This window comes from Trachemys scripta, chromosome 2 (assembly GCF_013100865.1).
Source record: "Trachemys scripta elegans isolate TJP31775 chromosome 2, CAS_Tse_1.0, whole genome shotgun sequence".
Classification (NCBI taxonomy): Eukaryota; Metazoa; Chordata; order Testudines; family Emydidae; genus Trachemys; species Trachemys scripta.
The window spans coordinates 264,988,316-265,132,494 of record NC_048299.1 but is presented as its reverse complement, the minus strand read 5'-3'; the positions used below and the strand labels follow the sequence as shown (position 1 = coordinate 265,132,494).

Below are 144,179 nucleotides of genomic sequence, written 5' to 3'. Positions count from 1 at the left end.
ACCTCTGCATTCTCCACATCCCTTCTTTGTCCCCCAGCATCAGGTACATGCTGCAGAGGGCATGTGTCTCATTCTGTGGGACAAGGAAGGGATTCGAGTAATGCAGAGGTTCAAATAATAGGGTTTTTGGAATATACTGTATGTGCCTTCTAAGGGGAAAAATTGTATGCAGCTTTTGTCAGTCTAAAATCATCCTTTGATTCTCTTGATAGGGACCGTATGTGGGGCAAATTGGAGATGGCAGGAATAGATCCCTGGTTATTTTGTATGTGAAGAGCTTTTCACAGAGACACAGTGCCCAAGATTAGGATAGTCTTGAATGGGGAACTGACTGATTCTATCCCAATGACAAAGGGGGTTGAATAGAGCTGTCTCTTTTTTTTTTTTTTTTCCTTTTTAACTTTTGTATTATGTTTTAGCATTAAAAGGGGATCAGTATTTTCCCATAAAATCAAGAATCACCCTGTGTCTGTCTGGTTATATGCGGGTGATATGGTTCTGCTGTCACAAACACCTTTTGAGATCGAAGCATTTATTAAACACATTTGGTATATACTGTCAACTGGAGGGTCTTTCAATAAATTATTCCACAGCTAAAGTAATTGTTTTTAGTCTGAGACAGAGGTTGCATAAATGGAGGATTAATGGACAATATAGCGAACAAGTTAGCTCTTTCTCCTACCTGGGGAAAATGGTTTGTGGGGTAAGCATATTCAGGTAACACAAGAGAGGGCTTCACAGTCATTGCAAACAATGTTATGTTTTACTGGATTCATGGGGACAACTTAATTGCACTAGCCCTTAGAGTGTTTGAGGCTAAGGTATGGATTCAAGTTTGTATGGAGCAGAAATACAGGGATGGAATGATACCATGGGACTGGAAGTGATTCAAAACAGATCTCTTAAGAAGATCCTTGGTCTCCCAAATAATGTTTCAGACGCTCTTCTTAGATCTGAGACAGGTAGGAATTCTGTCCTGTCCAAAATGCAACACTGATATTAATTTTTGGCTTTGTAGTCATAGCATATACCCACAGTGTTTGGCAAGGCTATGCTTAGACAAACAGCTTAGCAGGACTTGGTCACATGCATTTCCTTTGTCAGAGTATAGTAAAAATTGTGTGTGTACTCTAGGCCTTTCAGAATTGGAAATTATTAGATTTGAACTTTAAAAATGTGAAATCCCTAATGAAGTCAAGAATAGAAGATACACCTCTACCCCGATATAACGCGACCCGATATAACATGATTTCGGATATAACACGGTAAAGCAGCGCTCCGGAGGGGCGGGGCTGCGCACTCCTGTGGATCAAAGCAAGTTCGATATAATGCGGTTTCTCCTATAATGCGGTAAGATTTTTTTGGCTCCCGAGGACAGCGTTGTATCTGGGTAGAGGTGTAGTAATAAGCAACTGGGATATGGCAATTGTGTCTAGTTCAAATGTCACCTTGGTTCCACCTGTTAAAAAGACTGACGGGTATGCCAGATAGTTAGTTAGTTTGTATAATAACATGCTTAGTAGGACCTTTACAGCTCTCCATTTTCAATCCATGGAGACAACTTACTTACAAGGCTGATATACTAGCGTAATGAAATGCAACCGCCTCTATCCATGTGGTTTAGGGCAGGTGGAAGAGCTATTCCATTCGTTATTACATTGTAATTTGTATTGTCATTTGAGGTCAAAATGGCTTTCTGTGGGTTTTGTCCTGGATACTTTATTATCTGAGAGGTCGTAGAAAAAGGTATTTGTTAGGAACCGAAACTGTATCTGTGATTCGAGTAGATACCCTATTTTAGGGTTACTATCCGTCCGTATTTCCCCGGACATCTCCGGCTTTTGCGTCTCTAAATAGCCGTCTGGGAGGAATTGGTAACAAGGTTAAAATGTCCCGGGTTTTTTTCTCCCTCGCCTCCCTCCCTCCCTTCCATGCAGAGTGCAGCTGCTGATTGAGCGGCTGGGCTAATTGAGCTGCTCCCATTGGCCTCCAGGAGCCAGAGCCCTCCCCTGCTCCCCCCTCCCTCTTCTGCAGCCCTGTGTAACACACAAACCGACCCACCCGGCAGCGTGTTTTACAAACATGTGGAGCCAGAATGGTAAGGGGAGTCCGGGGGGGATGACAGTCAGGGAGCGGGAGAGTGTTGGATGGGTCCCCGGCCTCCACCTGCCACCTCCCCTCCGCGCGGGCCCCCCCCACCTGTCTCTCCCTTGCCTGCTTGTATTGCCAGAGCCAACTGTTGTCTGCTGCCCCCGGGTCCTAGCGTCCCCCATCCACTAATGGGAAGACAGGCTGCTCTTACCCTGCCCTTCCACCCTAGCCCTGATCTCCAACGCCCCAAACCCCTCAGCCCCCGCCCTCATCCCCCGCATCCTAATCCTCTGCCCCAGCCCTGAGCCGCCTCCTGCATCATGAACCCCTCATCCTCAGCTCCACAGCTCTCACCCCTTTATCCCCTCCTATCCCCAAACTTCCTCCTAAACCCCTCCCCCTTCCCACACACCCCTTCCTGCCCTCAAACTCCTTCCCTTTGCACTGCCTCCCACCCCCAAACTCCATCCCAGAGCCTGCACCCCTCATCCCCTCCTGCACACCCACCCCCTGCCCCAGCCCGGAGCTGGCATCCAGCACCCAAACTCTATCCCAGAGCCTGCACCCTGCACCGCTCCTGTACCCTAATCCCCAGCCCAGGACCTGCACCCCAGACCTCCTCCCCCCCACCCAACCCCCCTCCCAGAGGCTTAGGCAGGTGGGGGCGGGTTCTGGGCACCACCAAAATTTCTACAACCCTGCCACCTATGCGAGTGGATAAGGGTCGGGGCAGTCAGGGGACAGGTAGGGTCTAGGGGTGGGGGGTTCTCAGCAGGGGGCAGTCAGGGGACAAGAAGCAGGGGGGGGGGTGGGGTTCTGAGGGGGGCAGTCGGGGGGGGGGGGGGTGGGGGGGGGGGGGGGGGGGGCAGGGCGGGGGCGGGGCCTCCCCCCCCCCCCCGTGTCCTCTTTTTTTGATTGTGGAAATATGGTACCCCTACCCTATTTACATGGTCAGTGTCACATTCTGGGGTGCAGTCCAGACCAGTGAGGGTTGTGTCACTGCCTGCCCTGGAACTCTGGGTGCCTGAAATTGCACTGCTGCTGGATCTCCCTTGTCTGGATGCTCTCAGCCAGCATACGAGCATATATTGAGTTGTGTCTTTGATAAGCAGCCATGGACCAGCAACTCTGATTCCAGCATCCTGCTTGTTATGCCCCAGCCACACTCTGGTATCCACCATCTTTTTGGTTACTCCTGGCAAGTTGACCCCAGCATCTTCCTACTCCTGAATTTTCCTACTCTGCCCTTTCCTGGATCATTCAGTGAAATAATAAGATTCATATGCTCCTCTAAAGACACCGAATGCACAATTTATCATTTTATCCAGAGTTAACAATCACTTCAATTCAAGCCCAGCTTAAATTAAAAGTACAACAAGTTTATTATCAAAAGGAGATAGGATTTTAAGTGATGCCAAGTAAAAGAAATAAAGGTACAGATGGTTACAAGAAAATAAAAGTGAAAAACACTCATTTAAAAGTCTAAAACTTAATCTAGCAAGGTACAGCCTCCGTTTTGTGCAGCATGACTGACACTCAGTCAGAACCTTTCACAGAAGTACAGAGTGCTGGTTCCCCTTGTCTTTCTAGGTGAAAGATAACTTGAGGTTTTTTTGCCCCTCACTTTTCCCTCCAGTGAACCTTTGGAATGGATCTTTCTGAAGGTTACACCACAAAATAAAGTTCATTTGAGTTGTGAGGAAGGAAACATGGAGTCTGCTGGGGAAAGAAGTTCCATGCTGGTTTCTTCTAGTGCTGGTGTTTGCAAAATTGCAAATCAATCTATTCCTGCCCTCTTCGGTGCAAATGAATGGCTACTTGATGTGTAATTACTAATTGACTCTGTCACCTGGCTGGAGGCATTGGCTTGTCCTTTGTCTAGGAGAAATCTTTTTACTCACTCACCAGACTTATCTGGTTAACAAAACATATTTTAGTTCCATGTTTCCTTCATATTTGTATAGTCCCTTGGGCGTTTACCGTACAGAAACCATCCAAGAATACTAATGATCATTGTGGTGTTAGTTTTCTAATGATACCTTACATGAGGAGGTTAGTTAAACATTGAGGAGGTTAGATAAACAGAAATTAAATGGTATAGTGCCAAAAGTGGAATCTCTGCAAGCTCCGTGGAAACTTTTTAAAGATACCATAATAGAGACTCAACTTAAACGTAAACCCCAAATTAAAAAACATAGTAAGAGAACCAAAACAGAGCCACCGTAGTTAAACAACAAAATAAAAGAAGCAGTGAGAGGCAAAAAGGCATCCTTTAAAAAGTGTAAGTTAAATCCTAGTGAGGAAAATAGAAAGGAACATTAACACTGGCATATGAAGTGTAAAAATACAATTAGGGAAGGCCAAAAAAGAATTTGAGGAACAGTTAGCCAAATACTCAAAAAGTAATAGCAATTTTTTTTTTTTTAAAGTACATCAGAAGCAGGAAGCCTGCTAAACAACCAGTGGGGCCACTGGACGATCGAGGTGCTTAAGGTTCACTCGAGGACGATAAGGCCATTGTGGAGAAACTAAATTAATTCTTTGCATCGGTCTTCACAGCTGAGGATGTGAGGGTGATTCCGAAACCTGAGCCATTCTTTTTAGGTGACAATTCTGAGGAACTGTCCCAGATTGAGGTATCATTAGAGGTGGTTTTGAAACAAACTGATAAATTTAACAGCAATAAGTCACCAGGACCAGAGGGTATTCACCCAAGAGTTCTGAAGGAACTTGTATGTGAAATTGCAGAACTACTAACTGTAGCCTGTAACCTTTCATTTAAATCGGCTTCTGTACCAAATGACTGGAGAATAGCTAATGTGATGCCAATTTTTTAAAAGGGCTCCAGAGGAGACCCCAGCAATTAGAGACTGGTAAGCCTGACTTCAGTACTGGGCAAACTGGTTGAAACTATAATAAAGAACAATATTGTCAGACATATAGATGAACATAATTTGTTGATGAAGAGTCAACATGGTTTTAGTAAAGGGAAATCATGCCTCACCAATCTACTAGAATTCTTTGAGGGGGTCAACAGGCATGTAGCCCATGGTGATTCAGTGGATATAGTGTACTTAGATTTTCAGAAAGATGTTGACAAGGTCGCTCACCGAAGGTTCTTACGCAAAGTAAGCTGTCACGGGATAAGAGGGAAGGTGCTCTCATGGATTGGTAGCTGGTTAAAAGGTAGGAAACAAAGGGTAGTATGAATGGAGAGAGGTAAATAGTGGTGTCCCCCAGGGGTCTGTTCTGGGACCAGTCCTATTCAACATATTCATAAATGATCTGGAAAAAGGGGTAAACAGTGAGGTGGCAAAATTTGCAGATGATACAAAATTACTTAAGATAGTTAAGACCCAGGCACACTGAAGAGTTACAAAAGTATCTCTCAAAACTGTGTGACTGGACAACAAAATGGCAGATGAAATTTAATGTTGATAAATGCAAAGAAATGCACATTGGAAAGCATAATCCCAACTATACATATAAAATGATGGGGTCTAAATTAGCTGTTATCACTCAAGAAAGAGATCTTGGAGTCATTGTGGATAGTTCTCTGAAAACATCCACTCAATGTTGAGTGGCAGTCAAAAAAGCGAACAAAATGCTGGGAATAATTAAGGAAGGGATAGATAATAGGACAGAAAATATTGTGTTGCCTCTATATAAATCCATGGTATGCCCACATCTTCAATACTGTGTGCAGATGTGGTCACCCGATCTCAAAAAAGATATATTGGAATTGGAAAAGATTCAGAAAAGGGCAACAAAAATGATTAGGGTTATGGAACGGCTTCTGTATGAGAAGCAATAAATAAGACTGGGACTTTTCAGCTTGGAAAAGAGACGGCCAAGGGGAGATATGATTGAGGTCTAGAAAATCATGACTGGTGTAGAGAAAGTAGATAAGGAAGTGTTATTTACTCCTTCTCATAACACAAGAACTAGGGGTCACCAAATGAAATTAATAGGCAGCAGGTTTAAAAAAAATAAAAGGAAGTATTTCTTCACACAATGCACAGTCAACCTGTGAGACTCCTTGCCAGAGGATGTTGTGAAGGCCAAGACCATAACAGGGTTCAAAAAAGAACTAGATAATTTCATGGAGGCTAGGTCCATCAAATGGCTATTATCCCGGATGGTCAGGAATGGTGTCCCTAGTCTCTGTTTGCCAGAAGCTGGGAATGAGCGACGGGATGGATCACTCGAGGATTACTTGTTCTGTTCATTCCCTCTGGGGCACATGGCACTGGCCACTGTTGGAAGACAGGGTACTGGGCTAGATGGATTGGTCTGACCCAGTAGGGCCATTCTTATTTTCTTATGACACACATCAGTTTGACATTTATGAATTAGGGCACACTGAACTGGTCAGGCCAGCTGAAACTCACTATCACATACTAATAAGCCCCTTGTCCTCTTGCATTAGGATACTGTTAGTCACAGCCAGCTGCTAAAAGGCAAGTGGCAAGATGCTTATACACAGAATAATGGTTTGTCTTTTTTAATCTGAATGTATTTTAATATTTTATAATTGTTTTAAAGATTTATTATTATGTTTTGTTTTCTGTGCATTGGCCCAAGGCTAAGTTGCTGTTAATTTAAAAAAAACAAACAAATCATGTTTGTCAATGGGAATAGTTTTGAAAATCCATCCTGTCTTTTGCTCTTTAATTGTCCTAAACTTTTTAAATTTGAGGAGAACTTGCTCTTGGTTTCTTGGGCTTTGGTTCTTTTAGTCCCCTGTCTACCTCTAAGATGTGGTAAGACAACCTGCTGCAGATTTTAAAACACCGTGTAGGCAAATCCTCCATGTCCTCACATTCTAGACCAGCACCTCAGCAGTTAATTCTCTCGCCACTCTTACACTCTTTTGGAATAAAGATAATCCTGCTCCTTGTATTTACTGAATCTGTACCTTGCAAAACAGAAGACATTTAATCACTCAATAGAATGAGAAGTTTATTGGTACACCTGTACCTCAATATAACACTGTCCTCAGGAGCCAAAAAATCTTACCGCGTTGTAGGTGAAACCGCGTTATATTGAACTGCTTTGATCCACTGGTGTGCGCAGCCCCGCCCCCCTGGAGCACTGCTTTACCTCGTTATATCCGAATTTGTGTTATATCGGGTTGTTTTATATCGAGGTAGCGGTGTATAATAGTAATAAAAATAACTTGTATAAATGCCCAGTGTTATGTTCAATCAGATTCTGAATGGTTTCGGCTAACTCGTGTAAATTGTGTTTGCTAGTACATATCTTGTGTGCTGTTCAGTGTTTGTGCAGGAAACCAGGGGAGCCATCAAGTATTAGGTTAGCTGCTGGAGTCAAGAGCAGAGGACTGTAGGTGTCTTTGAACTGTACAGTGCACTTCAGGGTGTCTTTCTGCACTGGTCCAGAGGATTTAGAATAACGTAATCTACATGCCCAAACACAATTAGGCAGTCCGGTTGATGCAGCAGATCAGCATTTGGAATCTTATTGTTCTTGTGAGCAGCTATGTAGCATGGATAGGAGTCATATGTGAATCATGTCATGTGTGGAGTCAGCAATGTCACTACATGGTTTAAAAAAAATCTGTAATGTAGATGAGTGTAAATCTGTTTATGGTGTCAAAACTGCCTTGTTCCATTTACAGCACCACTAGAACACAGGTCAGCTGTCTTTCTGGGGAGGGGACTAATCCATGTTTTAACTATGTGCCTAATGATTCTTCCAGTGCCTACAATTCTGTTGATTTGGACTTGTCAGAGTCCCTCAGATCTTCACCATAGTGATGGTAATTCTGGCGGAGTTGATGCAAAGTGAGACTCTGTTAATCTAGCTTCACTGTCTGCCATTGAAATTCCAAAGCGATTGGAAAAACCTTTTACAAATATGTGTAAGCTTTAATATTTTAGAAAGAGTGTCTAGAAACAAGAGATCTGTTTTGTTGAGTTCAGCTCATATAGTACTGTTGTGATCTCTGTGAAGGACAGTAATTATTTTGCGTAGCCCATAAAAAAGAATTCTTTGATCGTTGTAATGAAGCTTCCTGCCATATAGATTTTTATTTTTTTAAAGCAACGTCTACACTACAAACTTTGGTCGATGCAAGTTATGTCTGTGTACAGCTGCCAGAGTTCATATATCACTTGTATGCTGGCATAATTGACTGCTGGCATTGGTGTTGCATGTACTTGCCAGGAGTGCTTATGTTGATGCAAACTACAGTGCACCAGTGGGTAGGTATCCCAGTGTGCCATGTGCCATTGTCGGCACAATTCCTTTTTGCAAATTTTTGTAATGTGTTGAGATATAAATGATTCACCTAGGGATCTCTGGGAGCTAGGGGTAAAGATCTCAGCATGCGACTTTCTCCATCCCATAAAGCCATACGTATCGTCTATTTTAGATGCCTTTTTAAAAAAATCTCTCAAACCCATGCATCACTTTTCGGTGTCTGCCTGCGGAGCTATGCACTATTCTCGTGAACATGTAAATATAGGACATGCAATTCTCCTGTATTTGCAGACCCACAAGAAGTATTGCCACAATGGGGGACATGAAGATTCCTTTGAGGACAGTTTGCTAAGGCAGTGGCTCTCAACCTTTCCAGACTACTGTACCCTTGCAGGAGTCTGATTTGTCTTGCGTACTCCCAAGTTTAATCTATATGGCAGAAAGCTCCATTTCATCTCAACTACTTGCCTACACAATCAGACGTAAAAATACAAAAGTGTCACAGCACACTATTACTGAAAAAATTGCTTACTTTCTCATTTTTACATATAATTATAAAATCAGTTGGAATATAAATATTGTACTTACTTTTCAATATATAGTATATAATACAGTATAAACAAATCATTGTATGAAATTTTAGTTTGTACTGACTTCACTAGTGCTTTTTAAGTAGCCTGTTGTAAAACTAGGCAAATATCTAGACGAGTTGATGTACCCCTTGGAAGACCTCTGTGTACCTCAGGGGCACGTGTACCCCTGGTTGAGAACACTGTGCTAAGGGATATAGCGAAAAACAATTCAAGGTTGCTAGTGGTGTTCATGGAGTAGCTGCAGACAGTGGAGTGCCACTTTTGGACCTGAGAAATGAGCACTAACTAGTGGAATCGTATCGTAATGTAGATTTGGAATGACGAGCAGTAGCTAAAGAACTTTCAGATGTAAAAGGCCATATTCCTCGTAGTGCTGTGTGATCTCTAGAACACCAGAATGTCTCATTACAGATTACTTGTTTTCCTTGTAATATAGTTTGTGTTAGCTTTCTAAAAAGGAAACAGACTTAAGGATATGACTCTTTCTTGTAGAAGGAAGGAAATGTGAAACTGAACTTCTGGCAAACTGTTGCAGAGTGCTTTCAACAATGGCACTATTACTGAATAGAACTAATATCACTGTAACTAATTTCTCCAAGTAAAAGTTAAATTATAGTTTTGTGTATGGATTTCCTTAGTTTTATGGATTTGTCATCTGTAAGGTCACTAATTGCAGCACTAGAAATCTAAACATGAACTCCTCCAATTGCAGTAGTTTAAATGGCGCGTAAGACTGCAAAATTACACAACTTCCACTTTAAAGAATGTGAGGAACAAATCCACAAATGGGCCTAATCCATGGCATATGCTTCAGTATACGACATCTTTCCCAGCAGTTGTGGTTTGAGACTGGTTAGAATAGTGAATTCTCATCAGCTTAAATTTTTGCTAACACCATCTGGAAAGGAATGTTGGGGGCATTGGGCAAGGGGGAGTGTTATTACTAAGTTCCTTAATAAAACTCAGTTTCACCTCTGTACCAATACTTGTCATTCTTCCATTTAAGTATAGGGACAAATTATTTCCTTCCATCCTCTGAAGCAGAATGAAACTGAAGTCCCCTACTTCCTGTGTGCAGATTACGAAACTTGAACTGTGAGCAACAAAATAGAGGAACTCTTCTCTCTGTTGGTAGAATGCTATTCTGCCTACAGCTAGCTGGCTAGCTAAAGAATAATGGGTACAGTGGCTAAGCAACTTTCCTAAATCCTTCCTTGTTTGTTAATCTGTTGTACAAATAGCACTAGTGTTGGATTAGCCTCCTTTCATCCCAAAAATAAATTGACCACCTTTTCAATGTGTCAGCACAAGACTTTTTCTAGACTGTGCCATCTGGCAGTATTCCAAAATACTGGATGTTGTTTCAATTAGTGGTTTACTATTTGAAGTTCTTATCTCTTTGTGTAAACTTTCTCAGTCAAAATTCTACTGTGAAAGTACTCTCTACTCAGATGTGAATGAGTCCAAGGCTGACACCATGTGCAGGATATAAGAGATTCTTATACTCCGTGTGTCTGCCAAGAATTGACTGAGCTGCTGTTGTGCTTTTGAAATACAGAAAGCTCTGCACTTTACTGCCCTGCAGGGTTTGAGTGAATTTTAACTGTTCCTCATATCATATTCAGGTATGTAAAATATCACCTTTTGAAACATATTTTTGAAATGTGTCCAATAATTTTATACTGAATTTGGCAGGCGTAAAACTCAAAATTCAGAAAGTAGATTAGATCAAGATAATACTCTCTTTGCGTACATCTTCTTTTCCTTCCTTTTTGGGGGCGGGGGGTCTTTTTTGATCAGTAGCCAATATTTAGGTGTGAAAAGAAAAAAAAAAATCTAGATGTACCAAGAATAAGGCCCTTAACTGAAATTAAAAACACATTAGAATAGTCATGCAATGACATGTTCATGTACAAATCTCACATGTTCAACAGGACTCTGTCTGAAGTGCTGCAGTTCTCACTCCATGTTGGTTTTGTTCTTATCTCTAAGTAGGACATGCACTCACTCTTGGAATCCATTCTGCTCAGTGCTACAGATCAATTTGTTCAAGTTTGGAGTGAGTTTTTAATTTTTTTTTACCTTGCTTAATATGTCAGGCAAAACAGTGTATGGAGCCAGTAGGCTCATGAGCTTGCATACTATTGACAAGATAACTGAAGCATACTAGATGTAAAGTTGAATCGTTCTCTCTTTTCATGTAGGAACACTTGGGAAGAAGTTCATTTTCCACCTAATCAGTTCAGTGGCAGTTGTTGCTATTTTGTCACTAAGGATGCCAAATGATTGATTGTCATTTTAATGTGTGCTGTTTGATTTTGAAGGATGATTTTGTATAAATGGTAGTGTGGTGCTCCATGTTGGTTTAATTGATTTCCATATCAGATCTACTAAACATGGTTTGTTTTGCTGCCAGTCCTGCAAACCCATACAGGGATCTACAAGTCAAACTGAGTGTCTCTTGCCCCACATCAGCAATAAAAATTCTGCAACCAAATCTAGCAATTCTGTTGACATGCTCATGCCCTATTATGTTTGGCTTTGTAAGGCCAACAGGGTTAAAAAAACAATAACATATTGTTTTAATGATTAGTCAGAAGATAACTCTGAATACAACTGCACTAAAAATACCAGACAAAGCTGTTAATTTAAATCCTGAATAGCTCTATTAGATGGAAGAAAAGTGAACATTTACTTCCCATTCCCTTAAATAAAACAACAAACCAATTCACAACAGTGGCGCCATGTCAGATATTTATTGGGGGCGGGGAGGAGGGAGTGGGAAATTCCAGTCCCTGCCACCATCCCTGGCAGGAACCCATTCCAGGCCCTGCTCATTTCCCTCCCGCTGCACCTCCTGCAGGGATGCTGGGTCTTCCTGGGCTCAGGGAGTCTCCCAGCTCTCTTATCCTTGTAGTGTGTGAGCAGTGCTGCCATGAGTCAAGTTGTCAGCAGACTCCCCTGCGCCCTGCTGTACAGGAACAGATTCCCCATGCGCCAGGTTGCAACACCATTTGGCCTGGTTACTCTATCTGGAGAGATGGGCTAGGTCAAATTTCAGTGGTGTTACAACCACAAAGCTGGAGCAATGCTCTGGACTGCTCCGGCAGCAGACGGATTGATTTAGTATGGGACTGTTGCTTAAAAGTGGTCAGGCTATGCCATGCCCCCCCACCCCAGGGCTCTGTGATCTATGGAACTTTGAGCAAGTGCAAAAACCTTTGGGGACGAGGGGGGGCATATGTCCTCACCAGGCCTCCTAATTGGCGCCACTGCCACATCACCAAATTTGATGTGGTGTTACTTATGATCACACTAAAGATCCAAATCAAGATTGGAACTTCAATATACTAGTCACTGGACAATGGATTGCCTGCTCACTTTCAAACAAATGATTACGTTCTAAAGATGGCAGCATTCCACTCAACTGTACGAGTACTTTTTAGTACCACCATTTTAGTTGCTGCTCTTTACATGGATGATATAAAGCCTGGCTATTGACACTGTCTGTTGCATGAAGTTTAACTTGAAATCCTGACCACTTACAGTTAGAAATACCACTTTCTGCAGCCAGAGATGGGCTACACTTGATTTGGTTGAAGTGATTCCTATTTAAGTTTTTCAAGTAGTGTGAAAACTTAAATCTTATGTTTATATAACTATCAAAATTTCAGTGTATTTATCTTGATCTTGATCTTCCTCTTTCCAAAGTTACTAGTCATATTTATGCTTCATAAAAGAGAGACCAAATACAGTTGTTTTCTCCAGCAGTAAATATTGCTTGGAATGTTTGTTTTTAGCTGTCCAAGAGGTTTAATTTTTTAAGTTTTGAGTTGGCATTTGTTGGTTCTGAGTCTGACTTTACACAAACTCCAATCTTGTAAGTTTTGCTTTCGATAAGCAGTCCTTCAGTAATGGAGGGGCAACTTGTGAAATAATATCATTGGGTTAAATTCTTTAACTTCTTAATCTTTGGTGTCAGTCCTTGCCCTTTCCATCAAATATTGCTTATGCCCTGTTGGATTATTAACAAAGTAGTGTTCAATTTGATGTTTATAGTAGGGGCCCTCAACCTTTTTCTTTTTGAGGGCCCCCCCCCCTCCCCCCCATCATGCTATAAAAACTCCCTGGCCCACCTGTGACACAACTACTATTTTTCTGCATATAAAAGCCATGGCCAGCATTAGGGGGTAGAAAGCAGGGTAGTTGCCTAGGGCCCCACATCACAGGGGGCCCCACAAAGCTAAGTTGCTCAGACTTCAGGTGGAGGGGCTACGGGTGGTGGGGCTTCATCTTTCTTCCCTGGGCCTCAGTGAGTCTAATACCTTCCTGCTTGGCAGACCCCCTGAAACTAGTTTGTGGCCCCCCTGGACCCCTGATTGAGAACTGCTGATTTCTAGAACCCATTTAATTAGTTCAATCTTATTCTGTTACTTTAAAGTAATCAAGATATAGTGTTAAAAAACAGTTTTTTTATGAAAGTAATCTTTCTTATACTCTCCCTTGAATAATGACAGGTTTCAGAGTAGCAGCCGTGTTAGTCTGTATCCGCAAAAAGAACAGGAGTACTTGTGGCACCTTAGAGACTAACAAATTTATTAGAGCATAAGCTTTCATGAACTACAGCCCACTTCGGTATGCATCTGAAGAACTGGGCTGTTCTTTCTCCCTTGAATGATAGTTTTGACTGTGCTACTTTGTCATTCTGCCCCAAGTTTGTTACTGTAATATTTAAAAGTAGCCATAGAAATTGTTGTTATCCTCATTCTATACTGTTTTGCTAACTAGTAAGAGCTTCTCAAGTTAAGCTGACTCATGCATTTTGGCTCAAGCAGTAATGTCAATTTATACATTGTTTCAGATTTGTACCAGTTTCAACATGAAATGTTTTGGGTAGGAAAGTTAGTGTAATTCTGACTTCTTTCAGGAGTTTGGCTTGTGAAAGAGACTGTTTTGCATCCTAATGATGTGGTAGGTATCAAGTACACCTCTACCCCGATATAACGCTGTTCTCGTGAGCCAAAAAATCTTACCGCATTATAGGTGAAACCGCGTTATATCGAACTTGTTTTGATCTGCCGGAGTGCGCAGCCCCGTCCCACCCCCCGAGCATTGCTTCACCGTGCTATATCAGAATTCATGTTATATCGGGTCGCATTATATCGGGGTAGAGGTGTATTTGTACTGACCCGTTGAGTTGTCTCAATGAAGCTCAAGGTGTATGCGCTGGCCTGCCTTCTTTAGTCTCTGCAGACCGTGCTCTGTTTAATGAGATAACCAATAGGAAAATGGACAGTTTGCCTCTGCAGTGGTTCCCTATTCATATGAAAATAAAGCTATTTGCTGTATCTCTTTGAGATTACAAATTATTGACACAATGTGTAGTGCATAATCTTCATTGAAACATTAAAGTGATTTGGTAGAGGGAACATTATTAATATGATAGCTTGATTTCTTTTTTTAAATTCAATCTTGGTGCATACTCAGCTCTTCCTATACATATATACAAAGACAGTACAACATGAAATAATTGCACTCTTAAACTGTACCGCAGAATATTGTGATAGCTACCATTGAGTAATTGGTATAGTTTTGTGTTCAGTGCTGTGTGGGATTGAAAAAATGTACACATTGTTCTAGCACGTTCTTTTAGCCCGTTGAGTTGTGCACTGACAAAACCTCTTTTTCTTATGTGGTTTAATCTTAATTCATTCATCATCTCTTCAGTAGATCTGACACCAAATAGATATATTCAAATGATTATTCTATAAGAAAAGAGAATATTTTCTCTCCTCCATTGTAAATTGGGCCTGCTTCTTGAACTGTAAGTTATTTTAAATGTTTTATAACAAAATGATTTTATGTTTAAATTTAGAATTAGATTTGACCGTCTTGTTTAAATAACTGAGGACTGCAAATTTAGAGATCTTGTGATAAGAACAGAAGATAAGAACAAGATAAGGATGGCCATACTGGGTCAGACCAATGGTCCATCTAGCCCAGTATCCTGTCTTCTGACACTGATCAGTGCCAGGTGCTTCAGAGGGAATGAACAGAACAGAGCAATTTTGAGCAATCCATCCTCTGTCATTATTTTTATTATTGTCCTGATTTTTCACACTTGCTATCTGATCACCCTATCTGTCATCCAGTTCCACCTTCTGGCAGTTGAAGGATTGGGAACACCTGGAGGATTGGGTTGCATCACTGACCGTATTGGCTAATAGTCATCAATGGACTATCTTTTGTGAACTTATTTAATTCTCTTTTTAATCTTATACTTTTGGCCTTCACAATATCTCCTGGCAACAGTTTGATTGGGTTGTTGTGTGAAGAAGTACTTATTTCCTTTAAATCTGTTGTCAGTTTCACTGGGTGACCCCTTGTTCTTGTGTTATGTGAAAGGGTGAATAACACTTCCCTATTCACTTTCTCCACACTATTCATGAATATGTAGGCTTCTATCATAGCCCCCCTTAGTCATGTCTTTTCTAAGATGAACAGTACCAGTCTTTTTAATTTCTCCCCATACGGAATGCGTTCCATACTCTAATCATTTTTGTTGCCCTTCGTAACCCTAATCATTTTGTTGATCATGTAACAAAAGACTACATACTAAATCATGTGCCCAGGTTGAAGAATTAAGGTTGCATGTACAGTTTTAACTCTGGCATTTTCTAACTTTTGAGTGTTTTTCAAACTTAAGACTCATAACATTTTTTGTATGTAATAAAGCAAATAAACTAAAGGATTTTTCTCTAATCTTTTACAGTTACATTCAAGTAACACAAGTGTTCATCGTATTTCATTTCTTCCATAAGTTTGCGTTAAAGGCTGGTTTGTTTGTTGGGAATTGTTCATGCAACATTCAGAGATGTTAGCATAACAGCTTTAATTTCTGAATTCCCTAGGTTTTGCAATTTGAACCTGAACCCTCAATATTATGTTAAATCATATTTATATGTTAGCTTTAAAAATAGCTTTTAGCTTGCGGTTTCATAAATATATGAGAATTTCATGAGTATTAAAAAAAAGCCAAAAAAACCAAAACCCTCCTAAAACAGGTGTTGACGGAAGCCAGACTGATGTTAGTAGAAATGTGTAAGTTTAAGGCTTGTCCCTAGATCTCACTCAGGGATTTTTTATTTTTCATGTCACCTCTCACTAATAGGTGTGTGATAAATCTGAAGCTCCATCACAGTTCCCTCTCATTGCTGGATGGGAGGAGAACTGAGGTGTTGCTTTTTCTAATCCCATATCCTCATAGTTGTTGTGATGGGCATGTGTCTCTGCTACTTCACCCCCACCTTCTTTATTTCCTCTCCAGTGAATAGCTCCAGTTCATGCTTCAGAATGAAGTTTTCATTTTGCTGGAACTTGGAGAAAGCTATGAGCAGTTGGAGATATACTCTTAATGTCCATCTACTGACATAAGAAATTGTCACTAAATCAATTTATACTCCATGTGTGGAAGGTTACCTTTGCAACTGTAAGGGCTAGAAACTTACTTTGTCTTAAAAAAAAAAAATCCATTGAAATTGATAGAATTGGGTCCACGGATCTCCAGGTGTGTGAAGATAGACTTCTGTAGAGTGGTTTTACATACTTCAATCTGGATTTAGATAAGTTTACTTTTTCAGGTGACTTTTAAAAGATGCATTCCTATGAGGAAGAACTTCAACAGAAGACAGCATTTTAAAGTAATGCTTTGTGATGGATATAAGGCCGGATCTGTAAACAGTTACGTTTAATGTGAGTGGCAATACTTGCATGAATGGGGGCCTTAGTGCCCAACTTTTTAAGTGTGTTACATTTCTAGATAGTGCTTTAGGATATCAAAACAGTGAAATTCTTTCTTCATGTTTAGGAATCTTTTCAGCTGAATGCTCACTTTTTAGTTAATCAAAGCTTATTCTTTCACAGATGGCAAGGCAGCCTTTCCATGTTAAGATGGTGTACTAACTTTCAAGGTCTGTACAGAAATGACATGTCTAGGTTTTCATCCTTATACTTCTCTGCTTGAAGGTAATGTTTGATGGATAGTTTCTCCTCAGATTACTCTTCTTTGTGGGTATCTCTGGTGTATTAAAACCAGACTAAGATTTTAAGGATTACCTTTCCCTTTTACTCAAAGATAATTGCAGGCAGACTTTTTAGCCTACTATAGTTTCCTTAATCTGGCTCAGTTTAACAAATTAATAAATATTTTGTTCTGACACTGCTTCTAGAAATATCAAAGATCCTAGCTGCCAGTGCACAAAACAAAAAGCCAAGTGTTATGGCCCCCATCCTGTAATCCCTTCTCTGCTTGAAAGACCATAAACAGCCACTTCCTCCTTCTTCAGATTTTATGGTGTTCAGGAGGGATAGCTCAGTGGCTTGAGCATTGACCTGCTAAACCCAGGGTTGTGAGTTCAATCCTTGAGGGGGCCATTTAGGGATCTGAGGCAAAAATCTGTTTGGGGATTGGCCCTGCTTTGAGCAGGGGGTTGGACTAGATGACCTCCTGAGGTCCCTTCCAACCCAGACATTCTATGAGTCTATGACTTAGATTTTTTTTATATATTTTTAAACAGACTACTAGCTACAGGTTAATGTTAAAGACTGAGAAGAGGGCTGGAAAGCTTGCCAGTGAGAACCTGGGGCTGTGTCCTGGTGAAGTCAAGCTACACAAGGTGCTGGGATTCCTTCAAGGGATCTGCTAATTTTTTTTTTTTTTCCCCCCAGCCTAGTTACTCCTCCTGTGAATAGTTCCAATGCTGCCTGCTGCTCTCTTTCCTAGCTTTCCCAAGCACTAGTGGTAATAACTGACATTCTTAATACAGTAAAAGCTGTGTTATTTAGCACTTTACCAACCGGAAAGCTCTATAAACTGGCATTTCTGATCTTCATTGAATGTCCGGTTCTGATCTTCATTGAATGTCCGGCAGGCTCCTTACCTGGCTCTGTGTGGCTCCCTGGAAGCGGCGACATGTCCCTGCTGCTCCTAGGTGGAGGAACGGCCACAAGGGGTTCGGAGTGCAGGAGGGTGTATGGGGCGTGGGCTCTGGGAAGGAGTTTTGGTGTAGGAGGGGGTGCCGGGTGTCGGATCCGGGCGATGCTCACCTTGGGCAGCTCCCCGCAAGTGTTGAAATATCCCTGCTGCTCCTAGGCAGTGGTGCGGCTAGGCGGTTCTGTGTGCTGCTCCCACCCCAACCTGAGTGCTGGCTCCGCAGCTCCCATTGGCAGGGAACCGCGGCCAATGGGAACTGCGGGGGTGGCACCTGCAGATGGAGACACAGTAGGCAGCTTTGCGTGCTGCCTCTGCCCGCAGGTGCTGCCCTTGCAGCTCCCATTGGCCAATGGGAGCTGTGAAGCCAGTGCTCAGGGTGGGGGCAGCACATAGAGCCGCCTAGCCGCACTTCCATCAAGGAGCAGCAGGGACATGTTGCCACTTGTGGGGAGCCACCCAGTTCCAGTGCCCCAATCCCCAGCCCTGAGCCCCCTGCCACACGAAAACTCATTCCCTCTTAGTTAACTGGAATTTTTTACTTATTGGCACCCCTCCCACCCCCCATTCCTCCAACATGCCAGATAACAAAGCTTTTACTGTAGTTTTTACTTTTGCCCACGGCTTTTTTAATGACAGGAGTGAAACTGACCAGGTCTTGTTACCTTAACTCTGTAGCTGGTTAGCAAAGCTATGAGCAGCAGTTTTTTAATCACTCAATCAGTTTGCCCCAGGAAACTAGCAATGTATTGATGCACATGTGGAAAGTTATCTTCTTAATCTTATATAAAAGTTAGAATCTCCCTACTTGCCAGGAACATTAGTCTTCACTACAGAACATTGAACATATACTTCTCTGAGCTACTACTGTTCAGGAATAAAGTCAAAGCCCTGTGAGACTGCGGTGGCAAGAGAATAGCTAAAATTTGCAACAAGCCATGAGGAGAAGATGATATAATTCCAAGGGTTCTGGAGGAAGTTAAGAATAAAGGGCTTCCTTTCAAATATCTGGGTATTGGCCACTGTCAGCAAGTTGGACTTGATCCTGTATGGGAATTCCTGTGTTCCCATTACAGGTTTCTGTTGTTCGGGTAAAATTGTAGTCAGTTATGTGGAAGCAGTTAAATGTTCACACATCTGCCACTATATGTAGGTCAGAAGGATAAAAAAGAAAGATGGATTAAAATTATCAAAAAGGGGTTGGAACTGAAATGAGGTAAGGTAAATTTTCCTCTCTCTCCCTGCCCCTCCCCTAGAATTCTGAAACTGGATGATAAAAATGGGTGTTGGTTAGTGGTATTTTGAACTTAGCAATCTTATTAAATGTACTCTCAGGATTTTGTTTGTGTTTAATGTCTGTCTTCTGGTGCTGAATAGTTATGCCTTTTTTTTTTTTCCATCTGACTATTGGATGGAGTGGGCGAATGAAGCCCCAACCTACCTTAGTTCTGATACCATTCTGCCAGAGAGAAATTTTCATGCAAACTTTTAAATTTGACACCATGCTCAAAATCTGAAATTAGAGACTACATTTAAAACTTCTTCCTACAGATCAGTGCTCCTTAAGCAGTAAGGTTTAACCTGAAGGTAAGTGACAAGGGCTCGCCACTAGATTGCACTCCTCTAGTTGAGAAACAAGCTGAATCCAGTAAAATTCACACAGGTGGTAGGTTTCAGTGGAAGTGAAGAATGGGAGGAAAGGAGAAGCTTACTCTCTCCTTCCCTGCTGCTTTGCCAAACTCCAATGTGTGACACTCCACCTCTTAAAGTAACTTGAAGGGTAACCTTCTTGGGAGCACAACACCACAGGCAGTGGAGGAGGGAGAAGCAGATCTTCTCCCAGCACCTCAAACAAGCTGTGCTTAGTTGCCATGACCCTGACCCACAATCTCTTCTGGCCACAGACATATGGGATTTTGAATTGTGGCAAGAAAGTGCATCTCCACTTTTTTTTTTTTAGTCCGGGTGGAAAAAGGTTCATAACTACTGCCATAGATAACATAGTTGTTCTGTAAGTAGACATAAGTTGGACTAATTATTTTAGGAAATCCATGTAAACTAGTCCCCCAGTGGTCTTTTTTTCCTTCTTCTATACACAAGTACACTTTTTTCCAGAAGGATGTTTGAGTAGTAAAGGTAGTGTCTGAAGCACTAGCACTTGTAATATTTTAGGTGGAGCAGGCTGCTTCAGCAGCTATTGCATGCATATAAAACTGCCACTTGCATATCAGATAAAGGAATTGCCCAACATTGTAACTGTATCTGCTTTTGTCATGGGGTTATTCAGAACTTGCTTCCTGTACCACATGTAGTCCAACTACCTTCCATGCATTTCTTTGCTAGTTCGAAGCAGATGTGTAAAAGGAACTAATAAGATTAGATAAATTGAGTTACTAATATGGTGTTTCCTCAGTGTGAATGCTAGTTTTCCCCGAATTGGCTTCCTGTTTTGCTGTGAGTTCTCTCCTAATAATATAATTAGGATATGATATAATCTAGGTAAAAAAATCTCTGTGCTTCTTCAAATATTGCCATTGCAGCATCACCTTAGGAACAGTGCATCATCCTTGCAAGACACAGAACTGTCAATAACAGTACAGTAACTCCTCGCTTAATGTTGTACTTATGTTCCTGGAAAATGCTACTTTAAGCGAAACGATGTTACGCGAATTCATTTTCCCCATAAGAATTAATGTAAATAGGGGCGGTTAGGTTCCAGAGAATTTTTTTTCGCCAGACAAAAGTGTGTGTGTGTGTGTGTGTGTGTACACCCTGACATTAGCACCCCTCTTCCCCACACTCCCCTGCACAGCAAGTGGGCAGGAGCAGCACACGGCTGTAGGGGGACAGCTGAATTGTGCCCGGCAATTGATAGCCTGCTGGGCGGCTGCCGCACAGGGAACTTAAGGGGGCTGGTAGTGGGGCTGCCGGTCCACCCTGCTTCCAAGCCCCCACCAGCCAGCTCCAACGGGCTGCTCTTCCTGCAAGCAGTGGACAAAGCAGGCGGCTGCCAAACAACGTTATAAGGGAGCATTGCGCAACTTTAAACCAGCATGTTCTCTAATAGATCAGCAACGTAACAACAAAACAATGTTAACCGGGATGACGGTAAGTGAGGAGTTACTGTACCACACCTAGTTAGGATCTGATGGCTACGAACTCTAGCTTATAGAAGGCCCACTTGACACATCCGCGGTTCCCTACTTTTCTGCCTGTGAGAATAGTCATGGAACTAGACTACTTTTACAGTTAGTAGTGTTTAGTTTAAAATTTAGCTACCTTTGTATTAGTTTATGCAGCAAATTAACGATGGCTTTGGGTGGTTAGTCCATAATGTAAGGGTGGGTTTAGTGTGTTTATAGTATCAAAGTGTCTGTCCAGTACAGATCAGCATGGCCAGTAGTTGGAAGCACTCCCTGAAGGATTGTTTGGTTTGTGGGCTGTTGCCATATGTGACAGAGTAGAGACTGGAGATCCTTCGAATAGATGAGGCCTTGACTCCATGCCCAGGCGTTAAGGCTACTGATGGATCTTTTACCTTAGTCCTCAGATCTGAGCCTATCGTGTCAAGTGGGAATTGCTCCCAGAGATGGGTGCTATAGTTAGGGTTCCAGCAAAGTTTTCAAACAAAAGTTTTTATTCCAATATATATATTTTTTTCTCTCCCTACCCACTCCTACCCAAAAAAAAAAAAAAAAAAAGGTTTCATCACATTTTTGATCTCTTAAGTTTGTCCAACTTTCTAAGTTTCCCATGGTGCATTAGCAAAGTATTTTCTTCTATTACTGCCTCGGATTGTTTGGTGCTCTGTCTCAGATGCTTATATTTGTATAAGAAAAAGGCAGAGGCAATTTGTTTTCAGCAGTGCAAAAACCATTTCCACCATTGAGTGCTAACTTTCAGATGGTCTGCAGGTCCAGGTCCAGAGTTTCCAACAAGCGTCTGATTGTTTTTACTACTCCTTAGCAAAGGTTTGGTTTTTTGGTTTATCTGTACCTAGGTGACTAAGAGTAGCATGGGATATGAAGGTAATTTGTGATATATTGGTCTAATAAACTGAGTTTAGAGAAATCTGAGATGGAGTCTATCTTTAAAGTTCTGTTGTTTCTCCAACGGAATTAGTACTTGTAGTCAGATCAATTGAGTGTACTAGCTACAAGCTTGAACCAGTCCTGTTTTTAGTCAGCACCATCATTATTTATTAATATGTAATATAGAGATTCCACCAAGATTGGGGTCCCATTATGCTGGATATTGTATGGACACCTAATAAGAGGCAATTCCTACCCCAAAGAGATTGTGATCTAAATAAACAAGACAAGAAAGGAAGTGGCATTGGTCCCACTAAAGATGAGGAGCTGAGACACAAAACTGAAGTGATTTGCCAGAGATCATACAGGAAGGTTGTGGTATTAGTCTCCAGAGTCCCAGTTCAGTGCTTTTACCATAAAACCATCATTTGTATTGCTAGCAATATGGCAGTAGTCAAGTCTCTCTGGTAACAGAGAGGCCTGAATGAAAACTGTTGTGTAAGGCATTGCGACTGTTGTGTAAGGCGTTGCGACTGCAGCTTTCTTTTAGAGACGCTGCAATTAATCTCTCTGTGTCTGGAAGCACTTTTTCAGTCAGCGATTCTCGGCTTTGGAACATGCTCCCTCCAGCGTTCTCCAAGATCGAGAATGACTTGGATAAACTTTTGGAAAATTTTTAGGCTTGATAAATGTTGGGGATAGGACTGTAGTTCCCTTATTGGTAGCCTGTCTTTTTTTTTTTTTTAATCTTTTGTTGATGTAAGATATCTAAGTGCTTGGTAAAAGGTACAAATACCAATTTCTAAGTGCTTTTATTTATATTACTGTATATCTAAACGCACAATGAGGTACTGGATAGATGAATCGTCACTGTGTAGGCAAATACTCATTGAAGAAGGGAGGACTTGATTTCTTTATAAAGAGGCAAGGTATAAATAATTTCAGAAAGGTATTCTATAGCAGAAGAACATTTGCATTAAATTACTGTGTAAAGTAACCCTTCTGTTCATTGTAACTGGTGACTTGTCATTCCTCCATTTGACATTTGTGTTGCTGCAATCATGTACACCACGGAAATACCTTGTGAAACAGATATAGTACAGTAGTATCTCAAGATGAAATTTGAGTTAGTTCTGTACGACTCGAAAGCTTGTTTCTCTTTCTCCACCAGCAGTTGGTCCAATAAAAGATATTACCTCGCCCACCTTGTCTATCTAATATCCTGAGACCAACTCCGCTTACAACTACAATGAATGTAAACTAACCTGATATTTGCCATGCTCTTAAGCAGACAATATTACCAGAGATGATAGAAAATTAAAATGTTCATGATTGGTGTGGGCCCGACATATGGACTCAATTCCTCTTGTTGACTTCCAAGTGCCAGACTGTCCTATGTCTTAAGCTGTAGTACATGTAAAATATAAGTTTCTTATTATTTAGTTACCTTTAATTTAAATAAAAAGTGCATCTGTTCTATTTTTGTTTTTTTTTTTTAAATGATCCTGCTTTGTCATTCTCCTCAGCTTGGCCTGTTCAGTGATGGTTGTATTAGCCACGAATTGGTAATGTTCCAGTTTACCGAGAGTCATGAGACTATACTTACATTGGTGAGGAGCTGATCCAAGGTCATGTAACTTTATCCACATCCACTGTTTTCTTCTGCCCCTTATCAATAGGCCAAGGCACCTCAAGAGTGCCCCTCATGTAGAAGAAAATCTATTAGGAGTTTTGCTTACCGTATATTTGTTTATAAATCATTCTATATTTTGCAATGCTTTTGCCATATGACATGTCTATGATAAATTGCAAAAGTTCATGAATGGCAGTGAAAAGAAAATAGTTCCCTAGTAGGCAGTGCTTGTTTTGGCTCATGCTAGCAATGATCTAGTTAAGGGCTTGTAATGTTAGATATTCAGGATTGCCCATTTCAGCTGTTGCATAGGAGATCTCAGAACAGTTAATTATCTAAGATTACCTCTCTAATCATTGGTCAGATAAAATTGATGCCAAGGATATTTTCTATTCATTTGTGGAATTCCAGTGCTCTAAATCTAGAAACAAACTCTACACTCTGATATTGAGAAGGCTGGAATAAACATGCTCTAGAAATAGAAAGTAACAAGGCATCTTCTGAACCAGCTACAACAGGGATCAGCAACCTTTGGCACACGGCCCATCAGAAATCGGCTGGCAGGCCGGGACAGTTTGTTTACCTGCAGCATCCGCAGGTTCAGTTGATCACAGCTCCCACTGGCCGCGGTTCGTCGTTCCAGGCCAGTGGTGGCTGCGGGAAGTGGTGTGGGCCGAGGGATGTGCTGGCCGCCGCATCCCGCAGCCCCCATTGGCCTAGAATGGCGAACCGCAACCAGTGGGAGCTGCGATCAGCCAAACCTGCGGATGCTGCAGGTAAACAAACCAGCCTGGCCCGCCAGCAGATATCCCTGATGGGCTGTGTGCCAAAGGTTGCCGATCTCTGAACTACAACATCCTCCCAAAAATAGAAACAAACATTGGCTTTCAACAGAAAAACCAAAACCCAAACACAGTTTCCTGACCTAAAGAACCTCTTCCTAATTGAAGAAGTTTTTTTCTTTTACTCTTTTCAGATTTGCATGTTTCCTAAAAATGCAAAATTTGGGGTCTCCCATTCAAAGGATACTTCTTGTTTTTAATTTAGTTTCTCACATTTTTCTGTGCTATAAAGAAGTTCTTGCTTGTTGTATTTGGCCTTCCTAATAGAGGGAGTATAGGTGCACAGTTTAAGGCATGTGAACTTTTGGTTTGTTCCTGGGTACTCAGGTAGTTGCTATGGACAACAGCGATTTTCTACCTGTCAGGTGTAGTTGCAAGTGCAACCTAGTCTCTCTGTTGCAGAACCTGCTATGTGTAGCTATGCCTTTGGCACCTCAAGATTAGATCATTATAATGCCCTGTAAATGGGGCTACGCACTGAGACCAAAAATGAATTAAACCTGGTGCAGAATTCAGCACATCACTTACTAAGTGGTGCACATTGGAAAACATAATCCCAACTATACATATAAAATGATGGGGTCTAAATTAGCTGTTATCACTCAAGAAAGAGATCTTGGAGTCATTGTGGATAGTTCTCTGAAAACATCCACTCAGTGTGCAGCAGCAGTCAAAAAAGCTAACAATGTTGGGAATCATTAAGAAATGGATCGATAATAAGACAGAAAATATCATGTTGTCTCTATATAAATCCATGGTACACCCACATCTTGAATACTGTGCAGATGTGGTCGCCTGATCTCAAAAAAGGTACATTGGAATTGGAAAATGTTCAGAAAAGGGCAACAAAAATAATTTGCAGGTATGGAACAGCTTCCGTATGAGGAGAGATTAATAAGACTGGGACTTTTCAGCTTGGAAACAGATGTCTAAGGGGGATATGATAGAGGTCTATAAAATCATGATTGCTGTGGAGAAAGTAAATAAGGAGATGTTATTTACTCCTTCTCATAACACAAGAACTTGGGGTCACCAAATGAAATTAATAGGCAGCAGGTTTAAAATAAATGAAGTTTTTTTTTCACACAGTGCACAGTCAACCTGTGGAACTCCTTGCCCCAGAGGATGTGGTGAAGGCCAAGACTATAACACGGTTCAAAAAAGAACTTTAGAAAATTTAATGGTTTTGCCTGAAGCTGGGAATGGGTGATAAGGAATGGATCACTTGATGATTGCCTGTTTTGTTCATTCCCTCTCGGGCACCTGGAACTGGCCACTGTTGGAAAACAGGATACTGGGCTAGATGGACCTTTGGTCTGACCCAGTATGGCTGTTCTTATGTTTTTCCTGGAGCGTTAGTTCCCTCTTAGTCACATGGTATCAATGCTCAGTACTGGGGTATGCCTCAGTTTCCGGGTTTTAAGCCTTGTGCCAGCTAAAAGAAATCTATGCCGTTGAGTGATCCTCATTCCACCTGACTGAAGGCTCAGATCTGAGGATTAAGGTAAAAGATCCATCAGTAGCCTTAAAACATGAGCATGGAGCCAAGGCCTCATCTATTAGAAGGATCTCCAGTCTCTGGTCTGTGGGCTGTTGCCATATGTGACAGAGTAAACAATCCTTCTTCTTCGAGTGCTTGCTCATATCCATTCCATTAGGTGTGCGCGCGCCGCGTGCACGATCGTCGGAAGATTTTTACCCTAGCAACACCGGCGGGTCGGCTGTGGAGCCCCCTAGAGTGGCGCCTCCATGGCGCTGAATATATACCCCAGCCGACCCGGCGCCCCCTCAGTTCCTTCTTACCGCCCCTGACGGTCGTTGGAACTGTGGAGCGCGGCATAGCTGATCTCCACTCTCCCTAGCTTCGTTCGTTATTAGCAGTTATAGTTAGTTACAGTTTAGTGTTAAATAGTTAAATAGTTAAAACAGTTCTTAGAAGTCGTTTAGTTGTTATACTAGTTTAGGGGATTAAGGGGGTCGTCTCCCCCTTTCTCCCCCGGCTGCGGGTCCGGGCTCATGCCCAAAGCTCCCGGCTTCAAGCAGTGCGCCTCCTGCGCTAAACATATGCCCACGAGCGACCCGCACGACTCCTGTCTGAAGTGCCTGGGAGAGTCCCATCAAACAGATAAGTGCAAGATCTGTAAGGCCTTCAGACCAAGGACCAAGAAGGAGCGGGACTTTCGGCTCCGGCAACTTCTGATGGAGGCGGCACTTAGTCCTGACGCTCCATCTACAAGTCAGGCCCCGGCACCTAGCGCCTCGGTGCGCAGCGCCGCGGCGGCACCGGCCACGACGACCACGCGAGTGGCGTCGGACAAGCCTCCCCGGCACCGGACCTTGTCGGCACCGCAAGCACAGCAAGTGCCTAGGCGCCGTTCATTATCCCCAGGGCATAAAAAAGCCCATAAGACGGGGGCCTCCGTGCCGAAGACGCCGGCTCCCCCAGTGCCGGGGGTAGAGCCGCGTCCGCCGGTGGAGCACCGGAAACAGGTGCCTCCAGCACCGTCGACTCCGGCGCCGAAGCCGTTGAGTCCGGTGCAGATAGCGTCTCCACCGAGACCGGCGGTTATTCAGTGCCTCCCGTCGACTCCGGAGACCTTCGAGGCGGCGAGAGACTTAATAGCTCTCACAGAGCCGGCACCGCCCCAACCACCGGCACCGAAGGCACCATTGACTCGCCCGGTCCAGTCGAGGGGGAAACCTGCCCTAATGCGCCCTCCATCGCAAGGGCTGGAACCTCGGCACCGATCCAGGTCCCGAAGCAGGTCCCCACGCCGCTCGCAGTCCCGGCACCGAATATCGCCTCGGCACCGGTCGTACTCGCGGCCAAGATCTTCTTCGCGGCACCACTCTACGTCTCGGCACCGCTATGATCGTCGGCACCGATCAACGTCGAGACGTAGTTCTCGGCACCGCTACGGTCGACGCTCGACGTCGAGGGGCCGCTCCCGGCACCGGGCATACTCCAGGTCCTCGTCGAGGTCCAGATCCGGCTCCCGGCACCGACGAGATCATCGGCACCGGTCGCGGTCCCGGCACCGATCGCCGGCACCGCACAGAGATAGATCATCTCCGGACCGGCACCGTGCGGCACCGCAGACCACGGGGATCGTTTCATCCTTCTCGGCACCGCCATGGCCGTCAAGATCGGTGTCTCGCTCCTCGGAGGACCTGTCGAGATCGGCATACCCCCCTCAAGGGCAGGCCGAGGAACGAGACTTGGGCCATTGGCAGGAGAGGGCAGAGGACCACTCTCATGGACCATCTCACTGGTCGTTTTGGACCCCGTGGGCGTACCACCAGGAGCAAGGGGCTTCAATACAATCGACCTCTCGCTCGGGTCACTCGGTCAGAAGGGCCCCAGAATCCACCATCTCTCGGCCTCCGCCTGGAGGTGTGGAGGCTTCTGTGTCCACGCCACCCGACACCATGGACCCAAGTGTAGGTGACGCTCCAACCCAAGAGCAGGGGGATCGGGACCCCCCCCTTGGATCCAGTACAACCGGAGGCATCCTCCTCCTCCTCTCCGGATGAGGCAGTGGCGGGCACTTCATGTACGGGTCCCCCTCCGATAGATCTTCGGGCTCACCAGGATCTCCTGCGTAGGATGGCCCGTAATATGGACCTGCAGGCGGAGGAGATAGTGGAGGTGCACGACCCGATCGTGAATATCCTTGGAGCGGATGCCCCATCGAGGGTGGCGTTACCCTTGATCCGCACGATCCAAACGAATGCGGATACGATATGGCAAACTCCTGCCTCCATTCCGCCCACAGCGAGAGGGGTGGAAAGGAAATACTTTGTCCCGTCCAAGGACTATGGGTACTTGTATACCCACCCCCAACCGTGTTCACTGGTGGTGGAATCAGTGAATGCACGAGAGCGCCACGGCCAGCAGGCTGCAGCGCCTAAATCAAAAGAGGCTAAGCGGCTTGATCTGTTTGGCCGTAAGGTTTACTCAGCCGGAGGGCTACAACTTAGAGCGGCAAATCAACAGGCGCTACTGAGCCGCTACAATTTCAACTCCTGGAACTCTATGGGGAAGTTTAAGGAGTTGATTCCCCAAGAGTCCAGGGAAGAGTTTGGAGCCATGGTGGAGGAGGGCAAGAAGGTGGCTCGGACCTCCTTGCAGGCCTCCTTGGACATTGCAGACTCAGCTGCGAGGACCCTGGCCTCGGGTATCGCTATGCGCAGGATCTCCTGGCTTCAGGTTTCGGGTTTGCCTCCGGAGCTGCAGCAAACCCTACAGGATCTGCCCTTTGAGGGACATGGATTGTTCTCGGACAAGACGGACTCTCGCCTGCAGAGCCTCAAGGACTCGAGAACAATCATGCGCTCCCTCGGGATGCATGTTGTGGGCCCTCAGCGCAGGCCATTTAGGCCGCAGCCTCAGCGCTTCTACCCCCCCCCGCCTCGGCAGAGACAAGACTCGGCCCGGAGGCGAGGGCGAGGTGGTAGGAGAAGGTGGACCGGCCCTCAACCCGGCCAGAACCAAGGACCGCCTAGACCACCTTCAGGCCCCAGGCAGAACTTTTGAAGGTGCGGTCGAGGACGGCGCCCCAGTCATCCCCCAGGATCCAGCCCCCTCCTTTCGGGATCGCCTCTCCCACTTCCACCGTGCTTGGTCCCTTATAACTTCGGACCGTTGGGTCCTCCGCACGGTGGAGAGGGGATACGCTATCCAGTTTTCTTCTATCCCCCCCTCCTCCCCCCCTTCCCCGTCCCTCTTCAGGGACCCTTCTCACGAGCAACTTCTTATACAGGAGGTTTCTACGCTCCTGGCCATGGGGGCCATAGAGGAGGTTCCAATAGAGTTAAGGGGCAGGGGATTTTATTCCCGTTACTTCCTGATCCCCAAGTCCAAAGGAGGTCTGCGACCCATCTTGGACTTGCGCGGACTCAACAAATTCGTAGTAAAGTTGAAGTTCCGCATGGTCTCTTTGGGGGCCATTATCCCTTCCCTCGATCCTGGAGACTGGTTCGCCGCCCTCGACATGAAAGACGCATACTTTCACGTTGCAATTTACCCGCCTCACAGACGCTTCCTGCGATTCGTGGTAAACACGGTGCACTACCAATTTGCTGTCCTTCCCTTCGGCCTATCCTCGGCCCCAAGAGTGTTCACGAAATGTATGGCTGTCGTGGCAGCGTACCTTCGTCGGCAAGGGGTACAGGTGTTCCCGTACCTAGACGACTGGCTGGTGCGCGGTCGCACCAAGGAGCAAGTTCAAGCTCACGTCCACAGAATAGTGCACGCATTCAACGAGTTGGGCATCCTACTCAACAAGGACAAATCCACTCTAGAACCTACCCAGAGAATAGAATTCATCGGCGCAGTTCTAGACTCCAGACGTGCACAAGCCATCCTGCCAGACAACCGCTTTGGCACCATCACGAACCTCATTCAAGGGCTCAAGGCCTTCCCAACTACCACGGTGAGGTCGTGCCTTACCCTGCTGGGTCACATGGCTTCCTGCACGTACGTAACCAGGCATGCCAGACTTCGGCTCCGCCCGCTTCAAACCTGGGTGTCATCAATATACCGTCCACATCGGGACAGCCTGAACATGGTGGTCACGGTCCCGAACTCGGTCCTGGCCTCCCTCACCTGGTGGCTAGATCACAATGTGGTCTGCGAGGGGATGCCATTTCACGCCCCACAACCCTCTCTGCACCTGGTCACAGACGCGTCATCTCTGGGTTGGGGCGCCCATCTCAACGAACACCATACCCAGGGCCTGTGGACTGCATCCCAGTTAGCCCTGCACATCAATGTTCGGGAACTGATGGCGGTACGCCTGGCGTGCCAGGCATTCCTCAATCTCCTACGTGGCCGCTGTGTGTTAGTTCTCATCGACAACACCACGGCCATGTTTTACATCAACAAGCAAGGAGGAGCACGTTCGTCAATTCTATGCCAAGAGGCCATTCGCCTGTGGGACTTCTGCATCGCCCACTCGATCCATCTCACGGCATCGTTCCTCCCTGGAGTCCAGAACACTCTAGCGGACCGACTCAGCAGGTCCTTCCAAACGCACGAGTGGTCTATCCGTCCGGACATCATACATTCCGTCTTCCAGAAGTGGGGGTTTCCCCAGATAGACCTGTTTGCATCCCGAGACAACAGGAAGTGCCACATGTTCTGCTCCCTACAAGGTCGAGCTCCGGGCTCCCTCTCGGATGCGTTTCTCCTTCCCTGGAAAGACCACCTGTTTTATGCCTTCCCTCCGTTTCCTCTGGTCCACAAGGTACTGCTCAAATTGCGCAGAGACCAGGCACAGGTAATTCTGGTCGCTCCAGCGTGGCCGAGACAACATTGGTACACCACACTGTTGGAACTCTCGGTTCAGACACCGATCCCGCTTCCATTATGTCCGGATCTCATATCTCAGGACCACGGTCGGCTGCGTCACCCCGACCTGCAATCACTCCACCTCACGGCGTGGCTGCTCCATGGTTCACCCAGGCAGAGCGGCAATGCTCGCACTCTGTCCAACAGATCCTGCTGAGCAGTAGGAAGCCCTCAACACGGACCACGTACCTGGCCAAGTGGAAACGGTTCTCCTGTTGGTGCGAACAACGAGCCACGTCCCCGTTGCAGGCACCCATTCCTCTCATATTGGAATATCTCCTCTCCCTAAAACAACAAGGGTTGGCGATATCTTCAATTAGAGTTCACCTGGCCGCTATATCGGCCTTTCACCCAGGGGAACTCGCGTCCTCGGTATTCTCTAACCCGATGGTTGTTAGATTCCTCAAGGGCTTAGACCGGACGTACCCACAACAGCGTCATCCCGTCCCGACGTGGGATCTCAATCTGGTTCTCTCCAAACTCACAAGTCCTCCATTCGAGCCACTGGCCACCTGTTCACTTCTGTACCTATCCTGGAAGACGTAGCCATCACCTCAGCAAGGCGCGTTTCTGAACTCAGGGCGCTTACATCTGAGCCCCCTTACACAGTTTTTCATAAGGATAAAGTGCAGCTTCGTCCACATCCTGCCTTTCTCCCTAAGGTGGTTTCTACATTTCATATCAACCAGGACATATTTCTCCCGGTCTTTTATCCCAAACCACATGCCACTCGCCAGGATCAACGTTTGCATTCCCTGGACGTACGAAGGGCCCTGGCCTTCTATATTGACCGCACAAAGCACTTTAGAAAGACGTCGCAACTCTTCGTTGCAGTGGCCGACCGAATGAAAGGCTTACCGGTCTCCTCACAACGCCTATCCTCCTGGATTACGTCTTGCATCCGGACTTGCTATGACCTGGCAGGTGTCTCAGCACCGCACCTCACCGCTCACTCCACGAGGGCCCAAGCTTCCTCGACTGCTTTCCTGGCACATGTTCCGATACAGGACATTTGTAGAGCGGCGGTTTGGTCATCAGTCCATACGTTTACAGCTCACTATGCACTAGTGCAGCAGTCCAGGGACGATGCTGCATTCGGGTCAGCGGTTTTGCACACAGCAATGTCTCACTCCGACCCCACCACCTAAGTTGGGCTTGGGAGTCACCTAATGGAATGGATATGAGCAAGCACTCGAAGAAGAAAAGACGGTTACTCACCGTTGTAACTGTTGTTCTTCGAGATGTGTTGCTCATATCCATTCCAAACCCGCCCCCCGTCCCCACTGTCGGAGTAGCCGGCAAGAAGGAACTGAGGGGGCGCCGGGTCGGCTGGGGTATATATTCAGCGCCATGGAGGCGCCACTCTAGGGGGCTCCACAGCCGACCCGCCGGTGTTGCTAGGGTAAAAATCTTCCGACGATCGTGCACGCGGCGCGCGCACACCTAATGGAATGGATATGAGCAACACATCTCGAAGAACAACAGTTACAACGGTGAGTAACCGTCTTTTCAGGGAGTGCTTCCAACTACTGACCATGCTGATCTGTACTGGACAGACACTTTGATACTACAAACACACTAAACATGAAACATGACCGATCACGAAGAATGAGAATTAGGGAGACTTACGTTACTACACTATATATAAGCTATGCAAAACTGCAGTTGTGATATCTTGCTTTGAAAAGATGAAACCGCCTGCAAACATCCACTTTTGTAATCTACATACATCTTTTTAGTGAAGCTCATTCGGAAGCAAGAATCTAGAGTACGTGACTAGCTGACTTTTGAATTGTTAAAACGGGATGAACTTGCAGTAACAAAATAATTAGCCTGAGCTTTACTACTTCAAATTAATCTAAGAAATTAAAATAAGTAAATGCAATATTGTAGGTGTAGTTTTAATTTATTAAGAAATTAGTAACTGGTTTACCAATTTAAAAAAAGTTAATTAAAACATAATTATAGTTCTGACCTTTTGTGGTCTAAGTAATTCATTCTGACTCCCACCAGGTCCATGTTAGCTGCTTCAGAAAAGTGTAAAAACACCATATATCAACTAGCTATGTGTTGCTATACAACTGGGTTTTTGGGGGAGGGTGGATGGTGATTTCTTCTGGGCATCAATTTATTATAATAAGCCTATGCCCTGGAATACAGCATTGATAATCTTTGACCTACAGTTAATATGAAGTTGCTGTTTTAATTAGTATAAATGTCTAATCTTTTTGTGACATTTACAAAACAGTTTCTTGATTTACTGAATGAATGCCATGTTAACTATATTTTTTAAAAATTCCTTCTGTTCACTTAAATATTGATTTGAAGAGATACTATCAGGTTAACAGATTTTCCTTAAATATGTTATCAAAAGTACAGTAGACTTTTTTGCAATTAACTCAGCCTGGACAATCAAAACAGTCTATTCAGTTTGACTTCTTCCTTTGTTACATTGTGTTCCTAATTGCAGGAGAATGTTTAGATTGAACACTGATTTTTTTTTTTTAATTAAGGTTTATTTTGCATGAAACCTCCAGTGTCATTTTTAAAATATCTAAATAGCAATACACTAATCTTATCAGAGCTAAGGTAAATGAAGTAATGTTAGAAAAAATTGGCAGTAGGGTAAAAATGAGTTCCTTGTTCCAATTTAAATTCAAAACAGAAGTGTTCTAGTTTCTAAAGGGATATATTCAAGCAAAACCTGAAAAATCCATTCTCCAGTAGTCAGTAAGATGCTTTTCCTGGTTAGCATAAAGGGATCTAAGCCATGTGTTTCTGCAGGAATTTAGGTTTTATTAGAAGAAAAATTCTAGCTTTTAAGGCTGTGCAAATAACCAGTCATACATGACCTAATTGCAAATTGATGCCATGTCATCTTCTGAGTCTGCAGACTGTTACAGTACCTCTGCTGCTCAGAGCTTTGTCAACATGCAACTGAGCGTTATAACAGATAATTTTCAGGGCTGCTATTCAGAACTCTTTAGACACCAAAATTCCTTAAAGTATCTTAGCTCACTCTGTTAGATCATCAGTTTCTTGGGCAGCAACAATCAATGCTTCAGACAACAAAATATTCAGAACAGCAAATTGTGTTTATTTGTCATACAGTGTGTTCGTTTTCGTTCTGTGCAGATTGTGTTTTTGCTGATGGAAGTTGTTGAGGCCACCCAAATCTAATACCTGATTTTTCTCTGTCTCTGCCTTTCTTGTACTATTGCCTGCTACATCTCAATGTGCCTCCTATATATTGGTGAAAATTGGATAACTTTGTCCAGGGGTGGCTCTGTTTTTTGCCGCCCTAAGCACGGCAGTCAGGGAGCCTTTGGCGGCGTTTCTGCGGGAGGTCCACCGTTCATGTGGATTCGGCAGCGTTTCTGCGGGTTATCTGTTGGTCCCGCGCTTTCGGCATACCCGCCGTGGGACTGGCGGACCTCCCGCAGAAACATTGCCGAAGGCTCCCTGACTGCTGCTCATGCAAAGACCGGCATGCCTCCCCACCTCCCCCCTCGGCCTTGCCGCCCCAGGCACGCACTTGCTGCGCTGGTGCCTGGAGCCGCCCCTAACTTTGTCTTGTCTGTAATTGGCTTTTCCGTAACATGCACAATAAATCCATTAATCTAGAAAATCCCTTCCCCAAACTTTTTTGATGATTAGAATTGGTAATTTTAATCTTCAGGTTGAAAAATTATTTAATGTGAAATTTGGTGCATGAGTTCCTATTTCTGAGAGAGAGAGAACCAAAATTAAAAAATAAAGCTGTTCTTTGGCTGAGAGAGCCCAGTAGTACTATGGACTAGTGCCTGTAATATACTGAGGGAATTTTGTGCACAGTATTTTAAAATTCTGCATATTTTATTTGTCAAAGCAACACAATATAATCACACCATTTTCAATTACATATCTACGTCGATATAACGCTGTCCTCGGGAGCCAAAAAATCTTACCGTGTTATAGGTGAAACCGCGTTATATCGAACTCGCCTTGATCCGCCAGAGTGCGCAGCCCCGCCCCCGGAGTGCTGCTTTACCGCGTTATATCTGAATTTGTGTTATATCGGGTCGCGTTATACTGGCGTAGCAGTGTATTTTGGTAATTTATTTCAAAATACCGGTCAGCAACTATGTCTGTAACATATAACAAAAAGGATTCAGGAAATTATTTTTGACAAATAGAATCCTTACTAATATATTAGCACATCTATATGGCTCCACATGCACCCCCACCCTTCCCCAATCCAGGTGTTGGGAAAGCAGGCTTAGCCTGACATGAATCATAGAAGATTAGCGTTGGAAGAGACTCAGGAGGTCATCTAGTCCAACCCCAGGACCAACCCCAACTAAATCATCGCAGCCAGGGGTTTGTCAAGCTGGGCCTTAAAAACTTCTAAGGATGGAAATTCCACCATCTCCTTAGGTAACCCATTTCAGTGCTTCACCACCCTTCTAATGAAATAGTTTTTCCTAATATCCAACCTAAACCTCCCCCACTGCAACTTGAGACCATTACTCCTTATTCTGTCATCTGCCACCACTGGGAACAGCCTAGCTCCATCCTCTTTGGAGCCCCCTTTCGGGTAGTTGAAGGCTGATATCAAATACCCCTCACTCTTCTCTTTTGCAGACTCAGCTCAGTTTCCTCAGCCTCTCCTCGTAAGCCATGTGCCCCAGCCCCTAATCATTTCCGTTTTCCTCTGCTGGACTCTCTCCAATTTGTCCACATCCTTTCTGTAGTGGGGGGCCCAAAACTGGGCACAACGCTCCAGATATGGCCTCACCAGTACCGAATAGAGGGGAATAATCACTTCCCTTGCTCTGCTGGCAATGCTCCTACTAATGCAGCCCAATATACCGTTAGCCTTCTTGGCAGCAAGGGCACACTGTTGACTTGTATCCAGCTTCTCGTTCACTGTAATCCCCAGGTCCTTTTCTGCAGAACTGCCACTTAGCCAGTCGGTTCCCAGCCTGTAGCAGTGCATGGGATTCTTCCGTCCTATGTGCAGGACTTTGCACTTGTCCTTGTTGAACCTCATCTGATTTCTTTTGGCCCAATCCTCCAATTTGTCTAGGTCACTCTGGACCCTATCTGTACCCTCCAGCGTATCTACCTCTCCCCCAAGCTTAGTGTCATCCGTGAACTTGTTGAGGGTGAAATCCATCCCATCATCCAGATCATTAATGAAGATGTTGAAGAAAACCGACCTTAGGACAGACCACTGGGGTACTCCGCTTGATACCGGCTGCCAACTAGACATTGAGCCATTGATCACTACCCAGTGAGCGTGACGATCTAACCAGCTTTCTATCACCTTATAGTCCATTCATCCAATCCATACTTTTTTAACTTGCTGGCAAGAATACTGTGGGAGACCGCATCAGAAGCTTTGCTAAAGTCAAGATATATCACATCCACTGCTTTCCCCATATCCACAGAGCCAATTATCTCATCATACAAGGCAATCAGGTTGGTCAGGCATGACTTGTTCTTGGAGAATTCATGTAGACTGTTCCTGATCACCTTCCTCTCCTCCAAGTGCTTCAAAATGGATTCCTTGAGGACCTGCTCCATGATTTTTCCAGGGACTGAGGTGAGGCTGACCGGTCAGTGGTTCCCCAGTTCTCCTTCTTCCCTTTTTTAAAGATTTATATTTAGATTTGTCTTTTTTCCGGGACCTCCCCGATCGCCACGAGTTTTCAAAGATAATGGCCAATGCCTCTGCAATCACATCAGCCAACTCCCTCAACACCTTCGGATGCATTAGATCTGGACCCAGGGACTCATGCATGTCCAGTTTTTAACCTGTTCTTTCACCACTGATAGATGCAGGAATCAATTTTTCTGTGGGGAAAGAGTAAAATCTGCTGGGGACATTAATTCTGTGCTTGCGCAGTGGCACAGAATTCCCCCAGGAGTATGTAATAAATCGTATTTTACATGTAAAACAAAATGTTTTTGTTCTGTGTTGAGTACTTGATGATACAGGTTGTCCAGGTTTACTAATGTAGAAAACATTTGTCATGTAGCTGATCTCATACAATGTAATATTGAACGTAGTTTTATGCCTACGCAATGAACCAAAAGCATGTTGATGATAACTTGGATTAATGAGTGAAGCTGAACTTGGTCACATAATAGAATATTCGGACTTGTTTAACTTCTGCTTTTTAAAATGCATTTTTCTGATGTTAGCACAAAGAATTCTTCATTGTGGCACATAAATGCCTTTACTACAGGGGCATAAAAGCATAACATTTTATTTCACTGGCTGAATACAACAACGAGGGGGGGCAGGGAGGGAGAGATTTTAAAAAATAGGAAAATGTGATTTTTTTTTTTTTTTTTTTTAAACTCCAGCAAATGGCAGGGTTATTCTGAGGTTAGATGTTGTGCCTGAAACTATGAACTTTCTCTTTTAATTGTGTTTCTTTAACTATTTCAGTTGCCCTGAGGTGTCTGCTATGCATGACTAAACTAAATGTCCAGGATATTTTTTTTAGACTCTTAAGATCATAACAAAGGTGAAAAGGCCTACTAAATCTGCAAGAGCGAGAGATAAATCTGTTGCCAATCCATTGTCCATTATCTAATTGCTATGCCAAAAAGTGTGTGTGTGTGTGTATTTGTCATTATTTTGAGTGCTTTCAAGTGGTCTGTATAAAGAGTCCCTATATAAAACCAGATTTGAAACTTAAGGCCTGTATAATCTGAATATAAACTTGAAACTTCAGTGTTTCAAAGAGGGGAGTATTAGAGTAATTTTGAGAGTGTCTTCATGAAGAAAAAGTCAATATAAAAACGTATGTGTTAATGTGTTTGTCATTCTTACTGCTGTAAAATCAGCCTTATCAGTAAAATAGCACATATTAAAAAATCTGTTTAATGGAAAGATATACTACATTGTAAATGAGATTTGATAACCAGGAGTACTACACTTTATTGTATGATGGTGTTTGTTAAACTGTCAGATGTCTTGTATTGATAGTAACTTCACTGGGTAATGCTCAGATTTAATGCCACAGGTTGCTTTGTTTCATGCTGCTGGTACTGTAGTGGTTCACCAGCTGCCTGTGGTGACTCATGGAACTAATTAGTAAAAATTCTTTTCTTGAATTTTTTTGATTCTCTTTTTATTTTGGTGAGCGAGAGTTCCCATTATCAAACATCCTGTGCTAAATCATGAGTCAGAGACTTGTGAGTTTACCTGTAGCTACTGCAATAGTCTAGTGTACTGGCAATTGAAATCTCTTGAGCAAGATCATTTACAAGATACAGTAGTTTTCTGACTTACAAATGGAGTAATTATTGTAAAAAGAAGTTGTCAGTTCACTGAAACTGATAGTCATCTCACAGGTGCATAACTTGTAGCTGGTATTTCAAAATCAGTTTTCTGATATCACTTAAATGGTTCTCAGTACTGTACAATTTTATTACCAATCCAACTTGAAATAACATAGGACTCCTCAATGTGTTTGTCCTATAGTTTTATTCCTGAGGCAACTGAAGATAGCTGGAATTGTGGTCTTGTGTCACACTCAAGTTATATGTATTTGTAGGATAAGGATTTCACGATGTTGCTCCACTTCCATGAACAACTTTAAAATATCATGATTCTTATTTGCATTTCTTCTGAGTCAGAATTCTTCCCTTGCTGTTAGACGTTGCTTAGGGCAGGAACAAGGTTCTTCCATACCTCACTATCCCTCTTTGCATGTCGTCTGTGTTTTATTTTTAAGATGGAATAATTATATTGGTTCCTTGACATGAAAATAGTTGACAACCTGTAATTAATTTAATTTTGTTACTGTACATTACAGTTTATAAAAATTAATTTTGGTATTTTTATTTAATTAGACCACGTGCCATTTATTTTTAATTTTGTTTCTCTCTTCAGGTTCTGAAGACAAGCTGCTACATCAACTCCATAAGGAGTTGGAATTTTCCATTAAGACATCAAGAAGATCTCATCAACTGGTAAATATTTATTCAGGTGTCCTTGCTTGTACACTGTTAATTATTTTCCTTTTAGTGAAAGAATAGCATTTTACACTTCATTGAATCCAAATTAAATTTAAAGATCAATGTGTTATCCACTGACACTCAACCCTTTATACTGGGAACTATTAGGTGGTGGTGGATTTTCTAAATAATAGTAACTATTCCTTTATTGTTTTTAGAGTTTGCCTGATAAGTTTAATTTTTACATTCCCTAGACCCCTGACATCTCTCATCTCTCTGAACATCTATTATACAAAACGCATTGCACAAAGATTGCATAGTTGAAGTAGTAACATAAAACTAATGCTGGAATATGAAATCTGTAAGGCATTTTCAGAGGTGGAGAATAAAATAGCTATATTTAAGAAGATAAACAGTTCAGGTTTTTTTAGGTATTCTATTGTTCTGATATGTGGCCTCAAACCTCACATGTCTACTGGTATGTGGCAAAATATTACCCTTCCTGTAGTGTAGATATAAATCACATACAAAAAACTACATTAAAAAAAGTTATTTAGTCAAACACTCGTAAGTTAGAAATAAGGTTGCACAGGCAAATGTATTTTCTGTCTGTTTGTGTCTCCACCCTGTGTACTGAATGAGCCACTGTGGCAAAAATAGTATATGATCATGTAATTAAAGAGTATATGATAATGCATAGGCATGAGGGGGCAGAATTATGATTGCACAAGCAACTGTAAAGCTGACATTTCCTAACTTTTCAGTGTCTTGTCTTTGCAATCTAAATAACATTCTTTAACTGTAGTGTTTTATATGCAATTTCCTGAGGCTTTTTAAAGAAAAAATGGTAAAAACAAATTCTTTTATATATAAAACTGTAACAACCCCTCACTGTGATCCAGCACCGGAGTTTGAATCCTGAACCTTCAGCATGTCAGCACAGATTGCTACTGCTTGAGCTACGGGACAAAGTAAACTAGCTGATTGGGGGAGTCTTTTAATCCAGAGGGAGAGTGGACAACTGGGCCTAGGATTAGGGTGGAGGAGAAACAGAGAGAAAGGGGCTTGGCCTAGCATAGAAGCTCTAAAGCGTCTCACTGGAACACTTATAAGAATTAGAGGTCGACCACCAACTACATGGTGGGACATCATGTGCAGGAAGGTGACCAGTCTGGATTTATTGGAGGAGCAAGCCATGGACAGGAATGAATGGTGACACTGTACTGCAAAGATCTCCAGGATGAAAGAGAGGGCAAAACAACTTTTTTCCCTGAACTCATTCTGACAGATGGATGAACCATTTTAGCTGAAACTTAAATAAATCAGCCTGGGGCAGACACTTGGCATGGAAAATTTCTGCTCAAAGATTTTGTTTGGCAAAATTATAAGCAACTGAAAAGAGTTTTATAATGGGAAGTGGTTCGGTAACTTTTACTATAGGTGGGATGGAGAGGAAGAATGGTGATTGTTTAAATACTTTGCCATACTTAGTAGTTTGCTAAATTTGTAAGAAGAAAGTTTCACCAAGGGTCTGGAAAAACACAGTAGTCAACGATGTCTAGCCATTTGAAATGGAGACGCCAAATTTTATGAATTTTGGTGTTGTATAGTATCTCCTATATACAAAGTTTAACATAACGCTTGATTTGTAATCTTATAGTTCAGCAATTTGTGAAGGTAACTGAAAGCTTGAACAGCTTTGGATATAGGCACCTGGCTTCCTGAGCTGGTGGCTATTGACATTAGGACATGCAGGTGGGGGATGGTTCCCTGCTAGTTTTGAAAAACACCATGGGACCCTTAACTTCTATCTGGGCAAGCAGAAGGGACTTCTCATCTGTACTATGGCACGCTTGATGATATACCCAAATTCTGCATTCACAACATTGGTTTTGAACCACAGTCCTATTGTGGGTCAAGAACTAGAATCAACTGAACCATGCTATCTTTTTAGTACAAATACTGTATGTGCTTAAGTCACTGCATGACTGACAAGCCTGCCCTGTTCTTGTGCACGCAAACAAAGTTAGAGAGCTAATAGCAATAATTAATAGGAAATACAAGGGGAAGAAATCCATTGGAGTAAAGTAGCTGGTTCCAGGTAGGCTATTTCCTTTGTTTAAAGCAGGGGTTCCCAAACTTGGTTCATGGCTTGTTCAGGGTAAGCCCCTTCGGGCCGCGAGACGCTTTGTTTACCTGAGAGTCTGCAGGTATGGCCACTCACAGCTCCCAGTGGCCGTGGTTCACCATTCCCGGCCAATGGGAACTGCAGGAAGCGGTGGCCCGGCCCAGGCCGCTTCCCACAGCTCTCATTGGCCAGGAACGGCGAACCTCAGCCACTGGGAACTGTGAGCGGCCGTACCTGCAGACGCTCAGGTAAACAAAGCGTCTCGCGGCCCGAAGGGGCTTACCCTGGACAAGTCGCGAATCAAGCTTTTATTGAGTATGGAGTCTGTCAAAACCCCACCTTTCCTTAAAAAGGATAACATATCTTGCATTTTGAAGGCAATGGAAAATAAATATTGTGCTCTAGAGCAAAAAGATAATCTTAAGATCAGTGGTTCCCAAACTCTAACAACCTGTGAACCCCTTTCACTAAAATGTCTTGTCTCACGAACCCACTCCTAAAAATGAATATTTCCAGGGATTTTCTCCTTTACTTGAGTATAAATTATAAAAGCTGTGATCTTGGAAATATAAAATTTGTTTTTATGACATGGTTATTACACACTAGTTGTTAATTATTATTTATCATTACAGTATTTTTATTAATTTTTGAAAACGGCCACACTCTTCCAACATTTCACCTTCATAGCTTGTATCACTTTGAATAAGCCTGTTATTAGAGAAGGCTCCTATGTTTCATTAAGGAGTATCCGATGTGAAACAGCATGAAGATATTTAAGAAGCCAACTCAGAGGTCCTCCTACACAAGCATTCAGGTCTTGAACAGTTGAGGCAAACAACGCATGTTACAACAAAGCTTAAACTTGTTCTTCATAATAATTTTAAAAACAATACTAGCTGCCTATTTAATTTTAAAAACAGCAAAAAATATCCACCTCCCTTTCCATTTTTTATAAGGAGTCCTGAAGTTTAAATCTCATCAGTGTGATAGATATGCTTGCTTTGATCTGCTTAGCTCTTGGGAGTCCAGGGGCTCTGGGCTGCTGGCCCCATGCTGCCCGGAGTCCCTAGGGACAGCTCTGTCCGCCATTAGGGAATTTTTTCCCCGAGAACCCCCATAACATTTCACAAACCCCCAGAGGTTCACAAACCCCAGTTTGGGAACCACTGCTTAAGATTAATTTTCTGCAAAATTATACATGAATCTTAAATATGTTTGTTCCTTGTTTACTTGATGTAGTAGCTGATACTTATGTAGAATATAAAAGGTTGAATTTTATGGACATTAATTGGGGGAAAAGATGCTCCCTCCTCTTTGAATATTTGTGATCTCTGTAATTATGTCTCCTACTTCAGAGGGCATAAAACCAGGAATGGTCATTCTTTCTTGTAATCATTTTATAAATCGCTTTATTTCATCACCTGCAACCCTGTGACTTGCCCACGTTTTAGAAGTTGTTAAAGATTTGTTTTTATGTAGCCAGTTTACCAGAAATAGTTGAAGTTTTGTGCATTTGTAATGATGAGTATATGTGCTGATCTATTATGGTGCATTGTACAAACTGCTCTAAACATGTTATGCTGCTTGTGTCCTAGCATTGGTATAATAATAATCAAGGATTAACACATTTACAACTTGTGTGCTGACTTTTTAAACAAACTTTTTTAAAGTGTACCATTTTCCTTTGAAATTTTTAAATTGTGTGTGAAATGTCCTTTTTTCCAAAACAATTGCAGTATTCAGCACAAACCCCTTCTTATTTAGCTGTGAAAAATTGTTGTAGGTCACTTTCTAACTTGCATTCAGTCTAGCACAAGCCTTTATTTCCTCCCTTTCCTTCCTTTTTTCCCTTTCTCCCCAAAACAATTAAAACAAGAAAAAAAAAAAAGTAGCAAAATAGCTCATTCAGAACTGATGTTGTAAGTGTTGTCCAATACTCACAATCTTGCATATGATAACGAGTTTCTATATACACCTCTACCCCGATATAACGCGACCTGATATAACACAAATTCGGATATAATGCGGTAAAGCAGCGCTCCAGCGGGGCCGGGCTGCGCACTCCGGTGGATCAAAGCAAGTTCGATATAACACGGTTTCACCTATAACGCAGTAAGATTTTTTTGGCTCCCGAGGACAGCATTATACTGGGGTAGAGGTATAGTTAGACTGATAACTTTGTGAGACAATTCTCTGGCTTAATTGGTGGGGAACTAAAAGAAGAATCCATTTGTGTTGCCAGAAGTATAACATGAGGCCCTCTCTTATTGTTACACCATAACATTAAATATTTCCATTTAGTAAATCAGGAAATAGATTCTAAATAAGAGATGAACAATATTTAAAAATTGTTTATTAGAGCACGTATTTTATCATCAAGGAAATCTGAATTGCACAGATCCCTCAATTTTTGTGCAAGATGGAAAATGTAGTAAGCTATACTAATTGTAGAATTTCAAATTCTGTTACAAAGTACCACACACAATAATTTTTCACTGGAAGTCATGCCAGCAAGCTACAGAATGATAGTATCGCATATTAGAAATATGTGGAAAATCCCATGTTATATTTATTTCCCAAGGTAGTGAAACCACTTGAACTTTGTCTTATATTAGCATCACAAGTTAGAAATAATCCTCTCTGATAGTATTTTAGGACACCAATACAAATTTTAGGACACTAATACAATGAAGCATAAAAAATACTTTATTTTATATAGACAACTTGTGGAGTTGATTTGTTTGTATGGTTCTTGTAGTATTGGTTGAATTTAAATCAAAATGCTTCATAGCAGCTGGATGATAGGAAGCAATTTTCTTGTAAATTTTAAAGGCATGGGTTATTTTTGGAAAAGATTTACCATAAAACACTTGCCTGCTCATTTGCATTGTAATAATTTTGAACGTCTTTCCAGCACACACACATTTTATAGAAATGCGGGTATCTGAGCTGAGCACCGGGAAAACCCCAAAAGGTTTAGGCATATTTATGTGCTGTTCTTATTTTCTATAATAAAATGTAGTACTTCTGTAAATCAGTTAATATTGTAAACTACATAATAAATGTATCTGGTGTTCATCTAATATGTCAAACAACAATGGTGTATTTGTAACTGAATGTACAAACAATATCCTTAGTCACAACTGTACTGGTTTAATGATGTGACTTGTGCTATTGATACTGTCATAGTGGGTATATTTAAAACCTTGAATGAAAGTAGTGCCTCTAAAAGTGAGGGATTAATAGTCCTGAACACCAGATATAGTCAACACACAGCTGCATCAATGCACCCCAGTCGTCACCTGCAGCAGCCCTGCTATTGCATTCTCTAGCATTTTTACTTGATGTATAAACGTGCTAAATTAATATAATGGATTTGAGTCTGAGACTTTGGTTTAATAGCTAAAGTGGTGAACTCTGTGTTCTATTCCTGGCACTGTCATTGACTCACTCTATACCTTCGGAAATCCTCCATTTTTGGTTCAATTTTCCCATGTGTCAAATGTGTACAATAATACTTACCTATTCCTTAGGGTAGTGAGGCAATTTTTAAGCCAAATATTCATCCCCTTAATAGTATATGTGAAGTCACTGGATTGACTACGTAATAAGAGGAGCAGAATTTATCCAAGGATTTGACAAATATTCAGAGGTCCTGGGATGGAAGATGAATTTTTGATATTTACACAAATAAGTGACTTAACTTTCAATTGTGACTGCTCGTAGAGGTGAATATGGCTCATATTCCATACTAATTCACTGCATAGTTTAGCCCCACAGTCCTGCTGCAGTTCTGTCATTATTTCCACTCGTAAATTTTTTGTCTATCTCAGTGTTAAAAATTAATTTTGGGCAGACTTTGTCTTCTGGTTTCTTAGTGTGGGAGCACATTTTTAGCAGTCTTTAAACTAGAAGGAATTATGTTTGAATAGTGTTATACCAAATGTTTGCAAATTCAAACCTTTGCTTAGAGTCGTAATATTCAAATATAAGTAGGGACGCCTCTTTGAAATTTAAACAGTGAAAATTAAACAGTTCCTACTTAGAATGAGTTAGAAAAAAAAGTAAAATCTTCATATGCTGTTAGTTCCCAGGCAATGCAACTACTCTCCATGTGTTCAATTGCAAGTTATGTGAGACATAAGTATGATGTCCTGTTGACGCACTCCTGCAGTTGAGCGTAACTACATGCTCAGTAGTATGCTATGATGTCAGATGTTTTCTTGGTGGTTAGTCTGTCTGGTGTAGTGTACTTAAAGCAGAGTTTGCCAACCTGTGGGTCATGATCCTGTGCTTGCAGGTGGACAGAAAAATATCTTCCTGGCTTTCAACTCTTGAATCCTAACTCCACCTTGCTGTTTCCTTCAGTGGCTTTGCTCCTGTCTTTATGGCCAGGTGAAAGCCCTTCAGCTAGGACTGTTGGCTGGCTCATCTAGCTTCCTATCCAATCCACCACCATCACCCCGTCCCTGCCCCTTTTCATACCTGTCTGCCTAGAGCAGCTAGATTGGGCAGAGAAGAGGCTGAGCTGGCTAATGAGGAGATTCAACCACATGGATCATCCTCCTGAACCTGATTCTTCCTCATCCCCCTCCCCATAATAAGTCAGGTCATAGAAGGCACTGGGGAGAGGCAATTCTTGAAGCAAGGAGAAACAGTGAGACTCTTGAGGTTTTTGCCCTAATTTTTCATTCAGACTGCTCCACTGTTGATAAATGTTTAAACACTGGATCATTTTAAACCGCAAATGTTCAAATTAGATTCAACTGAAGTATTTTTAGTTTTTTTAGTTTGTTTTTTTGTAGTTTATTCTCCTTTAAATTCCAAAGAATAAGAGCTCCTTTTTGTTCTAAGTTGTTGTAATAAAATCCTTTAATATTTGAAAAAACACCACACTCATGTAGTGTCTAAAAGTAAGTGTTCTTTAAAAGCAAAGTAGCATATGTACTGCTACAGGAGATATCCTAGTGATCTAAGCTTCAGATCTGGAATAACTAGACTCCTTGGAAGCACATAATTATATTTTAATGCAGTGAATTTAAACTATTCATCTTTTCACAGTAGGCTGAGTACCATGTAATTTACCATTTGAGCATATTTGGGATGGAAATAAAACAGAGCTCCTATTTGTGCATTCAGGGTTCCATGACACTGCTCGTAAGAGTACATCGTTGTCTTGTGTCCTTGGCCATAATTTTCCTTCTCCGCTATTGTGCAGTGCCATGTTTATGGTTGCCAACATATATCCCATACTTTGCTGCACTTCACTGTGCTATGTCTGGGGTTTTATGGTAGCACTTTGAGGAGCCTTAAGAATGAATAATACTCAGTTACTGTTTTTCTAATAAAGGTCTGTTTTTGGGAATAGCACATAGGAGTAGAATTAAATAAGGTATTTAACTATAAGTCATAGTTTGGGTTATACCTTAAGCAGCTATTTTCATATTTGGAACTGACTCCATTTAGTTTAACTGTATAAATTTGGATATGTTCATCTAGAGCTGGGCATAATTAGCACTTGGTATATTTCTGCTAACAATTAAACTCCGCCTGGGGTCCTGGCTGCTGGCACTGCCCAGCACCCTAGAGGCTGGCCTTCCCCCACCTGGCACCCCAGAGGCTGGCCCTGCACCCTGGCGGCAGCCGTGCAGCTGTGGTCCCAGCTGCTACTGCACCCGGGGCTCTGCTGGCACGCCTGGCTGCCGGGCATGCCAGGAGGGATTCCCAGGCACAGGGCTAGCAGTGGGGCCCCGTGTAAAACATGGGGGTGCTGCAGCACCCTACCCCCCAGTTCCCCAGTTAAATGTTTAACCGATAGAATTTTAATCGGTTACATGGTTACTGCTTTTACACGTTATTTACATCCCTAGTTCCAGGTGTGCTTTCCTACTAGTATGTGTGGTGTACATGCTACTGGAAATAGTATATCATAATGCAAACAATTTATCTTGCCATCAGATGCGTAGAAGATTTATCTTTCAGTCCTTCTGCAGACTTTTAACCTGAGACTTCCTGTAGTACTATATTCCAGAATCTCTCTCTTCTCTAGAGCTTTTGGTCACTTTTTTCTGTTGAACTTCTAATTACTCCATTCTTAGCATTTTTATAGCTTTTTGTGTTTTTAAGAAGTAATTTTGATACTGTTGCTCCTTTTGACTGAGCAGTTAATCAAAGTTCAGAGGCTTGGAGATGTTCCAGTGGTGGTAGAAATTGATGGAGTCTGGTGTTTCCTTGATGCAGTCTTATTTATTTACAAGGAATGTACAAAGTCCTGTGTCTCTGAACACAGAAGGAACCAAGATCAAAAGGAGCAGTTTCTTAGCTTCCAGCCCTCCAAGCTTCCTTAGTCAACACCAGACCCAAAAGCATGCTCCCTAGCTTTACTCCCAGGTACACTTAATCAAAACAATACTCAGCCCAAAAGCTCCTGGGTGGATTCATGCACACTTTTTGTGTGTGTGTGGGGGGGGGGGGGGGGGAGGGCTTATGTTTACAGTTACATTAGATGTGAACCCACCATTCAGTTATCGACTTCAATGGGGTTTTAACCCAACCTATAAGGTTTCACCCAGTTCATAACAATGTTGTACTTTTCTGTAATGCAACAAATGTCTGAGTCTCCTTCAAATTTTGTAGCAAATCTGATAGCTTTTTTGGCTTCAGAGTAAGTATGGCAATTTTCAAGCCAAAGTTATTGGGTGGTGGGTAGCTAAAAGGACTCTAATAGGATTAATTAATATTTTAACTATGGAAGTGCTGTTGCTTTTTCATAATAAGCCCTATGCAGGTTTATGGTTCCTTTATCCTCTAGGGGCCTGACTTTAAACATGTGACATGCACAGTTCTGCTCCTAGACTCCTAGTTTATGCAGATACACGGGGTAATTGTGTGTGCTAATAACCATAGTTATTCAGCTATTGAACTCTTCATATCAAATCTTACTTTTTTTAACATGCCAAAGGGTTTATATAGGTAAATGTATTAACTTTCTAATCTCAAAACTAGGGGACATGAACTAAAATTAAAGGAAGCTCTTTTTCTGCAAATCACTAACACAGTGCTCCTCAACCTTTTCTATATTGGGACCCCATTTTCTGTATAGGGACTACTCTGAGTCCTCCTTATCCCTCTAGACAAGGCTGCTCCCATTTACCGATGTGGAAAGGTCAGGGTGGCCATGTTACCCAAGTTGAGAAAACACACATCATATCACATCTCTGGAGGGAAACATTCAGTGCAAGCCAATGCTGATCAGTGACGTGTTCATCAAGGAAAGTCTTTGCATGATATCTGAGCTTAAACAAGGGATTACAAAACATTTCCATTTCAAAGCCAGCAAGCTTTGATGTAGTAGAGGGGCTGCTGAATGCACACAAAATAGCGAAGAGGCATGCCTTGATGCTTTTACTTCAATTCACAACTTTAGTAGCTTATCAGGTATCTCTTTCAATTTCACTGGAATCTTCTTTATCTCTGAAGCTTCCTGCTGAATTGAACATGTCCTATTGGCTTGCAGTGCAGTAAGTTGGATTCTAGTCAGGTAGCTGCTTTCCTGGCATAGCTTGGACACCATCAAATAGTAAAACACTGATGCCAGTGCAACCCAGCTGCAAGAACTGATTGTTGGAAAGCTGTAAATATTTTCTTTTTCTCCTTTAGCACATCATCTTATCAGTGGACTTTAAAGTGAGAAGTCCTAATGTATGGATACTTCCCATTCAGACTGAGCTAATGTTTGGCTAATGTTAAAAGTTGGGCAAAAGACACATTTGTAGTTTCATCTATATTGAAAATTACTGGTTCTCCTGTACTCTCCTAAACAGTTCCTGAACATCTTCTGCCATGTCATAAATTAATTAACTAAATGTATGATCAGATACAGGAATTGCTTTGACTTGATTGGCAGGAGCAGTTCCCAGTATAACATTAATGACCCCCAAAACACAGGGCACAATCCATGTTTCCTCAGCTGAGGTTTGTAAGCTTTTACTATTTGCAGTGATACAATGTCTGATGCTCAGAGAGTTCTTATGTTTACAGATTTGTCATTTATAGTAAGTCTCCTGATTTTTGTGAAACCATAGGTTGTTTGAGGAATAGTTTTCTTTTGTTAAAGGAGGGTGGTGTACCCCAAATGGTTCACTGCTTCCTCCTCCTAATAGCCATATGCGCTCCCTAGAATCCTTTGTCAACTGCTGTGACAACTCCATTGAAGTGCTGTAGAAGCTGACTAACATTCTAGTTCATTCTTTGGTCTGAATGGGAAGTCAGACTGCAAGAAACACATCAATAAGAAGGAAGAATGATAGGAAAGGGAAGGTTATCATCATCTCCCTGCTGAGTGTTGGGCATTTGACTGGTCCAAAAATAATTGGTCGATTGACTGGTCAAAAATGGTCAAATATTTTAAACCATTAGTTTATTAGAACAGTAACAAAAAAGAGTAGGAGTTCAGGGTCTCTAGTAGGCTTGGCCTTAAAAACTTATGCCCAATTACAAAATGTTACGTTAGCATTTAAATGTGAATGTTATTTAAGACTGAAGAATTACAAAAGAAAAATTAAACAGAAATAAAACAAACATAAGAACTATAAAATAAACCAGGCATTTTTTAAATGTACATATTATACTAGTAACAGAGGGGTAGCCGTGTTAGTCTGAATCTGTAAAAAGCAACAGAGGGTCCTGTGGCACCTTTAAGACTAACAGAAGTATTGGAGCATAAGCTTTCGTGGGTGAATGCCCACTTCATCAGACGCAAGTAATGGAAATTTCCAGAGACAGGTATAAATCAGTATGGAGATAACGAGGTTAGTTCAATCAGGGAGGGTGAGGTGCTCTGCTAGCAGTTGAGATGTGAACACCAAGGGAGGAGAAACTGCTTCTGTAGTTTGATAGCCATTCACAGTCTTTGTTTAATCCTGATCTGATGGTGTCAAATTTGCAAATGAACTGGAGCTCAGCAGTTTCGCTTTGGAGTCTGGTCCTGAAGTTTTTTTGCTGTAAGATGGCTACCTTTACATCTGCTATTGTGTGACCAGGGAGGTTGAAGTGTTCTTCTACAGGTTTTTGTATATTGACATTCCTGATATCTGACTTGTGTCCATTTATCCTCTTGCGTAGTGCCTGTCCAGTTTGGCCAATGTACATAGCAGAGGGGCATTGCTGGCACATGATGGCATATATAACATTGGTGGACGTGCAGGTGAATGAGCCGGTGATGTTGTAGCTGATCTGGTTAGGTCCTGTGATGGTGTTGCTGGTGTAGATATGTGGGCAGAGTTGGCATCGAGGTTTGTTGCATGGGTTGGTTCCTGAGTTAGAGTTGTTATGGTGCGGTGCATGGTTGCTGGTGAGAATATGTTTAAGGCTGGCAGGTTGTCTGTGGACGAGGACTGGCCTGCCTCCCAAGGTCTGTGAAAGTGAGGGATCATTGTCCAGGATGGGTTGTAGGTCACTGATGATGCGTTGGAGAGGTTTAAGCTGAGGACTGTAGGTGATGGCCAGTGGAGTTCTGTTGGTTTCTCTTCTGGGCCTGTCTTGTAGCAGGAGTCTTCTGGGTACACGTCTGGCTCTGTTGATTTGTTTCTTTATTTCCTTGTGTGGGTATCGTAGTTTTGAGAATGCTTGGTGAAGATCTTGTAGGTGTTGGTCTCTGTCTGAGGGGTTGGAGCAGATGCGATTGTACCTCAGTGCTTGGCTGTAGACGATGGATCGTGTGGTGTGACCGGGGTGGAAGCTGGAGGCATGAAGGTAGGCGTAGCGGTCGGTGGGTTTTCGGTATAGGGTGGTGTTAATGTGGCCATCGCTTATTTGTACGGTGGTGTCCAGGAAGTGGACCTCCCGTGTAGATTGGTCCAGGCTGAGGTTGATGGTGGGGTGGAAGCTGTTGAAAGCATGGTGGAATTCTTCCAGGGCCTCCTTCCCATGGGTCCAGATGATGAAGATGTCATCAATATAGCGTAGGTAGAGAAGGGGCATGAGTGGACGAGAGCTGAGGAAGCGTTGTTCCAGGTCAGCCATAAAAATGTTGGCATATTGTGGGGCCATGCGGGTGCCCATAGCGGTGCCACTGGTCTGGAGGTATATATTGTCACCAAATTTGAAATAATTGTGCGTGAGGATAAAGTCACAGAGCTCAGCAATAAGTTGTGCTGTGTCATCATCAGGGATACTGTTCCTGACAGCTTGTATTCCATCTGTATGTGGGATGTTTGTGTAGAGAGCCTCTACATCCATGGTGGCTAGGATGGTGTTTTCTGGGAGGTCACCAATGCATTGTAGTTTTCTCAGGAAATCAGTGGTGTCACAGAGATAGCTGGGAGTGCTGGTGGCGTAGGATCTGAGTAGGGAGTCCACATATCCAGACAGTCCTTCAGTGAGAGTGCCAATGTCCGAGATGATGGGGCGTCCAGGATTTCCAGGTTTGTGGATCTTAGGTAGTAGATAGAATAACCCCGGTCGGGGCTCTAAGGGTATGTTGATTTGTTCCTGTGTTAGTGTAGGGAGTGTCCTGAGTAGATGGTGCAGTTTCTTAGTGTATTCCTCAGTGGGATCTGAGGAAAGTGGCCTGTAGAATTTGGTATTGGAGAGTTGTCTGGTAGCCTCCTTCTGGTAGTCAGACCTGTTCATGATGACAACAGCACCTCCTTTATCAGCCTCTTTGATGATAATTATACTAGGTAAGTGGTGGGCCAGTTCTTCAAGCATCTTGTTTTCATTATCATCTCTTTATCTGCTTCAACTGCTTTGTCTATATTTTTGTTGACGTCATCAGTATCTCCTTGTTCTTCATCAGATGAATACTGAGTTAAATCTTCATCTGCCATTTTCTTCTCTAATCATAAATTATGATTCATGGTCACCAGTTTCCCAGTAGTGGAGGTCTTCAGTCTATTTGGGTTTTTGAATGGATGGTTCCCCAAACCAACCAGTTTCTTTCTGCACATGCAGTTGAACACTGAAGTGTTAAAAAGAATTTCTGCCACTGTAGTTAAAGAGCATTATTCGACATTGGTGAGGCCTCATCTGGAATACTGTGTCCAGTTTTGGGCCCCACACTACAAGAAGGATGTGGAAAAATTGGAAAGAGTCCAGCGGAGGGCAACAAAAATGATTAGGGGTCTGGAGCACATGACTTATGAGGAGAGGCTGAGAGAACTGGGATTGTTTAGTCTCCAGAAGAGAAGAATGAGGGGGGATTTGATAGCAGCCTTCAACTACCTGAAGGGGGGTTCCAAAGAGGATGGAGCTCGGCTGTTCTCAGTGGTGGCAGATGACAGAACAAGGAGCAATGGTCTCAAGTTGCAGTGGGGGAGGTCCAGGTTGGATATCAGGAAAAACTATTTCACTAGGAGGGTGGTGAAACACTGGAATGCATTACCTAGGGAGGTGGTGGAGTCTCCTTCCTTGGAGGTTTTTAAGGCCCGGCTTGACAAAGCCCTGGCTGGGATGATTTAGCTGGGAATTGGTCCTGCTTTGAGCAGGGGGTTGGACTAGATGACCTCTTGAGGTCCCTTCCAACTCTGATATTCTATGATTCTATGACCCAACCCTTTCCAGCGTGATGAAGGAGCAAACTGTTTTGATTCAACTGCTGGGATTGCATTTCAAATTGTTTTATGACTTTTTGCTTTATAATTTGCTACCTCCATCAGAATTGCTAGTTTCTATTTCCTTTAAATTGGCAAAAGCCACCACGAGGTCACAGTGTGAATCAAATACATCATCAGAAAGGTCTTGGCCCTGAACATGTGCTCCAGAAGGTAGGCAACATTATGTATGGAGTGATCACTTGATTTTTCTGTGATATTATTTTGTTGTCATTTTCTCTTTAGCTTTTGTAAGTGGATTGTATTCAGTACTCTCACAAATATGTTTCTTGACATTCAAGAACTATCATTATCCATATTCTGAATGGACTGAGCTTATGGGTTCAAGCAGTGAAATGAATTTTGAGTTTCGCATCCAAAAGATACTGTCATCAAGAATGTGAGTGTGGATACTCGGGGGCATCATCCAGCTCATCGTTCTTCAACAGCAGCTGATTGAAGAGCCTTCTTGCATCTTTGAGATATTTAATAGAGATTTCCTACTGAGTATGACATGGCTCACTCAGTGTGGATAAAATGAAGGGCTGTACTAAGTGATGATGAAAAATGGCTTCTAGTAAATGTTTGTTTTTTGAGAATCTTGACAATGCTTTTCACTTTTGACACATGATGAGAAAGTTATCAGATCTTTAACATCACCAGTGAAAAGCTGCATTATCTGGGCAGCACATCCATAACACACAAGGTCTGGATACTGATTTATTAACAAAGCCAGGCAGCTTTCATATCAGCTGCATTGTCAGTCACAACTGAAATTCCCTTCAATGGACAAGTTCTCTGATTACATTTTTTAATTGGTCAGCAATATATTGAGCCATGTGATGAAACTCAGTTGTGCATTGATTGTGGAATTGCCACCATGAAGTTGCTTACATTCTCATTGTGAATGTTGCACCATCCATCAGACACTAAAGACGTGAGGAGTTTGTGCAATAAGAACACCAACTCTTTTTTCAAGTTGTCCATTTTGGGATTCAGAAGACTTCCTGCAACCATTTCCTACTTGACACTTCGTAAATTAGATACAACTTATGAAGAAATTCTAGCATATAAGGATTTTCAGCCATATGACATTATGTATTGCTAGCATGAATAACTTTAGCAAACATACAGTCAGGTTTGTTTTTCTGGTCATTGGACATTCTGTTCAAAAATGTCTTAATACCAATTTGATGAACATCTGAAGACTTTCCTGGATTAGGAGTTTTTGATGCTATAGCAGATGAAGTAGTAAAATTTGTATTAAAAGATGAAAAAATGGAATTAGCTTCACTTTAATTGTCGCTCATATTACTGTCTTCATCAAAAGACTACATGCTTTCTGATGCTGCTGCCAAAAGCGAAGTAGGGAAATGCACAGAAGAAAACAAATTTTGTTGCAGACTAATTTTCCATTTCTTGGTGTTTGACTGGACACACACATCACAAAAATTCAACAAGTGTTTCTCCATTCTGTCTACATGTGTCGCATTCTCAGAAGAATAGAATGTGCACTTAGCTTTAACAGTTTTTCCATGTCTAGTTAAAAAAAAAAAAAACACAAATTATTTAGGCCTTCCTGGACTCTGTATAATTCATTATCACTGTTATTAGTGTCTCACTATTTCTGGGATGCTCTCTAGATTATGAAGTATCTCTTCTATTTCAATCAACCAGTAGCCATTCAGTTCTATTTCTAACTGCTGCTATCCCAGAAGATTCCAACCAATCAGTGTTTTAGGACATGCTGCCCCTTCTTTCCAGGACCCCTATAGACTTCTAGATAACATGAAGAGAGAGGGAGGCAGACAGCTCTGTAGCACACCAATGGACTCATAAGCAGGAGGAGGAGGAACAGAATAGAAAGGGAGGTTCCTCTACCAAAATGTGATGTCATACTCCTCTCATTAGCATAGAACTTTTCATATTATCAGTAATGGTTGGCTGAGGATGTGTGTCATGACCAGGACAAGGGTGGTCAGATCTAGTGGTTAGGACAAGTATCAGAGGGGTAGCCGTGTTAGTCTGAATCTGTAAAAAGCAACAGAGGGTCCTGTGGCACCTTTGAGACTAACAGAAGTACTGGGAGCATAAGCTTTCGTGGGTAAGAACCTCACTTCTTCAGATGCAAGACGTCTGATTAACCTGATTAACCAGGGGTCTGGAGCAGTGACAGGCAGGCAGTCTGTGTTGTTGCTCAGGCAGCTACCCTTCATGGCTTCCTTGTTTAAGTACTGGTGTTGGCCACTCAGAGGGCTGCGAGGGGCCACCACTCAGGTTCTGCTGGCCCATACCTTCTGCCAAGCCCAGCCTCACAGGGTCCTCCCATGGAAGCTCAGTTTGAGCCTCCTATGGTGATGCAGAGGCATCAGCAGCTGAGAACCCCCCCTGTCCAGCCCTGCAGGTTCTAATGATAAGTGGGCAAGAGGGAGGTTATGAATGGGATATTTGTTGAGGGGAGGAGTGGCGGTTTATTTACATGGGCATTTAATGTTGGCTGTTTGCTTTGAAAGTGCGGGGAGAGGTGCTGGGGCAATTAAAAGCTGTGATACTTTTGTTTAAGGAAGAGGCTTAATGTCTGGACATTTTTTTTCTCTTTGTGTTGGGGGAGAGGGTTAATGACTTTGAACCCTCCTCTCCTCCCACTCCCTTCTGAGTTAGTTTCTTTGGGGCAGGAAGTGTGTCTTTTAAATTGTTTACTGTGCTTTGAAAACTGCTATGTACATTAATGATATAAAAATACATAATGTGTTTGTTATAGAAGATTTAATGACACATCAAGAAGATGCTCAGCTTTCAGTTGGTTCACCTTTTTCCCAACAGGTGGCACTAGCATATAGTAAAGGGTATTGATCAAGACATTTAAGTAGGCTTGGTAACAGATGGCACCATGGTGCAATCAAAAAGATAGGCCACTGCCTACATCTGGACATTCTTACAGGAGTATCTGACAGGTGGTTAAATAATAGGGGGCTAGTTATTGGGCAGATGACATTATTTGACCAGTCAGTTGACCGGCTTGCCAAGCCTAGCCTTGATGCCAGGCTCCATGGAATAGTGTAGGGCACATGCAACAATAGTCCAGTGTATTTAACCCTTGAGCAGAAAATTGGAGAGCAAGAAGCAGCTGCAGGCAGGTCCCAGCAGAGCAGGGAGACTAAACAGAATGTTAAAAAGTCTCTTGCATCTGAAGAAGTGAGGTTCTTACCCACGAAAGCTTATGCTCCCAATACTTCTGTTAGTCTTAAAGGTGCCACAGGACCCTCTGTTGCTTTTTACAGATTCAGACTAACACGGCTACCCCCTCTGATACTAAACAGAATGTTAGGTGCTCGGCTGCAGCAAACTGGCAAATGCTGTGGCAAAAGTTCTGATTTTATGTTATACTGAAAAAATGCCAAATTCCATTGTTGTAGATTTGTATAGTCCACAGGGCTCTGGCTGAAACGATTCAGGCAGTTCACATGTCTTAGCTATTATTTCAGGTTGTCCATAGATTCAGACAGGCATCACTGCTTTGGTTTATGCTCACTCATGGTTCGAGGTTATGTCTGTGACCATGAAGGCTATAAAGATTTTTTTTTTTTTTTTAAAGAAAGCATAAAAAAGAGAGGAAAGGTAGGGTTGTCATGATCCCTCAAAACCTCTTTGTGACCTCCAGACTGAGAATCCCTGTTCGAATACAAAAGGCAGTTAACATGGAATATTCAACTGAGGTAGTGGAAGAAGCAGCTAATGTTGGTTATTATTTGTAAGAAAGAGGGCAGGAGCCAATAGCCAGTCAGTAGAGGAGAAAGTAGATGCTACTCACTTACAAAGAGTCCCCAGTCAGGAATCAGGGCTCTAATGTACTCAATACTGCCTATGTGTACACATGCACACGCACAAAAGTAGTCTGAGATCATTAGTATCTGATCTGGGTACTGCCGGGCGGGGGACTAACTGGGGTTCCTCTTTCTCCCTCCATCCCTGCCTCTCCTGGTGCTACAGTACCTGCTGAGTGTTCTTGTTTGGTACTGTTATCAATAGAAAATATTGCAGATTCTAGCTTGGGAGCTGCATTGGATTCAGTGGATTTCCCTGCTTCCTTTTGAGGCATGCTGTTAACATATTTTAGTGGTGTTTCTTTTTTATATTAACCCTAAAATGTTCGATAGTTGATGAAAATAACATATAGCACAGACTAGCGCTGTGCAGGAGTCGTATGGCCTTCCTCACTGCACAGATGTAACCCTTTGATGTATTTATCACGGGTGCAGACTCCTAAAAGAAGCATGTTCTGAGCACTGGAGCCAGACCTTCTGATGTTCTATTTTCAGAAGAGTCTCATGATATTTAGTGTCTTTTAAAGCTTCTCAGGCTCTTACAGTATTTGAAAACTTTTGTCTTTATTTGTATTGAGAGCCTAGAGATTAACGTAATGATGGCATATGTGTACTAATGGCTACGTTAAAGCTAGCGAACGCCTCTAAAACAGATTTTGAATCCGAGTTGCAAAATAATCAGAACTGCTTGGTCTATTCTGATATCTATCAGTGAAACGAACTAGCATGTGGTACTGAGCCCTTGGTTAAAAAAACCCACACTTGTAAAAGGTCTCAGTACTGTTCACCGCTGGTGTTCTATACTTTCAACAGTTTCAAAAGAGGATAGTACAGTGGATCAAACAGATATATATTCTTTTTATAAAGCTAGGTAGTGTGTGTTAAACATCTTAAATGTAGGCTTTTATAACCATTTAATATTTATTAAAATGCTTTATAAAATCTAGATGCAGAAAATGTTATTTCATAATGTATGTTTGTTTTTTTTACAGACGGGGAGCCAAAAACAGAGAGCAGCACTGGCTGTAGGTAAGAATTGTAACTTATCTATCACTGTGTAAGTGCATTGGTGGGGAGAGAATTGGCCAAGGGAACTAAAACTATAAGCTTTTAAAAGATAGCAAATGGAAGAATATTGTTAAGCTAGCATTAATTGTATCTTGAAGGAAAAGCTCCAACTGGCTACTTTAATTTTAGAAATGTACAAAGCTCATTGGGAATTACTTAGATTTTCAGACTAGAAAAGAATGCCTGAAACTTATTCGTGGTTGTTTGCAGTGCTATGGCAACCATGTTGGTCGCAGGGTAGATGAAAGAATATCTTTTATTGGACCAACTTCTGCTGGTGGAAGATACAAGCTTTTGAGCTTCTTATCTTCCACCATCAGAAGTTGGTCCAATAAAAGATATTACCCCACCTACCTTTTCTCTCATTTATTCATTGTCTTACTTTTAACCTTCAGAAGGTAGGAGAGAGTATAAATATGCTTGATCTACTAATTTTTTTCATTGAGATTCACTTTATACAGTATCTTGCCAGGGAGAAAACAGATAAAGGAGTCTTGCTTCTGCATTGCTTCTTCAGCATCCTAACACAGTCTTCAACTTAATTAACAGTGAAGGAATAAGAAGATAACTTGAAGAAAGCTCATCGAAATGGCTTTCATTTAAAGAAACATGGGTTCTGAGCATATAAATCATTGATAGCCTTTAAAAATGATGATGACCTTCAAGGGCAGTGTTTCTTAAACTCTTTGGAAGACCTACACAAAGAGAAAACTAATTGCTTCAGATCTTTGCTACACACTAAAAATGCTTTCTTAATGTGGCTACAGTTGCATCTGCTTTTGGATCTTTCCTAAACCAGATGTTTATCTTCAAAACAAGCAACATCTTCTACCACCTTTTTAAGATTCTGTGAAATGAGGAAGGGGTGTGCACTATAAAGTCCACACCCCTTTTAGCTTTTTGTCTTGCAGTCATATAAGTTAGCACATAGAACATCGTTTTATTGTACCTCCATGTTTATCTGGTGTTGTGCCAACACTGCTGGCTGTCTCTTAGCTAGAGATGCTGAAGAAGATACCACTGGCACCGGACAGAAGAAAAATGAACCTTACCTCTTAGTTTTGATGCATCATCAAGAAAGCGTTTGAATCACAGGGGGAAAAATTACCTGCACCTGTCTGATTAGTGTTGGGAGTAGTGTCAAGAAGTCTCTTCATTGCCAGTGAAACTAACTGTCTTATTTAAGGAATGAGAATGTAGGGGGATAGGAACATAGTTTATGAGATTGTTCTATATAGAGAAGTGTGGCACTGAGGGATATGTCACTTTCCCAATGTCACATGGGAAGTCTGTGGCAAAGCTAGGAATTGCCTCGATTGCCTGGGTCCTGGTCCAGTGCCTGAACCATAAGTCCATCTTTCCTTTCCATTCTTCAGCTTAGGTTATGAGTTCTTACTAGTAATACTGTAAAAACATAGTCACTAGTGAACTAATTGATTGGTGCGCAGTGTAATATAGTAGTGGCAAGGAATTTAACTGATTTTTAGATATCTGCTTGTTGACTTTTATAGTCTCTTCTCCTCTTGATGGAAAAGAGCTTTTTATGTATATACATTGTCCACACATCAAAAGGTGGTTAAACCTTTTTGTGTCTGCATACTTGTCTCTCTATTTTTTTTTTTTTTTTTTTTTTTTTTTACAAGAAAGTTTGATATATCGCTGACGCCTCTAAATGTAATTTTAAGTGCTTCGGAGTGAGATTCCTGGAAGTTCTGATATTGGCTGTCTCCTCATTAAAAATCAGATATCCAAAGCAGGGAATATTTTCATAGTCTACAAGATCACAAGTAGGTAGAATTTAGGATTATGAGCAAATAGTAATATATGTAGGTCAAGAGAACTTGTTCAATATTTGCTTTAGAATGTATACAGGGAAACATAAAGAAGTCTTTTACAGAAGAAGGGTGTAAACTGCCCCCCATGGTAGTGACTTGGCACAGTTCAAGGACAAGACTTCTAGTAAGTGAGCTGCCATACCAAATAAAGAACAAAACCTCTCAAAATATAATGTTGCAAATTAATTCCTATAGTATTAGCCAATAACTATGTTCTTGTCAACTGAAGATAAGACCGTGAAAGTGCCTATACTTGTTCTTTGCAGTTATGACAGTGTGGAAAAACATGGCCTAAGCAAGGTCTAAATGTGAACATAAATTGGCTTCCTGAGAGTCTAAAGTATAAATATGAAAGTCCAAGTGTTAAAAATCTTTAGTGTTTCCATTTAATTCTACTCTTTTTCAAAGCTTTCATATATTTTAATCAATAAAACACTGGCTTCCTTTGGAGACGAAGTCTTTCTTTTAGAGCTGCAACCCAAATTTAACAAGTGGAGTACTGTTGGGCCAACATTTTAAAGGATGGCTTTTATCCCTGTAGCTTTTGCCCTATTTTATGGATGCAAAAAGTATGAGCCTCAAAATCTTCATATTGAGTCGCCCAAAGATTTGTGGCAGCTATTTTAGTATTTGAAAATCTCCAATTTTGATTTTGGGAATGGAAGCAATATCCTTCCAGGAGCCAAACGTAACCTGCTGCCTCTGTCAACAGTTAACATAGCCGGAATCTATCATGATGTATTGGCTCAGTCTCATCCAAATTCTGCCAAACAAATGGGACTGCACTTAGTAGGTATGCTGGAAATTGAGACCTTCTACAAGTCAATCTGATGGACTTCCAATACCAAAATTGAACCACGCCTTTTCAGGTTCTTGGCTCTGAAGGCTACAGGAGCTGAAGTGCTCTCTTGTCCTTGGAGCTGGCCTGTATTTTTCCTAGTTAACTCTCATAGGTTGATAGTTAAATGTATAGGAAAAACAACTTTATATCTTTCAAATACTGAATGTGTCTTCTTTACTGGCTGATATACAAACAAAACTTAGGACTGGGAGCTAGAATATGGAAATGAGGTATTTACATAAATAGGTGGTTATCGATAATTATCACAGTCATGACCATTTTGATCTGTGATGGTGGTTGGTTAGAGTGAACTAAGGGTTTTCATTTATTTTGAAGAATCTTCTCCTGTTTTGCTGTAGTTTTATCTAATACTTTTTCTCTAGCTACGGTGCATAGAAACAACACATTGTTTGCATTACTTGATCAGATCGCAGGATTAGTGAGGCATTGTGGACAGAGACCTTCATGTACTTTCCACTGTTCCAATAACATTTTTTTACCTGAGGCAAAATGAATGTTCAGGTCACAGTCTAGCGTCAGGATAGCTGGGCACTTAAACTGGCATTTGGGTGGGGAAATAAAGTTAAGTCTACTGGGAGTTTTGCTGATTCAAGAAGATATGGTTGGAATAAAAGTTATTAAATGACTCCTCTCTTCTAGATAAGTGAAATTCACACTAAAAATACAATAAATCAGTAGATAATAGATCTCAGAGTGAAAATATTTGAATTTTTTTCTGAATGATGTCTTGAGGAAAAACTTGTAAGTTTGAAACTTTAAATGGATAAACCTATGATGTGAAAGTGTTAGATTTTTTTTTTTAAGGAGTGGTTAGTGCTCAATAGTGGTTAGTGGTTTCAGGTGCTAGACTGGCAGCCCTGAAATAGAAAATCCTGTATTACTGCTGTAAAACACAATAAATATGCATAGCACTTTACAAAGAGAGTAAGACAATCCTTGCACTGAGAATTACAAAATTTAGCCACAGAAAAGGCAAGCTTTCCCACCTCATCCCTTTTGTGAAGGTGTCACTTCTAAAAGTGAAGAAGGTATTCTTAATCACTTAATGTATGGCCTTTGGGCTAACACTACAGCTGTAACTATCAAGTATGTAGTATGGTCTCTATAACCTTGGACACCCATCCTTTAGAAAATATACTAAACCCATCAATTTATTTCAAATAATCTACTGACCAGGCCTGAGGTAATGATTTCTCTCATTGGATATTAACCTGATCTGGTTCAAGGGTGAAGGTCTGTATCCCAGTCTAAATCACTGAGCCTTCCAAAGCACCTTGCGAAATTTTTAATATGTCTTGCAGCTTTATTTATGAATTTCTTGATACTTTTCCCATGACTGTGTAAAACACTAATAGAATGAAGAAATTTTAAGTGTCTTTGAAAGGAAACAAATGTATCAATGTCACAAGGTGGTACCAGTGATTTGAGGATCTTGGTTGACACAGTGTACCGTGCAGAAGAAGAGGAACTGCATGCCTGGGGATATGCAGAGAAGAATCTACTATGATAATTGTTTCTCTGATGTTGTGATGAGTATTTCCCCTGGTCTGCAAGGTCAAGTTGTAAATGAATGACCTCTCCAGGTGGAGATGTATTACTACAAGAGAATTTGTATTTGAAATATTGAAACCTGAAGGCACAGACTGCTTGCACTTGAATGTAAATGTGCTGTAACTAAGACTGGTGGTGTAATATTACTACTGTTTACACCGGGCATTGAACTCAACTTTGAAAAATTGTTTCCTCTTTTCCATTTATTTATTCTAAGAATTATTTAGATCTGTTATCTTTCAGTACAAACTGTTTAACTTAATAAGGACTGGCGAATAACTTTTTTATCTTTAAAAAAAAAAATACAACTTAATCATGATGCAAATACAAAACTAAATGCAAAATGTGTGTTTGGAACACCTAACCAACAGAGATCTGGAGGTAAGATAGAGAGTACATCCTTTAGCTCACGTCCTTATGAAAAGAAAAAGTACATTGTTAATAGTCAAGTCTGTCTTAACCCTGGATTTACACACTCCAAGATGAACTGCACCCAGTTTTTGGCTGTGGGTAAGTCAGTTCACAAAGCATAGTAATTATTCCAGAATAAAAGTGACTTCTGTTCCGCAGCAGTGTCTACATGGTGAACTTTTCTTATTCTGCAATGTCTATGCTAGCCAATTTCCCTGTGTACATGAGGCCTTCCGCTGGCCCCCACTTCTCCAATTCTTGAAGAAAGTTCCACAGAATCATTAGTGTCTGCACAGAATAGACCATATTCAACTCAAGGTCTCATCAGTGATTCATACACAAGAAAGAACATGATATTCCATTTTTCTTTCAAAATGAAGGGAGTGGAATCAATCCTGCCAAAACTTTGAAACTATGATTTCAGGGAATTTAGGTGTTGCTTTGCTCACTAAGCCATTTCCGCTGGCAAATGATGAGATCCTGGGAAGAAAGGTCCATGATTTGAACCCCCTAAACTCTGCCACATGGGAGACTATTAATACTACTATAAAAAATGTCACTCCCATCAAAATAGTTTAAGTAAAAACAAATGTTTTACTTTCCTCTGAAATTAGAAGGAAACTTATTCACAACTCAGATATTAATAAAGAACGGCTCAGCTGTGCAGTCCTATAATCTGATGTCAAACTTCTTATGAGGAACACTCCAAGTAGATAACAATTTGAACAGAACATAAGAATGGCCGTACTGGGTCAGACCAAAGGTCCATCTAGCCCAGTATCCTGTCTTCTAACAGCGACCAATGCCAGGTGCCCCAGAGGGAATGAACAGAATAGGTAATCATCAAGTGATCCATCCCCTGTCACCTATTCCCAGCTTCTGGCAAATAGAGGCTAGAGACGCCATTGATGGACCTGTCCTCCATGAATTTGCCTAGTTCTTTTGTGAACCCTATTCCATTACTGCTTTAATTTCAGTGAATGCAATATTTTTCTTGTCAAAGAACAATGCATAAATTATTCTAACTGCAGAATTGAAGGGCCACTTATGGAAAAACATTGTAGTTTAGTAGAATATTGTTCCAAGATAAACTGGTCTGTGTGAAAACTATTATGGAGTTCTTGTAGTGGCTCTTTTAAGAGGTACCACTAGATGTCAGTCATGGAAAAGAATACACAAAACTTAAATTCCATGGGGAGAATATTAAACAGTAAAATATGCTCTAAGTAATTTGTGTATTAAATAGCTAAAGCATAAATAGATTTCTGAGTTGCTCATATGAAATTCATGATAGTTTCCATTCTCTAATCTGAATCATGCATTGAAATAAGTAAGTGTCCATAACTCTAAATTTACATCTTTTCCGTGTTAAAAAATAAATAAAAATTCCACGAGAGCTGTTCTGTCATTGGATTTTAAACCTGCATCTCTGTTGTTGAGTGGTTACGCAGCCTAAATCAATAGTATCTATAAACATTAGTAGGGGTCTGTTTTTTTCCGACTCTATAAATTGAGCATTCTCAATGAGCAGTTGAGCAGTTTATTTATAAGCTTGTAGAAGTGTCTGAATAGCTGCTAGATGTTCAACTAAAAATCTATTGGAATAATCCTTTCCAAGCTGGACGTTAAAGCTTGTTTGCACAATGCAGTTCCTGAGTTACAACGTTAGATCCTTAGTTCCCTTAGGCGAACCTCATTAGGTAACATCTATAATACTAGTATTCAGCGTGTTTCAGTAGATGGAGATGGTTACATTTTTTAGTATTCCTGTTCCTTCATATGGCTCCATTGGAGAGGGGGGGAAATAGCTATGGAGTTGGGACAGTAATGTGGACTGCATTTAGAGCCAAGTAAAATATTAAGATCTTTCTGGACCCTTTCTGTGAAAGGATTAACTAGTATGATTGCTTACAAATCTCTCTGCATTCCTGGAGCCTGCCATCAGCCTTGAAGGCTGAATGTAGCTAGCTCCTCTGAATTCCACAATATTGATGGGGAAGCTTCAGAGAATAACCTCAACTTCCCATTTCCTCTTCCCTCCCAATCACAAACTGTATATTTCATGAGGGAAGAAAGCAAATAATTCAGACCAATTGGGAAGCTACTTTCTGATGTCATGCTCAGGCCATTAGCTGACTAATCTAATTTTGGGACATCATATATTCAGAAAATAACTGTTGTTCATTAAGCAGGGAAGAGATGGTTATCTATTTGTGATACATTCTAATAAAAACATGTTCCGTGTGCCTTAAAAGACAGAGTTGCCAAATTGATTTCCAGCTGTCTGTCAGTCTCTGCCTTTTTATTGTGATATGGGTGGTCTATCAAGTATGCGATGTTGTGGAATGTGTCTTTCCAACTGGTAGCATGCTGTTTTTCCAGAGGCCAAACAAACAGCATGCTGAAGAGATGAGGGGATTCTCAGTTACAAATGCTTGACTGACTTAAAAACTTCTATAGGATCCAGTTCCCAACAAAGAAAATAAATGGTTTTCATGTTTTTAATGGTATGTATTCTTGCATGTCTGAGGGTTGGGAGAGGAAGCTCAACCAGAATACCGAGCCTGGATTTAAGGTAACTGGTTGTAATTAAGCACAACACCTTAAATATATTGAACATTGCTATTGATTTTAAACATCATAGCTGTCAGTGTTAATGTGCATTTAAATGCAAATAGTAAACCATCACAGGAATGTTTTAGTATTTTCTTTTTTACCTCTACAAAGATGAGTTGATTTATTCTTTAAACAGCCTCGTTGATTACAAATATATCTCCCTGTATTTGTACATTATCTGAGTTAAAAGCATGGCAATTTTATACCTCACATCTTTTACATTTGGCACCATTCTTGATTCTCATATTTTCTTACATAAATACTAAAACGGGGTTTATCATTCATTGAGCATATATTTTGTTGTTCACCAGTTGAGAGCAAAGTACTTTAATATACAGTTCCCCTCAGAGAATCGGTCTGTAATGCTTGGGAATTTGGTTAAATCATGTACTTGTATTAAATTTCCTCTGGATTCAGTAAAAAAACTGAAATCTGTCAGGGGTGTTTTCAGCATGAGAAGGGCATGCGTGCGAGTTTTGTTTTGAAAATATGCCTTTGCTTTCCGCTTGTCTGATCTTGACATTGCACTCAGCATCATACAGCCCCATAAGGCTGTAATGGGCCAAATCATTGTAATCAAATGTGGCATTCCATATGTCTTATTTTTTGAAAGTAGGTCAAGTTTGAAACCATTTTCTTAGCTAGCCCTTCTGTTTCCCACAACCTGTTCCAGTGGCCTAAGCATTGGGAAAAATACCTTGAGTGCCAGGAGGGATTATGGGCAGCTTCACAGGGATAGTCAGAGTTTTGTGGACTGAGTGATTAAGTAGTAGCATTTATTTTCTCTCTAGCTTTATCTTGCTAGCTTTGTGGCAACAGAAAAAAGTACAGTAGAATCTGAGTTACAAATACCTCAGGAATGGAGGTTGTTTGTAACTCTGAAATGTTCAAAACTCTGAACAAAACATTATGGTTGTTCTTTCAAAAGTTTACAACTGAGTATTGACTTAATACAGCTTTGAAACTTTACTATGCAGAAGAAAAATGCTGCTTTTGACCATCTTAATTTAAATGAAACAAGCACAGAAACAGTTTCCTTACCGTGTCAAATCTTTTTAAAACTTTCCCTTTATTTTTTTAGTAGTTTACCTTTAACACAGTACTGTACTTTATTCCCTCACACACACACACACACACTCACACTCACTCCCCACCAGCCTCTTTTTTGTGTGTGTCTTGTCTCTGCTGCTGCCTGATGGTGTATTTCTAGTTCCAAATGAGGTGTGTGGTTGACTGGTCAGTTCATAACTCTGCTGCTCTTAACTCTGAGGTTCTAATCTACAGTAATGCTGAGGAGATCTTAAAAAAATAAGAACTTCAGTTTTCACTAATATTGAGTTAAGTTTGTAAATTAAATCAGTAAAAATAACTGGAAGTAGGCAGCTAGAGGTATGAGGCCAGAGAGAGGTTGCAATCTTGGTCACTGTCTGACTCCTTACTGGAACAGGGTGGGGCTGAGAGGGAAGCTGGAAGTGAACACCCCCGTGATTCTGGGGACTGGGCATGATCATGAATGGGAAATGAACGCAACAGTGCTTCACAACATATTCAGTTGATGGGGAACCCCAACAATAGACCTGCTTGCTACTTACCGGAACAAGAAATGTCCCTGCTACTGTTCCAGAGCCAGACTGGGGAAACAGTTCCTAAGAGATACTTTCCTCCTTCAATGGGCAGAGACCTGCTATATGCTTTTCCTCCATTCCCTCTGATATCGAAGGTCCTATTAATAATTCAGGAAAAGTCAAGAGTTATACTGATTGTGCCCACATTGCCGAGACAAGTGTGGTACCCGTGCATGACATAGCTAGCAATGTGTCCTCCAATTCTTCTTCAACCCAATCCTCACCTACTCTCTCTAAATGATGGACAGATCCATCAGCCCAACTTACAGATCCTCCGGCTTCAGGCTTGGCTCCTTGTGGTTCCCACACAGAGAGAGCTGCTGCTCCAAGGAGGTGATGGAAGTGTTACTACACTGTAGGAAATCTATGACTCATCGCACTTACCTGCGAAAGTGGAAACAATTCCAAATTTGGTGCAGTTCCAAACAAGTTGCTCTGACATCTTCCTCCTTTCCCTTAATCCTACATTATATACTAGATGTTAAAAGGGCTAGTCTCTCTCTTAGCTCACTCCAAGTACATTTTGGGCCATAATGGCCTTCTACCAGCAGGTGGTTGGATATTTGGTATTCACCCATCCAGAAACATGAAGATTCCTCAAGGGCATAGGAAAACTATTCCTGCACACCAAACACCCAACTCCAACATGGAACCTCAGTCTAGTTCTAAAGACTCTAACTAGACCACCCTTTGAACACCTGAAATGTGCAATCAGAGGTGGGGGGAGCAGATATACCTACAGTGTAGCAGCCATAGGGACACACATCTCGAAGAACCATCGTTACTGCACAAGATGAGTAACTTCTTCTTATCCTATTCACTTCCACATGTATCTCCCTTCCCTCAAAAGCTTATTACAAAAAGTGCCCTTGTTACTTCATCTAGGAGCCGTAGAAGAGATTCTACAGAAATATGGAAAAGTTTTTACTTCATTAGTACTTTCCTCCAAAGTACAAACGGGGAGTCTTTGTCCTATCCTAGACTTGAAGAGACTGAACAAATGTATATACCACTACAGTTTCAGGATGGTAGCAGTTACCTCAATCTTTTTATTCCTGTCAGGTTCAAGACTAATTTGTGGCTCTCAAAGGATGCTTGCTACCATGTAGCCATCCATCCAGCCCACAGGTAGTGCTTGGGTATCACAGTGGAGTCAAATCATTACCAGTACAAGGCACTGTCATTTGGATTCTCCAAAGCACACAGGGTCTTCATGAAATGCCTTGCTGTGGTAGCAGTCCGCATTTGCCCATACTTGGAGGACTGCCAGATGACAGGTATATCATAGTGGGAGAAAGTAACAAACCTGTAATGTGCTCTACCCCTTTTCATCCAGCTGAGCTTTCTAGAGAACTGAAAATAATCATTTACCCCAGCACATATGATAGAGTTCATAGGATCCTCGATTGACTCCAGATCTGAAAAAGAATACCCGCCCAAGGACAGGTTCCAATCACTACAAGCTTTCACTCATTCTCTAGTTGTCATAACCAGCTACAACAATATGAACATGTCTTGCAGTGCTAGGCCACATGCTGGCATTCATGTACATGATTTGATGACACTTGCCAGACTTTCAGCACTGGCTCAGACCAGTCTATTATCTGGTGAAATGTCAGACAGACTAGAGGGTCTTAATACCACAACATATTATTGCAGAGCTGGCTTAGTGTTTGGAACCCAAGGGACAGGTTGGAGAGCTCATTTGGAGCACCTACAGACTCAAGGAACTTGGTCCCCAAATCACATGATTAGTTCAGAGACCTCATTCTGGCCTGTATGACATTCTTACCTGTCCTCAAAAACTTGGTGTTGCAGATCTTCACAGATAGTATGATAGTTATGCTATACATTTGCAGTCCCCAAACTGTGAGACCTAAGCTTGTTGAAAGTGGTACACTATGACTGTCCCCTTTAAGGAGTATTGGAACCCAGGGCCAGCTAATCCCTGTTCCATAATATATAGCCCCTTTGTAGAAACAGAGATCTGCTTCAAGGGAGCAGCAGACTAGATGGAGAATGGGCCAGATGTTAATCAGGTAGCTACCTCCTTTAATATACAACCCAGCTGTTAGGTGACTCCCAGGAGGAGAAAGAAGGCAGATAGCTTGGAGAGGACAATTGCAGGGGAGCACTGAGTCAGGAGAGAGGCTCCCTGGGATGGAAGCCGCCTAGAATCACAATACAGCCCAAGTTGGAGGGCCGTGGGGCCCCTGAACCCCAGGAAGGAGTTGAGATCAGCACATGAGGAGACTAATAGGAAAGACTTTCCAGAGATTCCAGGGACTGCAGTGGAACTGGCAAAGCTCTCTGGCTCAGAGGGAACTGGAGGGGAACTGGGAATAAGAGCAGCTTGGAGCTCAAGTTGCCTGGTGCCCAGGTAAGGATCAGAGACCCATTTTCAATAGAAGACACCTTGCCAGATGGCTTCTCAGCTGAGGAAAAGAAAGAATTGATTGAACTGTCATATGATGATGGACTCAAGCTCAAATTCAACAAAGTGCAGCTCGGCGACTTTTCGCTTAAAACGAGAGGAGTTAGCCTTATAATGGACAGAGCTCTGAAACTTTTGATGCCTTTCAGCACTACATAGCTCTGCAAGACTGGCTTTTCTGTAATTGCTATTTTTTAAAAAAAGTAAAGTTCAGTGATGATAGATAGTATCTCTTATGGAGAGGCTTGGCAGAATTCAATTTTAATTTTTTTTTAAATAATTTTGATGGGTAATATGTTTATTTTTTTAAGCTCTTTTCAATTTTTATCAATTAAAATGTTCTGAGTTGTGCAAAATTATGGGTTCAAAGCCTTTTTTTTTTTTTTTCCTTTTTTCCTTTTTATAGATTTTACATTTTCAAATTTGTGGGAAATTATGGGCGGGTCAGACAATTATTTAATGAAGACAGATGTTGAGATTCAAAAAGTTAAATCTTTGCAACCTATAAAACACAAGTTGTCAGCATCACATGTCTAAATACCCTTATATCAAATTCTCAAGTAGCATCTTTCTAACTTTGCCTATCTGTAAATTTCAGTTATTATCGATGGAATTTTTTTTGTTGGTTTGTGAGTGTATGGTGAAATCAATATTTACTGACATTTACTGATAAAAATCTAATCTTTCCAAATCTACTTATGAACAGGCATTGCTGGTACATCCTGTTTCAGAAGTGACCAGTACTGGCTTAAGAAATGTTGCACTTATTTATAATATAGGCTGCTGGTGTGCTGAGACCACTGTTATCATGATGACTCTTTGTATTCCCCTTCTCTCCCGGTCTGCATCCGTTTATCTCATGTCTTTTACTAAGGGTACGTCTATACTTACCCACTGTTTTGGTGGCAAGCAATCGATCTTCTGGGATCGATTTATCGTGTCTTGTCTAGACACGATAAATCGATCCCGGAAGTGCTCGCCGTCGACGCCGGTAATCCTGCTCCGTGAGAGGTGTAGGCGGAGTCGACGGGGGAGCCTGCCTGCCGCGTGTGGACCCGTGGTAAGTACCTTTAAGTTCGAACTAAGATACTTTGACTTCAGCTATGTTATTCATGTAGCTGAAGTTGCGTATCTTAGTTCGAACTGGGGGCTTAGTGTGGACCAGCCCTTAGATTATGAGCAACTTTGGGTAAGGTCCATCTTTTTTCTCTGTACAGCGCCTAGCACAGTGGGAGTCTGGTCCATGGTCCTACGCTAATATAAATAATAGCGCTGTTCATCCTAATAGATCCCAAAACACTTGACAAATTGAGTATCACTGGTCCCATTATAGAATCTACCTTAAGGTGAAACAAAACAACTGTGTATATTTAGCAAACACACACATTAAGAAAAGAAAGAGTAAAGAACACAGTATTTTGTAAAACGTGATGTGATATTTTAGTCGTTGAAATATAACTGCTTGAATTTGGCCAGGACCATAACTCATATCTCTGGACTTTATAAAGAGCACAAGGAATTTTTTCCTGATGATCAAGACACTCCTTGCAAATCTCATCCAAAACCATTTCCCCTGCCTTTGGTAGCATAGTGTCTTTTAATCCCATTCTGGGCTATTGGATCAGTGCAGACATGGAAGGAAGAAAGCTATTTCTCAAATCACCAGCGCCATTTCCTGTAACTCCTTAGTTTTCTGTTGAGATCAATCAACAAGGAACTGATTTAGCCCAACTTTGCCTAGCCTTGTGTATATCAGTATTTGAACTGAGCATGTAATTACTGCATTTTGGGGCACTTAAATTGGGTGCAGCCTTTTCTTTTGAAAGCTGAATACAGTATATTTTTTTCACTGTTGTATGATGGTAAGGCTTTCCTTTTTTTCTTCAGAATACATAGCTATTTGGGCCTTTGTCTAAATTATTTATATTAGGGCTGTTGGTGCTCCTGTAAACCCCAAGCTCCTCTCTGTTCATAAGACAGGCACACAGTTATTAAAAAAGCAAATTAGCCTTTCCTATGTATTGAAGTATATTAGGTTTCCCCCCCTTTTTTATACTATATTTTCGATGCATTGAAAATCAGTTGATCAGGAAATATTCTGAACATTACTAGGTGGCTTAAATTTTTGAGAATTCAAAGTGGGGAGTTGTGGTCATAATCCACTGTTATGAAATGCAGAAAGCATTACTTTCTTTCAAGAGCCCAGACTTCATATACTATGAAAACTTTTGGGAGCCTTGAGTAATTTTTTTCACGTTTGTTCTGAAACTAGCTAGCAAAACCAAATATTTTCTAATTTGACTGTCTTTTGTTTCTGCGTAACAATTTTTCATTTAGTTGATACTATTTAGTGTCTAAATAACGAACATTTGTTCCCAAGCCTATCTGTCTTCTAATTTTAAACTGAAATTTAAAATATATATAGTTTTAGGCCTTTCATAAGGAATCATAATGGTTGTCTGAGCAAATGCTATATAAAGATTTTTTTTCTGCTGATAGTTAAAATAGTTATATCTTATAAACGCTCTATTTACTCATGAATTCATTGTCTGAGAAGTCTGCTCACCTCTAAATTCTAACTGGCACAAAATGACAAGTCCAGGCATCATTGTATTTGTGCAGCACATTACTTCTGGCTATATTTGGTCAGAGTAGAAATTGAGAAAGACGAATTCCTTATGTGTGCTTCTCTTTTGTGGGAAAAGTGCACTAAGCAGTTTACCTTTAGGTAATCTCATTTCTGTTTATAAATCCAGCATGTGTTCTGTGATATTTCACCATAGGGCTTCAATGAAGCATGGCAACAGTTTTATTTGTTAACCTTATTCCTAGAAAAGAAACTTGGAACAGTAGATTCCTGCAGGAAATGAAAATCTATTATATGAAGACACTTGTGACTGAGGAGTTGTTAGGCACAAAACTGTATTTCCCCTCTAGCTTATTTTAGGAAGAGAGAGGGATTTTATTGAACAGTCCACAATTTTTAAAACTCCCCTCAGATGATGGCTATAGATTTTTCCAAGAATGTTTATCTTCTCAACCTAGCAGTGCACTCTCGCAGACCCACTTAATCTGACCATGTGGTTGCAATGATGGCAGAAAATTCCTGCTTCTGTAACTAATGTCTGGCCCAAAACAAAACAAGTCAGAAAACAAAAAGATATATAATTTTAGAACTGAAAGTATTGGAGGGAACTTTTGGGTGGCTTAAGGATGTGCATAAGGATATTTATTATGTATAGTTAAACTTAAATATTTGTTTCTCTTTGAGCAGGTAACAAAAGTGTCCTAAGTTATGCAGCAACATAAGCATTTGAGAGGAGGGATAATTTTTTAACTAAGGCACTAGATTGGGATTCAGAAGATGATCTGAGTTTTACTTCTGGCTCTGCTACAAACTTTGTGTGTGACAATGGGAAGTTACACTTTTGTCTTAATTCCCCATCTGAAACTCTAAGGATGAATTCATTTTATTTATAATGCTCATCACTGTAGTATCTGAGCACTTCTCAAACAATGAATATGTACTCAGAATACACTTGTGAGGTAAGCATGTAGTAGTTATCCTCATTTTACTTCGCTGCCTCACAAGTGGGTTTTGAGGAAAAAGTCAAAAATTTGTGACAGGCTCAGATGTTTTGGCAAGGGGCATTGTGAAAGTGTGTGTGTATTTAGGAAAAAATCAATCCGTCTGAACAACTCCTCAAAACATGAGTCTAACTACATTGCTGAAATAATAAGGTCAAGATTTTCCTAAACAGGTGCTTAAAGTTAGGCTTCTGAGTCCATATTTAGGCACCTGAATAGGTGACCTGACTTTCAGAAGTGTCAATAAGTGCTTATGTTTACTTTTGTAACTATCAAGTTTGTGTTTCTTTAAAACGTAGCAAATTCTAATTAGATATTAACCAGTAGGAAACCATTTGTAGTGATATTTGTAGAGATCTTGGTGACCTTTCAGTAAGCTGGGAAATAAATTAATCTATTCTATGGTAACAAGCTTTTGAGAGCCAAAAATGCCAAAAAATTACCTTGGGTTGGGGGTACTTTAATCTACTAAAATACATAGTTCATTATTGTCTTAACTTCAAGCAAAAATGATAACTCAAAGGTGGGGGGCTTAGCTCAAAAAGTTTGAAAACACCTTAGGGTGCAGGGAGGGGGTAATTAGGGGCTGTGTGTGGGTAGGGGGCAGCTCAGGGTGCAGGGAGGATGTAGCTCAGGGTATAGGGAGAGGGGTATTAGGTGCTATGTGCTGGGAGGACTCCCGTACAGTCCCTGTTCCCGGAGGGCTCTGCCAGCCACGGAGCCGGGTCTCCCCACCCAGGCGGGCTCTTATCGGCTGCCTCTGTGGGAGCAAAGGGGGCTGGGAGCTGAGGAGCAACTTCAATGTGGAGCACCAGCAGGAGAGGAGGGAACACTACTGCTGCCTCCTCCATGGCACCAGCCAGAGCAGCAGCTGCCCTGCCCTACCCGGCTCCAGTTTCCTGCCTCCGACGTGGCCAGGGAGTGGGGAGAGGAGATTGTGGGGGGGAGGTGTGGAGCTGCCCCCTGGAATGCTGTGCTCTGGTGCTGCAGTTTTTTTGGGGGGGCAATGCCCTACATGTCCCCAACTCTGCCCATGGGCTCAGGGCTTCTGCCCCACAGGGAGCACCAGGGCTCGGGGCTCCAGGATTCAGCCTCCCGGATTCAGCCTCCCGCCTCCCAGCTTCAGCCCCCCAGGGGACACTGGGGATCAGGGCTTCAGCCCCTCGCCTCCCAGCTTCAGCCCTCCTGGGGCACAGCCAGGGATCGGGGCTTCAGCTGCAGGGTCCCGTGGACCCCTGGTTGAGAACCGCTGCTTTGTAGTACTCAGAGGTCTTTCCATATAGTATCCCATCGCTAGCCATTGGGGATATTTGCTACTAGCAATTGCAGATTATCCACATGCCATTGTAGTCAGTCTGACCATAACATCCCCTGTATAAACTGATCAAGCTCAATCTTGAAGCCAGCTAGGTTTTTTGCCCCCTATTGCTCCCCTTATTGGTCTTGAGTACTATATCTTGCTGAGATCTTAAAAATAAACTTCGTATGGAGTTTTTAAGATAAGCTGTATTTTGATATGAGGTATATGGCACAAAGGAGAGGGAGAATTTTCAAAAGATTATTACCAGCTATTTGACTTCTCAAGTTCCATATTGCAAAAATATGGATCAGACTTTCAAAATTTGAGGTGCATGTGACCTATTTTTGAGGACTTTAGAGAGTGGCTAAAATTGGGCAGCATGTATAAATCTTGGCTATGGAGAGAGATTTTCTCATTACTATCCAACAATTTCGTAATTGCCTGCCTTCTGTCTGACTTTATTGTAAACGGCTTCTGAACTGCTTTGTTACCCCTATATAAACAAAACACTGTAAGCAGAGCTCGTAGAAAACACCTATGCCCTTGCGCATGTTTCCCCCCACTGCTTCTTCTCACATCATCTGATGCAGTCTGGGGTACTAGCTAATCAGATGGATAGGAGTAGTGGGCCTGTTTCCAGTGCCTTTAGTTGACTTCTTTCCAAATTACACACATTCCTTATCCTGATTCCAAGCACTGTGAGATCCAACGGCTTGCCTGGCTGCTGCTTCAATCGTGTACTCCACAGGTCACTAATAATTCAGAGTGAATTGTCTTGTGCTCTCCCTCTCCAAATAAACATTGCTGCCATGATTAAAAAAATTAAAGCACCTTAATGAAAAACACTGGATTTCTGTGATTTTTATACAAGTGCATTCACTGAATTGCAGATCAATCAACTTCCTTCCTGGCTCCTTCCATTTGAACCCATAAGTCAGACTATTGATCTGGCCTTAGTTTAACATTTTTATTTTTAAGTGCTTGAAATCCACATCTCACATGTTTTAGTTTAGTGACGCTCCTGAAATGGGATAGTTCTGGTAGTAAGTATTGGCATTTGGGCCTTGTAGCGGCAGCATTGTTAAAGCACCCCATTGAATTTAGGTTGGCTCATGCTCATTGCGGTTCTGCAGATCTTGCCAAAGCATGTTTGCAGGCTGGTGGTGGTGAGCTATATGTGGGTCTTAGAACTATTGATGTGCATTGAAAATGCTGCCCTTTCATGATGGGCCATTCTGGCATTCCTACTTAAGCATTTAATTATTTCTAAAATTTGCTGGTAATGTTTGAGGTTTCATCATGTGGATTTATGTCTCAACTAGATGAATCTAATAAACCACAATTAATCTTTTTTTCACTCTGTTTGTTTTAGCTAAGATGCAGCAGAAAAGCATAAGAAGAATCTTTCAGATATGATTAGCTCATATTTTGGGGGAATAAAGTTTAACTTACTTGGCTTGTCAATTTAACTTCAGTTTTGGGGCGGAGGGGGAATTGTCCTTTGCTGCAGATTATCCTACTAGATTTCTAGCCAGAATTGCATTTCTTCTGGATTTTAGAGGGAGGAAGAAAATTGTATTATAATGGACACCATGATTCCACCCAGCCTGTGATACAGTTTTGACCACCCCATGGGACACTGTAAATCACACACTACTCAGCATTAAGCAACTACAATGCTAGAATTATTCCTTGCTCTTCCATAGTTGGATACATATGTTTGTCATAGTTGGATACAAATAATGGCAGAATTTAGTTTTTCTGTATAATTGCCACCTTGTTTTTCGTTAACCACTTCTTTCTGAGACTGGATAGGTGAAATGGCACTTGCACAAAGTGCATGTTAGCCCTGTCCAAGCCACAAGTTGGTGAATCAGCACATGTGTGAAACCACAAAGGAGCCAGCCATAAATGGACCCCAGTCCTCTGCTTAAAAAAAGGAAACAATTACTGGAACTAAACAATGTTGCCATTTTTATTTTTAGGTTTGCTGGCATGGGTAATCTCATTAAAGTGCTAACCAGGGACATAGACCACAATGCAGCACATTTTTTCTTGGATTTTGAAAGTAAGTCTTTCAGCCCTTCACAGCTGGTGCATTTAAAATGGTAACAGTAGGATTGCGTGTGCCCTCCACCACAGTGAAGGTGAAGGGAACATCAGTTGCAAAAGCACAATCTGAGAAAGGGTTGCATGTTTTGTTTTGTTTTTTTCAGTAGAGCCAAGCCACCATCATGCTACTGTGTAATTCTTGATTTTCATGTGCTTAATCATTTTGGGTCTCTCTCTGGTCAGTGATGTCCTTTCATCTGCCTGCAAATCAACTAGCCATACAATGAAAAATTCTGTCAGTGTGCCTTAGTGAAATTTACAGACTTGTATGAAGGAACAGTAAAATCCCTGTCTGATTCCAACTTGTTCATTCATAGCAGGGCTAGTATTGTTTTTACCCAGGATTTAAATTCATGAATGGAAGTGAATTTGGGAGTCGCACCTGTTAATTTTCAGATGCATTACCTAAAGATCACAGGATCTCTAGGATCACATATGGTGCTATGTTGTTTTTTGTACACATTAAACTGAAATGAAAAAAGTGTCCGGATGCAGCTTTCTATGATGTTTCTCCTTTAACAAAATTGTAAAGGGAAAAAAATAAAGCTCTCCACCCCTCCACATCATCAAACACAGTCTGAGTCAACATTAACATAGTAGCCGTGCTGCATATAGGATACTTATCCTTGAAGACATAGACATTTGCTCAGGACACTGGTTCAGTGAGATGGAATTTATTCACTTATAAGGCCTTCAGTTGGAGCTCTTCTTCTTTCTCACAGGAGAGACTATGAAGATGTGGGTGACACATGTCTGTCACTTTTTACAGGAAATCCACATCCTTGGAGGTGGGAATCACCCTCCACCAGCATGCACCATAGCAGGAGCCTGAAGGATGGTTTTATGTCTGATGGAACTGTTTGGACTTTCCCCCCACCTCCACCACCTTCATTCTACTACATTTGGGCTGTTCCTTCTTATAAAGGGATATTCTCTTTTCTCTCATTCTTGTCTCGACAGGTACCTTAACATGGGGAACCTTCTTAAAGTTTTGACATGCACAGACCTTGAGCAGGGGCCAAATTTTTTCCTTGATTTTGAAAGTGAGAAGATGATTTTATATATCTATTTCTCTTTGCCTGCAGTAGACTGCATTTATGTCTCATTCTAAACGTATGTCTTCACTTTGCTATCCTTCTAACTACTTTGCATGACCGAGTTATGAATACTTTTGTGAACAATTGGAAAATAAAATAATTGTCTATATCCCACTATATTTAGATTAACAAAGGTAGGCTTAACTTAAAAAAAAAAAAAAAAAAAAAAAAAAAAAAAAAAGCCAGAAGTGAGTTTGTATTAGATAATGCTTTTGATATAGGGATCTGATATGTTTTTGTGCCTTTTCTAGACATTAATACATTTTAAAGAAAATATCTGCCCCTTAGGTTATGCCTTGTAAATTTGAGACTTCACTAATTGCAAAACAGCTGAAGAGCCTGCATATATAATGGTCCGTTCATCCCTTTTAAAAAAAACAAAACCGTTTAAGTACATAGAGGTAAATAATCCTCTCAAAATGTCATAACTTAAAAAGAATCGTAGAATGACTTGCCAAAACTTGCTTACAGATTCCAGAACTAGAATACTAATGTGAATCCCCTCTTCCACACTATACCAATACACACTGAAACAGTCATTGGTATGCTAACCATGCTAATCAGTTCACAAAAGCCATTCATAACTCTCTAACAGCAGCATGCAAAAGGTACATTACATGTGAACCTAACTTGACTAGGCACAGAAGTGCTTCCTACAGTTCACCAAAAAAAACCAACCCCAGATCCACATGCAGAACTTCTGTAATTTTTAGCAAGGAAAAAAATCTCCTTTCCTGATCAGTGCCAAATGTCCTGAAAGGTTCACATATCTTTTGATTATTTCTGCTTTTTGTTTGCTTCACATTGCATGACATAATATGGGCTAAGAATGGCAGGTAAGTGTTATTGGCTGCTACTATGCATGTTTAACTGATTTGCTATTTAACTTACTAGATGTGCACCAAAGCACATGAAAAAAGCAAACTAATGGTATTAATCTGTGGGGAAAGAAGGTTGCCCTTTTAGTAAAATATAATCAATAATATGTAAGTGAAATATTGAGAGCAAATATTGATATAGAGCAAATATGAAGTGCATTCTCCATTTTTTTTTTAATTTCCCCTTTTTGGCCAAACAATGCCATCTTGATTGTATTGGTTTTAATGTGAAAAAACTAGTTTAAAACGTTAAATTTAATCTTTAAAACAGTAGAAGAATAATTAAATCTAAACTTGTCTTTTGTTTATTGTTGAAGTTTACAAGTATTGACTTTCCTGAATTATTTACGTTCCTTATCTTGGCATAGTTCCCTATTATGTATAATTTCTTTGGTTTAAATTCTTTAATATTATTAATATACTTTACGAATTATCATGTAGTCTCAGGACAATAATATATTAACTGTTGGAGCTTTTGAGTTATGTATCAGAATGTTGGAATAAAGATGCACGCCACACGCTCTAGGCTGTTTAATAGCACTTCATCAAATTACTTTAGTGGTAAGAATCATACATCCAGCAAACTTAAAATGTGATAAAAATCTGTGCTAAGTTTTTAAAATGTTTTGACCTTTTAAAATGATCAGTTCTATTGCAAAGTGCATGTTTTCAGCATGAAAAAGGGTAATTGGCATGGGGATAAGCAGGTTGCTGACACAAAGCGTTTACATATGCAATCAAATGAAGCAGCTTATATTATGGCTGAATTTTAGGTCATGTACTTTGTTCATTTTGAACTTGCATTTGGTTCTGCAGCTGTACTTTGTGTCCATGCCTCTCTCTATTCTCTCTGTTCTGTTTCAGATGGCTTGCATTTACAGAATCTTGGCTTTGATACAGTCAAGATCTTATACTTCAAGACTTGGCACTTGATCTTTTGATAAACTGAATGTGTTTTATATGGGCAAGTGAGGAAGCTTTATATTAAATACAAATTTGCTAGCTGCTATGTTTGTTTGGCCCATCAGTGTTACAAAACAAGCTACTTTTGGGTCATCGTTCCGTATAATTCAGGCCTATAAACACTTCACAATGACCTCTTGAAAAGGTTAGTTGTTTAACACCCATATTATCAGATAATGCAGTACACAGCACAAAGTTAATCTCCATGAGGGTTTCTAAGGATACATGCTGAACCTGAAAGATGTAGTATGGATTTGTACGCCAGTCTCTGAGACTTCCAGACTTAATTTTGTTTGGTGCTAGATTTCACTGATAGCAATCTCACTGGCTTTCAGAGAATGCAAAGAGAATATCAAGGAAGTTGGTATGATGGGCTGTTGGCTTTCCCTTTAGATATTGTCAGTGTGTTGCAACACTGGTGGTTTTAAACTTGGCATTGTTGTAATACTCCTTAAATATCTGAAAACCAATAGTGGCCTTTTGTTTTCTACTTATGTCCGTGCACTAGGGTGACCAGATATCCCGATTTTATAGGAATAGTCCCGCTATTTAGGGCTTTGTCTTATATAGGCACCTATTACCTCCCACCCTCGTCATGATTTTTCACACTTGCTGTCTGGTCACCCTACTGTGCACCAACATTATAAGACCACCAGTGTATGGGGCAGAGCTATAGTGGGGACAGTATGGTGTGATTATTTGTGAAAGCACATACAGGAGCCGCTGGAACAAGGCAGTAGAGGGTGATGACAGTGCACCTTATAGGTTGGTGTAATTGCTTCAAAAGAGCAAATATTGATTAGTACTCAACAAGTAAAGATGAAAAACAAATAGAATCCAGAGTCCTCAAATCTTGATGTAAAGACTTCACATTACAGAGAATCCACCATTTACTCTAGTTAAAGCCAGAAAGTGACCTATGGTCCATGCTGCAGAGGAAGGCAACCCCCACCCACCAGGATTTCTGCCAATATGACCTGGGCGGAAATTCCTTTCCGACCCTCAAATATGGTAATCAGACCCTGAGCATATGGGTGAGACACACCAGCCAGACACCTGGAAAAGAGCTTCCTATGGTGACTCAGAGCCCTCCCTATCTAGTGTCCCATCTGCAACCATTGGAGATATTTGCTAATAGCAGTTGTGGATGGGCCATATGCCATTGAGCAATCTCATCCTACCACCCCTTCCATAAACTGATCAAGCTCAAACTTGAAACCAGTTAGGTTTTTTGCCCCCACTGTTCCAGAGCATCACTCCTCTGATGGTTACAAAACTTCATCTAATTTCAAGCTTAAACTCGTTGACAGTCAGTTTATATCCATTTGTTCTTGTGCCACCATTGGCTCTTAAATTAAATAACTCCTTTCCCTCCCTGGTGTTTATCACTCCCCTCAGCCTCTCTTTTGTTAGGCTAAACAAGCCAAGCTCCTTAAGACTCCTCTGGCAAAATAGGTTCTCCATTCCTCTGGTCATTGTAGTAGCCTCTCTCTGCACCTGTTCCATTTTGAATTCATCCTTCTTAAAAATGGGAGACAAGAATTGCACGCGGTATTTCAGAGGAGGTCTCACCCATGCCTTGTATAAATGGTAATAACACTTTCTTATCTCTACAAAAGGTACTTCATCTGCTACATCCTATGATTTCATTAGCCTTTTCCATGGCCACATCACATTGGTGGTTCATAGTCATCCTGTAATCAACCAATAAACCTATGTCTTTGCCCTTCCCTGTCACTTCCAACTGATACATCCCTAGCTTGTTGTTAGTCCATAAGTGCATGGCCTTGCACTTTGCGCTACTAAATTTCATTCCATTTCTATTACTACATTTTTTCAGGTCATCCAAATCTTCCTGTATGATATTCTGGTCCTCCTCTGTATTTGCTGACTCTCCCAACTTTGTATCATCCGCAGATTTCATTAGCACACTCCCCTTTTTGTGCCAAGATCATTAATGAATAAGATTTGTCCAAGGATGGATCCCTGAGGGAACTCCACTAGTAATTTCCCTTTAGCCTGACAGTTCTCTTTTTCAGTATGACCTGTTGTAGTCTTCTCTTTAACCAGTTCTCACATCTTCTCCAAATCAACTAATTTCCATGTGGAACTGTATCAAATGATTTACTGAAAATCAGATCGATTAGATCTACTGCATTTCCTTTGTCTAGAAAATTGGTTATCTTCTCAAAGAATGAAATCAGGTTGGTCTGGCATGATTTACCTTTTGTAAAACCACGTTCTTTTTATCCCAGTTACCATTTATCTCTATATCTTTAATTATTCTCTCTTTCAAAATTTCTTCTAAGACTTTGCATACAATGGAGGTCAAATTAAGGAGCCTGTAGTTTCCTGGATAACTGTTCTTTTTCCTTTTTTAAAATATAGGTATTTTTATTTGCAATTCTCCAATCAGAAGGTATGACCCCGGGGTCCTGGATTCATTAAAAATCCTTCCAGTTGGGATTGCAATTTCATGTGCCAGTTCCTTTAATATTCTTGGATGGACTTTATTCAGGTCCCCCAATTTGGTCCCATTAAGCTGTTTGAGTTCGGCTTCCACACAGGATGTGGTAACTTCTACTTCCATATCCTTATGCCCATTAGTCACCCTACCACTGTCCTCAGGCACCTCATTACTCTTATTAAAAACGGAGGCAACATATTAATTCGGTGTTGGGTCGTGTCTACATTATTTTTAATCTCCACCTCATCCTCGGTGCTTAGTGGTCCCACTCCTTTTTTCCTTGTTTTCTTTTTGTGTGTATTGCTAAAGAACCTTTTACTGTTGGTTTTAATTTCCTACACAAGGTCAAGCTCTGCTTGGCTTTTGGCAGTTCTCACTTTCCCTACACTTTCTGACCTCCAAGAGATTCTTGCTGATCCATCCCTTCTTCCATTCCTTGCAGACTTTCTGCTTTCTCTTAATAACCTATTTAAGGTGTTTGTTCATCCAGTTAGGTCTGCAACCTTTCCCTACAATTTTTTTCCCTTGCTTGGGATGCAGTCTTCAGATAGCTTCTGCAACTTTGATTTAAAGTAATTCCAAGCCTTCTCCACAGTCAGATCCTTGAGGTCTTCAGTTCAGTCCAGTCCACTTCCCTAATTCCCTTAATTTTTTTTAAAGTTTGCCCTTTTGAAATCAAGGACCCTAGTTGAAGGCGTAGTTTCGTTTATCCTACTGTTTAATTTAATCTGAATTAACTCTTGATCACTTGAACTAAGGCTACGACCAAACTACAGAGCTTACAGCAGTGCAGCTGCACCGCTGTAGCACTGCTAGTGCAGACACTCTAAACTGATGGGAGAGAGGTCTCCTGTCGACTTAATTACTCCAGCCCCCGCGAGTGGCAGTAGCTATGTCAGCAGGAGAAGCTCTCCAACCAACATAGCACTGTACACACCGACGCTTAGGTTGGCGTAATTTACGTCGCTCAGAGAGGTGGCTTAGTCACACCCCTGAGTGACGTATGTTATACCACAGTAAGTGGTAGTGTGCACATAGCTTTGATTGTCTTCTACAAGCAGTTTTTCCTTCAAGTGCTTGCTCATGTCGATTCCATTCTAGGAGCGCACGCTCCCACGTGCGTGGTTGTCGGAGATTTTTGCCTTAGAAGTATCCATAGGGTCAGCAGTGGCGCCCCCTTGAGTGCCGCGCTTATGCGCCAGTATATCAGGCACCGCTGACCCTATGCTTTCTCAGTTCCTTCTTACCTCCCGTGGTAGTTAGTCGGAGCACCTTTCCTTGCCTTGCAAGGGCTAGCGGTTTTTCATCTACTGACTTCGAGCCTTAGGGCCTTATAAATAGTTTGTTTATAGTAGTTAGTGTTAAGTAGTTGTTAAGTGTAGTTAGCAGTTAGGGTCCCAGCAGGGACTTCGCCCCAGGAGGTGCATGCCCCGGACTCCTGGGTTTAAGCCCTGCGTGGACTGCAACAGACCTATGCCTGTAAGTGACCCCCATGGCAGCTGCCTCAAGTGCTTAGGGGAATCACACGTTAGAGAGAAGTGCTGAATTTGTAAAAACTTCTGGCCCTGCACACAAAAGGAGCGGGCTATTTGGCTACGGACTCTTCTCAGGGAGTCTGCCCTACATCCGATCTCCGTGCAGCCCTGCCAGGACTTGCCAAGTACCTTGGCCTCGGTGTGCAGTGCACCCCTAGCACCATTCCCCATTGCTGGTGTCCAAAAAGAAGACCAAAAAGGTCACAATCTGCATCCGATACTGCTACGAGCTGGCGAGTGTGCCTCCACCGGCAATAGTTAAAGCACACTCGACAAGCATCATCTACAGCCTTCTTCACCCAGGTGCTGATCCAGGAGACCTGTAGAGCGGCTACCTGGTCGTCTGTCCACACATTTACGTCCCATTATGCACTGACCCAGCAGGCCCAGGATGATGTTGGCATCGGCAGGGCAGTGCTGCAAGACCATGAACTCCAAACCCACCTCCATTGGCACTGTTTGTGAGTCACCTGGAATGGAATCGACATGTGCAAGCACTTGAAGAAGAAAAAATGATTACCTACCTTTCGTAACTGTTGTTCTTTAAGATATGTTGCTCATGTCCATTCTATTACCTGCCCTCCTGCCCCCTATTGGATTTGCCAGCAAGAAGGAACTGAGAGGGCGTAGATTCAGTGGCGCCTGATATACCAGCGCATGAGCACAGCACTCAAGGGGGCACTGCTGCCAACCCTATGGATACTACTAAGGCAAAAAATCTCCGACACCCACACACGTGGGCACGCGCACACCTAGAATGGAATGGTCATGAGCAGGACATCTCGAAGAACAACAGTTACGAAAAGCAGGAAACTTTTTTCTGAGAGTTCCTCAATATTTACCAATACTAAATCTAAAATGGCTTCTCCACTTGTTGGTTCATAACTATTTGGTGAAGAAATCTGTCAACTGTCACATCCAGGAATATCTGTTTTCTACCATTATTAGTAGCATTTGTCCTCCAATCTATATCTGGGAAATTAAAGTCTCCCATAATCACACAATTCCCAGTAGTATTATGTCATTAAAAATATTAGAGGACTCTATCCATATCCAAATTGGATCTTGGGGGTGTCTGTAGCAGACCCCAAGCACTATTCTACTGGGGCTTTTGTTACCTTTCTTTCCCAAGTGATTTTGACCCAAACAAATTCCATTTTTTCCATTCCATCACTTTTAATTCCTTTACAGTCTACCTCATCATTAATAGACAATGCTACTTGACCTCCTTTCACTTTATTTCTGTCTTTCTTGAACAGCACATACCCTTCAATACCTCTTTTCCAGTCACGACTATTATCCCATCATGTTTCTGTTTTCCCTATAATATCTGGTTTCACTTCCTGCACCAGTAATTCAAATTCCTCCATTTTGTTACCTGTGTTCGATGCATTGGTGTACAGACATCTTAGTTGTTTCTGCTTGGCCTTACCCAGATTCCTTACCCAACTAGCTACAGCCTACCTGACTGTTGTTTTCATTCGTATTGACACTGTTTCATCTTGTTGCCTATTTTCCTACCCTTTGTTGTTCCTTTCTCCATCTTTTACTTAATGTTCCTACTATTCAGTATTAGCATCACGTGTGGAGATAATATGAGTATCTCCCAACTGTCTCCCCCAGATTCCTAGTTGAAAGCTTTTTTTTAATCAGTTGTCCCAACTCTATCCCAGAAGTTATTTCCCTTCCTGTTCAGGTGGAGTTCATCCCATAAGAACAGTTCTCTGTCTGTGAATGCCTCCCAGTGGCTGAATGTCCCAGAGCCCTTCTTATAGCACCATTGGCTAAGCCATTTGTTGATAACCATAATCTTGTCTCATCTCTCTCTTTTTCTAGGGACAGGTAGAATCCCACTGTAGATCACCTGAGCCTCCATTTCTTTAAGTGTCTTCCCCAGCCTGGCACAGGTTTTTGCTGAGATGCATCAAGGAAGACTAGCGGTATCATTTGTTCTGACATAAAGGACAATCAGTGGATTCTTTCCCACTTCCATTAGGATCTTCTTTAGCCTCAGGACCACGTCCTGTATCTTAGCTCCTGGCAGACAACACATCCTTCTGTTCTTGAGATCAGCTCTGGTTATAGGCCTGTCTGTTCCTCTTCTTAGTAGGGAGTCCCCAATTAGTAGACCTGCCCCTTTCTGGTATGGGTGCGATTCTCCAGCCTTCCCCCTTCTCTGTTCTTTCTAGCAGCAAGTCTTCTTGTCTTCTTTTCTCACTTGCAGTCTTTTGTGCATCATCCTCTTTCTTTCTGGGACTCTGAATTCTGGCTATCTCCATTGTCTTTCCCTCTTATTGTAGGATTAGCTAAAATAAATAAATAAAATGGAGGGAGCTCTTCTCTTCCTTGCTCTCTCATCTTGTTACTGCCTGTTTCTCCATTTTATTTTCCATCTCAGTAAGCTATTCCTCATATCTGTTTCTACTTCTCTAGTGATTGCGCACCCCTATCAGTAAAAAAAATTTTTGAGCACGTACCCCTTGCCGCACCAGCTCTACCATTTTTGCCGAAGCAAAAAAAAAAAGCCGCTCGGACTCCCACCTGAACTGATGAAGCAAAAAAAAAAAAAAGCCGCTCGGACTCCTGCCTGAATAGACAGTCCCCCTCCCCCCAAAAAGCGCTCCTCCTGCCACGCACCCCCAAGGATCCTCTTGCGCACCCCCTGGGTTGCGCGCACCCCACTTTGGAGACCACTGCTCTAGCCAATCTTTTCCTCTGCCTTGTTCTCATAGTCGCATGCTTTCATTGGCCACTTTCCTCATCCAGCAGTCTACCTCACAGTGGTCCAGCATCCATCTCCAAGTCTTGAGGTTTCCCTTCAGCCTCCTCTCTCCTTCCCTTCATCATACACTCCAATCCCCTTCAAAACTGAACCATAGTTTCTAGCTGCGTCTCCAAACCTCAGATCTTCAGGTGGCACTTTATACAAGCAAAGCAGCTTCCAGATACCCACTCCAGAATAATGGAAATCCCATGGCTTCCACATCCACTCATCTTAATTGTTTCTTCCATTCTTTGGGTCACTAGCACTGCTGTCTCTGTACAAGTCATAGCTTTCCTTCCTAAGTTCCTGTCAAGAAGAGCGGGAACCCTCCCCCCCCCCATCTCTCTCTCTTTCTCTCCCCTACGAACTCCTACTTAACCTCCCCTTTTTTACAGCTCTCTTTCCTGGCTCCTTTGCTGCTACTTCTGGGGAGAATATTTCACAGTGCAATAGAACTTGACATTAGGGAAGTGTTTACTGATATGCAGCGTAAATTATTTGTTGCTCAATTTCATTGTTGAAACTATCCTAAATAATCCTTGTCCCTCTTAAGTTAGATTCACTTCTGGCACTACAATGGGCACCCACATCCCCGGTATTTGATAAACTGTCTGTCATACTCTTATGTACTGTCCTTCAACCACTATTCAGCCCGTGTGACAGCGCTCATATTCTTACTAGTTCTTATTACTTCAATGCAATACAGTATAGTTTTTCTGAATTCCTAGATATATATTGAATCTAGTGCATTCCCATACCAATTATATTTTAAAATTCATTGAAGGTTAGCTCTAAAAGAACTCATCAGTTGCTTGAAATAAATGGGCCAGTCTTTCTAGCTTCTAATTTAGAAACGTAAATTCATAGATTTCAAGGCCAGAAGTGACCATTGTGATCACCCAGTCTGACCTCTTGTATAGCACAGGCCATAGAACTTCCCCAAAATAATTCTGGAGCATATCTTTTAAAAAAGCATCCAATATTTATTTTAAAATTCTGAGTAATGGAGAATGCACCACAATTGTTGGTAAAATGTTTCAATGGTTAACTACTCTCATCTTTAAAAATTGACACCTTATTTCCAGTTTAAATTTGTGTAGTTTCAACTTCCAGGCATGGTGTCATGTTATACCTTTCTCTGCTAGATTGAAGAGCCCATTATCAAATATTTGTTCCCTGTGTAAGTACTTGTAGACTGTAATCGAGTCACCCTTTAACCTTCTCTCAGTTAAGCTAAATAGATTAAACTCTTTAAGTCTATCACGATACGGCATGTTTTCTAATACATTAATCGTTCTCATGGCTCTTCTCTGAGTCCTCTCTAATTTATTAACATTCTTCTTGACGTATGGGCACCAGACCTGGGCACAGTATTCCAGCAGTGGTCACACCAGTGCCAAATATAGAGGTAAAATAATCTCTCTACTACTCAAGTTTCCCCTGTTTGTGCATCCCAGGACTGCATTGGTAACAGCAAGTATAAGGTGAAGTTAGCCTGTTTACCTGAAAGATCTAAGGTTGTAATTTCCCCCAGAAACAATTGACCTCAACTGTTTAAACATTTCAGAGAGCTTTGGATGTTTTTGCTGTCATCAGGTGTTACAAGGGAAATATAGAATCCTGATCTTGTTATATAAGCAAGAGTGGGAGTTCTTTCAGCTTTGCTTTAGAATGAATAATTGTATCAACCCCTCATCCTGTTCTGGGTGCATGACATAGATAAATTCAACCAGTCATTAAATGATTGTCTTTAAAATGAACTGCAGCATAAATATCCTTCCCTCTCCTCATTCACTGCCTGAACCATCCTGAGGGAACAAGCTCCTTAGCCAGAGACCCTTAACTGAAACAGCCCTACTTCCAATCCCCAGAGATGAATATCTAGGTGGTGTCACCTCAGATGACTTCAGAAATGAAGAGCATAATCTACCCGAATGCATCAATTCAACATATCCATTCTGTGTAGAATTTCTGACATTGGCTAGTATCTTCACAAATCCTTCTACTACTCTGTCAGTATCTAGAAGGAGCACCCTTTATAAGGAGGGTGAAGCAAGGAAGAGTAATGGAAAAGCTTTAAGGTTACAGGAGATGTATTCAGTATAAGAGTATACAGTATAAGAGAACCAAAGTGGCAAGTCTTGATTGAATTATTTACCAATGCAAATACTCTGGAATGCTACAGAGCTTTATATTAGTCTGTACTGTCCTATAGTATTTCATGTACTGTAGCATTTCATGTTTGTACATGAACTATTAATAATAAACTGCTGCTTACCTGTCTGCTATTTTCCCCCATTTTTTATCTTCATTTCTTACAGCAGTCTTCAGCAGCTTTCAAAATTATAAATCTGACTTTTCTATGACAGTCTCAAAAATGTTGGCCAGTTATTTCTGTAGTCAAGGCCTAATCAATGTGGTGCTATTTTTTCCTTTTAGAAAGGGAGCAGCAAGCTTCCTTATGTTCAGACACTTCTTAATATTGAAATGTTATGTATTAATAAACTGTTGCAAGGTCTACTTAGGTGCACTTGCTAACAATGCCCCATTTTTATACACTTAACATAGATGTCCTATTTTTGTGGTTTAACAAAACTGAATATACCAAAACCAGAAAGACAATGTGTGTGTAACCTTTTTGTTCAATCATGATCCATGCATTAGGAGCGTTTTCCACAATGTGTAAAATTAACGGATGTGCGCTCCAGTTGATGGGTGTGCGCAACTTCCATCAACTTTCATGGGAGTTATACATTTGTATCATGGAGAGAAGATCCTTTACACTATTTTACCTTTAATGTGGTTTTGATTAGTTACATTAAACTTTTACAGTCCTAGCTGCACCGTAAAACATGAAATATAAGCATTAGTGATCAATTGTTTGCAGATAATCCTTCCTAGAAAAATAATTTTTAGTTGGTCAATATAATTACCTGGATTTTGTACTTTGAAAATTTTAGATTAATTTACCTTTGAAAGTTTATTTCCTAACTCATTTTGCCAGTGTAGCTAGCTAAGAAATAGTGTCAGTGTTACAGTTGCAGAGTTCAGAAGTAATGACCGGTTTCATTGGTCTGAATAGCTTTTCTTTCTGACAGCATAATTACCAGCTAGGGATATAAAAGGATCCAAAATTGTATTCTTTTATAACTTTTTTTTTCACAATCTGATCTCACCTCAGATAAATAATTTATGAAATAAAACGTTTGGATTAGGGATGATACTCCTAAATATTTTAAACAAAAAACAAAAAACAAAACTTGTTAGACCACAAAAATGTTACATTTCTTAAAACATACATTGTTTTTATGAATTATTTTTGTGTTTATTAGGCAAATATAGCATTACTTAAATGATACCCAGAGATGGAGAGTGTCTTATATCTGAAAGAAAGAGATTTAATTATCCTATTATGTGGGATAATGATATATCCCAATTATAGACAGTATACAGGAGAGTCTGCACAGGTGGCTTTAACAATTTGTTGCATCTGTCTTTGAGACAATTGCAATGGATCTTCTCATGACCAATTAGATTACTGGCCCTTAATCGGCATTTATATTTTAATATATTCAGAACTGAGAATGTGCACAGGGCTATAAAGAATACACAAAAATACAGTTCCTGCTCCCAAAAACTTAAAATATATAAAAGCGTGCAATTTTTTAAAAATGAAAATAGATAAGATTACCTTGTTTTATAACACTTTTAGTGTATCCTTAATCAGTGTGTCTTTCCATAACTCACCTATGACTCTTCCACTGAGTTCCTACTGCATCCTAAAGGTGAAAATAAATCATAGTATGGTTTGATAAATAAAAACATATTAAAACTTGTAAATTTTAATAAAAAAACCCTTAAAATGGTAACTAACCATGGTTGTTAATGTGTGGTAATCTGGAAGGTTTTAACATCCCTGCTGCTTGTATACCTCATACACGAAAGGTTCCAAATCCAAACAATGATGGGAGAATATACATGACTGTAGTTATCTTTGTAAAGTATCTCAGAGATATCGTGGTAGCTTTATGCAGTAAATGGAATAATAGTTATACAAGAATTCATTAGGAACTTTGTCCTATAGATCATGGTGGACTTCTTAAAAACTCACTAAGTTACATTATTTAATATGCTCTCCTACTGTTTAGATGCCCAGCCTACAGAATCTGAAAAGGAAATTTATAATCAGGTGAATGTAGTGCTAAAGGATGCAGAAGGAATCCTGGAAGACTTACAGTCATACAGAGGAGCTGGCCACGAAATACGAGAGGTAAAGCATTGTTAAATATTTTGTGATCATACACACAATTCTATAGAGTGTTATTGGTGTACATAACCCGGAACAGATAGATAAGAACTGATTTTCAGCTTCTCTGGCAGGAACTATTGTATTAATAATCTGAAATGAAAATATTACTTTGAAGTATGGTTCTACTTTAAAATGTGATTTAAAAAAAAAATCACTGGCTACCATATTTGTCTTCAATAACTTTTATATTAAATGCACATAGTTGAGTAATAAAAAGATGTTTCCTCAAAAGCTTTTATCTTAACAGGATTCTTGCTGCTGGATCTTGGGTCACTAACCTGAGACAGAGATCTGCTTTCTGTGTGTATTCATTAACATTTGCTGACTTGACTGACTAAAACAACTTTTTTATTTCTTGTTTACCACTGCAAGCTAACACAGCTGTTGGAGACTATAGAAGATTTTGTCTGACTACACATGTAAGGGTTGTTAACTAAGATGAAATTGCAGATATTACTTATAATAATGCATGAGCCAGAAAGAACATAACTTGCCTTTCAGATTCATAGGTGAGTTTGCAGGGCTGGAGCCATCTTTTTGCTTGCTGAGAAAAATTGCTGTGCAAATCTTGAGAGACAAGAAATGCCCCCATAATACATTGTAATAGTCCTATCTGAACTAGAATCAGATTTGGGGTAGTGGTTTCCCTCTCTAATAGCTTGTTCCAGTTGTTCCTTGCTTCCAATAAAACGGTGGAGCTGGAAGTCCTCACATTCCAAGAGAATTCATAGTTCTCAGCTCGATGCACCATGCCCCAAAAGTATATGAAGTCCTATAGTTGTCCACAGCCAAGCCAATATGACAACCCTTCTGCAGAGGTAATCTTACTGCAAGTAACTAAAGGTCTGTGGAAATGGCCTAGACCTGTTAACTAATTTTATATACACATCACCATCAGTGGAGTTTAAAAAGGCACCACACGGTACTTCTCTGGTCTGCTCTTAAGTCCAACTTATTTAAAAGAAATATAGACTAGAAAAAAGTCAAACTTTGCAGACCTGAACAGCTCTTAATGCAAAGCTGAGCACAACCTCAATGTTCATAGATTCCAAGGTCAGAAGGGACCATTGTGATCATTTAGTCTGACCTCCTGTGTAGTACTGGCCATCGAACTTTCCCAAAAATAATTCCTAGAGCAGATCTTTTAGTAAAATATCCAATCTTGATTTAAAAATTCTCAGTGATGGAGAATCTACCACAACCCTTGATAAATTGTTCAATAGTTAATTACGCTCATTGTTAAAAAGTTATGCCATTCCAGTTATCCCTTATTTCCAGGCTAAATTTGTCTAGTTTCAACTTCCAGCCATTGGATCGTGTTATACCTTTCTCTGCTAGATTGAAGAGCCCATTATCAAATATTTGTACCCTGTGGGGGGAGGGACAGCTGAACTGCCCGGCAATTGATAGCCTCCTGGGCGGCTGCTGCACAGGGAACTTAGGGGAGCTGCCGGTCCACCCTGGTTCCAAGCCCCCACCATCCAGCTCCAACCGGCTGCTCTTTCTGCAAGCAGTGGACAAAGCAGGCGGCTGCCAGACAACATTAGAAGGGAGCATTGCACACCTTTAAATGAGCATGTTCTCTAATAGATCAGCAACATAACAATGAAACAGTGTTAACTGGAACGACTTTAAGTGAGGAGTTACTGTATTGGGACACCACTGAGTAATCTGAGTCCACAATGATGAGAACCAGGGAAGGAGAGAGAAGTGGAGTGTTAATACAAAAACTCCCATCTTATACCTCCACACTGTTAGAAATCAGCCAACATTTTTTACAAATAATAATTAGTTCAAAAGTAATGACTGAAACACAAGGTTTGCAGCAAGACATGTAAGAAAACAGTGAACAAGAAGTAAAACAATGTAGTAACTAGTATAAATTAGACATGAAAATAAGTGTATCAGTTCACAAATATTATGCCGGAACATTAGAATTTCTAAACTTCCTGCCTGTTGGTATCTTACACAGCAACTCTTTCCAAGAGTGTCTATTTTCAAAATTTCAGTATCCTTCCTCTAAGATATATGTGATATATGTACACTTCTCATCTAAGTTGACTGGGAAGGGAAGGTTAAGACTAGGAAACATTTTAAAAGAAAATTAAATTCCCCAAATACCTTACAATATGGGGGAAAAAAAATCAATAAGATTGTTTGCATGCATTATGCTTCCTGTTAGTTTTGGAGAGAGAGGAAATTACTCTAAACTTTAATATTTACTGCAGTAAAATGTTTCTAAATAATTTTATAGAATTAAATATACTGTTTATACTAAAATTCTGCATGAAATAACATATCTGAATTTCTCATTATATGATCTGTAAAGTACAAATAGGGTCAGATAATATTTGAATAGTGTTCCTCTTTTAAGCAAAATTCCAAATACAAGCAAATGTAGTTCTTGATTGACATTGTTGAATAACTTGCTATTCTAGAACTCAATTATACAGTTAATTTTTTGAACAGATGTTTTCCTATAAAATGTGACAAAATACTGCAAAGCTAACTGCAATTAATATAGTATGTTTATATATTAAATGTTCTGACACTGCGCTACTGTCAGAACACCAAAAAATCTCAACTATCTGAGATGTCTAGTCACTTTTCCCTGGTGTCCTATTCTGCCAGGAGTATTGACTTGGCTGTATAAAAATTCCATGAGCTGGTTGGTTCTCTCTCCCCATTACCTGATACTGATTGCTGTAGCTGAAACTAACTCTGTGTACTAGCCATGATCATTAAACTAGGCTAAACTCATTCCCTTGGAGTATCCCGTTAAAGCGGTTATTTTGAACAAGTAGATTGTACTGTGTAAATTGTTTCTTTTTTTGTATTTTAGGCAACTTAAAAATCATCTACATATAAGTAATTGTATAATAGTGTTTACATCCTATAAAGTATTATGATAATAAAGTGTGCTTAATTATTTTCACATTGTGTATGTGTAAAGAATGTGCATAACAGGTACAGTATGTGATGAAAGACACCAGTTTATAATTTTCAATGAAAATCTGACTCATAATACCCTGTTTCCCCGAAAATAAGACATCCTCCGAAAATAAGGCCTACTTACAGTTTTGCCTCTCGTTGTAATATAAGGCATCCCCCCGATAATAAGACCTCCCCGATAATAAGGCATCCACCGATAATAAGGCATTTTTCATTTCTGAAAAATAAGACATCCCCTGAAAATAAGACCTAGCGCATCTTTGGGAGCAAAAATTAATATAAGACACTGTCTTATTTTCGGGGAAACAGGGTAGGACACTGGTTGCAGCCATAATGTCGGGAGAAACTGTTCTCTTCCCACAATCTAAAGAATAATGCTCCCTTCTTTTGTTTTCCATCAGTACCTCTGATCAACCTCTTTTAATACATATTTTGAATGAAAGAAAACTTTCCTAGTCTTGATTCCTGTTGTTAAGCGAGGTGTGACTTTTTTTTTCTTTATCTATGTGTTCAATTTTCAAGGCAATACAGCATCCCACTGACGAAAAATTGCAGGAGAAGGCATGGGGTGCAGTCGTTCCACTAGTAGGCAAGCTAAAGAAATTCTATGAATTTTCTCAAAGGCTAGGTAAGTTGAAAGGTGGTAAACTAATGAATTGATATCCTTCATACTAGCCAAAGAATCAAAAAATAACAGCAAAAAAATTTTTAAGTACGTCAGAAGAAGGAAGCTTGCTAAACAATCAGTGGGGCCATTGGACAATTGAGGTGCTAAAGGAGCAGTCAAAGACAATAAGGCCATTGCGGAGAAACTAAATGATTTCTTTGCATCAGTCTTCACTGCAAATGTGAGGGAGATTCCCACACCTAAGCCATTCTTTTTAGGTGACAAATCTGAGGAACTGTCCCAGATTGAGATGTCTTTTTGGAGGTTTTGGAACAAATTGATAAACAGTAATAAGTCATCAGGACCAGATCGTATTCACCCAAGAGTTCTGAAGGAACTCAAATATAAAATTGCAGAACTACTAATTGTGGTATATAACCTATTATTTAAATCAGCTTCTGAGGATAACTAAAGTGACACCAATATTTTAAAATGGCTCCCAAGGCAGTCCTGGCAATTACAAGCTGGTAAGACTAACTTCAGTACCAGGCAGACTGGTTGAAACTATAGTAAAGAACAGAATTATCAGACACATAAGTGAATGTGATTTGTTGGGGAAGAGTCAACATAGCTTTTGTGAAGGGAAATCATGCCTTACCAGTATATTGGAATTCTTTGAGGAGGTCAACAAACATGGACAAGGGTGATCCAGTGGATATAGCGTACTTACACTTCCAGAAAGCCTTTGACAAGGTCCCTCACCAAAGGCTCGTAAGCAGAGTAAGCTGTCATGGGATAAGAGGAAAAATCCTCTCGTGAATCAGTAACTGTTTAAAAGATAGGAAACAAAGGGTAGGAATAAATAGTCAGTTTTCACAGTGGAGAGAGGTAAATAGTGATATCCCCAAGGGTCAATACTGGGTACTTTGCTGTTCAACATATTCGTAAGTGATCTGGAAAAAGGGATGAACAGTGAGATGGCAACATTTGCATACAATACAAAATTACTCAAGATAGTTAAATCCAAAACAGACTACAAAGAGTTACAATGGGATCTCACAAAACTGAGTGACTGGGCAACAAAATGGCAGATGAAATTGAATGTTGATAAATGCAAAGTAATGCACATTGGAAAACATAATCTCAACTATACATACAAAACGATGGGATCTAAATTAGCTGTTACCACTCAAGAAAGAGATCTTGGAGTCATTATGGATAGTTCTCTGGAAACATCTGCATAATGTGCAGTGGCAGTCAAAAAAGCTAACAATGTTAGGAATCATTAGGAAAAGGGTTAGTGTAGTCAAGGGTGGTCGTCCCTCCCCCTCTGGGTCAGAGGGAGGGCACACTGCCTCACTACGCCATCGGGATCTCTGCTTACTCTTAGGGTAATTAGCAAGTTAGGTGTTAATGTCCCGACTGGCCTAACGGGGCCAAACCCCCAGATAGGCAATCATTTCTGGCCGGTAGGCAGAAACAGGTTCTCCCGAGTGTGAATGCCTGGGGCCTTAGGTGGGGGGCTAAATAGCCAACGGTCTATAACCCCTGGACTTCTTAAGCAGGTGGGGTCCCTTTGGCAGGAACCAGAGCAAACCCAGCAGTCACTTAGCTCTGAGTCCTTGAAGCAGGGACAGAGCAACCCATTAGTTGATCAGCTCAGGGCTCTTAATGCAGAGAGAGAGCAAATCCAGTAGTTGGGCGTCCTAGCTCTGGTGGGCGACCAATGAACACAGGCCACTGGACTTGGTGTGGGGAGGCTGCCACCCCAGGGGTGGGATGGCAGGCGGGGTCCGGGTGCTCCCTACTGCATTGGACTCCGACCCACGGTCCTAACAATGGCGGAGTGGTCCACCGCTGGGTCAGCGGGAAATCCAGCCCCAACACACCAACCATGCCTCAGGCAGATCTACAGCCCGACGGAGGTCGGCTGTCTCTGGGCCTCTTCTTCCCCTCCCCTCCCCTCGGGGTGTACCTAGATCAGCGGCGCGTTCTCCGTCTCGTCTGGGTAGGTGGCCAGCAGCAGTCCTGGCAGGTCCATGGTGGATGCAAGTTCCCCAGTGAGCAGGGTGCCGCTGGGCTCGGCAGCAGTGTCAGTGGCCAAAAAAAGAACAGGATCTGTCTGCCTCCCCCAATGTCTCAGCACCAGTTGAGCTGGAGGCCCCACCCTTTATACTTCCTGTAACCCCCTTCCAGTGGGAGAGGTGAGTCAGAACTGGCTCCGCCCACTTGGGTACAGAGGGTGCTTCCTCCCCCTCTTGCTTGGAGGGAGGCCACACTGCCTCATTACAGTTAGATAATAAGACAAAATATCATATTGCCTCTCTATATAAATCCATGGTACACTCACATCTTGAATACTGCATGCAGTTCTGGTCACCCTATCTCAAAAAAGATGTATTGGAATTGATAAAGATACAAAGAAGGGCAACAAAAATTATTAGGGGTATGGAACAACTTCCATGAGAGGAGAGATTAAAAAGACTGGCACTTGTCAGCTTGAAAAAGAGATGACTAAGTGGGGATATGATAGAGATCTATAAAATCTTAACTAGTGTGGAAAAAATAAATCGAGAAATGTTATTTAGTCCTTCACATAATGCAAGAACTAGGAGTCACCAATGACATTAATAGGCAGCAGGTTTAAAACAAAAGGAAGTATTTCTTCACACAATGCACAGTCCACCTGTAGAATCTTTGCCAGGGGATGTTGTGAAGGCCACAACTATAACAAGCTTCAAAAAAGAACTAGATAAATTCATGGAGGATAGATCCATTGATGGCTATTAGCCGGGATGGTCAGGGATGTAACACCATTGTCTCCCACATAGGAACTACCTGCAAGCCTTATTTGCACAGAGGAGTCCATCTTAGACAGCATTCAGCGCAGGGCATTTGATCTTGCCAGGAGAAAAAGATGAGCATAAACACTAAAACTCACAACATTCTGACTGACAAAAACTATTAAAGAGCATGTTGCACAAACATCTTGTAGCGTATGATGTGATGACTATTGCCCAGCTAAATAAGGTAGAACCAGAGGCGTTCACAAAGTCCATTCTCCTTCTTCAATAAGTGGAGACTTGTTACATGACCTTGAAGGGGAGAGAGATCTAAGAATACTCTGTACCACAGTGGTCAGCAGTTCTCCCAGGGAGAGTGACACATCTGCCAGGGAAGAATATTGGATAGTGAATAAATTGGTATACTTGAGAGTACATCACTGAATTACAATTTAATGCCCATTCATAATGTGCTTCTACAGAAGCAAGGCAAAAGCCAGATGTTCTGTGTACAAACATGGCTTGATCAGCTACTATGCACTTTCCTACCAATCTCTCTCTGTTTCAAGATCATGATCAGAGATACTGTGCTAAGTTCAAAAGTAACTCATAACACCAAACAGGTCCAAGACACTATATGGAATGTGCCATAGCACTTCCCATCAAAATCCCATTGAGAGAGATTCCACTTACCTCAGATTTCTGTGCTACACACGGAACCATCACTTCACTCAACTTTAGATTTTGCGTAAGAAAATTTAAAGGGGATTCACAGATCAAATTGTATTTGATTGTCCTCTAGGAGGTGCTTCACTTACTTTAAAACATGCACTGTTGCCCACTGTTGTAGAGGCAAACCAGTTACACCACTGAAAAGAAGGATAAAATATGTCATCCTCACCATACTGTGCTTCTTGCAGGAATATGTTTCCATGAACTTTCCTTGTATGTTAGCATACAGTCATTGGAAACCTCTTGTGGTCTCCAAGAAAATATAGCATCTTCTTGCACCTGACAATGAAAAAATATAATCCACTAAAAAGTGAAATCTTAACTTAATTTTACAGGCCTTAGAGACACAAGATGGTAATATTTTTATTGGACCAACTTTTGTTGGTGAGAGAGAGATGATTTCAGAATGTCCCTTTGAACTACAGTATTAGGAAATGGTAATTATCCAATATATCAAAGTGTCCCTTGTATGTTTAGCTGGAACTGCATCAGCCACAGAACTTTCAGAACTATTTGTGGTGGCTCTGTCTATTGAACAGTAAATATCACTTCCACAATTACTAGCAAATCAGTGCTAAGTGCAGGATCATATTTCATGAATACGGTAAACTCTGCTTTCTTCAGGCAATCTCATCTCACAGTCCTACCTCCCCCAACCCCCCAAAAAAATTGTAGAGCAAAAACATTTGAAGGTCTACATAAACATGCCTAAAGAACATAGGAAACTGACCACTTGTTAACTTAACTTCTCACTTGTTACTGCTAAGGTTTAAAAGTTTCTTCATTAGATATTCAACCGACAGAAGAGTTCTCCATTCTGGGTTAGTGGATTGAAAGATACTTAGAACTGCATCTTTTAATTTAGTAGATAATTTCATGATACAGTTGTTGTGGGGTTTTTTTTGTTTTTGTTTAAATAAAACATAACCTGTCAAATTTTAAGAGATTACTGCTTGGCCTCTTTAACTACTAGCTGCATTTCCAATTTTTTAATATGGCCTTTGAAGATAGGGAAATTTTGCCGTCACTGTTAATTTCTGTTCCTTAACATTGAATAGCTTTTCATATAGAAATATTGACTGACATTACCAATGTAGAGTCAATTTCAAACAAAAATTGAATGTAGTCATGTAACAACTTGAAAAATTAGTTTACTGTAGAATCCAGTCAGATATAAGCTCTGTATCAATAGCAATTCATGGGTAATCTCCAGTATAAATGCCCCATGAAAACCAATTATAACGTATTTGATCTTAAAATCACTTTAGATCATGGAATTACCATACACTTTAGCACTTTAAGTCAACTACTAATGTATAGTAGAAGCAGATACCCTTTCACATGTTTTGATTTTCTTTCTTCATTTAGAAGCAGGATTGCGAGGTCTATTGGGAGCCCTGACAAGCACCCCATATTCACCAACTCAGCACCTGGAGCGAGAGCAGGCTCTTGCTAAGCAGTTTGCAGAAATTCTTCATTTCACACTCCGATTTGATGAGCTCAAGGTAAATTTCCATGCATTTTTAAATAGGCAGTTCAACTAAAAGGAGCCCAGGACTGAGGTTTGAAGGAAGCTGGGTTTCATTCCAGACGCTGCCACAGACTCTGTGTGACATTGGGCAATTTTCTTAATCGCTTTTGATATCCCTATCTGTAAAAAGAATGATATTTGCTTCAGTCCCTCTGTGATGCTTCTTAATACTTAAAATCCTCAGATACTCTATCTAGATCATAAATTAATGGAGATATCCCATCTCCTAGAACTGGAAGGGACCTTGAAAGGTCATCAAGTCCAGCCCCCTGCCTTCACTAGCAGGATCAAGTACTGATTTTGCCCCAGATCCCTAAGTGGCCCTCTCAAGGATTGAACTCACAACCCTGGGTTTAGCAGGCCAATGCTCAAACCACTGAGCTATCCCTCCCCCCCCATCATGAAAAGTTAATTCTTTCATTGAATGCTAGCATTCATCAAGTATAATGGAAATATTGAGAATTGCTTCATTAGTGCAATAGAAGTTGTATATAATTGTCAACACTCATGGGCCATATTCTGGAATGTGGTTGAATTGCACAGGTCAAATGTCAGGGGCGAGGAGAGGGCAAAGAAAGCTTAAAGCTCACTTTTTTTCACTCCCCTGGTCCTGCTGCAGCTGTATGCAGGCTAGGTCCCCTTATGGCTACTTTAACATCAGGCTGCAACAGCTAGAGGGTACTGAAAATGCAGCCGAGGATTAGTATAGCACATGACCTTTTCATCTGACCATGCCTCTTTCCCTGCAATGTCAAGAGTGGTCAAAAGAATAAGAGCCCCATAAATTGGCTCTCTGCCATTTGAAGTTCACCCATACACAGGTGAAATCCCCTTGGGCTGATTAAACTGATTGTAGATTCAGGTTACACTGTCAGCGTGGTACAAAGTAGCTGCATGCCTCAAATCTGGCCCCATGTTCCTGAAAATAGTTAATATAATTAAGTACATGGAAGAAATATTTAATGAACATTAAAAGAGAAGAAAGCAGTTAATAAAAGCTAGGAAACTTATTACTGAAATGGATAGTCTGTGGGTTTCCCTGGCTCTTGTCAGTTTGCATGAAGCAAACTTCCTCCATATATATCTGTTCTGTGATTTCTTTACAGAGAGAGTACTTTCATTGTGCTTAAATCTCAAACTGTTTGCCTTTAAATTAAAAATTATTGCATGTAAGCAGGTAAACAACATTTTTGAAATTCTGTATATTTTTGTTTTTGATTGAAAAAGAACAAGAACTATTTTTGCCTGATCCATTTCCAGGTTTAATTTTTGAAAATAGACTTTAAAAATATTGGGAGACAAAACCTATTCGAAATGTAATCCCTTTCATTTTTCTGTTTTGAATATTTTCAAACTGCCTGCTAACATTGAACACGAAAACAGAATTTTTACTTGGCATAAATATTAATGATAATGTGTTAGATCCTGATAATGAAGTCTGAACATAATGGAAATGTCAAGACACATCAATAATTCTGTAAATTCTTCAGGCAAGTACAGTCTGTAACACTATGTCTACACTACAGCAGGATTGATGCTCTGGCGATAGATGCAATCGATGCATCAGGGGTTGATTTAGCGTGTCTAGTGAAGACCTGCTAACGCTGTACTGTGCCTAGAACAATGGAGCCTAATCTTTCTTGGGGTCCCTAGTTGCTACTATAATACAAATAATAAAAAAATATTTGTTTTCTTATCTTCATGTGGAATCAGTAGCCCCCAAATACCAATTTTAATTTTGGCTTTACAAAAAATACTCCTGGAACCAAGTTTATTTTTGTCCACAAGTAATTGTGCACTGGGGATATTTTCCAAACTATGGGCTTGTCAGCATTAGGGATTTTTGTACCATTGTTTCTACACCAATGCAAACCCGACAGTGTACATGTGCCGCTTCATTGTAAAGTGAGGTGCATGCCAGTGTGTGACTTACCTCCTGGAGTAAGTCATCCTGGTGTAGTGCATCTGCACAGAGTGTTTACATGAACATTCCTTTGCAGGTGCAAAAATCTGTAATGCAGACAAGTCCTAAAGACGTGTATTATTCCAGTTGCTCAAGACTAATATCAACCATGTACAGGTATACTTAATCCTTCCTCAGTGCAAGGGGATGGACTAGATGGCCTCTTGAGATCTCTTCCAGCCCTACATTTCTGTGGTTCCGTGTGTCCCCATTTTAGTCTGACATACCTCTTCATCAAGAGAAAGTTGCTACCTCTGGTAATATAGATAGATAGATAGGATAAGAATATATGTGTGTCTGTATCTATCTATCTGATTTTCCATGTACCTGTAGTTTCCCAAAAACCAAGTAGCAATGGTCTAGACATAGTGGTCTAATCCTATGGCAATAAGGCTGGCAAACTGGAGCAGATCAGAACATCCACTCTTCTCTCACGTAGTTTTTATTCTGAAAATTTCTGTAGATCAAAGCAGGAAATCTTACGTGCTCTATGTACTTCTAAGGCAGCGGTGGTTCTTCGAGAGATCTCCCTGTGGGTGCTCCACTCCAGACGATGGTGCATCCCTGCGCCTTTTCTCAGAGAGTTTTGCAGCAGTGCCAGTACAGGTCACACTTGCACGGTGCCTGCCTTGTGCGCCGTTGGCGAGTCATATAGCATGCGCGTGACCCGGACTCCGCAGTTCCTTCTCAACCATCCCTGGCCTGACACGGAGCTCAGCAGTCCCGTTGAAAACCTTCATTTCACATTGATAAGTTTAGATAAATTAATGAGTTAGGAGAGTTTAGACAAGTTAAGTTTCAGTTATTCTTGAGCTACAGGACTATGGCTACTGGACCCCTACGACCACAATCCTCATATGCTCATGACATGCCACCATAGTATAGCCACCCATGGATGGCACCAGCCATACCCTAGCCTAGTCACTGGCCATATTGGAACTCCTGGGGGGGGTCTTACAAAAGACACTACAGCTGGTGCCACGCCCATGTAGGGAAGACGCCAGATTCTCACCTCCACCTTCAGAGACTGTAGTGACAGAGACAGATGAATCCATGGCAGAGCAAGAAGAAGACACTGCTCCCGATGCCTTGCCAACCAACAACAATTCATCCTCCTCACTGGACGAGGCTTTTATGCCTCCACCACCAACCATGGTGGATGACTTCCAAGACTTATTCAAAAGAGTTGTCAGTGAGCTTAGAATTATTCTGGAGGAAGTGCTGGAAATGCAACATGAGCTAACTGATATCTTAGACATCTTAGTCCTCCAAGAGAGCTTTGCCAATCAATGGGGCTATCATGGAACCTGCCAAGATGGTGTGGCAAACTCCAGCCACCGTACCTCCTACCTGCAAAAGGGCGGACCTAAAATATTATGTTCCCTCAAAGGGATCAGAATTTCTATTCACACACCCAGCACCCAACTCTCTGGTTGCAGTCAACCAAAGGGGCAAACAACAGTACTTTTGATCCACCCTATGATAAAGAGAGTAAGAGGTTAGACCTATTTGGCAACAAAGTGTACTCTTCATCCATGCTTCAAGTCAGAGTGGCAAATTACGCAGTACTACTTGCCAAATATGACCACAGGAACTATGGCAAATTTATGGTCTTTATTAGGAAGATTGCAGAGGAAAAGGGGCAACAATTTAAATCTCCGGTCTCTGAAGGACAGATGGTTGTATGCACGGCTCTACAGGCCTCACTAGACGTTGCTGACATGGCCGCCAGGTCCACCACTACAGCTGTGGTCATGCAGCGGGCCTCATGGTTTAACTCCTCAGCATTCCCATGGGAGATGCAAAATATAGTCAAAGATTTCCCCTTCGATGGAGAAAAATTGTTTGCAGCCAAAACCAATGAGGTAATGCACACTATGAAGGACTCTCGGGCCACTCTCCAGTCCCTCTGCATTCATACACCTGCCACAAGAAAGAGACAATACAAGTATCAACCATATCGGAGGAATAGATACCCAACATACTGTGACAAAGTTCTGTCCTTGACTCCATGGGTCCTGCGTTTCCTGGCGGATTTTGCTAGCCTCAGAGGCTCACTGTGACGCTTCACGTAGCCCTTCTCTCTCTAGAGGCAAGGGTCACAGCTAACTGAGCCATTTTCATCATAAGCTAACAAGGGAGGTGAGGAGAAGCAACCCTCCCTCGCACAGTCTCTATTGTCTCCCAGTCTCAGTGATTAATCAGGGAGGGGAGGGGGGAGTCCTGGTACCCTAAAATTAGCAGCCATGGTAGCTGACTTTTTGGAAATAGGACGTGTACAATTCCCTGGGCCACTTCCCCATAGCATTCCCCACTCATTATCTCCTTCACCGTTACCTCAGGGCCTCCTTTCTTGCACCTGATATGGATTTGTACTGCTTCGTTCCTCCAACAGCGCGGCTCCTTCCTATAGCTCTTGATACCCGCGCCTCACTGACTAACTGGGAGGCTTTTAACTAGTTCTAGCCAGCCCTTGATTGGCTTCAGGTGTCCCAATCAATCTAGCTATCTCCACTGCTTTCTAGAAGGATCTTAATTGGCCATAGGTGTCTTGATTAACCTGGAGCAACTGCCATTTGGTTACCATGGTACCAGGGATTTGTTTAGCCTGGGGCTAACATACCTGTTCCTCACTACTTTACTGTAGCCATCTGGCCTTGCCCCAACACAATACACACAGCAACACCAGAGGCCTTACGAGCAACAACACCATCAACAACAACAACAACAGAGACCACAACGATGATGTCCATCACCACCAGCGGCATCTAAACCTACTGCCTCTAATAAATTTGAAGGCTTGTTTGAGGGTCTGGAAGATCTCTCCCACATTCCAGTGCTTACGCCATCCACCCATCTATTTGGAGACAGTTTTGCTCCCATTCTACCTGAAATGGGCTGCCATCACCATGGAAAAATGGGCCCTAGAAGTCATCCAAATGGGCTATACCATTCCTTTCCTATATCTACACTCCACCCACCCACCATCCCCATCCATCTTCAGGGACCCCTCTCATGAATATTTGCTATGCCAAGAGGTATATCATCTCCTCCAATTATGGGCAGTGGAGACTGTTCCCGCACAACACGGGGAAGGGATTTTACTCCCACTATTTTTTAACACAAGAAAAATGGGGGATGGTGACCTATTCTCGATCTCAGGTGACTGAACAAGTTCATGAGAAAGCAGTGGTTCAGGATGGTCACTGTAACAACAATAATACCAGCGCTGGAGCAGGGGGACTGGTTTTCAGCCATCGACCTGCAGGGTGCTTATTTTCGTATTAGCATACATCCTGCCCACAGGCATTTTCTGAGATTTACTTAGGACAGAGACCACTATCAATACAAGGTTTTAACTTTTGGCCTGTCAACAGTGCCTCACGTCTTCTCAAAGATCCTCGTGGTAGTAACGGTGTACCTGTGAAAACAAGGAATAATATTTCCTTACCTCGACAACTGTCTTTTTGAAGTCACACACTCGATCGGACGCCATTCGCTCTACCCAAACAATGATAGATTGCTTCCAGAGTCTTGGTCTACAAATAAACAAAAAGAAAACAACAATAGAACCAGCTCAACAGTTAGAATTCATCAGCGCTTACCTCAACTTGGTGACGGTGAAGGCATCACTTCCACGAGACAGATTCGACATGATAAAGACACTCATATCCACAGTGCGGAACAGCCCACACATGCCTACCACTGTTGGGCCACATGGCAGCATACGCGTTTGTGGTCAAACACGCATGCTTGCTCATTCATTGCCTGCCAGGATGGCTAACAATCATCTACAGACCAAACAAACACAGGTTAAACATATGATTAACAATGCCCTCCCAAGGTCAAGGACTCACTAGCCTGGTGGACTCAACCACACAGCCTTTGCTCGGGGTCCAGTTTACACAAGATCCTCCATCACAGATGATCACAATGGATGCATCCCTAATTGGGTGGGGAGCACACATGCAACATGGCACAGTTCAGGGTTTATGGTCCACATCCGAGACAAGGCTACACATAAACCTGCTTCAACTTTGTGCTGTCCACAGTGCCTGCCTCCAGTTCCTACCATTCATAAGAAACCAAAACACAAGAATGACGACTGACAACATCGCTTGCATATTTTACATAAACAGGCAAGGGGGAGCCTGATAACACTCACTATGTACCAAGGCTATGAGACTCTGGAATTGGTGCATCCAACACAATATTGATATCTCAGCTTCCTACCTACCTGGATGCCAGAACACCACGGCAGACGAACTCAGCAGACGTTTTCACCAGGACCATGAATGGGAATTAAACGATGTGATACTGGAATGCATATTCCGAAAATGGGACCATCCACAAATAGATCTGTTCTTGACTGCCCGCAAAACCAAGTGTCTAAAATTCTGCTCCAGAGCAGGTCTGGGGAAGCGATCGATGGGGGACGCATTCCTGACTAGGTGGAACACAGATCTTCTCTATGCATTCCCACCAATACCATTACTATCCAGAGTAATACAGGGAAGAAAAGGGACTGACGAAGCCAGAGTCATCCTAATAGCCCTCACGTGGCCAAGACAAGTGTGGTATCCATACATAACACGGATGTTGTCATGTGCCCCAATCACACTCCCTCTCTGGACGGACCTATTAACACAATGAGAGGGCCAAATGCAACAGCTGAACATAAAGATGCTACATCTGAAGGCATGGCTCCTGTATGGTTCTCTAATGACGAACTAAGTTGCTCTCAACAGGTCCAGAGGGTGCTACTCCACAGTAGAAAACATACCACACGCAGCACCTACCTATATAAGTGGAAGAGATTACAGCATGGTGCACTGCCAGACAAACCAATGCAACATCTGCACCTTTTCCATTGATATTAAACTATATCCTGGAATTAAGACAATCCAACCTTTCCATCAGCTCAATAAAGATACACCTTGCCGTATCACCTCCTTTCACCAAAAAAATCAACGACACGACAATCTTTGCTCACCCAAGCGATTCCTCAGGGGCATCCAAACCATCTATCCAGACGTAAGAGCACCCACACAACCCTGGGACTTAAACTTGGTCTTAATGTCCCTCACTCGGAAACCATTTGAGCCTTTAGCAAACTGCTCCCTACTATACCTATCCATGAAAGTGACATTCCTAACAGCAATCACATCAGCTAGACATGTGGGAGAAATCGGGGCACTTGTGGCAGATCCACCATACATGAACTTTTTTAAAGATAAAGTCATGTTACAAACCCATCCTAAATTTGTCCCCAAAGTACATGCATCCTTCCACATTAATCAAGCTGTATAGTTTCCAACTTTCTTTCCTAAACCATACAAGAACATGTTTGAAGCTAAGGGTATGTCTACATTACCTGATGGATCGGCGGGCAATGATCGATCCAGCAGGGGTCGATTTATCGTGTCTAGTCTAGACGCGATAAATCGACCCTCGAGCGCCCTCCTGTACTCCACCACCGCGAGAGGCATAGGTAGAATTGATGGGGGAGCGGCAGCAGTAGACTCACCGCAGTGAAGACACCTCAGTGAGTAGGTCTAAGTATGTCGACTTCAGCTACGTTATTCACATAGCTGAAGTTGCATAACTTAGATCGATTTGCTCCCCCCCCCCTCTCTCCCTAGTGTAGACCAGGCCTAAGATGCACACCTTCAACATTAGAAGAGCACTAGCTTTCTTTCTACTTGGACAGAACCAAGCCATTTAGAATTTCACCAAAACTCTTTATATCCATCGCAGAAAGCTCTAAAGGTACCTCCATATCCACACAGAGACTCTCTAAATGGATATCTGGATGCATTCACCTGTGTTATCAATTAAAAGGCGCACATAACCTCCAGCAGGGATGAAGACGCACTCTACTAGATCATATCAGTGTCAGTAGTGTTCCTAAACGTTTCAGTTATAAACATATGCAAAGCCACCACTGGGGCCTCCGAACACACCTTTGCCAAACATCATGCAATCTCACAAGGCCCTAAGGCAGATACTTGGTTGGGCTGAGCTGTATTATCGGCGATTATCCTACCAACTCCGAAGCCCCTACGATCCTAGGAGGGCACTGCTCTACAGTCACCTGGAGTGGAGCACCTACAGGGACATCATCGAAGAAGAAGAGAAGGTTACTCACCTTGTGCAGTAACTGAGGTTCTTCAAGATGTGTGTCCCTGTGGGTGCTCCACTACCCACCTCCTCCCCTCTACTTCAGAGTTTAAAGTAGACTCTGCAGTAGAGAAGGAACTGAGGATTCCAGGTTGCGCGCAAGCTAGATGAAGTGCCGATGGCACATGAGGCAGGCACCAGGTGCGTGCAACCTGTATGGGCACGGCTGCAAAATTCTCCAAGCAGATGTGCAGGGACGCACCATCACCTGGAGTGGAGCACCCATAGGGACATGCATCTCGAACCTCAGTTACTGCACAAAGTGAGTAACCTCCTCTTCTCAAACTTATTTAATCCTACCCCCTCCTTTGGGTCTGTAGTAGTTTACACTCCCCTACCCTGGGCACCTGGCCAACAGCCACTGCTCTCCAGCTGCCCAGCTCCTAAGGCAGAGCGGCGAGCTGCAGCTGGGCACTCCGCTCTGAAGGCAGCACCGCCGCAATCAGCAGCGCAGAAGTAAGGGTGTCTATACCATACCGCCCTTAGTTCTGTGCTGCTGCTGGTAGTTGTGCTGCTTTCAGAACTGGGCACCCGGCCAGCAGCTGCAGCTCTCCGGCTGCCCAGCTCTGAATGTGCACAGTAAGCTTTTTTCCCCCCCATAAAGCTCATGCCCCTACAATACATTCTGTGCCCCTCTCCCCGGACCTCCAGTTTGAGAACCTCTGTTCTAAAGACATCCAGGGCTTGCAAGGTACTGGGTGCTCTATACTTCCAGTGACTTCAATGACAGTTGAGTGTGCTCTATACCTCTTAGTATTATATCTCCATAAAGTTTGTTGTCGGCTCCTAACTGTCACTAAAATATATTCATTTTCTCACTTTTTGTAGATGACAAATCCTGCTATACAGAATGACTTCAGCTACTACAGAAGAACTTTGAGCCGTATGAGGATTAATAATGTTCCAGTAGGTAACCTCTAGAAGTGAAAAAACACTTAAATGCTAAATTCTTTGTCTTTCTAGTACTATTTATCCAGATTTTTTACGGTACAAACAATTACAATAAAAGCTGTGTTATCTGGCACTTTACCAACTGGAAAGCTCTCTAAACGGCATTTCTGATCTTCATTGAAAGTCTGGTTTATAGTCCAGTTGGCGAAGGGCCGGCAGATTCCCTACCTGGCTCCGCATGACTCCCCAGAAGTGGAAACGTGGCTAGGTGACTCTGCACGCTGCCCTGCCCCACCCTGAGCGTTGGCTCTGCAGCTCCCATTGGCTGGGAGCCACCCGAATCTGGTACTCTGAAACCCCTCCCGCGCCCCCTGCCCCAAGCCTCCTCCCGCACCCAAACTCCCTTCCAGAGCCCGCACCCCCTCCCACACCCAAATTGCCTCCCTCTTAGTTAACTGGATTTTTTGACTAATCAGCACCCCCTTTCCCCCAACATGCCAGATAACAAAGCTTTTACTGTACATATAATTTTGTATCTTTGTTTATAGGCAGAGGGTGAAAATGAAGTAAATAACGAATTGGCAAACAGAATGTCTTTATTTTATGCTGAAGCGACGCCAATGTTGAAAACCTTAAGTGATGCCACGACAAAATTTGTGTCAGAGGTAAGCATATGGGAGAAGGTTTTTCTTTGACTTGGATATTGCACTGTAAAATGCAGCTATGCTCTGAAAGACAACTCTTAAGAAGTTATTGTGGGAATCTCTGTCCCAGGTGAAATTTGCTGAAGACTTAAGGATTGTCTACATGGCTCAGCAAAGTGCACCAGAGCGGTGAGGGGAATGATTTATAGATCACTCTAAAATTCTGTGTTCTAACCGCACAGGACTGCGTTAACACAAACTAGGTGCCTTTTAGAGCACACCAGCAGTCTACATATCTACACAGGGCAGTTACAGTGCAGCACATTAGCGCACTCTACAAATCACAACCCTCTACTGGGCTTTGCTGGCACCGTGTATACAAGCCTGTAATTTACAATCTGTAAATTGAATCTCTGCCTTTTACACAATCGGAAGAAATTTAGGTACAGCCAGTCTTGCTGATGCTGTGCATAGTAGAATAAGTTTCAGCTGGCCTTCCCACAGTTCTGTTGTAGGCTGTTGTCCAATACCTGTGCCTATACTGTTACTAGTAAAAACATGCCTGTGGTGGTGGTGTGCCTTTGGTTATATTGTCTGATGATCTGCATTTTTAGTCACTTTTTCTAATCATATATCCATACTTGAAAAGGGCTTCTGGAAACAAAGAGTGAAACAAATTGGGCTTGAATATCTCTGCTTGAAATTAAGCAGCAAATTAAAAGGAAGTGATATGCTTTTTTTAAAGAGAGAGTCCCAGGAGAGCTTTATTCTGGTATATATAGAAGTTAAAATGTAATTACAACAATACAAGCATAAACTTGATTAGATACACAAGTATGTTAGAATAAATCTTGAACCTGTTATGGAATATGATCAAAGTATCCAATTACTTTCCCATTTGTCCTGGAACTACCTATTGATGTATCTGACATGATATCCACAACACCACTATTATTGACTTGGCTCACTAATTACCACAGTTTCCCATGTGCAACTAAGAAAAATCAACCTTTGTTTTTAAAACTACACCTCTACCCGATATAACGCCGTCCTCGGGAGCCAAAAAATCTTACTGCGTTATAGGTGAAACCAAGTTATATCAAACTTGCTTTGATCTGCCAGAGTGCGCAGCCCCGTCCCCCGGGAGCGCTACTTTACCGCGTTATATCCGAATTCATGTTAGATCAAGCCGCATTATATCAAGGTAGAGGTGTATACAGTTTTTTTAAACAAAATATGTTACTTTTTCAAATGAATAATAATGTACTTTTAATACTGTAATACATAATGATCTCCAGTCAAAGACGGAGAATCTTATTTTAAGGTCACATTTTTCTTCCTTCTCAATGGACCTGTCATGCCACTGTTTAAGCTCCCCACTGAAATCAATATAGCAAAAATAAACTCCCCAAAAATCAATGAGCGGTTCTGTGTAAAAATGGAAACTATAATAAGGCCTGGTGTCTGTAATAGTGGAAATGGTATAATCACTATGGTTTTAAAACAACTGATTGTAAATGCTTTATTGGTAAAGCTAGGTTTACCAGTACTGCAGTGTTTCTTAACCCCTAAAGAGGTGGGTGTGGGTGTGTTTTTAAACTATAGCACTCAGTCTAAGGTAGTGCTCACTGACATCGAATTGTACTAGGTTTTACAGTATTACACTTTCAATATACTGAATAGAATTACTTATTTCTCCTTTCACAGAATAAAAATTTACCAATCGAAAATACCACAGATTGTTTAAGCACCATGGCTAGTGTGTGCAGAGTCATGTTGGAAACCCCGTAAGTATGAGCTGAGTGACAAAATTCAGTTCTTCATTTATAGGCCTCTTGTGCACAGCGTGTCTAGAAAATATAAGTGTGCATGTAAGGCATAATCCATAATGCATAAAATGAATGGGGAAAAAATAGGAAAATCAACAAAATGGGAGCCAAATATTTTTTTTTTTTTTTTTTTTTTTACTACATTCCATAACATTTTTCTAGCCTTGCTATGGCTTATTTGTCTCATGCACTAAACACATCCCGTTGTTTGCTTTCTCTGAGAATATTGTTTAATATTTAAAAGTAGAATGGGTATGAAAGTTAGCAGATCTCTCAGTACCTTTGTAAATGCCTTTATGTCATGTATAATTCAGGAAAATATAAAAATTTGAGCACACTTGCCTAGAGCGTGCTTTGAAAAATGGCTTGAGCAATGCACATAATGGTTCTTTCCTGATTTGTTAACCACTACATGAAAGGAAAATTCAATAGGTGAATGGTGGCTCCACCAAGTCTACTGCCTGGGTCCTTGTTTGCATATTGAATATAACAACTTGCAGGCTTGGGCTACTCGAGTCTACTGTAAATGTGACAAACTATTGGCAGGTGAAGGAAAAGTCAAACGTGTGTTAAGTTTTTCTAGCCAGCTGTTCCCAGATCTGAAGAGGCTCCTATTGATATAGCTGTTCAGGAATGGAGTAGTAACACAAGGACTGGGCTGAATACCACAGTGCACGATTTATTGGAGGGTATAAGGAGGGACTCCAAACATTGAACTTCAGGGACAATTTGTGCCACTGACAGACAAGCAGTTAAGCCTTGCTCATAAAGACTTGGCATCCTTATTCCATGCATACATCACAAGTGAATTGTGTTTTTCTTCTTTGGGTATAAACTAAATGTTCGCTTGTTTGGAAGAAGCCAAGACAGCTAATACAAAAAATCCTGAAATTAACAGCAATATGCCAGTTTGGGTTTGAGAGAGATTTATTCTTCCAGTTTCCAAATAATGGGCTTTCTAAGCAATGGTTTGACTTCTGTGTTGGTGGAAAATAGTTGCATTTTTCTCTGAAGAAACTTTCCTTTTTTAGAAGGTTCCCCTCCTAAGTGACCTTTTTTCCAGTGTTAAAGACCAAGGCCAGTTTTGGTGTTTAATATAATAATAGATATTTTTGTGTTCTAAAATTCCAGGGAATACAGAAGCAGGTTTACAAATGAGGAAACAGTATCGTTCTGTCTGAGGGTAATGGTGGGTGTCATCATACTCTACGACCATGTGCATCCAGTGGGCGCCTTTGCCAAAACTTCAAAAATTGATGTAAGTTTTGTGTTGCTTATCGCCTTTGGATGTTTAAACCAAAGTTATACGTAGACTCTCTCTTCCCCCCCCCCCCCATTGTAATATGAATTTTCTGAGTCCAAATAAATCAATAACAAGCATACGTACATTCTGGGATGCTCCTAATTGGTTGGCATATACTACCAGCCTACCGTATACATGATGTCACACAGCAAGCAATCCACAATATACATTCAGATGCACAAAAAGGCATCTTAAGAGTTAAGGTAGAAAGTGAATTTCAGTGGAATCCAGATAACACCCAGAAACAATATTATACTTTTATTTACACAATGTATCTATCTTTTAAATAACAAAGGTTAGAATATCTGCAAATGAAAGGCTAGTACAGGGGTCAGCAACGTTTGGCATGCGGCTCGCCAGGGTAAGCACCCTGGCGGGCCAGGCCAGTTTATTTACCTGCTGACGCAGCAGGTTCGGCCGATCACGGCCCCCACTGGCCGCGGTTCGCTGTCCCGGGCCAATGGGGGCGGCAAGAAGCAGCGCGGGCGAGGGATGTGCTGGCCGTAGCTTCCTGCCGCCCCTATTGGCCCGGGACGGCAAACCGCGGCCAGTGGGGGCCGCGATCGGCCGAACCTGCCATGTCAGCAGGTAAATAAACTGGCCCGGCCCGCCAGGGTGCTTACCCTGGCGAGCCGCGTGCCAAACGGTGCCAACCCCTGGGCTAGTAGGTCCAGTGTGTCCCCCCTGACCACATAATTTTTCATCCCTCCTGATCATCCAAACCAACTTGGATTGGTTGCACTGTCCTCCAACCTTCAGCTTTGCCCCCTTTTGTTCTGTAATTGAAATGTTCTGTTGGATTTATACTACTGCATGTATATTTTATTTGTTAAATGTGTAGTAGATGCAAAATGTGTAGTAGATGCATCAAAAGAAATATTGTCCCATGGAACTTGGACCAGGGTCAGGATTTTTTATTCTGTATTGTTCTGAGCACACTGGCAAAACAAGTATTAATTTTAAAAACAAACCAGAAAAAAACCCTGTGAAACCTTTTATATTGTCCTTAAGGTAAAAGTCTTTCAGTTCCATACAGCGGATTTTGATGTAGCTATTCCACTGCTTGTAGATGTGTGGAATTCTCAGTGTGATGGCAAATAACTAAATAAGCCTTTGTACATTAAGGGAAGATTTCAGAGTACTAGATGTTTGCTACCTTTCTAATATCCAGAAGAATAACATGTACATTTGTACTTTTCTCTGCAGTCCTTTAAAGTAGTTAAGTGTTAGGCCTTGGGGAACTATATTTTTTGCAAGTTATTTTTATATGGCGTTCACATGATATAGAGTATTAACTTGTTTTAATTTCCAGATGAAAGGATGCATCAAAGTCCTTAAAGACCAGCCTCCTAACAGCGTAGAAGGCCTTCTAAATGCTCTCAGGTACTTATTTTTAACTTGAAACAATTTTAACGTGAATTTTTTTAGAAGGTGCTGAACAGAGACACCTGGACGATGAAGTCTTCTATCAATATAACAGATAAAAGATGATCCTCTGTTCTGCAGGCTTCCTCACTAGTGTGCCTTGATCCTAACATGAAGTTGACTACCTTTGTGGGTAAAACAATAGTCAAGTCTTCAGGCCCATTCATTCCCTGCTCCGTGGTTCCGACTGCCAGTGAGCTTACCTGCTGTTCATCATGTTATTTTATGGTGTTTTTTTGGTTCAAAATTTGCATTTATTATCATGGAACTTTCATATACCATTTGTATTGCCCATTTCCATAGTCAGTTAGCCACCTAACTGCACAACTGTGTACGTTAGGTGAGAGTTATCACTGGATAAAATAACAAGGAATCCGGTGGCACCTTAAAGACTAACAGATTTATTTGGGCATAAGCTTTCGTGGGTAAAAAACCCACTTCTTCAGATGCATGGAGTGCAAATTACAGATGCCCGCATTATTATACTGACACATGAAGAGAAGGGAGTTACCTCACAAGTGGAGAACCAGTGTTAACAGGGCCAATACAATCAGGGTGGATGTAGTTCACTCCCAGTAATTGATGAGGAGGTGTCAATTCCAGGAGAGACAAAGTTGCTTTTGTAGTGAGCCAGCCACTCCCAGTCCCTATTGAAGCCCAAATTAATGGTGTTAAATTCGCAAACTAATTTTATTTCTGCCGTTTCTCTTTGAAGTGTTTCTGAAGTTTTTTTTGTTGAAGTATGGCTACTTTTAAATCTGTTATAGAATGTCCAGGAAGTATAATCCTTCTGGATCTCCGAAAACCTTAGTCCTCTTATTGTGCAGAACGTACATTATTAGAATGGATTGAAATCCTACTTCGTTTGTGTTTACAATTGCCTTAGGAAGAAAGCACCACTATATTTGTTCACTAGGATAGCAACAACAACAAATCAGAGTAACCAGTTTCAAAATCTGTGTAACATAGAATCACAGGCAGACAAGTGGCTAATAATTTAGCATAACAAATTTAAGTTACAGGAATAAATTTAAGATATAGTCTAAATGTGAGTTTAGTAAAGTATAAATCCAATATGAAATAACTGGGGTGTTATACATAGATAATAAACTTGGTTGTGTACAATATTCTCCTATTGTTTAAAGATAAACAATGGCCAGTGTTTGCATAGAACTGGAAAATACTCTGATGTTGACCTTATAGATCAGAGGTGGGCAAACTATGGCCCACGGGCCACATCCGACCCACGGGACCCTCCTGCCCGGTAGGCGTCCCGGGGGAGCCGTCAGGGGGTGAGAAGTAGAAGGGGTCAGATAGAGGGCGGGGCCAGGCCACGCCTGGCTGTTTGGGGAGACACAGCCTCCGCTAATCGGCCCTCAGGCCAAAAAGTTTACCTGCCCCTGTTATAGATAGATACTTGGGGAAATGGTGCACCTCAGTGCATAGTAGAATCTTTAGTTATGCAGGGGTGCACAACTTGCAGTCAGAATGAAAATTTGAGCCAAAAATATCTGCTGGATTCATTTTCATTAGAGGATCCTAGCCAGATTTTGTAGTCAGAAGTTTTGATGTGCCAAATATATCCAAAATGAGTAAGATATTTCAGTTTGTCCTCCAACTCATGCTGCATCAGTGGGGATTTCCTCTTGTCCCCTGTGGAAAAGCCAGCTCCTCCCCCAGCCCCCAATCATCAGATGTCCTGAAAGCTGCTCTGTGCAGCTGTCCTGTTGCTTTGAGAAAAGAGCTAGCAGCAGCAAGGGTTGCATGGTAGCAGCCTTAAAGTGGGGGCGGTAGGCCCCTAAATGTTCATGCTGCTTGAATCATTGTTAAAATCTACTTTGGAAATGTGAGAACGTCAGCAGAAGAGTGCAGCTTAGTGGCTGCTCCATTCCTTCCACCTCCAGAAACCTTCTGACACTCCAGAGGTGGGGCTTCAGAAGATGAGCGTCTCAGGTCCTGAGATGGGGGAAAGAATCAGAAGCATGCTCCCACTCATCAACAAAACACTTGAACATAATTTCAGTACATTCAATCATAAAAATAAATAAGAACATACTGTACAAAGGAGCTACTGGTATAACCAATATAAACAGCAAAAAACAATTATCTGGTGAACATAAAATTAAAGGGAAAAGACAGGCGAGCGAGCTGGGTACAAGAAAAGAAAAGCGTTTTAGACCAGGAATTAAATTCAGTTTTCCTCCAGTGATGATAGAACAGGAACAGTCCCCACATAAATACACTTAAATGTCTGTTACCTTGTATTCCACCTAATTTGAAGCACATATACATTATCAATTATGAGATTAAACACACTTTAGATAATTCCTGTAGTAATTCACGCATACAATGGTCTCACTTAAATACTTGCCATTTACCCATATTAAATGTTTCTTCCACATTTTCCAAATATAGGAACTATGTAAATATAAATGTTTAGTTCAGTGTTATCTACTGCATTAAACAGAATTCGGGAATAAGAAATTCTATAAGTAGCCATTTGCTTACAGTAGGAAATTCCCAAAACTTATGTCTTTACTCAAGTAGAGCATCATCATCAAACCTTAATCTCAGTCCAGACCTACACATTTTAGATGTCATTGACTGACAGTTTAACAGTCTCTAATGTGTCAGTGTTCCTTACTGATTCTAGTCTATCCAACTCAAAGGAGATCTGAGGTTTTTACCCAAATCCATGTACGTATCCATTTAAAATCTCCTTTAGTAACAGAACAGTTGGACATAATCTTGAGTAACATTATCTGTTTAGTATTTTTATAAATTTAATTTTCTGATAGAAATATGTTGCTTTCAATGAGAATTACTGCACTTTTCTAGTTAGGAAGTACATAAATAGATCTCCCAATCATTGGTGAGGGTTTACTGTAACTAAACAATAAATTTGGTATTGTTCCGTCAATTACTTGCTTTGTCTATTGTAGAAGAACAGAATTGTAAATGTGCTTTTGTAAAAAAAAATTCTTTTTCATTCTTAGGTACACAACAAAGCATTTGAATGATGAGACTACCTCCAAGCAAATTAAATCTATGTTGCAATAACAATTACCTGGAATTAGCACCTGCTGTAAACAGAAGACAGTATTCTGCAATGACTGAGATGCACAGATTTTTTTTTTTAGTGATTGCAACTACTATCTCATTCGTTCTTGCTTTTTATTTTCTTCTCTCTTCCTCTTTTCCCTTTTTAATCACTTTCTTGTTCTTAAGTAAGCTCAGACTTCTTTTCTGTGCCAAATCAATGAAAATGATCAATTCTGGAAGGTATTTGTACTTTTCAGAACAGCCATCCTTAAGTGGCAGCTAATTATGCGTTGCGTTTGGATTTCTCTGTACTGGGGAAAGTTCTGTGACTTGAACTAAATATTTTTAAACTTGTGGTTTTTTTCTTTTTTTGAAAAACTAATATTTAATATTGCTTCTTCTGCATGGCAAAACTGCCTATTTCTGCTATTTAAAAAAACCCTCAATGACTTCATTTTCTATTGCGGCTTATTTTCATGTGCAACCATGAGGAAACATAAAAGCAGATTTGTTTAAATTAACTGTGTTTGTACAAAATGGTACTCAACACAAAAGTTTTTTTAAATAAGTAAAGACTGTTTTGTTTAAAAGTTACGTTTGCATTTTGACTCATTTTTGTAAGGATGTATGTTGTATGTTTAACCTTTAATAACTAACGTTAAAAAATGTGGTGTGTGCGTAGCAAAATTACGTATGCATGTTCATGTCAAATGATTGGCTGTGGATAAAATAATAAAAATCAGCTTTCATTTTTCTAAGTGTGGTTTGTTTTACCAGTGTTTTGAGTGAGACGTCTCCATGATTTTTTTGGCTTTTTACCAGAAAAGTAAATATATACATTTTATATAGTGAAAACTATGCTGCTGTTTCATTACATGTAATCACCTGAAATGGAATCAGTGCTTAGTTAAGCCTAACATGATCTGTTAGGACCCCTGATTTACAATATATAGTATGATATGGGTTATTTCCTAATCCCATTACAATCATACAAGCGAGGGATGGGAAAAAATCATGTTAATTCAGCTAGTCCAGGAGTTTTTTTAACCGAGCAGCCCAAAATATCACAGTCTTCTTTCACTGTGTCCCGTAGTCATTTGTGCTCTCCCAGTAAAGAACAATGGAAAAAACTTACAATGTGTATTTTTTTAAATGTAAACAGTGCGTGTGCTAGCACTATTCAAAACACAGAAGTCATCCTGTCTCCCCCCGCCCCAAAATTAAAATCTGTTTGAAATGGAGAAGACAGTACTCATGGGGACGGCAGAATGGAGAGTGTTTAGTTGAGATTGTTTTAATATTTGATAATCTGTGGCAAAATTATTAAAAGATTAAAGTAGGCATTTGCATAGAATAAACTCTTTTCTCATTTTAAAAAAATCCTTCAAACTTTAACCCTTATACATGCTTATTGGCAACTTCACAAATTTCACATTCCAAATGTAGTATTTAATTAACATAACTGTACCTTTTTATATTGTGAACCTTCCCAACTAGAAGGGATTGAAACACTTTTTTTTAAATAAAAGTTTATTCTGTAGAAAATATCTAGAAAATGTTCATGACTAAAGCTGATTGAACTGATCAAAAGCATTGTTTGCTAGCAGTTTGAAATCTGTAAAGCTATTGTTAGCTTGACTATGATTGTACCTCATGTTTGTGAACATTCACATGAACAAGTCTTTGTTAATACAAATACTTGGGGAATGGCTGGTTTTGAATGAATGCCCGTATCCACATGCAAACAAGGGTGTGTGTGCAGGAATAATAGTATCTGCTGGCAGGTCTTCACCATCTGTTCTCATCTTGTCTTACAATTGAAGGCAGAAATACCATGCGACTCAGGTGACCCATCACATACCACATACTGATTGTCGAAGGAAGCTTGTTCCAAGCATCGGAAGGCTTAAACTGATGACTAGATGTCAGGGATTCCTACCAGGAGACCTGCATTCAAAAACATACTATGCAGTCTTTGATCTCAGATGAGAAGAAAGTTGCAAAACGGTCATACAACAAAATATTGGAGAGATTTTGTAATCTGTGGGTCACAGCAGAACCAAAACAATGAGATTTCTTTGGAGGAGTGAAGTCCCTAATCGTGACTGTTTAGCTAGAAGAGCATGAATAAGTCAATTGCAGCCATCCAATTATGGAGAGTATGGGGCTCACCCTCTGCCTAAGATGCAATGTGCAGGCATAAAACTTTGTGGTACAGAAAATGGTACAAAAGGCAAAAGCAACCCCTTCTCCAGGAGCACCTTCCTTTGCGTTTGCCTGGTCCCTATTGGCCCTCCCCAGGGCAGCATGGTTGTCCTATAGAAATTCTTTCCCAACATGGGAAGAGGAGATGGCCCTTCAAATGTGATAGAAACAAGCAGCTGTGGCCCTCAAGTGATCATTTTGCTGCTAACTGTGTTTGCTGCATCTCCTTCCATCCCAGCTAGATAGTGCTCTTAACTCATTATACTTTCCCCTAGTTTCTTTCTTGCTGAAAGAGCCGACACATTCTCTCAGAACAATCCATGATCTTTTCTTAGAATACCAGATGACTTATTGCCTTTGTTTTCCTTGATAGCTCAATGACATAAATCTGAAAAAGCTAAAAAAAAATGCATTAGAATGACATTCCAACAACATTGCTCTTCCTTTTTGGCAGACTTTTTTGTTGTTGTTTTCATTGGTTGTACTGCTGCCCAAGAACCTTAGTAAAGCAAAGTGTAAGACATCTAAAAAGAGCTGGCTATTCCCTCTGTTGCTTTTCAGGATTCACTGGAAAAATGCTGAGATCTATTTTGAGTGGTTGCAGATGAGTATTCCGTTCAGATCTGCAAGCACCCAGTGCACCGAAGCTGGAGAACTTTGCTTAGCAGTAACCCCTTGCCCTGTAGCCCTCTCAGTTCCTTCTCCTCCCATGGCCTGTCAGAGCATTCTGTGTGGGGTTTACCTCGTGCTTCTTTCTGTCCAGAGTTTCTGGAGTTGTTGTATATAGTAAGTCAGTTTAGTAGTACCCTTAAGTTTTTATTCGTTAATGGTAGTCAGCAACAGTTTTTAGCCTGGTGTAATGACCTCACTAAGTTTTAAATATTGCCTGCCGTGTGGGGTGGTTATTCCTCATAGCGACCCTCACACTGGATACTTATTTCACTTGGGAGGGGGCACATTTAAAAAAAAAAAAAAAAAAAAGGTGCTCCATCTGCAAGTCATTCAAGAAGAAAACGCAAGTTGGAGGGACTTGCACCTCAAGCAGTGCTTTCTGGAGCAGGCCTCAAGACCCACTTTGTCACTGGGAACCTCCACAGGTTATGTAGACTTGCAGAGCCCTTCAAAAGCAATATGAGATGTTGTTCCAGGCCCTGGCTCTGATAATTCCCTTAGGAGGAAGAGAGGGATTGCTTTCCTTCTGGTTCTCCAAGGAAGAAGTCTCACAAGACTGAGACCATTCTAGGATTCGAAGAGATTCCTCCTTGTCTTCTAAGAGGAGTGGTGACCGACACCATGATTCCTCAGATACTTGGGATAGAGCTAAGCCATCTAACTGCTCCTCATTACTGAATCAAGATCAGTTGGACACTGTATTGTTGGTTCTAGTACTAGCCATAGGGCATCTGTTGAGTCTGGTACTGGTGACATTGGTGTCAGCACAGACTGTCTCTGCGCCGTTGGTATACCAGATAGTATCAGACCTGCTCTGCCTATCCATTACCGATTCTCCAATAATCCAGGAGCACTCAGCTGCCATGGCTTCTTCTGCTTTGGCTGTGTCCTCAGCACTATCTGACCTGGTCACAGAATTGTCTTGTTTGCCGGTACCATATTCTGCACCACCAGAGGTGCAGCATGCAGCATTCAGGTCTGCCTTCTTTTCAGAACTGAGGGATCTGTTGTTGAGGGCGATATCGTCAGGACCAACGATACTTTCAGTGCAGACCTCATCCTCAGGATCGGTTCAGATTCCAGCTTCTGAGTGGAAGTGTGATGTCTCTTTCGGTACTTAAGTCTTTGACTGTTCTTCCATCCTCCATCTCCACATTGATTTTCATGTTAGTGTGTAGCTCTCCAGATAGATGAAGCTCTTTTGGAGCCTAGTCCTTGTGGAAGAGCTTCATTGCCACCTACAGCAATGTGTACTGATAAACGATATCATGTCCCTATGCAGGGTTTCAAGTGCTTCTATACTCAGGCAGCCCCTAACTCTTGTAGCAGCAGCAAACAATAGATCATAGCGGGGGAGAAGCAAGTCCACGTGTAAGGACAGGGACTCTTAAGAGGCTGGAGCTGATGTGCAGAAAAATGTATTCAACTTCAACATTACAGATGCTCACGGCAAATCAGCAAGCATTGTTATCTAAATATGACTTCATCAGTTGGGATGCTGGGTCCAAATTCACTGATAAGTTGCCAGAATACTCCGGGAAAATGTTTAAGGTGTTCATTGCATACAGTCATCTGGTGGCCAAAATGTCAGTGCAATCAGCTCTGGTTGTGGCAGATGCTTTCTCCAATATTATGGCATCAGCTGTGACTATGAGAAGGGCCTCATGGTTATAGAATTCCGGCGTTGCTCACGAGGTTCAGCAGAGCATAGACTTGGTTGGGTTTTGTTTTTTGACAAAACTGCTGAGACTTTACATTCTTTTAAAGACTCCCATCCTACATTACATTAATTGGGGGTTTATTCCCTAGCCCCAAACAGACATGATTATGGAGGTCAGGAACAACAGCAGCAATACTGCTTACAGCAGTTCTTCTGAGAGTTCTCCATTTTTTGTTGGGCAGCAAGATTTCTCCAGGAAGAGTGATAGGTCACAGAGGAGAAGACCTTCTGGGTCCATTTTAACCAGCCAACCTGACCTCTAGCAATGTTAAGCAAGTAGCCATTTTGATTGTCATTTCCTGGACAGCATTCCAGTTGTGACCTCCCCATCCCAATCTCCTCAGTTCAGGGACAGGCTGTCTCACTTGTATAGTGTTTGGGACACAGTAATTATGGACAATTGGGTCCCAAGCACCATGAGATTGGGTTATGCATACAATTTCTGCACATCCCTCATTTCCCACCTCCCCTCCCACATCCCTTCTCACAAGCCATTGCTCCTTCAGCAGGTCAAGACTGCTTAGACTGGTGGATGGATCAGGTCAATGTTGCAAAGGTGTTCCCTTTGTTTGTCCTCCTCCAACCGGGACAATAGTTACCAATGCTTCCACCACAGGCTGGGGAGCCCATCTGGGGGAATTGAAGGTTCAAGGTTTATGGACAGAGCGGGAAGCACCTTTCATATAGACATCCTGCCAGCCATTTACAATGTGTTCAGGACTTTTTGAGCACAGATCAAGGGTACAATTCATATACTCACCAGTAACACCACTGAAATGTTTTATGTGAACAAGCAGGGAGGTGCCTGATCCATCCAACTTAGGTAGGAGGCAATAAAGTTCTGGCAGGTCTGCATCAAAGAGAACATCATTCCCACAGCTGCTTGTTTCCCAGGGTTACAGAATCACTTGGCCGATTATCTTAGCAGGAATTTCTCCCAGAATCACGAGTGGTCTCTGAAGACCAGCACGGTGAGGTCCATTTTCAGAGAATGGGGGCATTCCTGCTATCAACCTGTTTGCAACAAAGGACAACACAAAGTGCTATCAATTTTGCTCTCAAAATGGTCTCAGTCCAGGTTTCTTTACTGATGTTTCATCTGAATTGGGGATTGATGCTGATGTATGCTTCCCCCCCCCCCAAAAAAAAAAAAACACAATCATCCCTCTGATCAGTCTCAAGTTGAGGATGGATCATACCAGACTGATTCTGATCACACATGGTTGTCCAAGGCAATGTTTTTCTGACCTGAGTCTTTTTGTTCATCCAACCATTCTTCTTTCTTATCCCGATTGACTGGCTCAGTATCATGGTTAGATTTCAAATCCAGCCCTGAACATTCTGTGCCTCACAGCATGGATGCTGCAGTTAAATAAGGAAAAGGAGTGGTGTTGAGAAGCTGTTCGATAGGTACTACTTAATAGTAGCAAGCCCTAGGGCTACCTGTTTGGCTAAATGGAAAGCTTTTTTCTATTTCACCCCTAGCCCAGTGAATTCAACCAATGCAAGCTTGCATTTGGGACATTTTGTAGTACCTGTTACACCTTCAGTCCTCTGGCCTGTCACTTGGTGGCAATTTCAATGTTTCATCCTCTGGTCCAAGGGAAATCAGTTTCCTCAAACTCCACGGCAATCCTATCTCATAGAACTGGAAGGGACCCTGAAAGGTCATCAAGTCCAGCCTCCTGCCTTCACTAGCAGGACCAAGTACTGATTTTGCCCCAGATCCCTAAGTGGCCCCCTCAAGGATTGAACTCACAACCCTGGGTTTAGCAGGCCAATGCTCAAACCACTGAGCTTTCTCCCCGCTCCCCCCCAAGCTGGCAATCAGATTTCTGAGAGGGGTCATTCATCTCTTTCCACCTGTGAAGGAAGTGTTTCCTCAGTGGGATCTTAACGCTGGGTTGTATCCTCCTGGGTCCTCCATTTGAGCTCTTGGCAACTTGTTCTCTGTGTCTCCTGTGCCAAAAGACAGCATTTCTTGTGGCCGTGACTTCCGCGAGTAGAGTTAATGTGCTGCAGGCCCTAATCGCGGACCCTCTGTATTTTTAGCTTTTTAAAGATAAGGTGGTCTTGCGGCCTCTTCCTAAGCTTTTGCCTAAAGTGAGAGAACGATTTCATCATAACCAGACAATATACGATGAACAACGTCTTCTTTCCTTGGAGGTGAGATTTTGCTTGATGTTTTATATGAAAGAACTAAGCAATTTTGCTCATTGCCTCAACTTTGTTTCCTTTGCGGATCAGATGACGCGTCCTATTCGAAATATTCATGATCTGGAAAAAGGGGTAAACGGTGAGGTAGCAAAATTTGCATTTAATACAAAATTACTAAAGATAGTTAAGACCCAGGCAGACTGCGAAGAGCTACCAAAGGACATCTCAAAACTGGGTGACTGGGCAATAAAATGGCAGATGAAATTTAATGTTGATAAATGCGAAGTAATGCACATTGGAAAACATCCCAACTATACATATAAAATGATGGGCTCTAAATTAGCTGTTACCACCCAAGAAAGAGATCTTGGAATCATTGTGGATAGTTCTCTGAAAACATCCACTCAATATGCAGCGGCAGTCGAAAAAGCAAACAGAGTGCTGGGAATAATTAAGAAAGGGATAGATAATAGGACAGAAAGTATCATTTTGCCTCTATATAAATCCATGATACGCCCACATCTTGAATACTGTGTGAAGATGTGGTTGCCCCATCTCAAAAAAGATATATTGGAATTGGAAAAGTTTCAGAAAAGGGCAACAAAAATGATGAGGGGTCTGGAACGGCTTCCATATGAGGAGAGATTAATCAGACTGGGACTTCTCAGCTTGGAAAAGAGACTGCTAAGGGGAGATATGATTGAGGTCTAGAAAATCATGACTGGTGTAGAGAAAGTAGATAAGGAAGTGTTGTTTACTACTTCTCAATACACGAGAACTAGGGGTCACCAAATGAAATTAATAGGCAGCAGGTTTAAAGCAAATTAAAAGGAAGCATTTCTTCACACAACGCACAGTCAACTTGTGGAACTCCTTGCCAGAGGATGTTGCGAAGGCCAAGACCATAGCAGGGTTCAAAAAAGAACTAGATAAATTCATGGAGGATAGGTCAATCAATGGCTATTAGCCAGGATGGGCAGGAATGGTGTCCCTAGTTTCTGTTTGCCAGAAGCTGGGAATGAGCAACACAGGATGGATCACTTGATGATTACCTGTTCTTCTCATTCCCTCCTGGGCACCTGGCATTGGCCACTGTCAGTAGGGCCATTCTTATGTTCTTATGAACGGTCAAGCGGTCTCCACGCAAATGATTTCTTCTGTTACAATGGGGTATGGGATAGCTTGGACTTCGCCTCCACAGAGGTTACGAGCTCATTCGACGAGGGCCCAAGTGACATTGATTGCATTTCTCAGTGACTTTTCAACATTGAGGATTTGCAGCAGGGCTGCTACGTGGTCTTCCATACATACTTTTACCAAGTATTATGCTGTTATGACAGCATCTAGATCAGATGCAAATTTTGGGAAAGCAGCTCTGCAGTTGTTCTTTAAGTAGACTCCAAGCCCCACCTCCTACCAATACTGCTTGTGAGTCACCTGAGTGGAATACACGTCTGCAACTATTCAAAGAAGAAAAGACGGGTACCTGTTCTTTGAGATGGGAGTGCAGACTTATTCCTCAACCCACCTTCCATCCCCTCTGTATCAGTCCCAACTCCTAATGTTCGGTGCTAAGGAACTGAGGGAGATTGGGGTGGTGCTTGCTTAAATAGGGAGGGGCTCGAAGGCTGGAGGGTGTGAGCTCTTCCCAGAAGGGTACTTCTAAGCAAAGTTCTCTCACTTTGATGAGCGGGGTGTGCATGCACCTGAGTGGTATACATGGCTTCACTCACATCTGGAAGAGTGGAAGAACTACATTTACAGCACAGGTAGGGAACTGTCTCTTCTACACTGCATACATGATACATGGGAAAGGGTTTATAGAAGAGCAGAACAGTATTTCTGTAGGCAGCCTTAGTGGAGCTGAACTGATTGACACCTGCTGAGGAGCTGATGGATCAAATCCAATCCACTACACTGACTGCTTACCCCACAGATGGATTTGACCCCTGGTTTCTACTCCTTTAGCTTGTCACCCGGAGCTTTTCTGTGTGATGTGTGCATGGTCCCTCCTGACAGCACAGCTGAAATCGCATCGTGGGTACCTGAAAGCTTGCCATCCTGATGATTTCACCACCATCAAGGATCAGCAGCAATTAGTTTTGCCTCTTGCCTTGTCACAATGAATGTTACCCAGTAATGATCTCAGGAGACACAATCCCACTCCCTGGTGTGCTTTGTTGCTTCGTGTTATTACTGGAAATAAGGCATATTTGAGGAAACCCCTCTTTGAAGAGCATGTTTTAAAGTGTAATTTGTCAGCCCCATTTAAGATCTCATTATAGAAGGCTTGAGACATTAGAAGAGAGTAAATCCAGCAGGGAAGCTGTGGTTTAAGGATTTAAGTGTATCAGGTTTTTCTTTCTGTGCTGCCTGAAAGAGTACTGACTAAAACAATGAGGCCTTTTAAATCTGACTGCTTTGGACAACTCTTAGTTTCTGCTCTCCCTCCAATCTCTGCCTTTAAACATCATTCCTTTGCAGCCTGAGAATAATTAGAGCTTTCCTTTCTCTTTCCAACCTTTCTGGTCTGTGATTGCTCTTGGCATATGCAGCTGGGAAGACAGATTACCACTGGCATGCTTTTGATTTTGCTAGTCCCTCTCCCATCTGGCAGGCCTGCCTCAGCTGTTCAGCTTCTGAACTGGAGGCATGTTGGTGTCTCTGAGTTACAGGTTCGGCATCCAGCACTTTGCTGCCAGCCTCTTGCAAATGATATTTTCTTTATGCAACTAAGTTGTTCCTGTTAACCCTAGAGCTATCTGAGGTGTATTTCACTGACTTTGGAACAGGGGGCAAGCAGACTGCAACTACCAGCATTTAAATTGTTACCGCATGCTTTCCATTTGCATGCATGAATAACCGGTACAGTATGTGGCCTCTGTCCCTCTATTATGTGGCTTAGTCCACGTGATAGGATTACAGATTTCTACGTCTGCCAGCCACTAGAGTTACTCCTTTGGTTCAAGTGGCATGGGTCCATGTTTTTTAGTGCCAAAGAACCAGAGTTCACACCTCCACAGTGCAGGGGCGGCTCTAGGTTTTTTGCTGCCCCAAGCACGGCAGGCAGGCAACCTTCGACGGCATGCCTGCGGGAAGTCCCCAGTCCTGCGGCTTCGGCGGCATGCCTGCAGGAGGTCCGCCAGTCCCGCGGCTTCGGCATACCCACTGCTGAATTGCCGCCGAATCCGTGGGACCGGTGGACCTCCCGCAGGCAAGCCGCTGAAGGCTGCCTGACTGCCACCCTTGCAGGGACTGGCAGGGCGCCCCCTGCGGCTTGCCGCCCCAGGCACGCACTTGGAGCGCTGGTGCCTGGAGCCACCGCTGCCCCAGTGACACATACAGTGTGTTGTTACAGCTGCACCTCTGCACAGGAAAACACTTCTGCATGTGTTTTTAAGACTATTTTATGTGACTGCAAGTGATAGTGCTTAAAAATGTGCTAAAAACACAATAGTGTGTGTGTAGCAAAGGAGGCTGGGTTAAAAATGTTTTGGCCCTTAGTTTTTATTTTGGGATCATTTGTTCCCAGTAATGCTATTGAAAAACAAATGTTCATCTGTTTTGTTCTATTGCTCATAAACCACATCAGGATTTTATTTACCAGAAAATGTTGGGTGCATTAAAGGGATGAACTAGTGAAGTTGGGGAATTGTTATGGCCCGTGTTATACAGTTCAGATTAGATGATCCCAATGGTCCCTTCTGGCCTTGGAATCTCTGAACCTATAAATAAGATTATTTTATGACACCCTGAAGAAGTGAATTCTATCTCCACCTCTGTCACAGAGTTCCTGTGTGATGCTGGGCAAATCATTTAAACCAAACTTTTCATTCATTTTCTAATGTCAATAAATAATCTAATTGTATGTTTCTCCTTTTTGGGGTGCCTAATGTGAGATACATGGAGACAGATTTGTAGAAGTTCTAAGCACTCACAGCTACAATTTAAGTCAATGGTGTGACCCAGGGTGCCTAGGGCAGGACAGGCTGCAAAAGGGAGAGCAGATACTCCCAAAACTTGTGGACAACACTGAAGCTAAACTCCCCAACCAGTCACAAGCTGTGCTTCTGATCCCCCACACTGGTTGTCAAGAAGCAAAAAAGAAATCACACAGCCCCTTTATTGCATTCCAGTTCTTTGGCTCCCAGTCAGCACCTAGGTCCAGTACAGTGAGAAGTTATTTAAAAAACTCTGCTCACTATACAAAATGTTCTTCTGACCCTAAAGGCTCAGCCACATTGCCAGGTCAGTATAGGTTTGGGTCTTACCCAAACTACCACGCTGCTAGCCAATCCTTTAGTGTCTAAAACTAAAGGTTTATTATAAAGAAAAAACAAGAAGAGAGTTGTTAAATTGTAAAACAGTCACATACATACAAACACTTCAAAGTCCATATGTCAGGTTCCTAGAAGTATTGGTGAGTTTGCTGGCTTGAAAGTCCCTCTGGTACATCCACAGCTTGGATGGGTCATTCAGTCCTTTGTTCAGAGCTTCCTCTGTAGAAAGGTTATGCCAGAGATAAGCAAGAATGAAGACAAGATGCAGGACTGAAGACAATATGGAGAAGATGCAGTTGCATTTTATAGTCTTTTGCCACACAGCTTGACTTTGACAGCTTATATTTCCTTTGTTCCAAACACAAGCTGCCCAGCACATGGTCTGGAAGCCTGAGGGCTTGTCTATAATGGCAATTTACAGCACTGCAACTTTCTCACTCAGGGGTGTGAAAAAACACCCTCCTGAGCGCAGCAAGTTTCAGCGCTGGAAAGCACCAGTGTAGACAGTGCCCCAGCGCTGGAAGCCGCGCCTCTTGTGGAGGTGGGTTTTTTAGTTGTCTGCCACAACTACACAAGGCACATTAAAGCACTGCCGTGGCAGCGCTTTAGCATTGCAAGTGTAGACTAGCCCTTAGAGCTCTGTCCATAGGCAGGCTCCTACACGTCTTGCTGAATCATAAGATGTAATCCTTGTTCTTCTTCGAGTGATTGCTCATGTGTATTCCACAGTAGGTGTGCGTGCTTGCCACGTGCACCAGTGCCGGAAGTTTTTCCCTTAGCAGTACCCGTAGTGGGGGAGCCCCGCTGCGACCTCTGGAGTGGCGCCTCTATATCGTGCCATAAAGGGGGCTGCGTGCTCCCCCCACCCTCAGTTCCTTCTTGCCTCCAGTGAAGGTAGTCGGAACTTGTGCTGCAGCATTACTGCAGCGTCTTTCCTTAGTGGTACGATCTACAATTAGTAGTTCTACAGTTAGTGGCCTGGTTCGGGGCATGCCCCGAGCCCCAGGCTTCAAGTTGTGCGACTCCTGTCGCAATTCCATGCCCAGAAGCGATCCACACGCCGAGTGTCTTCGCTGTCTGGGCGAGGCTCACATAAGTGAGCGCTGCAAAATCCGCAAGTTCAAGCCCCGGACTAAGCGTGAACGTAAGATCCGACTCCAGCACTGGCCCCGGCACCGGCGTGCCGACCTGACCTGGCGCCCCGCCCCTACCCGGTGCCGGGCACCACGTCCTCGGTGCAGAGCGAAGCCCCATCCACTAGTCAGCACCACTCCCCTGCCAAAAAACAGGGCAAGATCCAGCGGCGCCGAGACAAGGAAAGGGGCAAGGCCGGACCCGAGTTGGGCAGTCCACGATCCCCCTCGAGACCCAGACCTCCGACTCGTGTGGAGCGGAGTAGTCCGGCCCCGTCCGCGCACGCCTCCCCGACGCTGAGGATTCCATCGATGCCGGAGGCAGCCCAGGCAGCGCGCGACATCCTCGTCATGCTGGTACTGAGCGGGCCGCCTGAGTTGGGGCCCCGGTCCTGAGGGAAGCTGCCATTGGGCGCTCACCGGCCAGGTCGGAGGTCGAGGTCCCTGCTCGATCCACGGGGCCTTCCCGTAGCCCGCGACAGACCTCCACTCTGTTGTCGGGGTCGCCTGGGACCGAGTCGCCGAAGTCTTCCTTGGCCCACGGGGGCCGCAGGCGCCGGGACAGAAAACATCAATGCTCCTTGTCCAGCTGCAGTGATAGCAGGTCTTGACGCCATTGGCATCGCCGATCATACCACGGAGCACGCCATGCTCGGAGTGCATCCCGACAATCACCGGCACCAAGGCGTTGTAGCCACGGTCACCAATGGGACTCCAGAGATAGCACCTCCGACGTGTATGTCTCATCATTGTCGAGGTCTAAATCCCGGGGCCGGACCCGACATGGCCGGGATTGATCGAGCCGCTCCTACAGCACCGTGCGCTCTTCGGTCACTTCCGCCTCGGCTCCCAGCCATCCTTCCCCGGGCCACATTGTCCCCCAGGAACAAGTAACCCCGGTAGGACCTCAGACGGCTCAGTAGCAAGGGGCACCATGGCAAGGACAGTGGTGCCAGTGGGCACTGTGGCCCCAGGCGCCCACACTGCCAAGACCCCGCTCCGTGGCTGGGGCATCCCAAGCGCCCTCGGCACCGAGAGCAGTCCTCAGGTACCGAACCACCGGCACTACACCCGGGCCCAGACGCAGAGTGCTGCCTACCGGCACCACCCGATGTCTTCGGGGCTGTGCCAATCGTTTTGTCGGCTCCAAACGAGTCCATAGTGCCCCCTCCTTCTGAGGAGGATTTCAAGGCTCATCAGGAGCTCCTCCGGCGTGTAGCCACCAACCTCCAGCTCCAGGCGGAGGAGATGGAGGAGCCATCGGACAATTTGTTTAATATCCTGACTTCCTCGGCACCGGGCCACGTGGCTCTACCGCTTCACCAAGGGGTAGCTAACATTTCTATTGGACTATGGCAAATCCTGGCCTCTCTGCCGCCCATTTCCAAGAAGGCGGAGCGGAAATACTTTGTGCCAACAAAGGGGCATGAGTATTTGTACACTCACCCTACCCCGAACTCACTGGTGGTGGAGTCCGCGCCCTGGACCTTCGAAGGGCAAGAGGCGTTTTTGACTCTTTGTGGGGGGCCACCTGGTCTGTTGCCAGGGAAACCCCCCAGTTAATAAAGTTGGTTTTTGGCAACCGTTTATCGGCCTTCAGAGTGCATTGGTCCCATATAACATTGGACCGGTGAGTCCTCAGTACCATCTCTGAGGGTTACAGACTGCAGTTCGACTCAATCTCACCGCCCCATCCTCTGTCCTGGGATGCCCCGGGGGACCCGGAACATGCCCTCCTTTTACTTCAGGAGGTGACTCCCCTCCTCGCCCCGGATGCGGTGGAGAGGGTACCTCGGGAATTCCAGGGCAAAGAGTTTTACTCCCCGTATTTCCTGATCCCAAAGGCGAAAGATGGGCTCGGGTCCATCCTCAACCTCCGGAATCTCAACCAGTTTCTGGTTCGCTGCAAATTCTGCATGGTGTCCCAGACCTCTATTGTTCCCTCCCTAGACCCGGGAGATTGGTTCGCAGCCCTGGACATCCAGGATGCGTACTTCCATATCCACATTTTCGAGGGCCAAAGGCGCTTCCTCCGCTTCCTAGTGGGGACAGACCAATACCAGTTTACGGTCCTTCCCTTTGGTCTTTCTATGGCCCCCAGGGTTTTCACCAAATGCATGGCGGTGGTTGCAGCCCACCTCAGAAGGAACGGGCTGCAGATCTTCCCCTACCTGTACGATTGTCTGCTCAAGGGCAAGTCTCAGTCCCAGGTGCAGATGCAGATGGCCTTCCTGCTAGACACCTGCACAGGTCTAGGCCTGGTGGTAAACGAGGAAAAGTCCACGTAGGTCCCAGTTCAGCACATACACTTCATAGGGACGCTGTTAGACTCCCTGGGGGCCACGGCCTCCCTCCCCCGGGACTGGTTCGAGACGTTCAAAGATCTCATCGCCTCGGTCACGGCCTTCCCGGTGATGATGGCACGGGTGTGCCTTCAAATCCTAGGCCATATGGCAGCATTCACCTCCGTGGTACAACATGCCAGGCTCAGGATCAGGCCCCTCCAACTCTGGCTGGCCTCCCAGTATTCCCAGGCCAGGGACGACCTGGACAAGGTCGTCACATTGCCACCCAATGTAGTGGCTGACCTGCAATGGGGGTCCCTCCGAGCAACATGCTTCAGGGTATCCCCTTCAGGGAACCCCCTTCCTCACTAGATCTGGTGTCCAACGCCTCGGACCTGGGATGGGGAGCCCATGTGGGGAGCTTCAAAACCCAAGGCAGATGGTCGCCCCCGGAATTGTCCCTGCACATAAATGTCAGGGAGCTCAGGGCGGTGCGCCTGGCGTGTGTAGCCTTCAGTCAGCACCTAGTGGGGAAGGTGGTCAGAGTCCTCACAGACAATATGACCGCTATGTATTATGTCAACAGGCAAGGTGGCACGCGTTCCGTGGCCTTGTGCCAGGAAGCCCAGCTCCTGTGGGAGTTCTTTATAGCCCACAACATCCTTTTGAGGGCTTTTCACCTGCCCGGCAAGCGCAATACGCTCGTGGATCACCTAAGCAGGTTTTTCTCCCAACAACACGAGTGATCTCTACACAGGGAGATGGCCAAGCGGCTCTTCCTAGACTGGGGCACTCCCCAGGTAGATCTGTTCGCCACTGTCCCGAATTGCCTATGCCCACGATTCTGCTCCAGTGTGGGAGAGGGCGAAGGGGTGATATCGGACGCGTTCCTAATTCCATGGTTGGGCCGCCTGTTCTACGCCTTCCCGCCCTTCCCCCTGATAGGCAGGGTCCTACAGAAGGTAAAGGCAGACGGGGCGTGGATTATCCTCATAGCCCCGGATTGTGCCAGTCAACATTGGTACGGGACTCTCCTGCAACTTTTCTGTCCTACCTCTTTACTTATGTTTGTTAAATAAAGTAAATGGATTTGAGAAGTAAATGTTCTTTATTGAGTAGAAGCAGGGGGCTTGGGTGGGGCATTGGCTTTACAGGGACAATGATACAAGGCAGGTGAAGGTTTCGGAAAGCACAATGCAGACAAGCAGCTCACATTACTGTGCTTCATTATTGAAATGGCTTTTCAAAGCCTCGCAGCGCCCCTTGCTGTGCTCTTCTTATTTCCTGGGTGTCTGGCTGCTCAAAAATGGCTGCCATGCAATCTGCCTCAACTGCCCACCCCTGCGGAAAATTTCCCCCCTTTTTTCACAAATATAATGGAGCACACTGCAGGCAGCTATAACTATGGGATATTCTCTTCATCAAGGTTCAACCTTGTTAGTAAACTTCTCCAGCGCCCTTTTAAATGACCAAAGGCACATTCAACCACCATTCTGTACTTGCTGCGCCTTTAGTTGAACTGTTCCATACTGCTGTCCAGACAGCCAGTGTACGGCTTCATGAGCAAGGGGTAGGCTGGGTCCCCCAGGATAACTATAGGTATTTCAACATCATCAATGTTAATTTTGTGGTCTGGAAAGAAAGTCCCGGATTGCAGTTTTTTGAACAGACTCGAATTCCTAAAGATGCGTGCGTCATGACCCTTTCCCAACTATCCTATGTTGATGTTGGTGAAATGCCCCCTGTGATCCACCAGCACTTGCAACACCATTGAAAAGTATCCCGTTCAGTTTATGTACTCTTTGGCAAGGTGGTCTGGTGCCAAGATGGGGATATGCATGCCATCTATCACCCCACCACAATTAGGGAACCCTATCATGGCAAAACCATCCACTATGCCCTGCACATTTCCCAGACTCACTACCCTTCATAGCAAAAGTCGATTAATGGCCCTGAACATTTGGAGCACAGCAACTCCAAATTGATTCCCCACTGACCGGTATCTGTCTGGCGTTGCAAGCTTCCAAATAGCGATTGCAACTAGCTTCTTCACTGTCAGAGCAGCTCTCATTTTTGTGTTGCTGAACTGCAGGGCAGGGAAAAGCTCTGCACAAAGTTTCTGGAAGGTGGCCTTCCGCATTTGAAAGTTCTGCAGTCACTGCTTGTCATCCCATATCTGCAAAATGATGCGGTCCCACCAGTAAGTGCTTTTTTCACGGGACCAGAAATGGCGCTCAACAGAGTGCAGCTGCTCTGTGACTGCCAGCAGCAAGTGTGAATTGTTTTTTTCAATGGCTTGCAGCAGGGCTGCTTGCAGGACATCGCTATGTTCCGTGTGGTGGACCCTACTTCGGCTCTGGAAATACTGCAGGAGATGGCGTGAAGTGTTTGAGATGCTCACAGCAAGAGTGCACAATTGAGCAGGTTCTGTGCTCCTGGGGTTATGCCATATGCACGGCGGTTTTAAGGCGTGTGTGACGGGTTCAGTCTGTCACCTGACGTGCTGGAATTACCTCTGAGCCCATTTTCCTTGCCAGCTTGGGACTCCAGAACCCTGCCTTATTGAGCCAAACATGCTAGCCTGCTGCAACATAGACCCAGGTCTGGTCCATGCCCCCAAAGCTACAGACTTTATCCAAAAACTGCTCAGCGGGTCACCTATCTCCAACACCCAGACACCCTGCTCCCAATGGGATCCAAACCCCAAATACATCCATTTTACTCTGTATAAACCTTATACAGGGTAAACTCATAAATTGTCCACCCTCTAACACTGATAGAGAGATATACACAGCTGTTTGCTCCCCCAGGTATTAATCACTTACTCTGGGTTAACTAATAAACAAAAGTCATTTTATTAAGTATAAAATGTAGGATTTAAGTGGTTCCAAGTAGTAACAGACAAAGCAAAGTAAGTCACCAAGTAAAATAAAGCCAAAACACGAGAGTCTAAGCCTAATACATTAAGAAACTGTTTACAGGTAAAATCTCTCCCTCAGAGATGTTTGAATAAGCTTCTTTCACAGATTAGACTCCTTCCTACTCTGGGGCCAATCCTTTCACCTGGTACAGTCCTTGTTAGTTCCAGCAGACATCTTAGGTGGAAAGCAGGGGTGTTCTCATGACTGGCCACCCACTTTGTTCTGTTCCAACCCCTTTTATAGCTTTGGCACAAGGTGGGAATCTTTTGTCTCTCTGGGTCCTCACCCCTCCTTTTAAATGGAAAAGTACCAGATTTAAGATGTATTCCAGTATCATGTGACATGGTCACATGTCACTGAAAGACCTCATTCTTCATTACCCACAGACAGGCCCACACCTACCCAGGAAGGTTTGCAGGTAAATAAACCTTCTACAACCAATTGTCCTAGTCAATGGGAGCCATCAAGATTCTAACCCACCATTAATGACTCACACTTTGCATAGTTACAATAGGACCTCAGAGTTACACTTTATATTTCTAGTTTCAGATACAAGAATGATACATGAATATAAATAGGATGAACACACTCAGTAGATTATAAGCTTTGTAATGATACCTTACAAGAGACCTTTTGCATAAAGCATATTCCAGTGACATCACATTCACACTCATAAGCATATTTCCATAAAACATATGGAGTGCAACGTCACAGCTTGAAAAACACTGGGTTGTTTGCTGTTGATATGAGGGAGGGAGGACAGTGCATCATGGGATGGGATGGATTAGATGACGTAAATAGGTCTTTCCCATCTCAGATTTCTGGGAATCTGTGATTCAATTTAAGTCAAAAGATTCCTAACTAGTTTCTGGCATTTAGAGTTCAGAGGTTGGAGAGTGTTGAACAAAAGCATGATCTAACAAACGTTGATAACATGCAACAGGAATAATTATAGTGTTGGAATAAAAGCTTTCTCCAGCCTATAAAAATAGCTTAAAAAAACCCCCCTCAAAGTTTCAATAAATTTCTATTTCTCAGTGGAGAGAAACTGACTGTCCTGAAGATGGCAGTAGAGTTCTATTGAAGTGAGCGATCTTTTACTGGCTAAATGCCACCATTCTGTTAGTGGCTGTCCCACCTACGAATTCTCCCTCCCATAAATTACTATAGTGCAACTTTTCCTTTCAAAGGCTCCGTGATCCATCACTGTCTTTATTTCCTCCTCATTTCAACACAGTGCCACAACTTGCTTCATTCTCTGATTCTGCAAATGAGGAGCTCTTGGTGCTGCAGACAAATTCCAGGTCTGTATTGTAAAGTGACAAGACCATTTAAAATAATCATATGATTAAAAAAAAATCAAATATCTCTGTGTCTGCATCTACAGATCTGTAAGTCATTTGGAAGTGTTCTGTTAAGCGGATATGTTACTTAGTTTTTATCTAGTAGATTTTGTTGTTATGAAAGGTGCTGGGTAGACATCCCCAAAGTACGCTGCCTAAAGGCCTCCACCCTGACCTGGAGGGGCAATCTTTTTTTGCCCACTCATCCCTGGCCTCTTTGCTGATACTGCTGACAAGGTGCCGGCAGAGCTCAGATTCTGATATGCTTTTGGTCTAAGGAAACTTTTTAGGATGCTGATTTTGTGTAATGCCATTTAAAAGGTATTTTATGCTCAGAAATAATTTATACACCATTCAGGACCATTTGAATTCCATTTACTATTAAGATGAAGGTGAAGAACTGGTCGAATGGGAGGCTCAAGTCTGAAAGCCTGAGACCCAGCCAGTGGGAGACCAAGACCTTCAGGCCCAAATCACAGAAGGCCCTCTTCTATGAGCTGGGAGAGGGAAGAATCAGTTATGATGTCATCTTGGGGAGTACTAAGTGACTCCGTTCGGCATTCAGATACTCTCCAGCTATCTTAAAGTGTCCTGTGGTGCCCATCCATGTAGAATTTAAGTGATAGGATGATCTCAGGTACTGTGGAGATGCATTCTTCAGAACTACCCTAGCCAGACCGTGTAACTCTGTACTGCTGAGGGCCTACATTCTGCTCTGGGATTCGGCCTGCGTTCTTTTCCATCCTGAGCCCTTCAAAAATCATTAATCACTGCACATAGCCTGATGCAACATGTCCAGTTTGGGTTCATGCTGCCTGGGTGCTAGGAGCATCCTGACAGTAAGTGACACTGGATTTTGATTGTATACAAGTAGTTTGGAATCCTTAATCCTAGCAGTATTTTTACATTTACAGCGAGCAGCTCAGTGCTCCGCTAACCCGTACCAGGAGTGGCTCAGAAATGTTATATCATGGGATTGGAATTTGGTCGGTCTGTGCTGTTTCCTGTTCAGAATGAAGATTCCAGACATTTAGAAATGAGGTCCACCCCACTCAAGGGGATATAATAGAAGATGAAACCTGATAGCAGGCGAGCGGAGTTCTGATACCGGCAGCATCTGAAGCTTTGATAAAGCCAGGAATTCAGAACAAATGTTAGCGCGTCGAGCTCAGAAACCCCAGCAACATCTGCACAACTTCTCTAGGAAATACTTCTAAGAAACATTTTGTATCTTGATTTTTGAGTGTGGGTAATGCACATGCAGACAAGCACATGGGGGACTGTGAATGAAGAAAATGTAAAATTACTTTTATTATTTATTTGCATTGCAGTAGTTCCTAGGAGATGTCAGTTACACCTCAGGGTCTCATTATTATTATCTGTATTAAAGTATCACTTAAAAGTCCCAACCATATGGGACCCCGTTGTTCTGGTCTCTCTACAGCCATGCATTAAGAAAAGAGCTCACCATTCAGGTAATGACAAGATGCAATAGGTGAATCAGATAAAGAAATGGAGGAGGATGAGATAAAGCAATAATAAAGTAAGCAAGTTATCATACAATAAGTGGAGGTCTCAGTGTATTGTAATAGGTTGTGGTTGGTCACTTGCACTATTGCATTATGGTCTTTAAACATTCCACTTTTATGCAGCACCATTAAAGGATTTGAATTGCAGACTTCTGTGCAAGTACATTCCTATGCTAGCTAAGACAGTCTGTCATTCTCCAGTAGAGGGCACTAGAGACTACACATAATATATATAAAATACACACACCTCACTTGTACAATAGTGGTGAGTGCCAGATGCTACAGAAGAAGGTGCAAGAAATCCTGCAGTAAGCAATTAAGGGATAACCTGTAGCCAGGGTACATTTCCTTCTAATGCCCAATAGTTAGAGGTAGACATGAATCATGAGCATTTATATCCCCTCCACTTTATTTTAAAAATATTTACTATACCAACTCTGGACATTCTTGTTATTTATCTAAATGGCTAATCCTTTTAGGAATCTGCTAAACTCTTGGTGTCAGTGATATTCTGTGGCAATGAGTTCCACAGGATCACTGAACGTTGTGTGAAAAAAATGTCCTTGTATCAGTTTTGCATTTGCCATCTTTCAGTTTCATGGGATGCTTCTGTGGGGCTAGAATCTAAACATGGCTGATAGAACCCAGTTTTTAGTTTGCTAAAGTAATTGGGAAAGGGAAGTGGGAAATTAACAGAAAATTAAAAAGATCCCCATATGTATATTTTCCATATGATGTTGCTGACTGTAATGGAATTACAACATAACTGTGGCCTTCACACGATAAATAGGACCTATTGGACTCTGGATGATGGTGTTCCAAATGTGCCTCTTGGCATTGATGAAAATACAGAAGAATGTTGTGCAGATCCCGGTCTTCCTGACTGGGGTTTCGATATGGCACTGAATCACCTCTTTTAGACAGGGCCGGCTCCACTGTTTTTGCCGCCCCAAGCAGCGCGCCGAATTGCCGCTGCGGATGGCCGGGGCAGTCCGTGCACCGTTAGGGCGGCATGCGCATTTCCACGGCGGCGGCAATTCGGCGACAGCTTCTGTCTTCAGCTGGAAGACAGAAGCTGTCATCGAATTGCCGCCGCGGGCAGCTGAACATAGAAGCTGCCGCCGAATTGCCGCCGCCGCGGAAACGCGCGTGCCGCCCTAATGGCAAACGGACTGCCCCCGCTGTCAGCAGTAGCAATTCGGCGCGCTGCTTGGGGACAAAAACACACGGACTGCCGCCCCTTGCAGATTGCCGCCCCAAGCACCTGCTTGGAACGCTAGTGCCTGGAGCCAGCCCTGCTTTTAGGTAACTGTACCAATTTACCCGGCCAAGACCGCCTCTGTAAAAAGCTCACTGATCCTCCAGTTTCACAGTCTCTGCTCTCCAGTGAAGCTGGGGTTACAATAAACCTCTGTCATGAGGGCAGGCCTCACTGTGCAGAGAAAGAGGGAAGAGCCGGGGCAGCATGCCAGTGCCTGGATGGAGACTCACCAATAAGGGATAGGGTGAGTTTTTGATATATATATTTGTGTAGTACTGACTCTCATCAGTCAATATGCCAGTAGTATTATTTGTCTTGCAGAAGTACCTAGAGAACCCATTGTGAAAGAGAGCCCGTGCCCCAAAATGCTTAGATTCTAAACCTACAAAGGGTGTGTGGGGCAACAGAAGCACAGAGAGGAGAAGTGACTTGCCCGTGGTCAGTCTAGGGTCCTATCAACTAGACTAAGCTGCATCACCACGAGCTTAAAATCTCGGCAGCTCTCAATACCGAACTGGGACACAAAATGAAATCGAACCTGTGCTAAAACAACAAGGAGTCTGGTGGCACCTTAAAGACTAACAGATTTATTTGGGCATAAGCTTTCGAAGAAGTGAGGTTTTTACTCATGAAAGCTTATGCCCAAATAAATCTGTTAGTCTTTAAGGTGCCACCAGACTCCTTGTTGTTTTTGTAGATACAGACTAACACGGCTACCCCCTGATACTTGGAACCTGTGCTGTAATTTTTGCATTACCAAACCAATCTCTGTTACATGCTACAAGTAGGTAAAGAAGTCAGAAATAATGATTTCTTAGTAATCTAAATCCTTGGTTCTGGAGACCATTTCAGATAAAAAGGGGGTTCCCCTGTGCACCAGGAGTGTCACCTCAAGCCACAAACAAAGAACGTGGGTTAATTCAGAATTCAGGGACGGAAATTCCTGCAGCTGGGATGTTGTATGTTGTAGTTTCTTACATCAGCAGGATTTTCAAAGGAGACAATTGAATTGTTCTCCAAATGTCTGAGCTCAGCCTCTCAGAAGTCACTTGAAGGCAACATAAAGCATCAAGTCACGAAATGAAGAGTCTTGTAAGAGAGCGAAACTTTAATTATCAATTCCTTGGTAGACAGAACTGTTGCAAAAGGCCTCAGTTCCTCTGGGATTAGACTCACAAGCTCTGGCATGAGTCGCTCTGTCAAACGCAGCATTATTTGTGTGATAGCAAGGCACACGCAGAATGAAATAGTATTCCTGTGGGATGTTCACATGGCAATAGACTCTGTGTTTAAGGTTTATAAGGCAAAAGATCTAGCTGATAAACTAGATACGGATATTATTAGTCTGGCTCTCTGAGTTTAAAACGGATTTGACGGACAGAAGCTTGGTTTCTTTCACCCTTTCCGCAAAGGGATACGGCCGCGAAGTAAACCCCCAAAAGTTTTGATGGGGGAAATTCTACTGCTGTGTTCTTGCAAAGTTTTTAACTTGTTCTAAATGTTGGGCATCCACATCAATTCATCAGTGCTTTTAACTGGCGTTTTTGAAGAAATTGGGTAATTAGTCATCCACAGAAGTTCACAGATACATACTGAAAGGTAAAATTAAAACCCAGGATACTGTGCGGTGGGTGGATTCTCTTTCCCCCTCCCCCCCACTGCCATTTTATTCCACACTGTCTTACTATTCATTGAGGCTAGATTGTGATGTTAGGCACAGCTCTGAAAACAGGTGCTGTGTAAACTGCACTAACCCGGGACCTGCGCTGATCTACATATACATTTAAAAATGAATTTGGCAGGCATGCTGTGGAGTGTGGGAGGATCGTGGCAATCTGGACTGTACACCGGGGCCATAAGGAGAGTAGGGCTCTTTGGAGGGCCATGAGATGGGAGTGCAGCTGTACAAGGGATGGATCTATGGACAAGAGCTGTCATGGGGGACACTGGGGCACTGTGTTAAGGTCAAATGAGGATAATGCATGTCACTGCTGAGAGTAGAGTTGGTTGGGAAAAGGAAAGTATATTTCTTGAAAGAAATGAAAATTAATTTAGCTTTAACATTTTGCATTTTCCACCATATTTCTTTCTTCCCTCCCTCTCTTTTTGTGGCAGCAATTTTCCTTTGGTGGTTTGGTTTGGGGAAAAACACTTTCTTTTCATGTCTGAAATGACCACTTAACTAACCATAAAAATTCAAGCACAATTTGTTCAACATTTTGATTCAAAACCACCTGATTTGTGGGTTCCTTAAAAGAAACTTCACTGCATTTGCTTGTACTAATATCAATTAAAATGTTAACACGACAGTAGAGAAATCATGTAATTAGATATCACATTGCTTGTAAGCAATTGGAAGCAACTGTAGGAACAAATATAACAGTCCATCAGTCCACTTATTCTGGTAACTTGTCTCCAACAGTGGTCAAAGCCAGAAGCTTCAAAGGAAGGTGTGTACTAGGGATTGCTTCGGGTGTCAGTGCAGATGATAGACATGTTGCTCATGCATCTTGTATGCGGTAGGAAGATTTGTGTGCATTTTCCTGCACACTGATACTACCATTGGTAGAGCTGCAGTGTAGAAAGAGACAGTAAAAAAAAAAAAAAAAACTATCACATCATTTATTCCTATTTCGAGCTGACACACTGGTAAACAGTCTACTTCCTCTCTACACAACAGTTGCCACTATCTGGGAGCTGGCCCTTGACCAAATAGTGCCACAGGCGAGGAGTGTCTTTGGTGCCCCCCTCTATTTATTAAACTTTGTATACCTTATTTTTTATTGCATTTGTAGCCCATTTCACAACTTTGATGTACAATTTGCATGCGTGATTTATCCCTGTCATCTAAGATGATAAATTTGGCACACTAGGATCTGTAAATCTGTATTTATTCATGCCATACATAAACAAATAAAAAAATCATTTCCTCTAAGCTTATAGAAACTTTTAAATTTTAAGAATAACTGAAACGTACTAACATCAATAAATTGAACTCTGCACCAACACTGGGTGGACCAGCATTAAATAGTGTTACAGTAGGTGACAGCCTTAGAATGTTAACCCTAGTCCTTTAGTTCAAAAGGTCTGTGGTGTTCTGTTTCAGATATTTTCCCGTCAAATTTGCGGCTTGCTGCAAACTAGATTGCAATTGAGCTTTTCACTTCCTATACTGAGCTCCTGCAGGCTTCTTTGGGGACATCTTTTATTTTCTATGGGGGAAAACAGACAGTATTAGGGAGAGTAAAAGTCTATATTCTGCAGTCATAGAAAGTCATCAAACATCTATGTGTTAAGCCTGGAAAAAGAAGTAACAGTATTTCTTTTATAGCGTTGCATAGATAGGGGTTTGATAGCTATCTCCAGCTTCTCATTACATATGTCCTTTGTTAGTCGCTACTTACAATCTTCAAGTCTTAAAACACAAGTACACTTTCACAATTACACAATAAAACAAAGTTCACAATATCGCAGCGGGGCTCTCACTTCAGTTCGTTCCTATATCTCACTGACTGACGGGCGACACCCTGCCCCTTATATACCCACGAGATCATGGCTGACAACATTCTAGGAGGTTCTCAGAAAGTCTGGAAGGTTCTATGTGATCCTACAGAGGTCCAGAACCTGCCCCTAAATTCGGCCCTGCTACTTGGCATATCTTTCCTAAACCTGAAGAAGACCTCTGTGTGGCTTGAAAGCTTGTCTCTCTTACCACCAAAAGTTGGTCCAATAAAAGATATTACCTCCCCCACCATGACTCTCTGATATCCTGAATGACTTGATTTGTAGGGTTGCAAAGCTTGGCCAGCTGCGGGGAATTAATTCCTCTATCCTCTTCCCTTCTCCCCGCCCCGCGCTGTAAGAAGAACGTGCTGTACGGTGATCTGGCAGTGAAAAATGATGGTGGTAGAATCTCTAGGAAATAGGCAAGAGAAGGGACCAGGGCCACACGCACTTTAGACTTTTGCTCTGCTCTTGGCTTCATACACCTTAGAGAAGGCCAGTTGTATTTGTGTTCGCCCCTTAAAGGAGCAGGATATTCTTTACATTCTCTTTCCTGTTTTACAATGAAGCCCTTCATAGAAGTGTCTAAACTCCAGAATCCTTTGCTTTTTTGGCTGCCTTGAAATCCATTCCAGACATAATCAGAAGGCTGATAAATGCCTTCAGAAGACTGATAAATGCCTTACCATAGGATTAGCCTTTAGAGTAGGCTCTTCATATACAAAGTAACTCTTGGAAAGGTCTGATCAGGTTGTGATCTCATAAGGCGCTCCTTAATACATATAGGACCTGTGCTAACGCTCATTGGGAGTCTTTCTGTTAACTTCACTGACTTCACTGGGTTTTGAATCAGATTAATAAAAGAGGGAACCATTTTATCTTCTATTGAAATGCAGCTACTTCTTGGGTGGAAGCTGATAGTTGTGCAGCATTAACATGAGCTGTTGAAAAACTGTTGAAGACAGGTATTTAACAAAGCATACTATATTCAAAGGGGTTTGGGTAGGCAGATTGGAGCTTTCTTACATTGGCATCTGGCCAGGAGACTGGGATTAGGATTTTTGATCACCAGCGCGGTCAGTAGCATCGTTTTCCATCTCTTCCAAAAAGCTGCATGTCTAACAGCACCCTGCTGGGACAATTATTTCAAACTAACTCATCAGAATTGCTTCCTACTAAAACATCTACAGTACTCCTAACAGCACACTGTTTTCTTCAGCGGTCACTTATCCAAGCACCAATCCACCCTGACGCTGTTTAGCCTGTGAAATATTACAATAGCACACTACTCTATGGATGCAGACAACATGGAATTGCTCTTCCAGGGCTACATATATGCAACCCTCTGTGAGATTGTTCATTAATAAAGAGAAACAGAGGCCGCTATAATCAGTCTGTAGCTGCTGCTAACTCACCCTTTCTCTCCCACGCTGTCTTTATATAACTCTGCCTGCTTCTACCTTGTACTAATGCAAATTGCTGGTAGTTCATTAGAAGAGAGAGTGGGGGAGGAGGTGGTAAAGGAGGCAGGAAGAAGGCTAATTTGGTGTTATGTATTAGGAGCCAATGCTGGATAAACTTCCCTGCGTAGAGTTTGCTTGAGAGTATTGCTTTATTATTCCAACTGAAAGTGAATGATAGAAAATATGACCAGAGTTACCTTACTAGCAGCAGGAAAATGTATAGATGCATAAATTTTACGGTCAGAAAGGAGCATTATGTCCATCTAGTCTGACCTGGCCACAGACCATCACCAAGTGGCTCCTCCATCAAACCCATAACATGTGACTGAGCCAGAGCACGACTTTTGGAAAGACATCCACATGCATTCGAGCCAGATGGCTAACAGAATATCTTTCTTCTGCAGTGATGTGGAGTTAAGGGATATGGAGAAGAGCTGCCATTTTCTATTCCTGGTGGTGTGTCCATGAGCAAGTCTCTTCACCTCTGTGTGCCTCTGTTTCTCCAGCTACAAAAGAGAGATAATCAAGGTTTCATTTATTATCCCCATTTTACAGGGTGAGAGACTGAGACACAGTTGGAGCATGTCTACACTACAAGACCACCATGAGTTGTTCAGAGCCTATGGAGAACACAGCTCCTAAGCATCTGTTTGTTCTATGCTTAGCCCCTATGTAACAGCAGGGCTGGATGGGCTTTCCCCGTTGTGCTGTAGGGAGAAGGAACTTGGTACTAAGGGCCTGAAGAGGCTCTCAAGAACTAATTTTTAAAAATAATTATTATCAATGAATTGGAAGAAAACATAAAATCACTGTTGATAAAATGTGTGGGTGACAAAATACTGGCTGAGTGGTAAATAATGATGAGGCCAAGGCAGTCATACAGAGCGATCTGGATCACTTGGTAAACTGGACCCATTCAAACAAAACAAGCTTTAACAGCACCAAATGCAAGGTCATCTACCCAGCAACAAAACATGCAGCTCACACCTACAGAATGGGGAACTGTATCCAGGCAAGCAGTGACTCTGACAAGGATGTAGGGGTCATAGATTCATAGAAGATTAGGGTGGGAAGAGACCTCAGGAGGTCATCTAGTCCAACCCCCTGCTCAAAGCAGGACCAATTCCCAACTAAATCATCCCAGCCAGGGATTTCTCAAGCTGGGCCTTAAAAACCTCTAAGGATGGAGATTCCACCACCTCCCTAGGTAACCCATTCCAGTGCTTCACTACCCTCCTACTGAAAGAGTGTTTCCTAATATCCAACCTATACCTCCTCCACTGCAACTTGAGACCATTGCTCCTTGTTCTGTCATCTGCCACCACTGAGAACAGCTGAGTTCCATCCACTTTGGAACCCCACTTCAGGTAGTTGAAGGCTGCAATACGGGGCAAGCCACTCCATGTGAACTCCCTGAGCTGTGCCGTAGCCAATAGGGCTACAGCCATCCTTAGACATATGAACAGAATAGTGAGTGCAGGAGGGACTCAGTGGAATACTGCATCCAGTTTTGGTGTCCAGACTTTTAAAAGACATTGAAAAAGTGGAGATGAGGCAGCAAAGAGCCATAAAATATTTTGAGGGCTGGAGAAAAATGCCTTCTTGTGAGCTATTGAAAGAGCTCAATCTTTAATCTCACAGAGAAAGGCATAACAAGACCCAGTGTCTGGAAGGCGAAACCTCACAAATTCAGATGAGAAATAAGAAACAAATATTTAACAGTGAGGATGAATCACCATTGGAACAAACTGCCAAGGGAAATAGTGGATTCTCTATTTCTTGATGTCTTCTAGTGAAGACTAGATGCCTTTCTGGATACGTGCTTTGGTCAAAAACTAGCTAGTGTGACATACAGGAGGTCAGATTAGATGCTCTAATGGTCCCTTCTGGCCTTAAAATCTTCTCATTTGTGAAAAACTGAGTGTGGCATGGGGAGCAGTCTCTGATGCTTTACTGTGCAGCCAGTTTGACCCACAGACTCAACAGTCATTGAGTGGGGTGAGACTGGGAGCTGATGGTAGAATGCTGATGCAGCCCCCTCTCCTCTCTCTTCCATTGGAACTTAGCACAGTTCCCCAAGATGGGGAACCTCGTGGCTCATCTGGCTCTGTTCATCAGTGACCCAGGCAAGGACATCAACCGGCAGCCAGAGAG

At 42.3% G+C, this 144,179-nt stretch overlaps 1 protein-coding gene across 3 annotated transcripts; it reads left to right on the top strand.

The window, feature by feature from the left end:
* Window positions 1-38,647: 38,647 nt before the first annotated feature.
* Window positions 38,648-116,146, top strand: CYRIB (CYFIP related Rac1 interactor B). Of its 3 annotated transcripts, none has more exons than XM_034763619.1 (12): window positions 38,648-38,727; window positions 57,248-57,280; window positions 76,618-76,700; window positions 89,510-89,631; window positions 93,145-93,250; window positions 98,113-98,249; window positions 107,247-107,324; window positions 107,858-107,974; window positions 109,661-109,740; window positions 110,914-111,040; window positions 112,398-112,468; window positions 115,507-116,146. In XM_034763619.1, exons 3-12 carry the CDS (start codon window positions 76,628-76,630, stop codon window positions 115,568-115,570), a joined length of 975 nt encoding a protein of 324 aa, XP_034619510.1. In that variant the 5' UTR covers window positions 38,648-38,727; window positions 57,248-57,280; window positions 76,618-76,627; the 3' UTR covers window positions 115,571-116,146. The 3 variants fall into 3 exon arrangements, with proteins under 3 accessions (XP_034619510.1, XP_034619509.1, XP_034619511.1); XM_034763618.1 differs by having other exon boundaries at window positions 57,248-57,284; XM_034763620.1 differs by lacking the exon at window positions 76,618-76,700 and adding an exon at window positions 75,531-75,613 and having other exon boundaries at window positions 57,248-57,284.
* The last annotated feature ends 28,033 nt before the right edge of the window (window positions 116,147-144,179 follow it).

Excerpts from the sequence above, each read along its gene's own strand:
- CYRIB (XM_034763619.1), top strand. The coding sequence starts at position 76,628 with ATGGGGAACCTTCTTAAAGTTTTGACATGCACAGACCTTGAGCAGGGG. Across the intron at positions 89,632-93,144 it reads CTGGCCACGAAATACGAGAG|GCAATACAGCATCCCACTGA; the intron begins GTAAAGCATTGT and ends TCAATTTTCAAG. Across the intron at positions 112,469-115,506 it reads GGCCTTCTAAATGCTCTCAG|GTACACAACAAAGCATTTGA; the intron begins GTACTTATTTTT and ends TTTCATTCTTAG.